Source organism: Capricornis sumatraensis, chromosome 19 (genome assembly GCF_032405125.1).
Source record: "Capricornis sumatraensis isolate serow.1 chromosome 19, serow.2, whole genome shotgun sequence".
In the NCBI taxonomy this organism is placed as follows: domain Eukaryota; kingdom Metazoa; phylum Chordata; class Mammalia; order Artiodactyla; family Bovidae; genus Capricornis; species Capricornis sumatraensis.
The window spans coordinates 76,505,170-76,641,166 of record NC_091087.1 but is presented as its reverse complement, the minus strand read 5'-3'; the positions used below and the strand labels follow the sequence as shown (position 1 = coordinate 76,641,166).

The window sequence follows — 135,997 nt, the reverse complement described above, 5'->3', positions numbered from 1 at the left end:
GGGGTGGGTCGTGGCTTGGGCGGGGGGTACGGGGGCTGGGGGCGCGTGGGCGGGGGGCGCGGGGGTGGGTCGTGGCTTGGGCGGGGGGTACGGGGGCGGGGGGTACGGGGGCTGGGGGTGCGTGGGCGGGGGGTGCGTGGGCGGGGGGCGGGGGGCGCGGGGCGGGGGGGGGTCGTGGCGTTGGGGGGGGCGCGGGGCGGGGTGGGTCGTGGCTTGGGCGGGGGGGTGCGTGGGCGGGGGGTGCGTGGGCGGGGGGCGGGGGGGTCGTGGCGTTGGGGGGGCGGGTCGTGGCGTTGGGGGGGCGTGGGGGTGGGTCGTGGCTTGGGTGGGGGGGCTGGAAGGGCGGAGGACGGGAGAGCCGAGCGCGCACGTCCGGGGCTCACCGGCGCTCTGCGCCTCCAGCTTGTTGAACAGGTCCCTCCAGGCCAGGTCCTGGAAGAAGTTGTTGTACCTGTAGTCCACGGAGCCCAGGTACCGGGCCACGGGGTGGGAGCCTGGGGGCCGAGAGCGGCATCAGGCGCGGCCCGCTTCTCCGCCCCTCACCTCGCCCCGGCGCGGGGGTCTCCCTGAGGACTCTGCCCCAGGCGAGCCAAAAAACGGGGGTTTTGGTCTTGAGAGCTTTTAAAGGTTAATGAATAAGCAGGCCTCCGCCGGGCCCTGCTGACAAGGAGGCCCCAGTTGGCCCGGCACCCCCGGGCAGCCGCGCGGCCCCGGGGCGCAGCCCCGAGGCAGGGGCGCCCCTCACCCAGCGGGATGACCAGGAAGCGCATGTAGCCCAGCCAGTCGGGGGTCTTGTGCGACAGCTGCTCCACGAAGAGCCGCAGCACGGCGCTGAGGTAGTGCTGCGCGCCCGCCACCGCGATCTTCACGGGCGTCGGCGGCTGCGGATTGCAGTTGCAGCTGTGGGCGCACGAGGGGCAGCGCTTCAGGAGGGCGGCCCGCCAGCAGCCCTCGCCCCGTCCCGAGACAGCCCCACGCCCGGACTCACTATCTCTGAATCCGAGACACGATGGTGCTGAAGGCCGCCTGGACGTCGGCCGCGGAGCAGGTGCAGACCACTGGGAGCGTGTGCCGCTGCAGCACATCCGAGAGGAACTGGGGGGGCGGGGGACCCTCAGCCGCGCCCCGCTCGCGCCCATGGCAGGAGGGCTGGCCAGGGCCCCCGAGAGGACACGCTGCCCGCTCCCCTCCCCACCCCGCCCGGGCTGCCCAGCCTCTCCCCACCTGCCCCTGCCAGTCCGAGGTGTTCACGAGAATGATGTTTTCCGGGAGCTGGTCATCGGAGATGAGGATGTGGTTTAACTGGTCGTACACGGTCTTCCTGGGGATCTGGAGAGACGGGGCTCATGTGCAGCTGCCCTGAGGGCGAGCTGTGCCCAGCCCCTCGCCTGCCCAGCGGACCCCCAGCAGCCACCTGGAAGCAGGCGGGAGAGCCCAAGCCGTGGTGCGCGTGGACACACAGCCCCCGCGTGGACAGAGGCCCCGGGGCCGGCAGCACGGCAGGGGCTCCCGCTGGGCCCCCGCCCGCAGGTACCTGCAGCTGACTCCGCGTGTCGGGGCAGCGCTCGTTGTCCAGGCTGTTGGCCCGCTCGTTTTGCGGGCGTGCCGGTTGCCGCTCCTTCAGGGATGTGCTCCGGCCCCGGCGGCCCGCCTGCTTCCCCTCGGACCTGTGGGGCAGCCGCGGGCACTCACTGCCCTGGGTGCCCGGCCGCTCTGCAGTGAGGCGGCTGCGCTGGGGGCGGTCGGGCAGCTGGGCCACAGGCCATGAGGAAGGAGACCCCAGCCCCTCCCCTGCCAGGTGTGCCTGGCACAGGCTGTGCCCGCGTCCTGGAGCTCAGGGTGCCCCTCCCAGGCCTTACACAGGGCCCTGTGCCCCCCCCAGGCAGTGCCAGCACCAGAGCCCTGCTCCTGAAAGACTCCCGTCCCAGAAACACAACGCCAAGGCCTCACGGAGGCCAGTGGCTGACACGCCTGTCTGCTGGCTCCCACCGGGCGCAGCCTGGGTCGGGAGGTTCGGTCCCAAAGGCTGTGTGCGCATCGCCTGCCTTCTCATTTCCGGGAGAAGGCAGGTACAGGGAGGCGGTGCGGGCTGACCGCAGGACGAAAATCGGGGAGCAATGCGTCGAGCGTCTGCCACACGGGACCCCGGCCAGCTGCCCCTGCCCCGCAGAGGCCCTGCGCTGGACGGTGCGCTGCGCGAGGGCTGCTCTGCTTGTCTGCATGGCCCGTGCCCAGCGGGCACACCCCGGCCACCCTGGCACCAAGCAGCATGGAATCGCGGGCACCAAGCGCAAGCCTGCCCCAGACCAGATGGCGCCACAGGGCCCAGGACAGGGGAGGCGGGGGTGGCAAGCCTTCCCTGCCCTTGGAGCAGGCAGCCAGCTGCAGATGGGGTGAGTGAGGGTCCCAGGGGAGCCCCACGAGTGATGCTCGTCCAGCCAGACGGCCCCCCCCACCGGGCGCCTACACACGCTGCACAGCGGCCCGCGGGGGCACTGCCTGGGCCACGGCCTCCCTGGGGCGGCTGGCCACCTGGTGGAGGGGATGACCAGGGATTCCGTCTTGGTGATCCGCCCGCTGGGCGGCAGCTTCTCAGTGAACAGGTCCAGGGCAGAGATCTCCACCTCGGGGCTTTCCTCGGGTGGTGCTGGCTGCTCCCCGGGGGCGGGCGTGCTCTGTGGGCAGAGGATGGAACCGTGGGGAATGCACACGCCCAGAGCCTCCTCCTGGCGCTGTGCTCCCGTGCCCAAGTGGCCTTGGTTTGGGTGAGGGCGCTCGGGCCTCTCCTGGGCTGGTGACTCCGTGCCTGTGGCCACATGCTGCCCTGCGAAGCCAGCTGACCTCCACCTCCAACCACAGGGCTCCCAGGCCCGCCTGCAGCAGGGAGGCCCCCGACCCTGCCCTCCCTTGAGAACCTGCACGAGAGCAGCAGAAAGCAGCCGTGGTGGTTTGTGCCTGAGAGCGAAGCGGGGTGGCCCTGACCATCCCCTGGGGGTGGGGAGAGTCCAGGGGCCCTGACTGGCCTCTTGGAGTTAGGGTGACTCCAGGGGCCCTGACCATCCCCTGGAGATGGGATGAGTCCTGAAGGACCCTGACTGTCCCCCGGGGGTGGGCTGAGTCCAGGGGACCCTGACTGTCCCCTGGGGGTGGGGAGAGTCCAGGGGCCCTGACTGGCCCCTGGGGGTGGAGAGAATCCAGGGGGATCCTGACCGTCCCCCAGGAGTGGGGTGAGTCCAGGGGGGGCCCTGACCCATCTACTGGGAGTGGGGTGAGTCCAGGGGGATCCTGACTGTCCCCGGGGGTGGGGTGAATCTAGGGGGGACCCTGACTGTCCCCGGGGGTGGGGTGAGTCCAGGGGGGGCCCTGACCCATCTCCCGGGAGTGGGGAGAGTCCAGGGGGATCCTGACTGTCCCCGGGGGTGGGGAGAGTCCAGGGGGATCCTGACTGTCCCCGGGGGTGGGGAGAGTCCAGGGGCCCTGACTGGCCCCTGGGGGTGGAGAGAATCCAGGGGGATCCTGACCGTCCCCCAGGAGTGGGGTGAGTCCAGGGGGGGCCCTGACCCATCTCCCGGGAGTGGGGAGAGTCCAGGGGGATCCTGACTGTCCCCGGGGGTGGGGAGAGTCCAGGGAGGTGCTCATCATATCTCTGTGTGTAGGTTCTAGATGGTGGGAGCAAGAGGACCTCCAGGTCACGGGTCAGACCCCAAAAGGCAACACGTAAGTGGGCTCTGTGAAGGTGGCCCCATGCCTGCTTACGTGGGCCACCAAATCGGACACGCTGTCACTGGGCTGCTTGCCTCCGAGGACCCGCGTCTTCTCGGGCACATCAGCCTGTGTGGATGAGACGGGAGGGAATCAGGAGGTGTCCGGCAATGGTGCCCAGGCTGGCTCACCTCTGGGCAGGGGGCTCTGGGTTTGGAGGCAGCCTGGGGAGAGTGGCCAGCGTTTCCTGGACTGTGGGCTCAGGGCCACCCCACAACAGTCACTGGGCAGGTTACTCAGGCCACATGGCAAACCAGGAGGCACTGAGCCTCAGGCTTGTCAGAGCCTCCAGGGACTCAGACGGGAGGATCAGGGTGGCCCCTGCCCGCCCGAGGACCCCAGTGGGGGCTACTCACCGGGCTGGGAGGCTCCCTCTGGCTGCGGGCGCTGTGGATGCTCCCGATCTCTGTCTGTGAGCTGGAGTGGGACAGGCCTTCGAAGTACGGCCTGGGAAGCGGGGACAGAGAGCGTGCTGTCCTCCGGCACACCCCAAACCGGGCCCAGCAGGGTCGAGCCCCACCCTCGACCACAGCACAGGCAGGACGCCGCGGGCCTGAGAGCCGCCCAGCACACCTGCGCCCCGGAGCCCCCCAACCCTGGCGGCGTCCCGGGCACCCGGGATGGCTGCACCTGACAGCTGGAGGCCTGATGGGTGGGGGCCTGGGCCCCCGGGGCAGACTGCAGGAGCCAAAGGTCAGGTTAACAAGGGGCAGGACCCCGGCAGCGTCTGCTGATGAGGCCACACGGGCGTGAAAACGTGAGGCTGAACCGCAGTGCGAGGCGGCGGGACGAGGCCCGAGAAGCCACACCTGTGTCCCGGGACTGGGACGGGGGCTGGCCCTGCGGCACAGCTTCCAGTGGGGACAGCGCAGGTCAGCTGGGCTGCGAGGTAACCTCGGCGGCTGTCAGAAGCGGAGACCTGCCCCCTGAAGGCAGAGAGGGGTCGGGGGGCCACTGTGCTGGCCTTCAAAGTGGAGGAGGCGTGGGCAGAAGGTGAGCGGGACCCCTGACCTGGGCCTGCAGCAGTTCCTCCAGGAGACTGGGCTCTGTGAGCAGCCACTCACTGGTCAGGACTGAGGCCCGCCGTGGGGGTTGTGGGGGGGGGGGGCGCGCCACGAGGTGGGGTGTGCTGTCACGGGGGGGGCACCGTGGGGGGAGTCTGGTGTAGGGGGATCCCGCCGTGGGGGGATCCCGCCGTGAGGGGAGTCTACTGTCGGGGGGGGTCCCGCCGTGGGGGGAGTCTGCTGTTGGGGGGGGTCCCGCCGTGGGGGTAGTCTGCCGTGGGGGGAGTCTGCCGTTGCGGGGGGTCCCGCCGTGGGGGGAGTCTGCCGTTGGGGGGGCCCCGCCATGGGGGGAGTCTGCCGTGGGGGGAGTGTGCCGTGGGGGGGTCCCACCGTGGGGGGAGTCTGCCGTGGGGGGTCCCGCCATGGGGGGGTCCCGCCATGGGGGGAGCCTGCCGTTGGGGGGGAACCCGCCGTCGGGGGAGTCTGCCGTTGGGGGGGAACCCGCCGTCGGGGGAGTCTGCCGTGGGGGGGTCCTGCCGTGGGGGGAGTCTGCCGTGGGGGGGGGTCCCGCCGTGGGGGGAGTCTGCCGTGGGGGTCCCGCCGTGAGAGGGCAGGGGCTGCGGGGGGGCGGGTGGCAGAATGCCCGCCCCTCCTGAGTGCTCCCGGGCCCTGGCTCGCGCTTGCTCGGCGTCGAGCCGTCGGCCGGGCCACAGGCCTTCCCACCTCTGACGGGCTCCTGGACTCAGACCTGCCTGCTCCCCCTGGCTCCAGGCCAGTCTGCAGCCCCCCACCTCCCCCCTGCCATCAGACCTGTCCGCACCCCTGCCCCTGGGGGGACCCCAGTGCCCCCCCAACTTCCCGCGGGACAGACAGCCCCGGGGCACCCACTGGTCCCTCCCGGGTCCACGTCCCACCTGCCCCTCCTTCCCGGACATGGCCTCCTGCGGGGCTGAGCCCAGCTGGCTCCACACTGGACCCTCCCTTCGCCACACCCCACCTCTGGAAGCCCTGCAGACCCAGGGCTCCCTCGGGGTCTGTGCCTCCTGTCCACCCCCTCCCCAGAGCCCACACCCCAGTGGGCCTGCTGCCCCGCACACCGCCTTCCCTTCCGGCCCTGACGACCACCCAACGGGCCGCCTCACGTCTGGCCTCTGCTGACCGCCGGCTCTGAAGGCAGATGTGGGCGAGGCCACGCGTACCTCAGCTTCGGCTTGGGGGTGCTGAGAACGCTGCCGTCGTCCTCCAAGTCGGGGCCGCTGTCGCTGGGGTCCTCCACGTCCAGCGTGTCGTACAGCAGGTCCAGGTCTTCCTCGACCTCGGGGACGTGCTCTGCGGGGTCCTGCTCCGAGTCCAGGACCTACGTGAGGCCAGAGGTGTGAGGCTGCGGGACAGACGGAAGGAGACTGCTCGGCCACCCGGCGCCCTTCCTCCAGCCAGTCCCTGCAGGCCCCAGGCATCGCGCCGAGGCCTCCAGTCACCCAGGCACTTGGCTCAGCTCTCCCCTCAGCCTGGGAAGCCTGCGCCGCCAGCACGGCCTTCAGAGCACGCAGCAGTGCTCCGACAAGAGAAGCCGTGCGGCGGCCCCAGCAGGACCCGGATGCGAGGCTGCCCTCCTGGCGCCCCTGCCCCCCGGCACCCCCCAGGCCCACGCACTGGCCCTCTCCCAGGAGGGCGCACGCGCCGGAACCCCTCGGCCTGCAGCCTCCCCTCCTTAGTGCAGCGGTGTGTGTGTCAGTGTGTGACAGTGCCTATGCGCACGCCCACAGCCAGCTCCTCACTAGTGGGTCTTCACGATGGCTCACAGCGTGTCTGCCGTTGGCCAGCAGGGACGGGGTGATGCTCCCAGGTTCTGCGGCTACAGGGAAGCTCCTGTAACACCATCGGCCTCTGTAGACGAGTCTCCTCCTCACGGGGAAACACGGGGCACTGCTGTGTGCCTAGCAAGGGTGTCTAACCCGTTCAGCCTCTTTTGCAAAGTGGCGGCGCTTCGGATGTTCCCTCCAGCACGAGTGTTCCGACGGTCACATATCCCCATCGACACGCATCTTCCGTGTCCCTGGGGACGGCCCGCCCAGTGGCAATCGAGAGGGGTCCACGGCTCTGACCTGCACTCCCCGATGACTAGCGGTGTCAAGCATCTCTTTGTGTGCTTGCGGGCTTCTTCGTGTCTCTTCTCTGGAGGAGCAGCAGCTGCTCAGATCCTTTGCCCAGCTTTAAAGCGGACGGTTTTCTCACTGTGCTGCTCTGAGTTGTAAGTGGTGTTTACACGCTCTGGGTTGCACGTCCCTCGTCAGATCTATGGTTTGCAAAGCATATCACCCCGTGAGCTGCCGCCTCATTTTCTCGATGGCGCTGTTTGGAGCACAGAACCTTAAATTCTGATGGAGTCCAACTTGCCTGTTTGTCGTCTGCTCACGCTTTTGCTGTCGTATCTGAAAAGCCACTGCCTGACCCAAGCCCACAAACACTGCTGTTCCCTTCTAAGAGGGCTACAGTTTTAGCCCATACATTTAGGCCTTTGAGTCGCCTGGAGTTGTTTTTTGTGCGCATTGTTGGGGGGGTGGTGCCCAGGCATCCCACTGCTCCGGCACTACCTGCTGAAAAGGCTATTTCTCCCCATTGAATGGTCTGCCTGGAAATCAACTGACCATTAACAGAACGACTTACCCTCACTTCACTGACCCGCTGAGGATGGCAGCTTTTGCTAAGTTCTGAGGACACAGTGTGAGCCCTTCAAGTCTGCTCTTCCTCAACAGCTGTCTTGTTGATTCTGGGCCCCCAGCATTTACAGCTAAGTTCCAGCACTAGGTGGCTGGCTTCTGCACCAGGGTAGCTGGAGGTCTGCTAGGAATCGTGTGGACCTGGAGGCCAGTGTGGGGAAGACCGCGGCTCACGTGAGGAGCCGCCGCGAGGGGATGGCGCCACCCCGCGTGTGGACACACGGCTGCTGCTTCCGGGCGTCACGCGTGCTGTCGGGAGGGCGACAGGCAGGAAGGCCAGGGGTCTCCACACGGGGGAAACAGGCTGCAAGGGTCAGACGTTTTCTCTCTCTCTTCAGCGGCAGGAGGAAGGAAACACTACAAGCCTCAGATTTTTCCTCTTCTCTGTACCGATTTAAAAGCTTCCCTTTAAATTCTGTGTCGCCATGACAACACCTGGTTCCACCTGAACTTTTCTCAAATCTTGAGCGAACTGATACATTTTTCTTATGGAAACGTTTTTCTTAAGCTGTGTTAATGAACAATGTATTTACTCTAGGTTCTGTCTTCCAGTTGGTTCCACCAAAGACTCAGAGCAGACTTGAGGAACCAGGATGTTCTACCCAGGCAGGTGCTCTCCTGAGCTGTGTCATCCAGGCCACACATGTGCTTGGAAACCTGCCTTTCTTCAAGATTCATGTCAATCATTTCATGGCCTGGGATGACTCACTTTGTGTCAACGTCATCTCAAAATGCATGCTGTGGGTGAGGGGCCTGGTGCCAGTCTCTGACTTTTGAGACATTTCCTTTCTCTAATTAACAGCCTCCTGATAGGCATGTAACTTATTCCTAAAGACTAGCGGGGGGCCCTCTTTCTGCCCCCTTCTGATGTCTATGTCAGAAGCTAACTCTCTTTTATACTTTAATAAATCTTTATCACACAAATGTGCTGAATGATCAAGCCTCGTCACTGGCCCCGCACTGAATTCCTCTACTCTGGAGGCCAAGAATCCCGGCATTGTTCACTGCTGAGCAGGGCTCAGCAGCAGCCTCTCACTGCTGGGACCCACGGGGTGACAAGGCCTTGGGGCTCACACACTTGCATGCCACACGCCCTGGGTGGGTCCAGAGCCTGGGGACGAACTGTCCTCTGATCACATTTAAAGAAAAACCAAGCATTTTCCTTCTGGTTATCAAAGTTCTACAAACTCATCATTTGGAGATTAGAAAAAAGCGAAAAGAAATGTTAAAGCACACGGTTGACAGCCAGGAAGGCCGTGTGTGGTGACAGGGTACACGGAAACTACTCAGCTTTTCTGTGAACCTAAAACTACCCTAAAAAATACAAAAGCCCATGGTCCACCCCTAAGATGATGCCCCTAAAAAATAAAGCCCGTGGCCCCCCCAAGATGACATCCCTAAAAAATAAAGCCCGTGGCGGCCCCCCAAGGCGACACCCCGCTGTCCCCCAGGTCTGCCCAGCGACCGTTCAGGAAGCACTGCCCAGGCCTCTGCCCGCGCCCACGGGGCACTGGGGGTGGCCCCACTGTCCACACTCCCGGCGCGGGCCTCCAGGCCCTCCTCCCACCAGGGCCCTGGCTGCCGGGGCCGCCCCCTCACCTCATCGGAGACTTTAAACCTCCGCAGCAGCGCCACCACTTTCTGCTTGAAGTTTTGCTGCTGCAAGACAAGCGGGCCGTGGTCAGAGCGCACGGGGCTGCTCCCCAGCGACGGCGGGCAGGGGCGGCTCAGACAGCGGAGACCCGTGACCTCCAGCCTCCCGCACTTCAGCAGCAGCAGGCGTTTTCAAAGCGTGAAACCACACTTGTGCTCAGACTTGGAAATGGGCCCACAGACGGGTTGGTGGTCTGGGCCAAACCCGGGGACGGAGGGGGATCTACGGCTTTTCCAGAAGCCCCCACGCGTGAGGCCCCGCCCCGCCTCCGTGGACCGCGTGGTGGCCAGGGTGCAGGGGCCCATCTGCCCCAGTGCAGCCGTGGGCACAGGGCTCAGCTCCAGGGGCCGGCCCTGCAGGAGGAGCCCCGGCTCCCTCCACAAAAGCCGGGCGACGGGACCCGGGCCCGAGGCTCACACGGATGCTGTCCCGGCAGTTCCGGACGCACTGTGGTCCAGAGAGCTGGCTCGCTCAGTGTTCGGGAACCAGCCCGTGGCCTCCCGGCCTGGCCAGGGGTGACAGGCTCTGGGGCAGGGGGTCAGCGCTGGGGCTCCCTGGGTCGCCCTCCACACTGGCCCAGCCTGGGGCCACAGCCCAGCACGGAGGGCAGCTCGGCACCGGGAGCTCGCCTGGGAGAGCGGGCACCGGGGCGGATGCTCCGCGACGGGCCTCTGCCCCACCGCGACCTCCCTTCTGGAGGAGGGGCCTCCAGCCCTTCCGAGCCCCGGCCCCCCTGCCTAGAGCCAAGACAGGCCGGCCTCACACTGGGTGTGTCCGGGCCAAGCAGCAGGCTTGCTCGGGGACTGGCCTCTGCTCAGGGACGGGCCTCGCCCGCTGTCCCCGGGCCTGCAGCCTGCAGCCTGAGGTTGGCACGCTGATGCCCTGGAGGCCCTCCTCCCAAGGCAAGGCCATGGCATGGGGCCGCCCACCTTCACGCTGTTTGTGGGGAAGAGGCTGGACCTCAGGAGAAGCCACAGAGCCAGGCTTCCGGGGCAGCACACGATCGGACGGGCCGCCCCACACCCTGCCCACCCCCTCGGCCCCCCGCCCCAGACCCCGCCCCCCGCTTCCCCAGGTTAGTAAAACCAGTTTCCACCGACCCTGGTCATGGACGGCGTTCTTACTATCGATCGACGCTGCTTCTTGGGCTTCCCCACATCAAAGTCATCCTCATCCAAATCCTGCAGAGACAGGCCACGCCTGAGCCGCACACGGGGCCCAGGGACCCACCCCACGCAGACTCTGGGTGTCAGAGCGCCTGCTGGCAGCGCCCAGGCCCCAGGATACCCTGTGCTGGCGGCTCTGGGGGTGCTGGTGTCGCCTCAGGGGTCCCACGTGGCTCCAGTGACCCCAGCCCCGGTTACCTACCCCCAGCCCCCTACTGCCCCCCTTTACCCCCGCGGCCCCCTACCTGCCCCCTGGGACTCCCTGGTTACGCCCGCAGCCCCCTACCTGCCCCTGGGACTCCCCCTTTACCCCCGCGGCCCCCTACCTGCCCCTGCACGGCGTCGTCACTGGCCTCCTGCTCAGAGGAAAAGCTCTCATACTCCTCCTCCGAGTAGTTCTCTGCGGAATGAGCACACAGAGGGGAGGGCACCCTGAGGTTCCGACCCCCGGTGTGCAGGGAGCCGCGAGGACACGGCCCCCACGGGCGGCACAGCAGGTGGGCGGCCCCCGCGTGGCCCCCAGTGGTCTTCCTGCCCCTCACAGGGTCCCCCCCAGGTGCCCCCCACCGCAGCCTGGCCCTTCCTGCCCATCACAGGGCCCTGGATCTTCGGCTGGACCGGTCCCTGCCTGCCCACCCCCACCTCCGGGGAGACAGTGACCCCAGCTGTGACAGAAAACGGCCCAGGATGGTGCCAGACCAGAGAAGGCACCACGGCTTCCCGCGACTCGCTCAGTGGCTGGGTCCCAGCGTGGGGGCGAGGCTCGGACGCCCACCTCCCGAGGGCCGCCTGCAGACCCTCGCATCCCCGCCCCAACTCCTCACGCCCGCAAGCTCATAGCCAGGAGTGGCGTCCGTGGCAGAGAGGCGGCGCCTACCGGTGGACTTGGCCTTGGGGCCGGCCTGCATGGCGCTGTCCTCGTGGTCGATGGGCTGGCTGGACAGCGAGAAGATCCAGATCTCGGCCACCTTGACCGCGGCCTCCTTGACGTTGCTGCAGAGGCTCAGCACCTGCCCGCCCTCCGCCGGCTGCTGCAGCACCTGCGGGGCACAGCTCTGGAGACCCTGCTGGCCCAAGCCAGGGGCACACGCGGGGGTCCTCTGGGCCTTCCTCTCGGCAGTGACTGGAGGGGCCGTGGTCAGCCAGGCAAGCATGAGGGGCAGGGGCCGCACGGGGCAGGAGGACAAGAGGACACGGGGCTAGTGGCCGGGCCGCGAGACAGCCTGCCATCACGCGGGGCGGTCAGTGCCAGGCCCAGCCCCCGAGCACCGAAGGCCGTTGAGGAGGAGCGGCGTGGCAGCGGGCAGTGTGAAGCCCCAGGGGCCAGCCCAGACAGGGCCCGAGCCTCAGGACTCAACGCCAGGGGCCAGGCCCCGGGGGGCCAGGGAGGACGAGCCCCCATGCGACCTGGAGCTCTGGTGCCACAGAGTGGACACCCCCTGGGTTTGGCCCAACAGGACGGGGAAGCCCTGGGGCCGCTCTGATCACGAGAGAATCAAGCAGACCTCTTTCTGGGCAGCAGAGCCCCCCAGCCCCCACCTGGCACCGGCCTGTGCCCCCCACTAGGATCCCAGGTGCCCAAGCAGGTCACTGGACGGGCCTCGTCATGACAAGCCACGAACAAATGCCTCCGCGTTTTAGAAGCTGTGTCTGGGGTCATTTGATCAAATCCAGCCTGATGCTGGAGTTTTAGGGACCAGGTTCTTTTTTAATTTGGGGGACTCAGCTGGGGCGGTCAGCTCTTCCGTCAAGGAAGAAAATGAGGCTTTTGAGAAGAGCGGTGCCTCCTATGACCGCCACTGAAGAAGCCACGTTAACAAAGGGGGCTGGCAGCGCCCCTGGCCCACCACACCCCGGGCAGCCTCCTTCCCGCTGGGCAGGAGGCTCAGGGGGGCAGTGCGGGCGGGCTGCCTGCAGGGACGCGCGCCCAGCCGCCCCGCCCACCAGGAGGCCCAGGAGGCTGCCTGCCGCCGCCCTCACCTCAGCCATGTTGACGGAGCCGGCCGCCAGCGTCTTGTAGCCCAGGATGGTCCGGTGCTTGTATCTTTTTCTCCGCTGCAGCATGACCTGGAGCTTGTTGCCTTCTCTCTTCAGGAAGTGGGGGTACTGCGGGGGAGGGGCCACAGTGACACAGACCCTCGCCCCTCAACACCCATGGGGCCCGCGCCTGAGCCCGGGCGCTCCCGGCCCGCTGCTCATCACAGGCCGCGGCCACAGGAACGGCCACTGGTGGCAGACGTGCGCCGCGTGCTCAGGCCCTCAGGAGGGGCCGCCCGTCTCGGGTAACTGCTCAGCGGGGCACCTGCCTGGCGGTCCAGGGCGCCGTGCCCACCCAGCACCCCGGGCCCAGGCGGCCACACCCGCTCCCGGGACCCCGGCGCTTGTGCACACTGGCGCGCTCGTGTGCACAGAGCAGCTGTGCACGTTTCCTCTAGGGTCACAACTAATAGCCTACTGTAAAAGCTGGGGGGCCACAGGCTGTGCTCTGCCGGGGCGGAGGTGGAGGTGAGACGCCTGTGTCCACGCCCAAGGAGCCACAGGCTTGAAAACAGCGAACCGCACGCTTTGGAAATTACACTCAATAGACCTGATTCCTGGGGCATTCCCCGGCGGTCGGGACTCTGGCTCTCACTGCTGAGGGCCTATGTTCAGTCCCTGGTTGGGGAGCTGAGATCCCAGAAGCCACTTGATGTGGCCAAATAAATAAATAAAATAATAATGATAGAACCTGATTTTCCTCACCACCACCACCGCAAAGAAAAGTCAACACAAAGCCCAGAAGCCGCCATGGGGCTGGGGCAGGGAGGCGGCCTGGGGGCGGAGGAGGCTGGCAGGGGTCTTGCAGACAGTCTGGGGGCAGAGGCTGGCAAGGGTCTCGCAGGCGGTCTGGGGGCGGGCGGTGGGGGGCCTGGCAGGGCTCTCGCAGGTGGTCTGGGGGCAGTCTTGAGGGGGAGGCTGGCAGGGGTCTCGCAGACGGTCTGGGGGGTGGGCGGTGGGGGGGCTGGCAGGGCTCTCGCAGACTGGCCGCAGCACAGCCCCTTCTTACTCGCTCACAGCGACAGGGGTTTCTGGGGTTTGGAGGCACTGATGCTAAAAGGCAGGTGTGCTCAGCCAGAACTGCAAGGGCTGAAGAAACAACTCGGGTCTTAATTACGCACAGAGAAGTGGGGGGAGGAGGAGCCTGGGGGATTCTGGCCTGCCCAGCACCCGCCCCCCTGGGAGACCACTGTTTCACACAGGGTCGGGGTCCCTGTCTCAAGCCCACCAGCAGCGCAGCCCGGAACACCCGAGGGCCCTGAACCTACAGCGCGGGAGGTCCGGGGCCCGGCCCCCTCTCCGGCTCCTTTTGTCTGAAACGTCGAGCTGCTTTCTGCCCCTCCCCAACCCGCATCTCTTCTAAACACGGATGAGATGACCGAACCTGAGCACCCTCTCTTCGTCGTGGGAATGCGAGGAAAGACTCGACCTAACACCCCAAGCACACTTCTAACCCTGGAGAGCCCGCCCCGAGGGAGAGGGGCCCTTGGCGCCGGCGCAGGCCGAGGGCGGGGCCCACCTGCAGAGAGAAGGTCAGCGCCAGGTCCGTCTCCACTTGTCCGCTAGGGGGCAGCACGATCTCGTGGGACCGCAGGATCCGCTTGGAGCCCTGGCAGAGAGCAAGGCAGCGGGACTCAGCAGAGGGCCCGTTGCAGCGGAAGGGCAACGGCTCATTTCAAAGTGTCAGCGGAAGAGCTGCCGCTGGGGAGGGGGCGGGAGGCCTGCGCATGTGACTCCCAAAGGCACTACCGGGGGTTCATCCGGAGCCTTAAAACAGCCCGCATCCTCTGACCTGCTGCGAACTGGGGTGCTGGAGAAGACTCCGGAGAGTCCCTTGGGCGTCAAGGAGATCAAACCAGTCAATCTTAGAGGAAATCAACCCTGAACATTCCCTGGAAGGACTGATGCTGAAGATGAAGCTCCAACACTCTGGCCACCGGATGCGAAGAACTGACTCATCAGAAAAGACCCTGATGCTGGGGAAAGACTGAAGGCGGGAGGAGAAGTGGACGTCAGAGGATGAGATGGTTGGATGGCATCACTGACTCGATGGATGTGAGTTTGAGCAAGCTCTGGGAGAGAGTGAGGGACAGGGAAGCCTGGCGTGCTGCAGTCCATCAGGTCACAAAGACTTGGACACGACTGAGCAACTGGACAGCCTCCTCTAGAGGTTTGTCCCAGCGCTTGAGGAGACGAGACTGAGATGGGTCACGGCCAAGTTCCCTGCACTCCCGGGATGAAGTGAAGGTGGGTGAGCAGATGGGCGAGAGGCCACGTGTTCCTGGGAAGGCAGGACCCTGACGGTGTCCTCCCCTCACCCCCGCAGCAGAATGGGTGAGGCGGTCAGTGACTGAGGCCCAGCAGCCTGGCCGCAAGACGGGGAGGGCAGCACCAGCCCGAACCAGACCCGGGGAACAAAGAGACGGAGATGAAGAGACCCAGGGATAGCACACTAAAGGGCCTGCGGGCCGGCAGGAAAAGTGAGTGGGAGCCGCTCAGTCGCGCCCTGCTCTGGGCGAGCCCACGGACTCCACAGTCCACGGCATTCTCCAGGCCGGAACACTGCCGTGGGTAGCCTTTCCTTTCTCCAGGGGATCTTCCCTGATGCATCAGGGTCTTTTCTGATGAGTCAGTTCTTCGCATCAGGTGGCCAGAGTGTTGGAGCTTCATCTTCAGCATCAGTCCTTCCAGTCAATGTTCAGGGTTGATTTCCTCTAAGATTGACTGGTTTGATCTCCTTGACGCCCAGGGATCGAACCCAGGTCTCCTGCATTGCAGGCGGATTTCTTTGCCGGCTGAGCCACCAGGGAGGCCCAACAGGAAAAGCTACGCACTAAATGGCCGTGATACGTGCACAGATGATCCGCAGAAAACACCCCGTCCCGACCCCTTGGCCCAGAAAAAGTTCCAAATGGATTAAAGATGTTAACCATAGCATCATCTTAAAAACAGCCGTCCCAACGCAGACAGCCTTAGGAACTTGCTTCAGAGTGCAGGAAGTGGACACGGGGGGACCAGCTCAGCGCCGCATCCGGGCAGCACCTCGAGGAGACAGGCTCACAGGGCGGGCGGGCAAGCAGAGGCCACCCCCCGGCTGACGGCAGCTCCCCAGCGTGCGACCAGGACGACGGGCCCAGAGACGGGTGAGGGTGGGAGCAGGTGCCGGCCCCAGAGAAGACGCTGACGGAGCCGCAGGGGGAGGGCACCGCGCCGGGCCCGCAGGGAGGACACCGCCCTCTGGACGCACACGGGGTCTGGAGCCCCCACACACCCAGAGGGCGGACACCCCGTGGCCTGGTGCTCTCCACCCCCGGCCTCACCCCTGTGCCCATCACAGCCATGCCCCCAAGCTCCCTGCACCCCTGAGCCCGTCTGAGCCAGGCCCTCAACTGACAGGCCTGTGCCAGGTGAAGGGGGGGTCCCAGCAAGGACGCGGGCAGGGGCAGCAGCAACCACAGCGGTCAGCCGGGGGCGGGCAGCTCGTCTGCTCTGAGGGCCTGGGGGCGGCGGAGGAGCTGGGAGCGGGCTGAAAGGCAGGCGACCCAGCGGGACGGGAGGCCCAAGGACAAGCGGCAGAGGAGGCCACGTGGGGGGCAGGCTGGCAACGTGGTGCCGGGGTGAGCGGGCAGGACGGGCAGGGAGGCTGCAAGGGGGCCTGGGCCCGTCAGGGGCCGAGTGCTCCATAGGGACGGGGTCCAGGTGGGACCACGAGGAGGGCAGCTGGGGGGACAGGGCCCCGGCAGGGGCTCGGCTGTGTCAGAGGTCAATGGTGCGGGTATCGGGGGCCAGGGAGGGTCCACCCCCTTGCTCTGACCCAGAGAGGTTCCCAGGCCAGAGGGCCCTGAGCAGAGTGGGCCACCCGCGGGCCAGCAGGGCCAGTTCCTGAGTGGGCAGCGCCCCCTGAGCTGGGAGTGCCGCCGCCCCTCGGGCCAGGAGCCTCTCCTCAGACGCCAGGCTCTCCTCCCCAAGCCCTGGACTCCACGCTGACCTCAAGTCCAGAGGGTGGCCTGGCCCTGAGCCCCCGAGGTGCTCCCAGCGGTCCTGTCGGGAGGCCCTGCGGACCCTCAGGGTCAGAGCGCTCAGGCCGGCTGCAAACGCGGGCGCCAGCAGCCCGGGGCGGGGCAGGGGGGTGAGGCCAGACTCCGCCCTGAGAGGCTGACCCTCCGGGGTCCTCAGAGGACAGGCTGCACCGGGGACGTGCCCCCTTCAAGGAGCTGCCCATGGGCACCCATGAGCCGCGCTGGGGCGGGACAGGCCGCAGTGGTGGGCCCAGCACAGCCCCCGCCGCAGGGTGTGCAAAGGGCCGAGAGCCACCCTGAGAGTGGGCGCGGGACCCAGCCCCCCCGGGGGCCAGGGGGCCCATGCAGCTAACAGGACCCCTCCTCCAGCGCGGCCGGGCGCAGGGGGCGCTGAGGACTAGGGTCTCGGGCCCTCGAGACACGACACTTGCTCAAAGGCGGAAGGGGAGCCTCTGAGGCCCGAGGAAAACAGAGAATCAGGGCCTGGGAGTGTGGTGAGGCCAGCCGTGGGGAGGGCTGGGGGGACTCAGGGGGAGGGGCTCAGGGGAGGGAGCAGGGGTCTGGCCCGGCCTCCGAAGCTTCGGTCAGTGCACGCGCTCTCCTCCCATCCTGGGACCCGTGCGGCCTGTCCTTCACCGTGCGGGGGGACGGGGGTCTGCATGGCGGGGCCCCATCTGGTCCCCGGGCAGCAAGCACATCCACAGGGCCCCGGGGCGGCGCCAGAGGGAACCCTCACCTGCATCTTGACGGCAATCACCACGGAGATGAGCTCCTTCTCCAGCTCCTTGAAGACCACCAGCTTCTTCAAGGTCAGGCTGCACAACCTGTGAGGGCACAGACAGGCTCAGCGGCGGCCGTGTGCTCGGACGCCCCCACGCCCCACCCTGCGGAGCCCAGGCCTCTGCTGGACCGAGGCTCTCTGACCCCAGCGCCCTGCTCACTCCTGGAGACGGGCCTCGCGTCGCCCAGGCCCAGCCAGGTTGCAGAAGCTGTTGGAAGCCCCCCGTGCAGAGGGTCCATGGACGGGCAGGGCAGAGAGCCGGCAAAGACGGACTGGGGAGCCCCCAGGGTCCACCTGGGCCCCACCCACTCCTCTGTAGGGTCCCATCCGCCCCATCTGTCTGCACGGAGATGCATCCACCCTCCACCCGGTCCACAGGCACCAGGAGACAGACACAAGGCCTCCCCCACGCAGCAAATGCTCCAGCTGGGGGCTCCAGCGTGGAGACACAGTGCGCCCCGACAGTCCCCGACTCTCTGCAGTGAGGCGGGGACCCCAGCAGGACCCCTCCCATGGCAGGGCCCCCTTTGCAGCCCCCAGCCCAGCCCCTCCACCCACGGGGGCTGCTCTGACTCTGCGGGGCCAGGGAAAAAGCTAGAGAAGGAGACGCACGAAAGGAGTTAGTGTTCGCCAGGACAGACCACATCCTGGGCAACGAAGCAACGCTCCACACACACGTTAAAGAACCAGGATCACACACGCTCATGTTCTCCGACAAGAACGGAGTCAGCTAGGAGTCAGCTATGGGAAGACAACTGGCAAGCGTCAGCACACTGCCGAATCACCAGCAGGACACAGAGGAGGCTGGAAGGACATCAGACGCAGTTTGTGTGGAAAGAAGGTGACAAGGCGTCAAGAACTGTGGGCTGCAGCTACAGTGGTGCTGAGGGGAGCACTCACTGCGTCAAACGCTTATTGCGGAAAAGAAAGACTCTGCAGCGCACAACCTGAGCTTTACCTGAAGACACCAGAAAAAGAGCAGATCAAGCCCAAAGTGAGAAGGCAGGAAACAAGGTCAATAAAAGCAAAACAGCGAAACTGAAAACAAAGACACAACCAGCAGCAGACTTGATTAAAAACTCTAGGAACACAGAAGAAAGTCAAAGTGAACATCGCTCACTCCTGTCCGACTCTGTGACCCCGTGGACTGTAGCCCACCAGGCTCCTCAGTCCATGGGATTCTCCAGTCAAGAGTCCTGGAGTGGGTTGCCATTTCCTTCTCCAGGGGATCTTCCGGACCCAGGGATCGAACCCAGGTCTCCCTCATTGCATACAAGGAGAGATAAGAAAGCCTTCCTCCGTGATCAGTGCAAAGAAACAGAGGAAAACAACAGAAAGGGAAAGACTAGAGATCTCGTCAAGAAACTTAGAGACACCAAGGGAACACTTCATGCGAAGATGGGCTCCATAAAGGACAGAAACGGTCTGGACCTCACCAAGCAGAAGATATCAAGAAGAGGTGGCAAGAATACACAGAAGAACTGTACAAAAAAGATCTTCACGACCCAGATAATCACGATGGTGTGATCACTCACCTAGAGCCAGACATCCTGGAATGAGAAGTCAAGTGGGCCTTAGGAAGCATCACTAGAAACAAAGCTAGTGGAGGTGATGGAATTCCAGTTGAGCTGTTTCAAACCCTAAAAGACAATGTTGTGAAAGTGCTGCACTCAATATGCCAGGAAATTTGGAAAACTCAGCAGTGGCCACAAAACTGGAAAAGGTCAGTTTTCATTTCAAACCCAAAGAAAGAAAATGCCAAAGAATGCTCAAATTACCGCACAATTGCACTCATCTCACACACTAGCAAAGTAATGCTCAAAAATCCTCCAAGCCAGGCTTCAACAGTACATGAACCGTGAACTTCCAGATGTTCAAGCTGGTTTTAGAAAAGGCAGAGGAACCAGAGATCAAATTGCTAACATCTGCTGGATCATGGAAAAAGCAAGAGAGTTCCAGAAAAACATCTATTTCTGCTTTGTTGACTATGCCAAAGCCTTTGACTGTGTGGATCACAATAAACTGTGGAACATTCTGAAAGAGATGGGAATACCAGACCACCTGACCTGCCTCCTGAGAAACCTGTATGCAGGTCAGGAAGCAACAGTTAGAACTGGACATGGAACAACAGACTGGTTCCAAATAGGAAAAGGAGTACGTCAAGGCTGTATATTGTCACCCTGCTTATTTAACTTCTATGCAGAGTACATCATGAGAAACCCTGGACTGGAAGAAACACAAGCTGGAATCAAGATTGCCAGGAGAAATATCAATCACCTCAGATACGCAGATGACACCACCCTTATGGCAGAGAATGAAGAGGAGCTAAAAAGCCTCTTGATGAAAGTGAAAGAGGAGAGTGAAAAAGTGGCTTAAAGCTCAACATTCAGAAAACGAAGATCACGGCATCCGGTCCCATCACTTCATGGGAAATAGATGGGGAAACAGTGGAAACAGTGACAGATTTTATTTTGGGGGGCTCCAAAATCACTGCAGATGGTGATTGCAGCCATCAAATTAAAAGACGCTTACTCCTTGGAAGGAAAGCTATGACAAACTAGACAGCATATTAAAAAGCAGAGACATTAGTTTGCCAACAAAGGTCCGTCTAGTCAAAGCTATGGTTTTTTCAATAGTCATTTATGGATGTGAGAGTTGGACTATAAAGAAAGCTGAGCACCAAAGAATTGATGCTTTTGAACTGTGGTGTTGGAGAAGACTCTTGAGAGTCCCTTGGACTGCAGGGAGATCCAACCAGTCCATTCTGAAGGAGATCAGTCCTGGTTGTTCATTGGAGGGACTGATGCTGAAGCTGAAACTCCAAAACTTTGACCACCTGATGTGAAGAACTAACTCATTGGAAAAAACCCTGATGCTGGCAAAGATTGAAGGCGGGAGGAGAAGGGGACAACAGAGGATGAGATGGCTGGATGGCATCACTGACTCGATGGACATGAGTTTGAGCAAGCTCCGGGAATTGGTGATGGACAGGGAGGCCTGGCGTGCTGCAGTCCATGGGGTCAAAAAGAGTTGGACATGACTGAGCTGAATCTATGAACCAGGAATAGATGAGAACCCCCTCCACCTGATAAAGAGCACGTCCAAAGGCCACCAGCAAACATCACGCTGGATGGTGAAAGATGGAGTCTTCTCCCCTAAGGTTGGGAGCGAGGCCAAGCGCATCCTCGCAGCACTGCCATTCAGCACAGCACTGAAGGCCAGCCCAGGGCAAAGGACACGAGAGGCAGAGGGGAGGACGGAGCGAAGCTGTTCTTACTGCAGACAATGGGGCCGTTATGCAGAGTGTCCCAAGGAATGTGAGAGAGTGTGGAAACCAGCTCCAAGAGCTACTGAGCTTAGCAAGACGGAAGGCAGCCGCAGTTCTATATATGAGCAACGAGCAACTAAAGTCAATGTGCAAAAAACCTTGCAATTACAAAAAAAAAGAGAAATACCTAAATCTAATAGAACAAGCGCTGGGTCTGCATGTTGGGGACTCCCGACCGCTGTCACAACCTCTGCCAGGCTTATGGACATAATTCTCCCCAAACTAGCTCTAAGATTTGCATCCAGGTGCAATTCCAATGAAATCCCAGTGAGACCGTTCTACAATCATTAGTTAAGTGACTTTTAAATGTATATAGAAAGTTGAAGAACTAAAACAATCGAAATAATTTAGAAAAAGGAAAGCAGAAACAAACAAATGGGGCCTGATCAAACTTAAAAGCTTTCGCACAGCAAAGGAAACCACTGACAAGACAAAGGACAGCCTCTGGAGTGGCAGAAAACATTTAGAAATGAAGCGACCAAGAAGGGCTTAATTTCCAAAATATATAAGCAGCTCAGACAACTCAATATTGAGAAAACAGCCAATCTGATTAAAAGATGAGCAGAAGACCTGAACAGAGATTTCTCCAAAGAAGACATCCAGATGGACGGCAGCCATGCAAGGAGACTCAGCGGCCCCAACCGTCAGCGAGGCGCGAGTCCAAACCAGGAGGAAGCACCGCCTCGCAGCCGTCAGGACGGCCACCGGCAGGACGGCCACCAGCAGGACGGCCACCGGCAGGACGTCTGCAGACCAGAAACGCTGAGGAGGGCGTGGAGAAAGGGAGCCTGCCTGCACTGGTGGTGGGAACGAAAGGTGGTGAAGTCACCAAGGAAAATGGAACAGAGGTTCCCCAAGAACCAAAAACAGAGCTGTCATGTGAGCCACGAGACCCACTCCCGGGCACGTACTGGTTAGGGACAAGGCTACTAACTTGAAATGATACATGTTTCCCGATTTTCAGCAGCATTCTTGGCAACTGCCAAGGCATGAAAGCAATGAATGGATAAAGGCGACCTGGTGGGTGGGTGTGTGTGTGGGGGGGGGGGGGTGTGTGTGTATATTTACAACATGGGGGGAAATAAGTCAGACAGAGAAAGACAAAATACTCCGTATATCACGCATGTGAAATCTAAAAAATAACACAAATGAATGCACGCAGCAGAACAGAAACAGACTCAGCTAGAACAGGCCGGTGGCTACCGGGGGGGAGGCGGCAGGGGGAGGGTGAGACCGGGGAGGGGATGGAGAGGCGCAGAGCAGGCAAGCTGCAAGGATGGCCGTACAGCGGGGAGCGGCGCCAGAGTCTCACAGCAACGTTACACGGAGTTTAATCTGTGACGCTAGCGAATCGCTATGCTAAAGCTAAGACGATAATGTAAGTCAACTGCACTTCCACAGGAAATACAGTAACTTTGAAAAAGGAAGACAGGTAGTCAGGCACGTCTCACCCCGACACGGAGACCTGCTCTAAACCGACGGCCATCAAGACAGCGTGCTGCTGGCCAAGGGCAGGTGTGTGGAGCGACAGAGAGAGTCCGGTAAACAGGACGGCGTCAGCACGCAAACCTCTGCTCTGTGAAAAAGCCTCTCACGGGGACAAGACGACAAGCTGAGTCGCAGAAGATACTTGCAAATCACATTTTCGACAAAGGGTTTTATCTGGAATATGTAAAGAATTCTCGAATCTCAATAATGCGAAAAGAGTCCAGTGAAAACGGGCAAAAGGTTTTAACAGACTCTTCACCGCAACAGACATGCGGCTGATAAACAAGCGCAGAAGAGGCTCCTGCTGATGCTCAGTCGCTGAGTGCGTCTGACTCTTCTGCAACCCCGTGGAGCACAGCCCTCCAGCCTCCTGCCTGTGGAACCCTCCAGGCAGGAGTACTTGGCTTGTGAAGAGCGGAGTGGGCTGCCCTTCCTTCTCCAGCGGACCTTCCCGACCCAGGGGCTGAACTCCCGTCTCCCGCGTGGCGAGTGGATTCTTTACCCCTGCGCCACCCGGGGAGCCCCTATTAGTTACCAGGGAAATGCAAATTAAAGCCAGAGCGAGACACCACACACCCATCACGGCAAGGAAACAAGGTCCAAAGGCCCGCTGCTGGCGAGTCGGTGGAGGGGCGGGGCCGGGACCCTGCAGGCGGAGGGCCCGGAGGCATCGACCCCCAGGACCCCCAACCCCCTGCTGGGAATCCACCCGCGGGTTCGGACATGAACATGCACACCAGCTGAGCTCACCATCACCCCGAACTGGAAACCGAGACATCCCTCAAAGCCACTGGGCCAGCCACACCGGGGAGTGCCCCCGGGGAACCGGAGACCAGGCGCCGCCAAGGGCACTCGCGTGCAGGGGAACGCACGCACATGCACGCGCACGCACGCGCGGTGCGGGAGGGAAGCCGGAGGCGCCGGAGCGCAGAAGTCCCGCCCTGCATCTGCCCACGTGCGTGCCTCCCACGGGAGGCAGGCGGAGGGTACAGGGCAAAGAGGGGAGTAGGGGCGCCCCGAGGTTCGGTTTGGTTGCTCTAAGATGCCTGAGACGGTGACAGGAGTCAGATTTAGGCAGAAGAGGCAGCGGCTGAATTATACTGCAGCTGTGCTCTTTAAAGTACGTTTTCAAGAGCTAGAAAAACCCAGAAGACCTAAAGGATATAGCGTCCAGTTGCAAACCAAGCACCTAATTCGGATCCTGCCTTCAATAAATTAATCATTAAAAAATACTTCCTAGCCCTTTTCCCATGGATGGAGGAGCCTGGTAGGCTGTAGTCCACGGGGTCGCGAAGAGTCAGGCACGACTGAGCGACTTCACTTTCTTATCACTTTCGCGCATTGGAGAAGGAAATGGCAACCCACTCCAGTGTTCTTGCCTGGAGAATCCCAGGGACTGGGGAGCCTGGTGGGCGGCTGTCTACGGGGTCACAGAGTCGGACACGACTGAAGCAACTTAGCAGCAGCAGCAGCAGCAGCCCTTATCTGGGGTGGGGGTCTCAGGGTCTCAACCTCTTCCTTTCAGGGCTTCGTAACTCCTGTTTCTAGAAGCCGGCATCCCGCATGCCGTGTGTAGCTGGGGAGGTGGTGAGTCCCGTGTTCAGAGACCGCCGACTGGAGGTGACCCTCCAGAAAGCAGAGCCGGGCGCCCACGAGGCCGTCTCCCCCTCACAGAAACGGCTCACGGGGCTCAAGCACCATGGCCTGCAGGGAGCCCCTCTCAACCCGGGACGGACTCACTTCCTGTGAGGCTCCCAGGCGCCTGTGGCACCTGCGGCCATTCGGGATTGTGTGTGTGTGCACGCGCGTTTGTGTGTACACACACGTGTGTTCCAAGGCACGTTCAAGCTGATGGGATCCGTGCAAACAACGTTAAGAGTCAAAAGGATGACCTGCACCGAGACAGAGCCAGACCAGCAGGACAAACGCCGCTTGTTCTTTATCCGAGGCTGGCTCTGAGACAGGCCTGAGGGCTGGATTACAGGCAGCCCAGGACCAGGTTTACTGCATAAGGCTCGGCCCTCAAGGAAGTCACGAACAAACACACCGAGAAATCCCCGCAAACAGTGACTCATCGCGACCCAGGGCCATCATTCCGTAAAGCACTCAGCACTGTAAACAGTATGTTCACTAAGGACCCTAAAGGGAGCCCAGCAGTCCCCAAGCTTTTTGGCACCAGGCACTGGTTTCCTGGAAGACCGTTTCTTTTTTTTTTCCACGGACTGGGGTGGGGGTGGTTTCAGGCTGATTCAAGCTCATTGTATTTATCACACACTCTATATTACATCAGCTCCGTCTCGCATCACTGGGCATGAGATCCCGGAGGTTGGGAACTCCTGCTACAAGACATGAAAACCTGGTGCTTCCACGTGCAGGGGGCCTTGCTCACAGCCAGAGCTCCCTCTGCTCTGCCAGTGTGTGCACAGCCAAGCTCCACACTTGACCCAGGGAAGCAAGGTTCTGGTCTGTCTTCTAAATCAGAGAAAAGCCACAGGGTGACACCACAAAACCCACCCCGACAAAGACGAGCCAGTGCTCTCCACGGGAGCTGCAGACCTCCTTAGAGAAGCGCTGACAAGGCGCCCATCGCGGAGCCCAGTGTGCTCTCCCCACCCACCCACCACCCGGAGGAAGGGTGTCCTTCCAGGAGGCTGCCCCCGCCTCCCGCCCCCCGTCAGCTGGGCGCGGGCCTCCTGGCCAGAGGCCTCGGTCCTGCCTCGGGCGGGTGGGCTGGGCCCCAGAGCCACAGGGCCATCTTTCCGGGTGGCAGGCCCCTTGCTGTCTCCCGCTAGGTGCAACGGCAGGACCCAGGCAACCACACGCCAAGGACGCAGAGGGGCAGCCAGCCCTGGACCAGCCGTCAGCCCGGCGCGGATGGCTCTGCCCTCCGACTCCGTCAGAGGCGTCAGCCGCGCCCTGCCCGGCAGGTCCCAGTCTCACACCATCTGCACGGACGAGGCGGCCCCGTCACGCTTCTCAAGTCCAACTGACCTCCCTCCTCAAATCTCGAGAGCCGTGCTCACATGACTCGCCTGCGCCTCCCACGCCGGTTGTGGACTTGCTCACTGTAGGGGCACACGGGGTATTGACCCCCCACGCCGGCGATGGCCGTTCAGGCTGCTGCGGTGAGCAGACACTACCCGCCCTGGCCGTGCCTTCACCTGCCACACGGCACCTTCAGCCTGCGGGGGCTGCCGGGCCCACTCTGGGCACTCGGAACCTGGGGGAGGGGCTGCGTCAAACCGGTCTCCCAAGCTGTGGGGTCAACGTGCCCTCCTGGAGGCCCGGGGTAGGGGTTGGGGGTGGCCCGTGTCCTCGGGCAGCTCAGACATGACATCTGCTCCCCACGTCCTGGAGACTGGGGGTCCGGGTGCATGCGCGGCTGCTCTCTGGTCGTAAGAGGAGGGCCGTTCAGGCTGCTCTCCCCAGCTGCCCCATCACGGCCTCGTCTTGTGGCCTCTCGCCTACACACCCCCTGTCCCGGCGTCTCTGTGCGTCCAGACCTCCTCGTGTTAACGGCACTGGCCCTTGAAGGTGGGGTGGGACTCGCCCAGGGCTTCGTCTGAACCCAAAGGTCTCCTGGAAGGACAGTCCCCAGACAGTCACCTCCTGATGTCCCGGGACAGTGAGGAATCCGACGTGTGAACCGGTGTGGGCTGGGGGACACAGCTCAGACTCGAACGCTGACCACTCCCCGAACGGACGGAACCTCCAGACCCACGGGCCCTCGTGCGGGTTCCCTTGGGTTCTGCCCCGGCTCCCAGGGAGGCGGCGCGGCTCTGCAGGCTGTTGCCGTGAGTGACTCCACCATCTTGCCCGCTTTCCTACCGCGCTGGCGTCTTCTCACTGCACCTCATTTATTCTAGGTGCGATCACGGGCTTGCGTGCATCACGCCCGTCATCTCCTAGGTAGAGGCCATCCTTCGAGAGGGTTTCTAGGAAATGTTATTCACATGTCCTATGATTTTTGGTTCTTGGACACCATATTCTTCAATTTCACACCGTTCCTCCCAAAGTTTTGTTTTTTTTTCACTCTTTTCACTGAGGTCTTTAATCTACATGGAGCTGTTCTGTGTGTGGTGTGAGGCAGGAGCCTGACTTTACTATTTTCTCTGTGGATGCTCACCTATCCCTCAACCAGTTCTGCAAGAGCAAACCCCTTCCTTACGGGTTAAAGGCCGTCTCTGAAGATGCGTGTGTTTCTTTGTCTTCCTCTGTGTCCCAGGGGTCAATCTGTCTATATTTCTGCCAAATGCATATTGTTTTAAGGAGTATAGCTTACTTAAACATGTATCTGCTAAGCAAAACACTCCCTAAACACAAACACACCTCCTTTGTCTTTAAAATTGCTTGTCTGCTTCACATAAACTTCATAACTTGCCAAGTTCAATCCCGTCATGGAATTTTATAAAACTGAATTACATTTAGGGGGAACTGGTAACTTTGGGTCATCACAGAGCCCCGGTACCTCCTTACTCGGGTGCTTTGTGTCCTTGAGTAAGTAGGCAGCCCTTTCTCTGGTGAAAGTCGTGAGTGCCCTTTGTCCAACTGATTCATGGATAAGCTACCAGCTGCTTTTATGAATCACACTGTTTTTCTTCAAGTCTGTAAATTTTACCAGGTCTTCCAAGAATTAAGTCACATCTCACATGGAGCGTTCCAGAGATTGAAAAGATGTTTTTTAGAAATGCGCCACTGCCCATTTTACGAGGGGAACAGCACCATGGAAGCCCCCAGGGGAAGCGAGACGCACACGCTTCAGCGCCGTTGGTCCTGTGTGTCGATCTATCAGCCGACCTCCAGAACTGTCACTGGTTCAAACACCTACAGCCTCTTATATTGTCCATTCGAACAACGATCCCATCACAGATGGCAATGGTTTCTTTCGACCCAATCCGATCTGCTTTCCATGTCCAGCACCTCAAGGATAACAGTCACCTTTCTTCTTGGTTTTAGAGATAATATTTCTAGTGTGTAAGGACGGGGAGTGTACAGCAGTGAAGTCCATTTATCTTTCTGCAATGATGGAAATGTTCTATAGCTGCACTGTCTGGCGTGGTGGTCAGTAGTTACCACTTGAAATACAGCCGGCGCAAGTACAGAACTGAATTACACATTTTAACGTGGGTGCATGGATTAATCAACAGCCAAATGTAAGCTGATACATTAAAACGAGTGCAGGTCTGCAGATTTCTGGCAGGTATCCTGTAACAAGTGGTAGCCACTCAGTTGTGCCTGACTCTTTGTGACCCCATGGACTGTAGCCCTCCAGGCCCTTTAGTCCATGAAATTCTCTAGGCAAGAATGCTGTGGGTTGCCATTCCCTTCTCCAGGGGATCTTCCCAACTCAGGGTTCGAACCTGGGTCTCCCACCTTGCAGGCAGATTCTTTACCATCTGAGCCACCAGGGAAGCCTGTGGGCAGGTTGAACTTCTGCTATTTCTATATTCCTAATGCGTGTGTGTGCGCGCGCTCACGCTCTTTCGTGACTGACTCTTTGCAATCCCATGGACTGTACGTGAGCCTGCCAGGCTCCTCTGTCCACGGGATTCTCCAGGCGAAAATACTGGAGTGGGTTGCTCTCTCCTCCTCCAGGAGGTCTTCGCGGTCCAGGGGTGAAGCCCGGGTCTCTCGCGTCTCCGGCACTGGCAGGTGGCTGCTTTACCACTAGGACCGCCTGGAGGCCCACATCCCCAACAATGCCTCTTAAATTCCATCAAATGCTTCTTCTGGATACAGGATATGAATTTTCTCTTTACTCTGAATGTGATAAAAATAACTGGTACTCTAAGGTTAAATAAATCATTCACACACTCCTGAGATAACTTCTGTTCCATGAGATACTTTTGCCTTTTATCTTGTAGGGATTTTTTTTTTCTGTCATTTTCTTTAGGGGTTTCACATCTATGTCCATGAGGTCCCCACTCTTGCGCTTCCCTGGGCGCTCCCATGATTCTACTGCCCTCATAAAACGGACAGCGTCACTTTTAAAAACATCTTCTCAATCTCTGGAACACTTCATATGAGACAGAACTTAACTCTTGGAAGACCTGGTAAAATTTACAAATAAAACCATCTGGTGCTCTCTGGAGAAGAAAAGGGATTTTAATATAACTGGTCTCTCCACATTTTCTCTCTTACTAAGCCAGTTACTAAGTAATTCATATCCTTTCTAGAAAAGCTTCCGACTTATTTTTCTCTTACTGACACTGCTTATGGTGCTCTTCAGCTTCATCTCCGTCAGTTCATTCCAGGGTCGTTTCCGTTGGTCTCTCCCAGCAGCCGGCTTCCAGCTTTTGTTGATATTTAATATTGGTTTTATTTCACTAAGCTTCGGTCCTTGTGGCCTCCACTCCTCTGCTCTCCTCCCGAGCTTCGCCCTGACCTCTATAGCCTGAGCTGGGCGCTCCCACGGCAGAAGGCTCAGTCTCTCACTCTCTAACACCTGCATGCATTTAAAACGGGTCGTTCTCAGTGTTCCGCGTCAAACCCACACAACACCAACTCAGGCTCCGACAGTATAGGGCCACCCGCCGTCTTCCAAACAGGGCAGCCGCACTGCTGTGCCAGGGTTCCCTAACCCCCAAGAAGGGCGGTCTCCAACACCCGCCCAGCACTCTGCTTTCACAAGCCCTCACCACAGATGTGCTCTGAGGCTACCCACCCCCAGGCCCCTCCCTGGCCCGTCTGGCCCGGGGCCCTCCTCATCCAGAGGGTCCCAAGAAGGACTGCCCCTTCTTCTGTCCCGAGTGTGGACGCACAGAAGAACTGTTTCTGCTGTCTTTCTGCGTTTGGTGGACTCACAGCTGGTTGATGGACAGCACACTCGCCCCTTCCTGCAGCATCTCATTAGGCTGTCCAGCTGACAGGCTTTGCTCGGTGTCGGGGGAGCCACTATGTCTGGGATGCTTCGTCACTCAGTTGTGTCTGACTCACTCTGACCCCATGGACTGTAGCCCGCCAAGCTCCTCTGTCCATGGGATTTTCCAGGCAAGAGTACTGGAGTGGGCTGCCAACGCCTTCTCCGCTGAGCCAGCAGGGACCACCTTAAAGACAGGTGTGGAAGACACCTCTGCCCACGAGAAGGGGATGCCCACGATGAGCATGAAAGGGCCCCCGACACACACTCCAACCCCAGGGTCTTTATTTCTGGCTGTGCAGGCAGAGCTGAGCCTACGGGACCACTGCCAGCATGGAGAGACCCGGGGACGACACACGTCTCTGGGCTCTGGCAAAGCAGGAGCCGAGGAGTGCGTGCAGGAGTCAGCTGTGCGGGTCACAGCAGGGCTGCAGCACTGCCCGCAGCCCAGGACACCTGGACGGGCTGGGCTCCAACTGGGCTGAAGGCAGCATGAGCCCCTCAGAGCACCCCCGCCAGCAGACGGGCCCCAGGCGGCAGTGCCGAGCCCCCGGCCCTGGGGGTCTCTGTCTCTCCAGGCAACGCCTGGGGCTCAGGTTTCCGTGCGCCCTCCGGTCAGCGGGGCCCGCGGAGTGCGTCCTCACACAATGGGGCTCCCGGGCCGCTGCTCGGTGCCCATCCAGCTGGAGGGCAGGCAGGCCTCCTGGGGCTGGCCCTCACGTGGCTACCTTGCCAGATGGAGCCGCCCGTGCCCAGGACAAGGGCCTGCCTGGGTGCTGGACAGAGTCTGGAGGAAGAGGGAGGTGCCAGTGGAGGGGAGCGGAGAGAGAGGAGAGAAAGGGGAGGGGGCACCCTGGAGGAGGGTCAGGGGCGTCCTCTCTGGAGCTGACTCGAGGAGGACTCACGTGGGGCCTGGCACACAGGGTGCCGGGCCTTGGCTGGGGGGCGTAACTGAGCTCGGGGTAAGGGCCAGGGTGGATGGACGCCAGCCCTGGGACGGGAGAGCAGGGCAGCAGGGGCCTCGGGTCACTCGACACGGCCCATGCAGAGCAGAGCACGGACCGCCGGGGAAGCAGGGCTCCGCCCAGGGGTTCAAGCTACGCAGGTCCCCGAGGTCAGGGAAGGCGTGTTGGGGAGGGGTGAAGAGAGGGCCCCGGGTCCGGACACCCTCGGTTTCTGTGAGCTACAAAACCAGTGATGTTTCAGAAAGTTCAGGGAAACCTGGCTTTGCAGACGTTTTTATACACAGGCCCGTGGGACGTTTCCACAGACAAGAACGGGAGTGGACAACCCCCCAGGGGCAAGGGGAGGCCAGTCTGTCCAGCCCTCCCCAAGTCACCCGCCACAGGGAGGAGGCTGAGGGTCCACCCGAGGCCCCCCAAACCTGGCCAGCACCCGCGCCCACTCCCAGCGCAGAGTCCCAGCCCACCCGCTTCGGAGCCTGGGCTCTGAGTGCCAGAGCAGTGGGCGCTGCAGAGGGCCCAAAGCCAGTTCTCCCTAGAAGACCGGCTGCCCCCCCTCCTGTGTGGGCGCCAAGCAGACACAGGAGCCCGCGGCCCAGCCACCCACGGAGGTGGGCATACCACAGGCGTGCCCACGGAGCAGGGCGGGCACCTCCTTTAGACCAAGCTCCCCGAGCCTGGCTGCGTTCGGCTGAGGGAGACAAGGTGGGGCGGGGCCTGGACGGAGCTCCGCGGGGTCTGGGCGGAGCTCCGCGGGGTCCGAGGGCCCAGGGGCGCGAGGGGTGGAACAAGGAAACCTCCAAGGCGCTCGGCAGGCCTGGCGGTCTGGAGGCTGCTTCCACCCTGAGCAGGACTCCAGGCAGACGTGCCCAAGGCCCGCCCAGGGTCCTCACTGGGAGTCCAGCCGGGCAGCGGTGAGGACCCACGCTGGTGAGCCCCCAGGCGTCTGCTTTCAACGCTTCCTCACCCTTGGAGGGTGTAACTGCTGCAGCGGTCTGCCAACGTCCACCTCTCTCTACTGCGGTAAAACATAGGTAACGTGAAATTTACCGCCTTCAAACAGCCGGGCCCGCGGCTTCATGGCACTGTGACCCCCATCACCAACCCTGTGCCTCTTTCCCTTTGTGAAACTGGAACCCCGTCCCCCAGCCCCTCGACCCCCATTCTGCTTCTGGTCTACTAATCCGACTGTGCTAAGAACCTCGAGAGAGGATCACACACAATCGGCCTCGATGACAGGCCGCGCCACTCAGCACGCCCACCCATGCTGCGGAATGTACCAGGTCTGCCTTCCTTTTCAAGGCCGGGTCACTCCCTCCGTGTGGGCTGAGCGCGTGGCCAGGTCAGCGTCCCCGTGTGGGCCGAGTGTGTGGCCGGGTCACTCTCCCCGTGTGGGCCGAGCACGAGGCCAGGTCAGTGTCCCCGTGTGGCCTGAGCACGTGGCCGGGTCAGCGTCCCCGTGTGGGCCGAGCGTGTGGCTGGGTCACTCTCCCCGTGTGGGCCGAGCGTGTGGCCTGAGCGCGTGGCCGGGTCGGCGTCCCCGTGTGCACGTGGAGTCTTTGCTCATCCCTTCACGCAGCAACACAGCCTGGGTGGCTGTCCTCTCTCAGCTCCTGTGACCTGTGCCGCGAGGAACCCAGGGAGGGAACACTCGTGAGCACGCTGCTTTCAATCCCTCAGGACCTTCACCCCAACGTGGGACAGTGGGGCTGGGGACTGTTCCGCCCACCGATTTCCACAGGAGACGCACTGGGCCTGAGCCGAGAGCGCCGGGCGCACCCTGGTCCCTGGAGGATGGGGGCCAGGCGCCCCACCCAGGGGCTGCCCTGCTCCTCGGGACTCTAACCCTTCCTGAAATTGGAAACACGGACGTTACTGTGAGCAGACAGAGACGGACACGGCCGTGAGACGCGGCGCGGTGCCGAAGGCAACAAAGGACCGATGTCCCGGCACAGAGGCGCCCACAGAGGAGCCGCCGGGAGACAATCGGCCCACAGAGGCCGGCGACAGGGCCCAGGCAGCTCCGGGGGGGCAGGGCCCCCGCCCGCGGCACCCCGCCTCCAGGGCCAGCCGGGCCTGCGCTGACCACCCTGCCCGTCGCCCCGATGTTCAGGTGGAAAAGCTGGAGCTCCACAGAAAGTGACGAGACCTCAGCAGACACCCCCCACCAGGCACCAGGGACCCCCTCCCCGTGGCATTTGGGGGCAACCTGGTGGAGAGCAAGCTGGGGAGTCAGGACACTAAGAAGGGGGAGCTGCCTGCTAGCGAGGGGCTGTCTCCCAAGGCACCCGCCCCACACCCGAGCCCAGCACCCTGCCCACCTGCCCGCATGGTCTCCTTGGGTCCAGAACCATTCCGGTACCCTCGTTATGCTCTCTGCTGCAAACACATACAACGTGCAATCAGCCAGCCTAACCACGTCCAAGGGCACAAGCCAGTGGCCCTTGGCACGCTCCTGGTGCTGAGCGACCGTCACCCCTAATTCCAGGACCGCTTCACCAGCCCAGCGTCCCTGCCCTTCCCCACCACCCCGACCGCACAGTGGCGGCAGGTCTCTCCTGGTGGCCGTGCCTGGTCTGACGATCTGTACAAGGGGTCACACCTGCGGCCTTGGGGGCCAGCTCCTCTGCTGGGCAGCACGCCCTGTGTTCACCTACCCGGCAGGCATCAGGACACACTTGGCAGTCTGGGCAGCCACCACGAGCACGTGTGCAAGCCTGGCTCCAGCCCAGCCCCTCCTCTCAGGCAGGGACCTGCTGGCCCTGTGGGGACGCTGCATCAGGCCTTGTCACTTTCCCATTTTCAGCTGAGCTGGGTGCTCACTGCAGTGTGTGGGCTCAGGAGGCGCAGAGGGCAGGCTCATTTGTCCTGTGGCATTTGGCTGTTCAGTCGCTCACTTGGGTCTAACTGCTGTGATCCCACGGACTGCAGCACACCAGGCTTCCCTGTCCATCATCTCCCAGAGTTTCCTCAAACCCATGTCCATTGAGTCAGTGATGCCGTCCAACCATCTAATGCTCTGTCGCCCCCTTCTCCTCCTGCCTTCAATCTTTCCCACCATCAGGGTTTTTTCCAATGAGTCAGCCCTTTTGCATCAGGTGGCCGAAGTATTAGAGTTTAAGCATCAGCTCCTCCAATGAATATTCAGGGTTGATTTCCTTTAGGATGGACTGGTTTGATCTTGCTATCCACGGGACTCTCAGGAGTCTTCTCATGCCCCATGGCCTGTAGGACATTAGTTCTCTGAACAGTGATCAAACCTGTGACTCGTGCCTGGGAAGGTGGATTCTTAACCACTGGACCCTATCGGGGCTCTGAAAGACTGCCCCACTGTGTCTCGCCAGCAGCGCTCAGCTTCAGTGCAGGGCGGACCATGTGGGTCCCCGAGGCTGGTGAGTCCAGCCCCCACAGCGTGCATCCCACGAAGGACAAGGACAGTGCTTCCCAGGCTTCCAAGAAACGCCGGTGCCAGGCTGGCCTCCCAGGAGGACTCAGCCTCCAGGCGCTCAGACTAGAGCAGGCAAACTGCGGGCACCTGGGGGGCTACCTCTGTGGCCCCAAAACGGATTGACTGTGTGTAGGTGGGAGGGAAAACTAGGGGGCCTTTCGTCCCCAGGGGCTGAGCCCGTCTGCACTGTCGCTGTCCGCCCCAGTGGGGGCTGGGGCCCTGCAGCAGCCGGCAACCCCAGGCCCAGCCTGAGCCCCGTGGACTGGCCAGCCCGGGGGCAGGACAGGCCCACAGGCAGCACCCTGGGGGCTCCGGCTGCAGGCGCACACAGCTCGGCCGGGGCGGCGTGGGTGCTCCCAGGCGCTTGCTTTCAGGACAGTCCGGGCCGGGGGCCGGGAGGCTCAGGCAGTGTCCAGCTCCCTCCGCACCCTGAGCGCTGGTCGCCTGTGGCTGCCAGTTCCAGCTGGCCCAGCTTGGCCATCTCCGGTGTCCGGGCCTCAGGACGTGGCTGCTTCCTGCTAATCAGGAGAGAAGGTCAGAGGTGCCTTCTCCGCTTCCCTGCCGGCTATCGTGGGGCTGGGATGGCCTCACAGGAAGCGAGGGGCAGGCAGGCGCCTCAGCACCAAGGCCAGGGCCCGGGCAGGGGCCACCATGAGCCCCACTTCCTGCCGCAGCACAGGCTGCCCCCATGGGGGCCGGGGCACCAGGCAGCGGGTGTAAAGTCAGAGGAGCCAGGCCCAGGAAGAGCTGGCTATGGCGGGATGGCCCAGACAGGCATGGGGGCTGTGCAGAAGCCGCGTGGGCCCAGCCACCCAGAGAGAGTACCCGTGTCCACAGCCAGGAGGCCCCCAAGGGGCTGGGCAGACACCGGAACGCTGTCTCAGCACAAAGCCTGCGGCCAGCGAGCAACAAGGCCATTGGGACCCCTCCACGGGCCGTGATGACCAGAGGCCCCGGGCGTGAGGGCAAAGGGGCCCTGTCAGGAAGAGCCTGCGCCCAGCACGTCCATGCAGGCAAGCAGCGTCTTGGGGGAACGGCACAGTCAGCAAGGGACGTGGGTGCAGAGGTCGGCAGGGCGCCTCAGGCACCTCAGGGCTGGATCAGCAGCGCAAGCGGCCACCTCCAGGTAGGAAGACTCAGTGGGGACCGCGGGCCCAGCAGGCCAGGAGCGCTGCCTGCACCGGCTGAAGCCAACGGCCGCCTCCAGCCGTGTGTTCAGAACCTGCCTGTACCATACCCCGGGGGGACCTCCCACGGGGGCGGTGACGGGGGCCCGCGTCCCAGCCCCTTCAGCACCCAGCTTCCCCAGGGCTCAGAGCGACGACCCTGGGCTTCCCCACCATCCAGGCACGACCCAGGCCACCCCAGCGAGGACCCACAGCCGGCTCTGGGGACCAGGCAGCACGGTCCTCGGTGACAGGCTCCCCAGAGAACGGCAGCGTGTGCAGACGAGCGGCCGCTGTGGGCCCCGCCCCCACTTCAGCCCCCGCCTCAGGCCCCGCCCCCGCCTCAGGCCCCGCCCCCGCCTCAGGCGGCTCCCAGGAGGGGCGACCCTGCCCTGCCGGCTCTGGGGCGTGGCTGTCTGGGGTGGTCAGAGGGCTCCAGGTCAGATGAGAAGGGGTCGGAGAGCCACAGGGCAGGGCAGGGGCCCAGGCCTCTCTGACGTCTCACAGCAGCTGGTCCTCACACCCGACAGGCGCGGGTCCAGGCTGGGGGCACACCCGGCCCCTCCCAGCACACACAGCTGCGGCCCCCTGCCCAGGGGCTCCAGGCGCCGCCAGAACACTGGGGCTGCAGACTCTGGTTCCCCCCAGATCCCCGTGAGGCTACATGACGCTGTCAGGAGAAAGGACTTCTGGGGATGATGAGGGCAGAGGGTGGGGCCCTGGTGAAGGGGGTCAGCGCCCTGGTAGAGGGACCGCATGGGGCTCCTTCGAGACCCCCCTATGAGGACAACAACAGAGAGACACACTGTACCAACCTGCGGGCGCCGTGGCCTTGGGCCTCCAGCCCCCAGAGCCTGAGAACTAGGGGCCTGGGGTCCAAGCCCAGTGTCCTGAGAACTAGGGGTCTGGGGTCCAAGCCCAGTGTCCTGAGAACTAGGGGCCTGGGGTCCAAGCCCCAGAGCCTGAGAACTAGGGGCCTGGGGGCCAAGCCGTATGTCGGGGTGCTTCGCTGAGCTGACGGTGGACATGGGGCGCGAGTCTCCTGGGAGGACTTTCCCTCTGCCCCAAGCAGGCAGGTGTGCCCAGGACTGAGCTCACTCAGGAGTCACGGCCCCGGCTTGGTGGGGGCGGGGGCGGGGGCAGGGGGTGTCACCAGGCTGTGGTCCAGCAGGACGCTGAGCCCGGAACCCACGCCCAGAGCTTCCCTACCCACACCTCCTCCCTCCTGTGCCCCGAGGCTCCTGCTGAGACGCCTCCCCGGGAGCCCAGTAGGCCCCCACCAAGGGCTGGGCGTGGCGTCCACTGGGCCCCCCACAGCCGCCCGGGGGCTCGGCAAAGACAGGGCTTCCGCTCAGGGGCACCCCTGGGCCCTGGGAGTCCCCGCCTGGCCCTCGCAGTCGGGGCCGGCACTGGACACCGCAGGGCTCAGCCCTGTCCAGGAAGGGGCTAGAGACGGAGGAGGACGCAGGGCGTCCCGAGTGGCAATCACACGAGAGCTCCTCCCACAGGAGCCGGGCAGACACCGGGTCCCAAGGAGGAGGAGGCGACAGGATGGCAGCAGGCCCCCCGCAGCCAGACTCCGGAAAGGGAACTCCCAGCAGCCGGAGCACACGCCGCCCGCAGGGGAGCCGCTGGTGGGCGGCCTATCACAAGCTCAGCAGAGCTGCCCCAGGGTCCCCCGTCCCAGGGTGCAGGGCCAGAGCATGTCAGCTGGAGGGGGAGGGCGTGTGGAGGCTGATCTCTTGTGAGGGGGGTCTGGGACCAGGCCAGGGGGGGCAGGGTACTTACCACACTGTAAGGTCCCCCGTGCTCGGGAGGGACCAGCAGGAGAGAAGGGCACTGCGGGCTCCCGCCCAGCGGCCAACAGGGAGTCGGAGGCAGGCAGGGGGCGGCCCGTCCCTACCGTGACCTGAGCTGAAGAGACGCCCACGCGGTGGGCCCAGGGCCCCGCAGATGCCCGCAGCACCCTGCACCGCCCGGCCCCAGGAGGCACCGTGCCTCCACCTCCGCTCAGACCCCTGCAGTGGACCCATCGTCAGCCCGCGTGCCCTCCTCAGGCCCCTCCTGGGGCTCCCACTCCCGGGCTCCACACCTGAGACACGGAGCACGGCCCCAGCTGGCCATGCAGGTCTGAGACACAGACGTCCAGCCCCCTGGCTTCCCGGGGACCCCTCCTCCCTGGACCGACAGCTCATAGCCCCAGCCTCGCTCCATCACTGCTGGGAAGCAGGGCCACCCGAAGAGAGTGGCTTTTCACAAGAGGTTCCCAGTACCCCCATCACGGCACCCCCCCACTGGCCCCCCAGGGCCCCCATCACGGCACCCCTCATTGCTCCCTCCTGGCCCCTCATCACGGCACCCTGTCCCCCCACTGCCCCACCAGGGCCCCCATCACGGCATCCCCCCATCACTCCCCCCAGGGCCCCCATCACAACACACCCCTCATTGCTCTCCCCCAGGACCCCCATCACGGCACACCTCCCCATTGCTCCCTCCTGGCCCCCCATCACAGCCCCCCAGCCCCCCACTGTGCCCCCAGGGCCCGCATCACGGCACCCCCCATTGCCCCCCAGGAACTCATCTCCCCATTGCTCCCCCCGGGCCCCCCCATCACGGCACTCCGGCCCCCACTTCCACCCCCCACGGCACTCTCCCCTGCCCCGTCCCCTCCGCGCAGTCCGCCGCACCAGCCCTCCTGGAACCATTCGGCCCCGCCGTGCGGCACAACTGCCCTCTGCCCCAACGTGTCCTGGCACCCCAGATCCCCTTTCTCAGCCACGCCTCTACCCTGCGTCTGGGAGGGGGACAGCCTGTAAGGGTTGAAGCCAGGGGAGAGCAGGGTCACTGAGCAGGGCCAGCCCCAGGCTCAGCTGCTTCTCACCATAGACCCAGGGTCAGCCCGAGGCCCCCGCGCGCCTGGCACCAAGCCACCACTGTTATCTGCTCGTGGGTCCCACCTCACGGCCCGTCCCCCACAGAGGGGCCCCGGGAGCCCGCGCGGCTTCACGACAAGCTCCCCTTTCCCACTGCAGGGGCCCTGCCCTGCTCCATGAGCCTGCGTCTCCCCGTGAGATGGGCACTGGGTGCGCCTACTCCTTGGGAACGAACCCAGAGAACGCAGCGCGGACCCGCAGGCTCGTCCTCAGCAAGGCACGCCAGGCTTTGCTGCTCACCTGGGCTGCAGCTGTAGGGAGGCGCTGCAGGGGTGTCCCCCAGCCCACCTGGACCTCACGCAGCTACGGAGAAGCCCTCAGGGCGAGCGTGGGCTCTGCCTCCACTTGTCTGCCCGCAGCGGTCCCCAGGAGGTGCCCAGGCCCCAGAGCCCCAGGGGTCTGCATCACAGAAGCCCAGCCAGGGGGTCCGCACACCCTTGACACCCCCAGACGCCCAGCGTCCCTCCTGGACCACCAGCCAACCCGGTTCCAGGACGTCCAGACACCGCAGGCAAACCTCCAACGTCGATGGAGTTGCCGCGCCAGCCACAGGGACGTGGGGGGGGGAGGGTCGCATCAGAGCCGGGGGGTGCAGCCTGTAGCCGTGCCAGGCCCCCCACAAACCACGGCACCTCCCAGAGGCCTGGCCAGCACCCCGCCACTCTGCAGCACGCACAGGCCTGGAGCCAGGCCGCCTGACGGGGGTGGGGGTGAGGTCAGCCTGCGCACCCCCGGCCGAGCCCTGGAGGAGCCTGCTGCACCGAGCCTCACTGACCCGCCAGGGCTGCGTCGCGCCCCCTGAAGAAGACTCTGTGTTCTCTCTCCTCCAAAAGGGAACTGGAAAGTGCTCTCCTCAAAAGTCTGACCGACACGTCTCCTCTTTATTCCCATCGCAAATAACCTAACAGGAAACCCCACTGGGCCCCCAAGGAGCCGTCTCCTCCACGTGAGGACGGCTGTTCTGTGCTCCCATCGGGCTGAGAGGACCCACAGGATGGGGCGCCCCAGCCCCCGGCAACCGTCCCAAGCAGCGGCTGGTGTGGCCTCTGCAGATGGAGCACTGGCCACTGGCTGAGCCAAGCCCGAGGCCCTGGGGAGGGCGGCCAGCTTTCTCTCCGGGGAGCTGGTGCCCAGGAGGAGGCTGTGAGAGGGACCGAGGTCGGGAAAGCCGGGCTCACCATGGGTTCCCTACGGACTTGCTTCTCTGCTGACAGAGGCAGGGGGGGGGGGGGGTCCTCCCTCTGTGCCAGCTTCTCCCCTGGAATGACCTACACCATCACCCCAAAGCCGGCACGGCACTGCGGCTGCAGTGACCCCAATATGGCCCCGAGGGTGCAGCAGCCCCCCCCCCAACTCAGTCACTCACTAACAGACCCCTGAAGCCTTCCATGACACCCCCACCCCGGCCAGGCCTCGGCCGGCAGTAACGGGCCCAGACGCCCTCCGCCGTCTCAGGCATCAGCGCCAGACCCTCGGCCTTTCCCGAGCCCCCAGCGCCCAGAAGCCTCCCGGGGGCTCATTCGGAGTGGAGCCCCACCACCAGCTGCCACGTGGGCCCCGCTCCACCCTCACTCCTCGGGGGGGCCGGCCGGTGCATGCCCCAGCGCCGCGTGGACAGCCATGGCATTTGTGAGCGTGCTCCACACACAGCTCGCCTCCCACCAGAGCCGGGCCGGTGGGAGGGCACACGGTTCACTGGTGACTGTGGTCCACTTACCTGCCAAAGCGTGGCAGCCCTTGGCCCACGGCGCAACCAGACGGAGCAGAACGTCTGGAGCCCAAGCTGAGGCCCCAGAATGCAAACTGGGACAGAAAAGCCCATCCTATCCCCTTGCATGCAAAGGCAGAAAGGCGCAGACTGGCCGCCGCCCAACAGAAGATACGGCACCATCGCCTCGAGGGTGGCTGCAGGGCTGGGCAGCGAGGCTCTGGGAAGGGACGGGGCCCGAGGTCCCAGCTGCTGTGGGTCCACGGCTCCTCACTAAGGGCCTCCCCGTGGGGGCGTCACCACTGTCCAGATGGGGACGCGTGCCCCACAGACAAAGCAGGCAGGGACAAAGGAGCCCAGTGCCAACAGGAGGCAGTACGCGGCCTGTTCAGGTGGCTCAGGGCAGAGGCAGCCGGAACCCAGGCCACCGAAGCTCACAGCCACGTCTGGGCAAAGGGCAGTGCCTCTGAGGGGCACCCCGCGTACAGCGCTCTGCCTTCAGGGGCAGCGACGCCCGAGCCCACACAGCTCTGCTCAGGCCTCCTGTGCACACACGACTGCCCCTGCTGGGCGGGAGTCACCCCACGGAAGCTGGAAACAGAGCCGGCATGGGAGACCGCTCGGCTGAGAGACCGGCACGTCTGCCCGAGCAGAAGAGGCCAGGCCAGGGCGCCCCACTCTGTGCCGGCCACTGGGGGCCCTCGCTGCTGGAGACCTGAGCCTCTCCTGCAGACCTCACGAGTCCCAGCCCCTCTGCTGCTTCCCCACGCCCCGCCAGTGGGACAAAGGTGCAGGCCACCAGGAGGACCCCTCCTGAGAACAGCTGGGGGCAGCCCCACAGCAAGGGAGGCACCGTGGCCTGGCTGGGGAGAGGACGGAAGGCCGGTGGGGCAGCGGGGACCGGCCAGCTGCCGCGGGCCCGACAGGAAGGAGGGCAGGCGCGCCCAGTGCACAGCGTCCCCGTCACCGTGCAGCTCCAGGCGCCGCCAGGACCCAAACTGGCCTGACCGTGCAGGAGACCCTGGACCTTGGCCTGACCTCCAAGGGGGAGAAAGACCAGCCCAGCAGAGCGGCTGCTGCGTGCCCGCCGCACTGAGGGGCTCCCGGAGGACATGCACCTCTCACCCCGGGGGCACGGCAGCGGGCAGGGGCCACATGGGGCACACAGAGCTTCACTAGAAACCCTGTTTCACAGGCATGGAGGTCCTCGCAACGCGTCCTGGGCCTCCGCAAAGGCCCCCGGCCGAGGCCGCTTCGGGGCAGAACGGGACTCAGCTTCCAGAGACACCCATGCTATTCTGGGGCCGCTCTCGGCCACTGTCGGGCACCAGGCACAGATGCTGGGAGAAGCCAGGGGCTCACGTACTCACCGCCCTCCGTATCCTGGAGCCCAAAATACCCAGGGCCGGCAGGAACAGCTGTGAGCCAATTCCCACCGAAGCCGGAAGCCCAGGGGCCGGACTGCAACGTCCAACGGGCCCAGGCTGTGCCCGCAGGGGCCACGCCGGGCCGGTGGGGTCTGGGTGGGCAGCAGTGCCAGGACACGGCCTCAGAGGGTCCCGTCCTGCCGCCCACCTGCCCGAGCACCCCTACCTCGGTGGCCACGGGTCACTCTGGCCACAGCAAGTGACGCTCAGGCTCCCAAGGGATCCCCAAGACCCGATCTAGAGCCTCCACATGCAGAGACCCCCCACTCTCCAGACTGCTCTCTGAGGCAGACCCCGGCCCCGCCCACCTGCACAAGGCCCCCCTCACCCACCGCGCTGGGGGTAGGGGAGCCAGGGTTGATGCCTGGATCCTGGGAAGACAGGAAGGGCAGTGTGCCCGTGAGCAGGGCCCAAGCAGCTGACTGCCCATCGCAAAGCGTCACGGGAGACACCACCTGCCCCAAGCAGCTGCCTCCTTCCACACTCACCCTCAAAGGCAGCACTTCTCAGCACTGAGCCCACCTTGCCACCTGCTGGGGGAGCAGCCCACCGCCCAGGTGTGCGCGGGGCCTGGCACTGCCATCGTGGGGGCAGGAAAGGCGGTGACTGTGGCAAGGGGTCGGGCCTCCCCCAAGACCCATCCGCAGGCCTAGACGGCTGAGGCCAGATGCCCCGGTCTCCCCTCAGTGCAGCTTGCACCTCTTGAGAGCCCCAAAAGCCCAGCCCACTCTCAACCCCGACCTGCCCTCCCCACCCCACCCACATCCAAACCCCCTCAGCCTCCAGCTAAATCCACCCCCACCAAACAGATCCACGGCCTCCCAGGAACTCCAAACTCGGCCTCATGCTCAGCCACAGGCACCTGCCCAGCACCGCTCCATCATGGCTCTGCCTGCAAAGGGGACAGCCCATCCCACCCGCGCGCAGGCCGTCCTGCAGGCTGGGGTGCCAAGCAGCGCGGACACGTTTCCACAGGGAGGAGGGCTGAGGACTGGCTGCTGAAACAGGGAGGCGCACAGCCTGCCTGGCGGCCCGTCTGTGATGCCAGAGGAAAGGGCAACCGCACGCCCACCGGGTCCAGAGGCAAAGCGAGAGCTGGGGAGAGGAGAGCGCCTGAGGACTTCCCGGGACTCGTGAGAACCACCCACCCAGAGCCCAGTGACCCCCAGCTCAGGAGAACCACCCGCCCCAGAGATCAGTGAGCCCAACTCAGGAGAACCACCTGCCCCAGAGCCCAGTGACCCCAACTCAAGAAAACCACCCTCCCAGAGCCCAGTGACCCCCAACTCAGGAAAACCACCACCCAGAGCCCAGAGCCCAGGGACCCCAACTCAGGAAAACCACCCACCCAGAGCCCATAGCCCAATGACCCCAACTCAGGAAAACCACCTACCCCAGAGCCCAGAGCCCAGTGACCCCAACTCAGGAGAACCACCGCCCAGAGCCCAGAGCCCAGGGACCCCAACTCAGGAGAACCACCCACCCCAGAGACCAGAGCCCAGTGACCCCAACTCAGGAGAACCACCTGCCCCAGAGCCCAGAGCCCAATGACCCCAACTCAGGAAAACCACCGCCCAGAGCCCAGGGACCCCAACTCAGGAGAACCACCTGCCTTAGAGCCCAGAGCCCAGTGACCCCAACTCAGGAGAACCACCTGCCCCAGAGCCCAATGACCCCAACTCAGGAAAACCACCACCCAGAGCCCAGAGCTCAGTGACCCCAACTCAGGAGAACCACCCACCCAGAGCCCAGAGCCCAGTGACCCCAACTCAGGAGAACCACCTGCCCCAGAGCCCAGAGCCCAGTGACCCCAACTCAGGAGAACCACCTGCCCCAGAGCCCAATGACCCCAACTCAGGAAAACCACCACCCAGAGCCCAGAGCTCAGTGACCCCAACTCAGGAGAACCACCCACCCAGAGCTCAGAGCCCAGTGACCCCAACTCAGGAGAACCACCTGCCCCAGACCCCAGAGCCCAATGACCCCAACTCAGGAAAACCACCACCCAGAGCCCAGAGCCCAGTGACCCCAACTCAGGAGAACCACCCACTCAGAGCCCAGAGCCCAGTGACCCCAACTCAGGAGAACCACCGCCCAGAGCCCAGAGCCCAGGGACCCCAACTCAGGAGAACCACCGCCCAGAGCCCAGGGACCCCAACTCAGGAAAACCACCTGCCCCAGAGCCCAGAGACCCCAACTCAGGAAAACCACCCACCCAGAGCCCAGAGACCCCAACTCAGGAAAACCACCGCCCAGAGCCCAGAGCCCAGAGCCCACTGACCCCAACTCAGGAGAACCACCGCCCAGACCCCAGAGCCCACTGACCCCAGCTCAGGCACACAAGAGAACTGCCCCCCCCCCACACCCCGGACACCAAAGAGGTGGCTGCAGAGCCACCAGGGAGGAGGACAGACCTTCGAGCCAGGCATGCGCGACTGACGCTGGCCTCACGAGAGCCCAACTGAGAGCCAACCTGGGGAGACGCCGCCAGGGACCCCGGAGCCGGCAGGACACCCCAGGACAGCGGAGAACGCCTCAGACACACTGAAAGAACAATGAGCCGTCCCCAGGCCCTCACTAAAGAGAACCCTAAAGATGCGCTTTCAGACAGAAGGAGGAGGGAGAATGGGGATTCCCTGGTAGCTCAGCTGGTAAAGAACTGGCCTGCAGTGCAGGAGACCCCGGTTCTATTCCTGGGCCGGGAAGATCCCCTGGAGAAAGGAGAGGCCGCCCACGCCAGTGTTCTGGCCTGGAGAACCCCTTGGACTGCATAGCCCATGACGCTGCACGGAGTCAGACACAACTGAGCAACTTTCACTTCACACTTCCGAGATGCAAAAGGGATTTAAAAAGCGGTGAGTTTTGAGATTAATCAAGTATTACCAACAGAAACAGAGAAGGCGATGGCACCCTACTCCAGTACTCTTGCCTGGAAAACCCCATGGACGGAAAAGCCTGGTAGGCTACAGTCCATGGGGTTGCTAAGAGTCAGACATGACTGAGCGACCGCACTTTCACTTTTCACTTTCATGAACTGGAGAAGGAAATGGCAACCCACTCCAGTGTTCTTGCCTGGAGAAGCCCAGGAACGGCGGAGCCTGGTGGGCTGTCGTCTATGGGGTCGCACAGAGTCGGACACGACTGAAGCGACCTAGCAGCAACAATAGAAAGTAATAACAATAATCTCACACGGGCTCAAAAAGATGTCAAAATGCTCTAAACAAAAGCACGCAAACGTGAACGTGACAGGTCAGAACACTGTGGTCTAAGGTCCCTCTGCTGTTCAGGAAAACAATTTACAGGCACCTCTGAAACACAACAGCAGGCATGCGATGTACACGGTAACCACGAAAGGGACAGAAACAGGGGCAAGTTTCACACTGATAAGAAACGGGAGATGCACAGTAAGCTACGACGGAAAGAGAAGCTTAGGGGAAAAAAGGGCACTACGGACAAAGACGCAGGGGTAGGCACGGGCCCAACCGCCAGCAACTTAGACAAGCAGCAACGGACTGAACGTCCTGATTAAAGGGTAAAGACTGTCAGATCGAACGAAAATGAAATCTAGATGGTGCCAAATAAAAAGCACACAGCCAGCGTGCGAGGACTCAGGAAAGCTTAAAGAGACAAGGCGGGAGAGACACACAGGCAGGCAACGTGCGAGGACACAGGAAAGCTTAGAGACACAAGGCGGGAGACACGCAGGCGGGCAACGTGCGAGGACACAGGAAAGCTTAGAGACACAAGGCAGGAGACACGCAGGCGGGCATCTCCCACGGACAGCTGAGCGCGGCGCCACCGCCGAGTCTCCCAGGAGGAGAAGCTCCGCTGGGTGCCGAGTCAGCCGTGAGCACTCGGGGCCAGTGACTCCACAGGGCTGCGATCTGAAGACAGAGCTCCAGGGGGAACGGACAGCCCCCTCCAGGCTCGGAGACCGGTCCCTGCTTCCCAAGTAGACAAGAAAGGTAACAAGCCTTGAAGACACTATAAGCCGAGCATGACCCACAGGGACAGGCATCAAACGTGGCACCACCAAGTGCCAAACACACGGCCCTCTTCAGGACAAGCAGAACACACACGAACGCTGGCTTCAAACGGAGCCCCAGAGCAAGTCCTGAAACGCCCTACGGACCTGGGGTCACCCTGACCACCCTCTGTGACCACAACACAACCAAGTCAGAAACAATCAAAAGAGAAGAAACAAATGCAGCGATGGAAAGATAAGAGAAGAAAGTCTGGATACAAAGAAACTTTGAGATATCCCACCGTGTTAAAGAAGGAAAAACAGAAAATTTTTTAAAAGATTTTAAACTCAACAACTCTACGCATAAAAGCTTGTGAAATGCAGTCAAAACATTACTTATTTTGCAGCTTTAAAATTTTACAAAAGGGACTTCCCTGGTTATCCGGTTAAGAACCCACCTACCAGTGCAGGGGACACCGGCTTGATCTCTGGTCTGGGAAGACGCCACATGCTGCGGGGCCACTAAGCCCGCACTCGGTGCCAGGAGAGACCACTGCAGGGAGGCGCCCGCCCGCCGCGGTGCAGAGGAGCCCCGCACACCCCAACCAGGGAAGCCCGCGCAGCGACCAGGGCCCAGTGCGACCACCAGGGCCCAGTGCGGCCAAAGGCAAATGAATACTCGAGTGATCAGAAACCAAGCACGGAAGGCAAGAAGGGGGAGGGGCTGGGAGTGCACCTTAAAGAGATGGGAGCACGCGCACGTGACAGAGACGAAGAGCGTGGACGGAAAGGAAGGTGTGAGTGTCCATTAAAAAACACACCTGATGGACCCCTGGTGAGATGCACCCGCGCGTGGACGCCCACCCACACGGCCAACGGAAGGGACCGGAACGGGAGAGCTCCACAGGCCCTGCAGGCATTCTTTTAGAAAAAGAACATTTGGAACAACTTTTTGCCAATCAAGTTGAAAATCGGGAAAAAATGGACAAATTCACAGAAAGATGTGTTTCTAAAGCTAACTGAAAGGCAGGGATGGGGGTTCTGCAGACATTAAAGCAGCCAAGTCAGGAGCCACCCCCGGCCCAAAGCAACCTGGAGTCAGGCCCCCTGACCGCACCCTCACCATCGCCCGGACGTTCAGAGAGCAAACAGCTCCTGCTTCACACAGACACATGGTGGGGCAGCTCACTCTGCAGGTGTCTTGGCATCAAAATCGGATAAGGGCAGCGGATGAGCAGATTACAGACCCCAGGCAGAGATGCGAGGTCCTGGGCAAAGTCTGATCCCATCTACCTGCCTGCGGGAAGGGGACCAGGGCACCACCACGCTAGCACGCTGCTATGTTTCCAAGAGGGAGAGGCAGGTTTAATGCTGGAAGACCCACATCGGCAGGGAAAGGAGCAGGACGAGGTCTGGCTCTGAGAGTTTGATCACACCCAGCGCCCGCACGCTACATGCGCCTGGCGCGCCCCCGCGGAGAAACCCCAGCACAGCCTCCAACGTGGCTGAAGGTGAAAAGGCGGGGGAACACAGGATCTGCACAGAATGCCGGGTGGGGGACGCCTGGGGCGCGGGGCCCACAGCGCAGCCACGGCCCGGGCAACCGGCACTCGCCCAGCCGCAGGCTGCAGCGGGCCCAGCACGCAGACGCCAAAGCTCGCGCTCCAGCTGCAGCCCCTTCCGGAAGGTGAGCCAGGCGAGGGCGCCGACAGGAGGGGCCACAGGAACGCGAGCGCTCAGTAAGCCTGCAGAGAGATCTGACCCTGTGAGACCTCAACAGGACAGAACATTAGGGGGCAAGTGCAAGGGTTCAAAATGCCCCAGACCGGTGGGTGGGGGTGTGGCAGGAGGCTGCTCAGAGGATCCCCGCGGAAGCAGGGGCAGTGGGACACCAAGGCTGAGGGTCACTGCAGGGGGTGCAGTCTGCGCCCCCAAGGAAATGCAGGAAACCGAGCCTGCCTCTGTCGCAGCCCCGCGGGCCTGGCAGCAGCTCCCAGGGAGAGCAGAGAGCTCTCCCAACAGCCCCGGGGAGGACAGACCACAGGACAAGACCAAGGCCAACACCAGGAGCACCTTGGGTGGCACCATGGCCTTGCAGAGAAGAGGGTGCTTCCAACACAGCGCTGAAAAGGAATTACTGGCCCTTAAAAACCCACTGAGGCTCAAGTCGGGGGATAAAGCAGGAGGAAAAAACTGGCAAGAGAGATGAACAAGAATTTCGCTGACGGAGAAGTACAAGGGGCCTACATCAGTAATCAGAGAAATTCAAATTAGAACCACAATACCATTTCACACCCACCAGATTGGCAGTGATTAAAAGTCAGGCAGTGCTGGCAAGAATGCAGAGCAATGGGGACGCCAGTGGGGGTGAGCTGGCACAGCCGCTCTGGGAAGCCTCCTGGTAGTAACACCGAGCAAACGCTCCCCCCAAACGCCACTGCCAGTGCGAGAAGGCCCAGGAGTGGGTTCATCACCAGTCCAACTGGGGGCTGGCCACAGCGCCGAGACAGAGCGGAGACGGACCGCTGCCTCATGGGGCACGGGGGGCAGGGCAGGCAGGTTGTTCTGTGGGTATGGGGCCCAGCGGCCGTAGGGTGGGTGGGCGCAGAGCACCCCTGCCCGTCCCGGCGCGGCCCTCCCCATGGGTGCTGCCAGCCCCACTGCCCCCCTGGAGCAGGCCTCCAGGCAGAGCTGTGGAACTCCAACCCCTGGCGCTGCCTAGCCCCCACCCCCTATCCCGCCCCTCCCCGCACACACACAGCAGGGTGGGCGTCCTAGACCAGCTCCATGCCCCAGACCCCCCCGCCTCCCCTTCCTCACTATGGTTAAAACCTCAGTGGTCTTCTCAGAGCCCCAGGAGGCTGCACTCCTAGTTCTGGGGGGAGGGAGGGTGTATGTACGCGCCAGGAGGGGGGCATCTGTGCCCCCAGGGAGAGCAAGAGGTCTGGCGGGGGGCGGGTGCCGACAATGACAGCAGAGAGAAGAAACACTGGAGGGGGGGTTCCAGCATGACCCAACACTGGGCCCAATGCCAAAACGGGAGAGAGGAGGGTGGAGACCAGGCCTGGGCAGGTGAGACCTCCCAAAGAGGAGGCACGCAGGCAGACGTCCTGCGAACACCCCAACCTCCCAGAGGCCCACAGAGGCTGGGAAGCACCCAGCCTTCCACTGGGCACAGCCACACCCTGAGCTGCGGCCCCGCGCTTGGGAGGGCACCCCGGCACCTCTGCGTGCCCAGCACCTGCCCTGCACACCTGTTGAAGGCGCCGCAGCAGAGCGCGCCCCCTCCACACACATGGCCACGTCCTCTGGTCCCGCCAGAGGTCTCCCCAGGGAGAGCTCTTCCTGGCTGCCTGCCCGCAGCCATCGTGGCCTGGTGTCCACTGCAGAACTAGGCCCTGGCATGACTCTTGTCTCTCTCCCCCTCAGCCTGGGAGCTTCCTCAGGAAGGACCACTGATTGGGAAAAAAACCCACAGAGCTTCCAGCTGTCAGGAGAAGCAGGGGCTGGCCACAGCGCTGCCCCATGGGTGAGCCTCCTCCAGCTATACTGCTGGGGACAGGACGCTTCCGCACCAAGTGAAGAGGGCAGCGTCTCTGGCGATGGCCTGATGCAAGGAGCAGTGTTTATGTCCAGGAAAGTCCCCAAATTACAAAGCACAGGGCAAACAGAAAGGGCGGACACTCCCGCCAGCAGGACAGAGGGGTAGCCCCAGACCCTCAGAAGGACGAAGGTCGAAGCAGTACAGCTGCGGTCCGAGATGTGCGTGTCCTCTGCACACTGCGTGCCCCCTGCACACTGCGTGCCCCGAGAGCGACTCCCAGGCCCCTCAGGCGTGACAGTGTGGCCGGACGCAAAAGGAAATGTATGGTACCCGGTGGAGAGAGGAGATGCCACACCCTAAGTCAACTCCACCGACACCGCATCGGTAGGCAGGTGCAAGGATGCCGGGCGTGCGCGAGACAGGTGAGAGCCCGCCAGAGCCCGGGGGACCACGCGGGGCCTCAGAGAGCCGGCGCCGCTTCCTCGGCTGCACTGGACCAAAACCTCAGGGACCATCCACGCGTCTGGGCTCGCGCGCAGAGAAGGCGCGCGCCCGACGTGGGGCGCCAAGGCCACGGCCCGGGGTGGGGATCCCGGAGCGGACGGCCCCCAGGGCAGGCCCCCGGTGGGGGTCCCGGGGTGGTCGGTCCCAAGCGGGGACCCCAGGGTGGACGGGCCCGGTGCACGGCCCGCGGGGCGGGCCCGGTGTGCAGGTCCCGGGAGGCCGGGCGAGGGTGCAGGCCCGGGCGGGGGCCCGGGCGCGAGGTCCCCGGGGGCCGGTCCCAGAGGCCGGCAGGTGCGCGCGGGAACAAAGCGGCGGGCGGGCGGCGTACCTGGGCACGCAGCTGGGGCTGGAGCCGTCCACCTCCCAGGTGGCGAACAGGTTCATGGGCACCGGCGTGTTGAGCGCGGCGGGCGCGCCGGCCAGGCCCAGGCGGCCCCGCTCGGCCATGGCGCCGGCCCCCGCCGCTCCCTCGGCGGCCTGGGCTGCGGCCGGGCCGCGGACGCGCGGCGGGCGGGCGGGCTGGCCAGGCGCGCGGAGGGCGGCGGCGCGGTCACATGGCTGCCGGGCGGCGGGGCCGGCCGGGCGGGCGTCGGACAGGCCCGCGGGCGGCGACCAGGCTGCGGCCGCCCCGCCCCGCCCCGCGCGCGCGCGCGCGTCCGCCGCGCGCGCCCGCCCCCGGCCGCGCCGCCGCCGCCCATTGGCTGGGCGCGCGCGCTCTCGCCGACTCGTGCCCAATCACGGCCCGCGGAGGGCTCACCGGAAGTGAGGTTCGCGCGCCCCCTCCCGCCGGCGACCCAGGAGGCGCCCCCCACCCGCCGCGGCCCGCGGGAGCGCGCCCCCGCGCCTGCGCACTGGCCCCGCCCAGAGCGCCGCGCCCCGCCCCTCGGGGGCGGCAGGGAGGGGCTGGAGGGACCCCAGGGTCTTCCCGCGACCCTGAGCCCCGCAGCCCCCGCCCCGGCCTCCGCGAGTCCCCGACCCCCAGAGCTATGCATCCCCGAGTCTGCTCGCTCCCACGCGCTCCCCGCGTCCCCTGACCCCCCCTTTCCTGGCCGTGCCCCGTGTCCTCGGCCCCGACTGCCTGGACCACCCGCCAGGCCCGCGCGGCCCTGGAGTCCTCCGGAGGCTCTCCCACCCCGCGAACCCGCCTTGTGCCGCCGGGGTCCCCTCGCGCCCTCCCCCCGTCCTGACTCCCCCGGCGGATCGCCTGGGCGGGACGCGGAGCCGGAACACCGGGGTTGCGGGGGGCCAGCCGCATCGCCCTCCCCAGCCCCGAGCTGCTGCCCGCGGGCGCACTGGGGCGCCAGGGGCTCGGTGTGCTCCTCCTCCACAAACCCCCTCTGGAGTGTCCTCTGTCTGCCTCAGCCTCCTTATTATCCAGCAGTGCCCTTTCTGCGGTTTTTACAGATGACACTGGAGAACAAATGACTGGGAGCAGAGGCGGCCCTTGGTGTGGGGCTCCCAGTGAACTCGGGGACCCAGACAAGGAGGCAGTGACCAGAGCTGCCCACTGGGCCAACGGGGTAGCGGAGGTCAGGAAAGGTCCTCGAAAAGAGCATCTCGTTTTGGGGGCCCAAGGAGGGGTCCCCTCCCCCCTCCTCTTGGCCGCGGTTCTGGTCAGTCACCAGATCCTGCTGCTGAGATTTAGGAAAAGCTGTTCTGGCATCTCTTCTGCTTCTTTGTAGCCACAGTATGCACAGCTGCTTTCCTCCCTGCTCCTGTCTGTGTCTCGTTGTCTACTGAAACAAGCCCAGCCCCAGCAAACCGACTCCCCTTGGGGTTTACCCTCCAGCGCCCCTGTCGGCTCTTTCTCCTGCAGCGGGCCCCACGCTGGCTCCCCCACTTTGTAAGAGCTCGCCTCCAGCTCTGACTCCCTCTCTGGAGCTGCAAACAGCTGTGGCTGCTTAAAGCCGGGGTGGCACTTCAGAGAGAACAAGAGAACCTGTGTTCCCCACATGTTCCTGTGCCTTTGGTGGGGTGCAGCTGAGAGCCACGCGGGGCTGGCTGTCCCTGGCCAGCTGACTGGGTGTTGCCTTACATCGCAGCTCCTGCCAGGCAGAGTGCCTGCGGGTCTCATACCTCCGAGGTGGGGGAGGGGACGTCCAGAGACCACGTAGCAGCCCCCTGTGAGGACAGGGGCCCGCTGACCTCAGTGTTCAGCCTGCGGTGGTGCCAGGCAGCGAGCGGTGCAGTGGCCCGAGATGAAGGGGCCACCTGACACTTTGTGTGCTCTGACATCTCACCCAGGAGAGGACTATACCTGGGGGTCAAGTGAGGAAATTTGGGGTGACTAAACCATAGATGAGGGGGCTCAATACCAGCTGTGCCCTGCGTCACTGTGAGCCCTTCGTGGGCCAAGCAGTTCTGTCTCGTCCCATTTTACAGATGGGGACCCTGAGGCACAGGCAGTTATGCCGCCCCTGGTGGGAGGAGCCAGGGGTGGGTTCACACAGTCTAGTCCAGAGCTGCCCTCCTGGGACCTCAGTGCTCTGGACAAGCCGGTCCTCCAGCTGGGAAGGAGGGGCAACGCTTACCTCCTGCGCGGTGGGGAGGGAGAGACTAGAGGGGCGCTGTGTGCTCTCTATCTGTGGCTCTGTTTACACTTTCAGTTTGTGAATACTGGGACCATATCGACACCAAAATGGTGGTGGTGGTGCGGAGAAGTGGACATCTCGCTTTGGGGTCAGAGCCACTTCCGCGTCAGAACCCGTCCCATGCATCGCCATTCCCTGTATCTGAAAATGACTGGACTTTGGGGTGAGTGCCCCAAAGGCTGGGAGGACGCCCCTCGGGGTGGTGCAGCCTGACACACTCCCGGCCCCTGACGCACACACTAATGTTGGGAGCACCGCTCTCCTTTTGGATGGCTGTTTCTGTAAAACAGGAACTTGGCTAAAGAGGAACCTCTCTGGACGACTGGGGTGGCATTGCTCGGGAGGCAGCTGGAGGACGGAGTGGTCCAGAGCACTGAGGTCCCAGGAGGGCACCCTGAACCCCTGTGCTGAGACCCTGACAGTGTGCCACCTGCCTGCCGAGGTTCTCAGACGCCTTAAGGCCTCGGCTTTCCAAAGGGCCGGCTAGGACGCCCGCAGGCTGGAAGCCCCGATGCGAAAAGACGGGATCACGTAGCAGCCGGCAGCCGCCTCCGTGCGATCCCACCCGCTGAGTTAAAATGAATCGCCCCAGCCGTGGGAGGCCTCGCGGCCCCTGCCGGCAAGAAGCTCCCCTCCGTGTGCGTACCCCGCGGCATTGCTCTCCCGCGGGAGCCGCGCGGCACGTCTTCTTGTGCCCAGAGCGCCGCAAACCCGGGAGCGCGGACCCGGAGGAGGCGGGCTTGCTCCTCGGCCTAGTGGTCTTTGGAGCGGCTCCAGCCGGTCAGGTGAGCAGCCAGCGCCTCCTGCAGGACTCAGGCACCTGCTCAGCTGGACGGCAGCTTGGCGGGCATCTCCTCTCCCCTGGGCGGTGCTGGGGAACAAGACCCTGGCCTGCCCAAGCTCCGGGCGGAACCCCCTTGACGTGACCTGTGTCCCATCCAGGCCTGTGGGTGGAAGTCGTGGTGGGGCAGAGGCACCATCACTGTGATCGGACGGGAACTGCACAGCGGGCTGGGCAGAGGACAGGACGGCCAAGGAGACGCGCCCTCACGCCGCAGGGCCGCGACGCTGGGGACCCTGGAGGGGAGGCCTGTCTGAGTTGCTCCAGGCAGGTGGGACGGCCCCCACCTGGCCCAAGAGCCACAGGGGCGGTGGACTCAGCTCGAGGGTAGCCCTGGCCCTCCAGCCATTGGTATTCAACATAGGGGTAGAGATTCGGACACAAGCTGTCCACCCTGGCTGAGCTTCGTGAGCCAGGGTGGCGCCCAGCATCTATCCCCTGAGTTGTTTTTCAGTCGCTCAGTCGTGTCTGACTCTTTGCCACCCCACGAACTGCAGCCTGCCAGGCTTCCCTGTCCTTCACCGTCTCCCAGAGCTTGCTCATAACTCATGTTCATTGAGTCTGTGATGCTATCTAACCGTTCAGACAGATGGCCCTAGATGCAGTGCAGGAGACCTGGGTGCGACCCCTGGGTTGGGAAGATCCCCTGGAGAAGGGAATGGCAATCCACTCCAGTATTCTGGCCTGGAAAATCCAGTGGACAAAGGGCCCTGGTGGGCTACATCCATGGGGTCACAAAGAGTTGGATACAACTGGGCAACTAAGCGGCGTAAGCACTCTGTGGCTTGGATGTAGTGCAGCCTGCGTACATAGGGATCCATTTGGGGCGGGGCTTAGGCCAACATCATGTACGTGGGAAAGCAGGTACGTGGCAACCCATTAAAGTGGTCAGATTAGCCCTTAAGACGTTCATAGGAGCTCATGTTTTAGAGGGAGGGAGGAAGAAGTTATGCCGTCATTATTAATAGAATTTGGTTATGTCCTGAGATTAGTGGTCAGATTAGCCCTTAAGACGTTCGTAAGAGCTCATGTTTTAGAGGGAGGGAGGAAGAAGTTATGCCGTCATTATTAATAGAATTTGGTTATGTCCTGAGAAAACGTGAGAGAGGAGCTGGGAAAAGCGCTATGACTCGGCAGAGCTGAGACCGTTACAGGCTGTAGGATGTGGAGGTGTTTGTTGTTCACCCCCAGAAACAGCAGACGATAAAGCCCCGTGAATCTCTCCTTTCCTCTTCCAGAGGGACAGAGCTCTCAGTCTGTGGCTGGACATGGGGCCCCCAGAGGAGAGACCCCATCTCCCTGCCTTCCAGCGGAAGCTAGGAGCCTGCAGCTTGGTTGTGGACCTCCAGGCCGTGGACTGGTACCTCCTGTTGGATCAACGGCAACATTAGATCAGAAACAAAGAGCACGGTGAGCGCACGCTGTGTCATCCTGAAACCATCCCTGCTCATCCTGGTCTATGGAAAAACTGCTTCCCGCAAATCGGTCCCTGGTGCCTGGAAGGTCGGGGCCTGCTGCTCTAAAGGCGTATCTGCGTGTGTGGGCCATGATGCCAGGGGGGAGTCTTCTTTGGGAGGGGCTCATCAAGTGCTCCCTGCAAATGGACAGGTCCCAGATGGTCACTGCAAGGACCTATGGGTAATTTTGTGTCCACCCGACTGGCCACGGGTGCCCAGGTTAAGCAGTTTCTGGGTGTATGTGAGGGGGTTTCTGGTGAGCTCCGCACTGGAACGGGTGGTCTCAATAACACAGGTGCCCCCCCAGCGCGGGTGGGCCTCCCCAGGGTTGATGGGCCTCCCCAGGGTTGATGGGGCTTCCCAGGGCAGGTGGGCTTCCCCAGGGCAGGTTCCCCCCGCCCAGGGCGGGTGGGGCTCGTCCATCCACTGAGGGTCTGGATAGAACAGAAGACGGAGGAAGGTGGGATTTGCCCTTCTGCACCTGCCTCAGCGTTAAGCTGGTGTCATCCCATCTCCTGTCCCAGGGTCCTCAGGCCTCCGAACGTGGGGTGACTCACACCACCTGCTTCCTGGGTCTCCAGCCTCCGAACAGCAGCTCATGGGACTTCTCAGCCTCCGTCATCACAGGAGCCAAGTCCTCATAATAAACCTCCCTGGGGGCGCACATGCCCCTCGTCTGTGTCTCTGGAGACCTCTGACTGCTACAGAGGTTAAAAAACTGACACGGAACTTCAGCTGGAAGAACGAGCACGAGCTTGTGCCCGAGACACGGTCCCAGGCCTCCGCACGCGGGAGTCGGGGTGACTTCGGTGGCTGCTCCGCCCTGTCGCGGGTCAGCTGCAGGGGCAGGTGCAGACTGGGGGCTGCTGCCCAGAAGGCGCAGGAGAGGCGGGCGAGGCTGCGGGCACCACGGCTGGCAGGCTTTCGGCGGGGGGTGCTCTCCTAGCCAGTATTTCGGGGTCTTGTGTGATAGCCGTGGTCAGAACCATGCCTGTCTCGGCAAGGCTCCAAGAGGCAACCGGTAGCCAGAGCAGGCGGGAGGACGGCTCTTCTCGAGGCTGCTTGCTAGACCAGCAGGTGTGCGCCTCCCCTGTGCAAAACGCCAGCGTGGGACTTCCCTGGTGGGCCACTGGCTAAGGCACCACGCTCCAATCCGGGGATTCGATCCCTGGTCAGGGAACTAGATTTCACACACGGCGACTAGGAGCTCCTGTGCCACAGTGAAGATGCAATAAGCTCTGGTGCAAATAAATAAATAAACGTGTCTGTATCCATATATATGGTGTCTCCCTGAAACCCAGGTGGACGACAAAGTAGAAAGCATCGAGTACGGCAGGGCAGCCTCTAGACTCGAGGGGACTCTGAGCAGCACAGACTCGAGGAGGAGGTCGCTTGCTGGCAGCTGGGCACTGTCTCCAAAGCCCAAATTCCGCAGTCAGCAAAGTCAAAAGGCAAACCGGAGAGGAATGTCTGTCGTGTGTAGGGTAGGCCCAGGGTGGGACCCTGGGTACATAATCGCCACCTACACCTACAGATTGCCACGCAGACAGAGAAGGTGTTCCAGAAGATTCCAGAAGATGGGGGCGGGTTGGCTGGCATCCCTGGAATCGAAGTTCCCGCACAGAGACGCCTACTCTATGCTGAGAGTTGAAGGAGCCGACCTCGGGACCCTGTATTGGTGCAGGCAGGAGGTGGGCGCCCTGCCCCAGAGGGGCTGCTCTGGAGGGACGCCAGGGGAGGGAGCAGGAGCCCAGGACATTGCAAGCGGCACTGCCCTGCGGCCACCTAGGTGAGCGGCTCCTGGGTCACCTCTCTGACCTGTGGAGTCTGAATGCTGGGCACCCGGCCAGCGGGGCTTCTGAGAGTGAAGCCTGGAGTCAAGTCCTGGGTGGCAGAGCCAGGCTAGATCAGGTCAGCCGCCACGCAGCTACCCCTTGGAACATACAGCTGTGCGAAACGGTCAGTTAAAACATGGCTTAAAAGAGACTGCATAACACAATCCTATTTGGTTAACAAATCATGTGTGTAAATGCACGTTCATGTAAAAATACATTTACATGTAAGTGATTATACATGTAAAAGACCTCTCAATGCACAAGGAAAACACGGAAGGTTAGAAGCGAACCCGAAGTGTTAAGAAATTATCTCTTTGGAGAGAATTCAGTTGATTGAGCTTTGCTTTTTTGCTTCTCTTTATCTCATATTTTCTTTACGGTGAATATGTGTTAATTGTGCAAGGAAAATAATGGCAGCGTCTGTGGTTCAAACGGAATTTGCAGCCCGTGGAACAGAAAGGCTCCGGTGAAATGGGCGGTCGTGCATCTGTGACCGCGTGGGGAAAGCTCGCACACGTGATGCTTGGAAAACCAGGTTGTGTAGCTGAATAGACAGCTCACCTGGGGTCAGGATAATGCCTAGGAGTCCTCCCTGCTTACCAGGGGTGGTTCTGGGCCCCGACAATAAGGGGCACCTCTGCAGTTGAATTTTGATACTTCCCTGTGTTCCCACGATGGAAACTGTGTCACGATAAGCCAGTACAAGACTTTCATGTTGGCGGGACTTCGCTGGGGGTCCAGCGGTTAAGAATCCGCCTGTCAGTGCAGGGGACACAGATTTGATTCCTGGTCTGGAAGACTCCACGTGCTCTGGGGCAGTTAAGTCTGTGTGCCACGACTGCTGAAGCCTGTGTGTCCCGGGCTGGCGCTCTGTAGCAAGGGCCGCCGCCCCAGTGGGAGAAGTCCCCGCTCTCTGCAAGCGGAGAAAGCCTGTGCCCAGCAGTGAAGACCAGCACAACCAAAAATTAAAAAAAAAAAAAAGAGTTAAGTGTTGGAAAAGGAAAGTAAATACCAAGGCCCTCGTACAGAAGCCAACAGTGGACGCTCCCGGATAGTTCTCGAAGCTTGGGACGCAGCAGTGGCCGTGCCCACGAGTCCGCCTCGACGTCAGTGCTGGCCGGATTCACCTGGGAGTGATTTCCGGGTTTCCTTCGCACTTTGTTTTTGTTTTTATAATGTTTCACAATTAGTAAACATAATTTTGGTGCTGAAAAGCAATATTATTTTTCAAGCAGAAGAAATAAAGTCGGGGCGGTGGAGGTAGGCCCCAAATGCCGGGCTTTGTGCAGTTTTGAGCAAGAAGACACCTGAGGGACACAGCATTTTTCTGAGATTGGTGTCAGTGGCGGAGGGACGTCTGGGGCACCAGGAGTGTGCCGCTGCTGCCCAGGGGGCGGGGGGCCGGCTGGCCGCTGAGAGCCGCAGGGGGTGCCCAGAGTGACCTGGTGACCCCTCGGGTTTAGGGTGGATGGGAAGAGCGGAGGGAACGCCAGCTCAGGCGTGGAAACCCATGGTCTCCCGGGAGAAAGGACCAAACTCCTGAGGGGGAGACGCAGGACAGAAAGCAAAACAAACACAGAGGCAAAACGGGAGATCGTCTGGACGCCCACAAAATTCCAGGCACTGCAGGCCAGTGAGAGCCCCCGACAGGCCGTGAAGGGGGTCGCTTTGTTGTTTCACTTTTTAAAATTCTATTTATTTATTTGATTTTTTGGCCATGCTGGGCTTTTCTGTAATCGTAACTAGTTGGCGTCTTCCTCTTTGGGGAAGATTATGTGTTTATACGTAATACTAAAGTTTGCCGTAGACTAGGGGTTTGGGAAAACAGGTTCATCTAAAAAAAAAAAAGGTCCAGCTATTCTAATCACATTGCATGTTGATTGCTCTTACCCAGAACGATGGTCCCCTCCCCAGGCCCTTTCCTTCTTGAGACACATATTGAGGTCATGGGGGCCAACCAAGGCTTCGAGACGTGAGGACATCCAGGGGGCCACACGGGGCAGCCCGTCCTCCTCTCTCAGACGCTCTGGACCCTGAGTGTGACACCTTCAGGGGGGTCTCGGGGTGCTCAGCGGAGGCAATGCCTTGGCCGAAGGCAGTCTCGAGGCCAAAGTGGGCAGCAGCCCCGGTGCTCTTAGGCTCTCTGTTTGTGCCGAGTCCAGCCCCTCCAGGCCAGGGCAGGAATCGTGCCATGTTGACTGCTTTCCCTGGTGAGGCCAGGTGACTCCTAGGTTGCTGAGCTGCCGGCCATTCCTCTCCCTGGCCCCTCGGCACGTCCCACGTGCAGGTCCTGCCAACAGTGGAGCAGACGGTACCTGGAAAGGCTCTGTCCCCGAAGGCAGCAGCCACAGCCTCTCTCCTGCTCCTGCTTTTGCTCACCGTATCTGAGGCCATCCCAGGTGCCTGCGGCTCAGCAGCTGACCGGCGTGCTGCAGAGCTCAGGCCTGGAAGGAGCTGTACAGAGGGGTCAGGCTGCTGTCCACTCCATCCCCGGGAAGGAGCAGAGAGATTCAGGGGAGGCAGGTGACTGCTGATCAGCTGGCCTGCCACACAAGGGATCCCCTTCTGCCCGTGGGGGTGGGTGGAACCCAGGAGGTGGGACATTCGGGTGCTGGCTCCTGGCTTCTGCAGTGGACGATGGACTGCCCCACCCCCAGTGGACCTGATGGGGGTGAGCAGGACAGGCAGCGACGGGGTTCTGCCATCGCCACTGCCTGCCTGGTGCGGTGCTGGGATGGAGGCCCCATCGCCTCTGGTATGCAGAGGACGAGACCAAAACTCAGAGACCCTGCCCACAGGCACGGGGCTGGTGATTTTCAGGTGAAGTGATGAAAGCCTGGTGCCCAGCCTGGTCCTCTCACCTGTGCTGACTGCCGCACGTGGGGAAGTGTGACATGGGTGTGACCACCTAGGCTCTTGGCCTCCTTAATCAATAGAAATGATGAGAGGCCAGACAAGAAATTCAGGCCAGAATGTGTGGACAAGCTCCATTGCAGGAGATACGGGCTACCTGGAGGGAGACTGAGGGACAGCACAGAGGCCGTGCCTGCCTCCCAGGCCTCTGGACAGGGTTACAGTCAGCCCTAATGCACGTGTTCCCTCAGAAGCTGGGGGAATTCCCTGGGCGTCCAGTGTTTAGGACTCGGCTCTTTCACTGCGGTGGGCCCGGGTTTAGATTTGATCCCTGGTCAGGGAGCTTGGGGCTTCCCCGCTGACTCAGCCATAAAGAATCTGCCTGCCACGCAGGAGCTACAGGAGACACAGGCTTGATCCCTGGGTCAGGAAGATGCCCTGGAGGAGGCGTTCTTGCCTGGAGAATCCCATGGACAGAGGAGCCTGGCGGGCTGTCGTCCTCGGGGTTGCAAGGAGTCGGACACGGCTGAGCAGCTGAGCCTGCGCACACAGGGGGTGTGTGCATTTCCCGGCCTTTGTTCCTGACACCCTGCTTTTGCTGCTGGCTCTTCGGAAGCAGCATGTGGGCTTCTGGCCTTTTTGTGTCTCGTCCCTAATTTGGCTGGACTGTGCCTGCACGCAGTTATTTCCAGTCCCTTACGGTTCCTTTGTGTTTCGTTGCTGGAGGAGATGTCTGTCCAGGTGCAAGCCTTGCAGCAAAGCATTCCCGGTCCACCTGCTGTCAAATACTCCAGAGTTGCTTCAGGGCAGTGTGGTGAGATGACAAGCTGACACAACGGCCTTTGCCAGAAGGTGCCCGAGAAGCAGAAGACAGAGAGCCCTACAAAGCCTGGAGTGAAGCCTGGGATTCTGTCAAGTACGGACCCCCACCCATGTGACTGACGTAAGGAAACTCTCTCTAAATAACAAAAGCATCTCCCAGAATCTCACGGTTTCTCTTCATAGTGGTCATCATTTATTCCAAAATTACCAGGTGCACCAGAAAAGTTTCACACAAGCCAAGAAAAATCACAGATGTAAATCCATAGGTCACCAATATTGGAATGATTAGAATGAACCTTAAAATCTGATTAATATGTTTGAGAACATCAATGGGAAAAAAATGGAGAATTTCATCAGAGAATTGAAATCTAAAGTAAAAGAATCATTTGGAAATTCTAGAACTGAAATATAAAATAGCTGAAATGAATAACAGAATAGATGGTTTTAAAAGCAGATCACACACAGCAGAAGAGAGGATTAGTGGAATGGAAATTATGTTAAGTACAAAATACTCAGTTGGAAACAGGAAGGGGGAAAAAAGAGGTAAAAATACATAGAATAAGACCTGTGAACAACTGAATAGATGGTTTTAAAAGCAGATCACACACAGCAGAAGAGAGGGTTAGTGGAATGGAAATTATGTAAGTAGAAAATACCCAGATGGGAACAAGGAGAGAAAAACAAGTATAAAGACACACAGGCATAGAGGACACAGGAAAAATCCAACATGGGTGTAACTGGAATCCTAGAAAGAGATTTAAAAATTTTTAAAGCATTTAGGAAAAGAACCGGAGAAGGCGATGGCACCCCACTCCAGTCCTCTTGCCTGGAAAATCCTATGGATGGAGGAGCCTGGCGGGCTGCAGTCCATGGGGTCGCTAAGAGTCGGATACGACTGAGCGACTTCCCTTTCACTTTTCACTTTCACGCACTGGAGAAGGAAATGGCAACCCACTCCAGTGTTCTTGCCTGGAGAATCCCAGGGACGGGGGAGCCTGGTGGGCTGTCCTCTATGGGGTCGCACAGAGTCGGACACGACTGAAGCGGCTTAGCAGCAGCAGCAGGAAAAGAACTGTACCTTGCCTTTGAAGTGCAACAAAATGCAAAAAACCCAGAATTTTTCAACAGAAATGGTGCAAGCAGAGAAGCCACGCAGGGAATGAGCCCTGAAGCTGAAGAGCAGGGACCCAGGGCTCCAGGCCACACCCTGGACGTGCGCAGCGCCCCCTACAGGCCCTGTCCCCTCTCCAGCCGCCCGGCTGCTCCCGTTTGTGTCCCTGACACAGGGCAGTGGCCAAGCCGCAGGGTCCCTCAAGCGCCCCACGCTCCCAGACACTCATCGAGCCCCGCCCAGGTCCCCAGCTCCAGAGTCCACACATGACACGTGGGGTCCTGCACCTGGGCAGGCCTCCAGCCAGGGGGAGGGGCAGGCTCCCTCCCCAGGCCCCCCATCTCGCCTCGTGAGGTCCAGGGACGACTCCTGCCCCTCTCCCCACTGGATGGGGAGGAGAGAGGCCTCCTGCCCCCCAGGACTCCCTGCAGGAAGGCAGGTGTCTCCTCAGCCCCCGTCCCCTCCACCCTAACCCCCAGAGTACATCTGCACCCATGGTCTCGGCTGGCTGCGGGAGAGAGGGGCCAGTCCAGCCTGGCTCTGGGTGGGGGCTGGGAGACCTCTGCTCTGACTCCAGGCCCAGCTGGGCAGGGGGCCCCACCCCGCGCCCGGGCGGCCTCTCCTCCTCCACTCTACCCAGTGACAGGTGCAGGAGGGAGACAGCCATCCAGCGTCCAGCGTCCAGCGTCCTGCGCAGCTGCTGCTCTGGGGCTGGCCTGGCTCTCTGTCCTGGGAACTTTTTCTCCTCTGTGTGGGACAGGAGGCGCTCTCAGCGGCCCGGACCCCAGGTCTCTCTCTCGCCGGGTCCCTTGGGGTCCCCACGCCGGCGCCCTCTCTTAGAAGCCCGCAGCCGGCTTGGAGTTCGGGGCCAGCCCGGACCTCTGGGCCCCATGTGTGTGTCAGGGAGGGGCAGGGGGCCAGCTGGGGGTGCTTTCAAATATGTGCCAAGTCCTCCCCGCTCAGGTGTGGGCTTGCCGCCCAGGTGGAGCTGGTGCAGTGATGCTGGGTCAGTCATCAAACCTTGCAGCTTCTGTCCTGCGGTTTCCGGCCCCTGGCTGTGGGGAAGCCCGCCGGCCCCTGGTGAGGACACTGCAGGGACCCCTGGGAGAGGCTCAGGCCCCACCAAGAGTCACGTGAGGGAGCTTGGAGGCAGACCCCCCTCCCCAGTCCAGCGCAGTCTTCAGAGGACAAGCCCTGGCCAAAACTGTGACCACAGTGTCTGAAGACCCCGGGTCAGAACTGTCCTGTAAAGCCCCTCCCAGACCCCAGACTCACAGAATCTGTGAGATGATAGCTTGTCATTTTAAGCGGCTAACTTTTGTGGTTATTTGTTAGGCAATAATTGATGACTAACATACTGAAATTGGACCATGAAGCAGTAATTTCCTAGGACAATTCTGGGGATCGAGGTGCCCACGTGAAGCCTGTTGAGGGTAGAAATACTCTGGGGTCCTCCCCGAGGAGCAAGTCCATCTGCACGAAGGCAAGTCTCGGCACGGCGGCAGCCTCTGCTTCCTCAGCGTGAGATGGGAGACAAAAGCTCTGCACTTCCCGACAAAAGACTAGCTGTCCCGCCTGTCATCAGCTTATCTGGCTAGGCAGCCACGCCCTGTGGTGAGGATGCCCTGGAGGGCGAGATGCTGATGCGCAGGGTGGGCTCAGACCACCCTCCCCCAAGACTGGGACCTGCTGCAGACTTGCAGTTCCCGCGGGCTCTGGACGCTGTCGCTCAGTCGCGTCCGCCTCTGGGCAAGCCCATGGACTGCTGCGTGGCTCCCCTGCCCTTCACTGTCTCCTGGAGTCTGCTCAGCCCTCCTGTACCAGACTGTGGGAGCCTGTTCTACTTTCTCCATTCAGTGGCACTTGGGATTTAGAACAGTGTGAAGCTGGGGTTCAATTCATCCTTCCCCTCCTCTCAATGGGAATTCCATCACCGTTGAACGGTCTGTCTTTCCCACAATGGTCCGAGACCCCTAAATTCCCACAGATAGTTGGGGTTGTGTCTGTACTCTGGGTTTTAGTCCATTTGTCCCTGTAAAACACCATGTGGCTTAATGGATGTAGCCAGGTATAATATTTTCATATACAGAAGGGCAGTTCCCCTCTTCTTGAGCTTTCTTTCTTTCAGGATTTTCTTCTTTTTTTAGAATTTTCTTGCCTGCTCTTGTGCAGTGTGTTATTCAGATGACTTTAGGATCAGCTTATTGAGCTATGTGAAAATCCTGTTGACATTATGGCTGGGATTAAATAGAATTTACACACTGACTCATGAAGAGTTTAAGTATTTACAACACTGCTTTCAAGTGGGAACGGGGCATTTTCGGATTTAGTTAGAGCTCCCATAGTCTTATAGTCAAGGCTTAAGTTTTTTAAGAAACGTGGTCTTGGAAGTTCCCTGCTGGCTTAGTGGTTAAGGCTCTGGACTTTCGCTGTGGCAGGCTGGGTTCGATCCCTGGTTGAGAAACAGATGAGGTCACGCGGTCTTGTGCGTTTCTTTTCAGGCCCATTTCCGGGGACCCAACAGCCTCTGGAGACGACGTAACAGCAACAGAAACGCTCCTGCCGTGGGTGAGCACGGGCGGCACGAGCGACTGTTACGAGGTGGGGCCTGCCGGCAGAGCGCGCGGGGGCACCGACAGGCGGAGGCCGGGCCTGAAGGCACTGGGGGCCCGGGGCACCCGCGGGCGGAGGCCCGGCCTGTAGGCACCGAGCCGGGCGGGCGGCCGGGCCGGGTCTCCACCCTCGGCCTGAGCCGACCAGTCCTGAGCGCTCCTTTCCAGGCCCCGCACCTCGAGCCACGCCCGCGGCCCGGGATTCGCCCGCCAGCCCATCAGGCCCCGCCCGCCGCGGCCGGCGCGGGCCCAGGCCCCGCCCACGAGTAGTGGTCCCGCCCCGCCCCGGGCCCATTCCCGCCCCGCCCCCTTCCCGCCCCCTTCCCGCCCCTTCCCGCCCCCTTCCCGCCCCCTTCCCGCCCCCTTCCCGCCCCGCCCCCCTCCAGCCCTGCGCCCGCCGTTGCGGCCTGTGGGTGCGAGTCCCGGGCCCGGCGGCTGCGTTCCCGGCGGCTGCGTTCCCGGCGCGGGGCGGCAGGTTCGAGTCCTCGGCCCAGGAGCCCGCGGCCGTCCCGCCCGGCACGGCCGCGGCGGGCGGCGCCGTTCCGGTGCGCGCGCGGCGAATCTGCCGCTACGAATCGGCGGGCGCGGCGGCGGCGGCCTCGCGAGAGTCTGAGCGGCGCGGCGGCGGCGGCGGCGGCGGCGGCGGCGGCGGGCGGCCTGGAGCGCGGGCCGGGCCCCCGGAGCCGCCGGCATGACGGGCCGCGTGTGCCGCGGGTGCGGCGGCACCGACATCGAGCTGGACGCGGCGCGCGGCGATGCCGTGTGCACCGGCTGCGGCTCGGTGCTCGAGGACAACATCATCGTGTCCGAGGTGCAGTTCGTGGAGAACAGCGGCGGCGGCTCGTCGGCCGTGGGCCAGTTCGTGTCCCTGGACGGTGCGTCCCGGTGGGGGTCCCGGGGATCCCGGGGGCCGGGGGCCCGGGGGCGGGCGGGAGCGCTCGATAACAGCACGGCCCGGGCTCCAGTCGTGGTCCGCCCGCAGTCGCCTGGCCCCTCGGGGCCGGTTGTCGGGGGTCGAGGACGTCAGCCTCCCGCAGCCCGCGGTGGTCGGCTCAGCCCCGCGGCTCCGGGGCAGGGATCTCCGCGCCTCGGGACTCAGTCGCCGCGCCCTGAGGACGGAGCTCCCCGGCGCCCGCGGCTGGTTCTCCGGGGCCCGGAGCCACCCTTGTGGACCCGCTTCCGTCCGTCAGCCCGGGACCCTGGAGACTCGCCCGGGGCGCTGCGCGCAGCGGGGCCCTTCCACGGCGAGTCCGAGGCGATCCGCAGAGAGCTGCGGGAACTTGGCGGGTGGCTCCTGCCACGGACGCCGGTCACCCAGGACCGGATGGTAGCTGTGTGTTGAACGGGGTAACAAGCCACCAAACTGACTTTCCAATGTGGCAACACCGTTTTGCATTCTCGTAAGCTTCTTAGCCGGGGCTTGGGGTTGTCTGAACCTTTATATGCATTTTCCGTGCGTCCCCAGCGTGTTTGTGGCGCCTCCTCTCCACGCTAGTGCTCTCCCCTCGGGCACAGTGCTGTGAAACAGCTGTTAACCTCCCTTGCTGAAAGGTCTGTTCCGGTAGTTTTGTGGGTAGTTTTATGCAGGTTGTTTTCTTACTGTTTTTATACAGGTTGAGTTTTGAGCACTCTTTAAATATTGTAGTTACAAGTCCTTTGCTAGACAGGTTATTTGCAGAAGTTTAAAATTTTGATTAAAAGCTTAAATTAGATGTGGTCCCCTTTTTTATTTTTTTCCTTTATTGTTGTTTAGCTGCGAAGCCGTGGTCTGCTCTTTGGGACCCCACGGACTGCAGCATTCCAGGCTTCGCTGTCCCTCACTATCTCCCGGAATTTGCTCAAACTCATGTCTATTGAGTCGGTGATGCCATCCAACCATCTCATCCTCTGTCGTCCCCTTCTCCTCCAGATTGTACCTTTTCTGTCATTCTAAGAAATTTCCTGAGCCCGAGACACACTGTTCTTCTAAGTTTCATTTTCTAATGCTTTATATTCAGCCTTATGACCATCTTGAGTTTAAGCTTCATATAAGGTGTGGGGTGTAGGCTGAAGCTTGTTTTTTGCTGTGGCTGTCTGGTTGTTTTTCTTTTTGGCCACACGCCACCTGGCCAGGCACTGGACCTGGGCCTTGGCAGTGAAAGCCCAGAATCCTAACCACTAGGCCACCAGGGAACTCCCTCAGCACCATTTGTTGAAAGACTGTCCTTTCTCGAATTGCCTTTGCTCCCTTGGAGGGCGTCACTGGGCTGTGTCTGTGTGGGTCTGTTTCTGGGCTCTCTGTCCCATTCCACTGTTGAGCTAGTCTGTCTACGCACGTTCCCTCCTGCAACGTTTATAGTAAGTCTTGCAATCAGACATGGAGATTCCTCCAGCTTTGGTTTTCCTTTTCAGAATTGCTTTACTCACAGTATGTACTTCCTTTCCCTTTTCATTCATTCGATTTTAGAATAAGTTTGTGTATATTAAAAAAAAAATCCTGCTGGGATTTCGATTGGAATTGTATTAAATCTCTGGATAAATTTGGAGAGCTTTGACATTTTGGGGCTTCCCTTGTGGCTCAGCTGGTAACGAATCTGCCTGCAATGCGGGATTCAGTCCATGGGTTGGGAAGATCCCCTGGAGAAGGGAAAGGCTACCCACTCCAGTATTCTGGCCTGGAGAACTCCGTGGACTGTACAGTCCATGGGGTCGCAGAGAGCGGGACACGACTGAGTGGCGCTCGCTCTCACGGCTTCCGACCCCTGAGCGCAGGTGGGTCTCCCCATTCACGCGGTTCTCTTTGCTCTTCCGTCGCGTGCCATAGTTTTCAGCATATAGCTCTTGCACGTTTTAGACGTTGACCTAAAATCCAAACAGAACTTTTGTAAATAGTATTTTTCAGAAACTCAGCTTTCAGCCGTTCGGTGCTAGAAGATAGAAATACGGTTGACTCTCTCATCGTCCTGCGCCCTCGCTGAACTTACTAGTTCCAGGGCTTTTTACAAAAATAGGTTCCTCGGGATTCTTGATGCAGGTAATCCTGTTGTTTGTGAACAGACATGGCTCTTCTCCTTGCTCTTGAGCAGACATGCTCGCCTCTCCCCAGTCTTGGTGGGGAGCATTGACTCTCCTCCCTCTCAGCGTGATGTTGGCTGCGGGTCTGTGACACCTGTTCTCTATCAGCAACATCGAGCACGCTCTCTTTCTGATCCTTGCTTGCTGTTAAGTTTTTATCATAGGTGGGTGGTGACGTGTTGTTTTTTTTTGATGGTTTTTTTCTTTATTCATCTGTCTGGCTGCACCAGGTCCCAGCTGTGGCGCACAGGGTCTTCAGTCTTGACTGCGGCACGCAGGGTCTTTGGTTGTAGCGAGATCTAGTTTCCTGGCCGGACGTTGAACCTGGGTCCCCTCCACTGAGAGCCTTGTCCACTGGGCCACTAGTGAGGTCCCCGGGTGGTGAGCTGAGTTCTCCTCCTCGGGTGTCCCAGGGTGGCTGGTTTTGAGCACTGAACGTGCCGTGCCTTCCTGGGTAGACCCACCTGACTGCGGGCCAGTGTGCTTTGTAGGTGTTGCTGCGTGAGACTTCGCAATATGTTGTTGGGGATGTTTGTGTTTAGGTTCATGTGAAAAGTCACTGTGCGGTTTTCTTGTAGCGTCTTTGTCTGGTGCCTCGGGGAGCGAGTTGGAAAGCGTCCCCTTCCCTTCTGTTTTCTGGAGGTGAGTGTGCAGGATCAGTCTCCCTTCTCAGCTGGCCGTTTGGTGGGTCCTCTGCGCCTGGAGGCTTCTTTGTCAGAAGTGTTTAGTTACAGGTTGAATTTCTTTGACAGCCACTGGCCTTGCTTATTTTTGGACCACCTCTTTCGTCCAGGGTGAGTGTGTGGGCCCCGGGGCCCGGTCGTCTGGCCTCAGCTGCTGCCTGTGTGCACAGTGCTGCTGGCCCTGTTCCCCTTCCCTGGGTGCCGGCGGGGTCTGTAGTGGCACCTCCTTTTCCTTTCAGAGGTTGGTGTTTTGTGTCTTCTCTCTTTTTCACTGTTTCTCTTGCTGGAAGTTTGTCAATTTTATTGATCTTTTCAAAGAAGCAGTTTTGGGTTTTGTTGCCTTTTCCTCTTGTTTTCTGCACCACACACGGGGGGAGCCATTTGAGGAGCAGTGGTGTGTGTGTGTGTGTGTCTGTGTGTGTGTGGCCTCCCCAGTGGTGGCCCCGAGGGCGCTCCTGGGGACATCGGGGCTGTCTTTCAGGTGCAGCTGGGGAGGGGTGGGCATGGCTCAGAGAGGGATGGATGTCAGGAGTGCAGGATGCCGAGGCGCTGGCTGGAGCTGGGCAGCCGGGTCTCTGAGTCCTGGGGAGGGGGCCTGTGTGCCGAGGGGCTCGGGGCAGTGGAGGGCTTCCGGCATGGGCCCGTCAGCATCCTGTGCCGCAGTCGGTGCTGAAGGTCTCAAGGACAGCAGGACTCTCCCCCGGGCTCTCTGACTGACGGTGTCCAGCGCCCCTGCGGGGCCCCTGGGAGCCGGGCTGCTGCTGCCGGAGGCCACGGCCTGGACGCAGCCGCCGGCACCTCGCAGCACGGCCTCCAGCCCCCCCCGGCCCTGCCCTCCCTCCTCTGGGGCGCGCCTCCCAGGGGCTCCATAGTCACGGCTCTCGGCTGCTGCAGGCTTGTCCCCGAGGCCGCGGCGCCTGCAGGTGCCGGCGTCCTCGCACTGGCCAGGAGTGAGGTGCTGGCCATGTGACGCCGAGAGGAGGCCCTGGCGCGCGGCCCCTGGGGTGCTCTCTCAGGCACAGCTGCCCCGTGTCCCAGTCAAGCTCTGGTCCTGGAGCTTTGAAGGTTCTGCTTCCCTGTTTCTATCCTGTGGGCCCCCTGAGGTCCGGGTGGAAGGGACCTGCTCCCAGGAAGTGGCTGAGCTCTGTCCTGGAGGCACCTGGGTGAGAGGACCTTGGTCCTGAAATGCCTCGAGCTGCCTAGGTCACCTCGCGTGCTCCGTGCTGGGTGGTTTCCACAATCAGAACTGCAGCTGCGATAAGCTCTTTGGTTGAAATTTAGGCAGCTGCCCGGGTTAGCTGTTTCTTCACCAGCATCCGAGGTCTGTGTCCATCAACAAGCCCATGTGTGGGCTCAGTGTGGACTTCCCAGGACCTTTCGGGTGCTTTAGAAGCCTCATCCCCACATCTGACCTCAGGCTGAGGGGCCACTGGACTTCCCCTCTGTCCTGGAATTGCCCACTGGACCTCGTGCGGTCGTCCCCCCTTAAAATGAGTTTCACAGAGATGACAGGGACTCCTCACTTTGAATAGTGAGTACAGGCCTAGGAGGGGCTTGGCCTATCCGTGTTGGACGGGCCTGGGAGTGAACTGCAGGACGGTGCAGTGTGCTGCTTTTCTCTGTCTGTTCTTGGGATGTTGTTGTTTCTGCTCGTCCTCCACGCTCAGACTGGCTGAGCAGGGCCCCCAGTCTCCCCTCTGCCCCTGCGGAGTCGCAAGGGTCGGTCGGGTCTTGGACCTTCTTGCCTTTGCAGACCCCAACCCCAGGGGCCGGGTGCCCTGGGTGCAGTTACTGGCCGAACGCATGCTGTCCACACGGGGGCGCTCTTGGCCCACCAGGGGTGATGGAAACTGCGCCTTCTGCTTGATAGTTTCAGCTGGTTGTATCTTGTCTGTTACGGGATCTTGTTATAGAAAATATCAGATGCTTTTAGTGGAGGGAACAGTGTGAAGGGCCTCTGAAGGGCTAGGATAGCATGCGCTGGAGGTTTTGGCCAGAGGTGGAGCTCAAACGTCCCTCCGCACTTCAGGGGAGCCCAGCCCGTGGTGTGAGTGGTCTGAGATTTGCTGAATAAGCACTTTCCATCCCTTCCACCGCTGCTCTGCATGTAACCACGTTCCCAGGGGCTGGGGTCTGTCGGATGGAAGAACCTGCATCCACTTGGCAAGCCGGTTTTGCCCCCGACTCCTCATCTCCCCTGCTGGCCGGGCCCAGGGAGGCCCCTTCCTTTCCAGATCTCAGTCCCGGTGTCTCCTCAGCACGTGGGGGACAGAGGCTATCCGCAGGCACCTTGGAGAGCACCAGTGGTGTGTGTGCAAGTGTGTGCGAGTGTGCCTGGGGAGAGCGAGTCAGGAGCCAGCTTCCGGAGCAGATGCGGCTGGGCAGCCCCAGGACGGGTGCTGGGGCATTGGAGAGACGTCGGGGCAGGGGACGACAGCCTGCTGGAGAGGGGGTCGGGGAGAGCCGGAGGTGGGGAGGGGAGGGGCGGGGTGAGTGGGGCGCGGAAGGGTGGCCGGCAGGCCCTGCCAGGCATGGAACACTCACCCAAACCACTTCCACGCCAATTTGGTGGCATCTCTGTGCGATCCGTGCTGGTCGCCGGGTCTGTCCAGACAGGCAGGCCAGGGGACGTGGCTGGGAGGGAGGCCCCCAGAGTCCGTGCTCCTGGAACCCGGGCGGGGCTTCAGTGGGTTTAGACTGCTTCCCTGTCTGTTCTCTAATGCAGACTTCTTGTAATAGTTTATTTAAGACACAGACTCATTTCAGTTAAAACAATACGGTGCTGTCGTTTCCCTTCTTCTGAAATAAAAGTTGGGTAGCACTGGGACACCGCAGGCAGGTCTCATTGTGGGTCCTGGGCAGGTGGCGTCTGCAGCGGCTCCTGTGTCTAAACGATCACACACGGAACAGTCACAGATAAGAAGGCCAGCTTGCTCTCCTGCCGTCTGTGTTTGTGGCCGCCCGTGGATGACCCAGAGGAGCCTGCCGGCCCCGGGACTTGGGCCGTGGGCTTTCCTGGGGGCCTCCTCTCACATCTGAGATCCGGCTGCTCTGCCTCCTGCCGCGTGCGCCTCCGCGTGGCCCTCCCGCAGGCCCTGTGGCTACGGTGTGCGGCCCCGCGCCCTGACTGGAGGGGCGCCTAGTGCGGCGGCTGTGCTCTCTGCCAGGCGCGCGGGCTCCGGTCGGGCGGCTCCTCCCACCCCACTGCTGTGCTCTGCCGCCCGGGGCCTCCCTTTGGCCTGGGGCTCCTTTGAGGATTGCGCTTCAGGGCTGGGGCTTGTGAAGTCTGGTGACCCATCGGCTGTCCACCTGGCTGTCTCCGGAGGAGGCTATCAGGGCAGAAGTCCAGCCCTGAAGCCCTGCAGAGCAGAGTATCTGAGACTTCCTGGGGTGGCTTGGAGTTGGCGGGAGATTCAAGGCAGAGTGCTTGTGAGTGCAGCCGCGGCCACGCTCTGGGAGCAGGGTCCTTAGATCGCTGCTGCAGGTGGGCGGGCGGGCATGCGCGGGTGCCTCCTGCAGACTGCTGGCCCCACGGACAAGGCGCCCCCTCCAGGAGCCCGCAGCCCCCTCCCCGCCAGATGGCCGTGGTAGCCATGGGAGGGGGCGGCCCCGGGCTGCGGGGCTGAGGGAGGGGCTGGGCCTGCGCTGCAGCCTGGGGAGGGCGCTGTGTGATGATCTCCTCTGGGCTCCAGGGCAGGGCAGAGGAGGTGGTGGGCTGGGGGTCACTCACTGCGGACTCCTGGTCTGCGTGCTGACCCTTCTGAGTTCTTGATCCGGAAACACCAGTGGTGACGAGAAACGCTGTTGCCGTGGACCTCTGCCGGGCTTTGGCTCACCTGTCTGAACTGTGTTTCTAGGTGCTGGCAAAGCCCCAACCCTGGGCGGCGGCTTCCACGTGAGCCTGGGAAAGGAGTCGCGAGCACAGACGCTGCAGAACGGTATTTCCCTGCGGGGGCGGCGGGGGCTGCGGGGGCTGTGGGGGTGGGCGGGCTCCCTGGCAGGACGGGCTGGGGGGACTGCGGGGGCTGCGGGGGCGGGATGGGCTCCCGGGCGGGACGGGCTGCGGGGCGAAGCCGGAGCGTGGCAGGCTGCAGCGACCAGTGCGCCTGCCGCCTGCCGGGAGGGGCTGTGGGAGCAGGCCCCACCCCAGCCGTCAGGCCCCTGCGGGGCACCCTGGGCTTGCTGCAGCCACGGTGGGGCTGCTCCGTTCGCCCTCAGCACCCAGTGGGCCCGCGCCTTCTGAAGCCGGGCAGTCTCGGTGATCACAGAAGTGACTTGGGGACAGCACTTTGACCTGCAGTGTGACCACTTTCGCGGTGTTTTGTGACAGTGCCAGCCCGCAACAGATGGGAGAAGTGTCTGTTCTGAGCTTGGCCTGTTTTTAATTGGGCCGTTCCGTCTTCTTGTTAAGTGGTAAAAGTCCTTTATGTGCTTCGCACACGAGTTTTTCATCGGCTCTATGATTTGCAACAACGTGTGCCCGTTCTGTGGGTCGACGGAGTGTGAAGCGAAGGGCCTAACCTTGAGGCTGTGCAGCCCGTTTGCTCCGTGTCGCCCACGCGTTTGTGTCAGTAACAGACATTGCCTGATTCGGTCCACACAGCAGAGGTTTATGAAGCTGGTGCTTCCGTCCAAGTTCTGCGATTTTAGTTCTAAGGCTGAGGTTTTGGTCACCTTGAGTTAGTGTTTGCGTCTGGTGTTCAGGTAAGGGCCCACCTGCACTCTTTTGCGTGTGGGCACCCATTTTCCCAGCGCCACTGCTGAGGAGGCCACTCATTCGTGGCGCCCTCTGGGCTCTCGCCTCCGCCTCCAGGCTCGCATCTGCCCTCTCGCTGGCATCACACTGGTTTGCTTGTTGCATCTTAGTAGCACGTTTTGAAATCAGGAAGTCTGACTCCTCCCGATTTGTTCTTCATTTTTAACACTGTTTTGTTGCCTGTTCTGAGTCCCTTGAATTTACAGACGAGTTTTAGGTTGAGTTTGTCAGTTTCTGCACAGAGCTCGCTGAGAACTGGACAGAGACCAGTGGCCTCTGTCGATGAGTCCGGGGACGGGGAGCAGCGGGCTCTGAGGATGAGTCCGGGGACGGGGGGCAGCGGGCTCTGAGGATGAGTCCGGGGACGGGGAGCAGTGGCCCCTGAGGATGAGTCCGGGGACGGGGAGCAGTGGCCCCTGAGGATGAGTCCGGGGACGGGGAGCAGCGGGCTCTGAGGATGAGTCCGGGGACGGGGGGCAGCGGGCTCTGAGGATGAGTCCGGGGACGGGGGGCAGCGGGCTCTGAGGATGAGTCTGGGGACGGGGAGCAGTGACCCCTGAGGATGAGTCTGGGGACGGGGGGCAGCGGGCTCTGTTGATGAGTCTGGGGACGGGGAGCAGCGGGCTCTGAGGATGAGTCTGGGGACGGGGGGCAGCGGGCTCTGAGGATGAGTCCGGGGACGGGGAGCAGCGGGCTCTGTCGATGAGTCCGGGGACGGGGGGCAGCGGGCTCTGAGGATGAGTCTGGGGACGGGGGGCAGCGGGCTCTGAGGATGAGTCTGGGGACGGGGGGCAGCGGGCTCTGAGGATGAGTCTGGGGACGGGGGGCAGCGGGCTCTGAGGATGAGTCCAGGGACGGGGGGCAGCGGGCTCTGAGGATGAGTCCGGGGACGGGGGGCAATGGCCTCTGAGGATGAGTCCGGGGACGGGGGGCAGCGGGCTCTGAGGATGAGTCCGGGGACGGGGGGCAGCGGGCTCTGAGGATGAGTCCGGGGACGGGGAGCAGCGGGCTCTGAGGATGAGTCTGGGGACGGGGAGCAGCGGGCTCTGAGGATGAGTCTGGGGACGGGGAGCAGCGGGCTCTGAGGATGAGTCCGCGGACGGGGAGCAGCGGGCTCTGAGGATGAGTCTGGGGAATGGTGCTCTGTTAACAAGGCGGAGTCTCCTCACCCCTGGTGCAGAGTGCCTTTCCATTGATTTAGGTCTTCCTTAACTTGTTCAAACAATTGTTGTGGTTTTCAAAGTATAAGTTTTTCGTCTTTGCAAATTTTTTTTAAATATTTCATCCTTTTGATGCTATTATAAATGGAATTGCTTTCTTTCTTTCATTTTCTGATTGTTTGTTGCCAGTGTATAGAAATATGATAGATATTTGTGTATTGATCTTGCAACCTGGAACCCTTGAAAATCCCACTTAACAGTTTTCAATGGATTTATGAGAATCTTCTATATATGAGATCATGACATCTGAAATAGATACAGCCTTGCTTCACTGTCTGATCTAGGCACCATTTAAATCCCTTCCCTGACAGTGCTGTCTAGACCCTCCAGCACCACACCACGTCCAGGAGTCTCGTTCCTGATTTGAGAGGACGCACCAAGCGCTCACAGCTAGGCACGACGTTGGCTGTGGTCGCTCAGGCAGGGCACCCCTGCTGGGGCGCCTCAGGCCTCTGTGAGCACCCTCTCAGGGACTTGCTGGCACCCGAGTGCCTCCCAACGGGATGTTTTGCCAGGCTGCGCAGCCCTCACCTGCACGCTGGGTGATACGGAGCACCCTTCCTTGCAGCCTGGCCTCCTTTCCATGGCTCTCGAGGACCTGCCTGGCTGCCCACTGCTGCTGCAGATGGTGCGGCCAGCACGCCCTCGGCCAGCCGCTCCCCAGTCCAGCGGGGCTTGACGGCTGTGTTGCTGATTACCGAGAGGGCGGGCAGTGGGCTTCTGATTACGACCCGTGCCAGAATGTGTTAGGGTTTCTGGTGAGCTTTTCCCAGCTTGATTCTTCTGTGTTTAGAGACAATATTCTGCAGGATTTCAGTCTTCTGAATGATTTGACTTCATGGTCCAACATTTGTCTGGTCGGTTACAATCGGTTTGGACGCGTGAAAAGAACTTGCGTCTACAGGGGGTGCGTGTGTGCACATCACTGGGGTCGTTCTTCCTGCCAGAGCCTGCTGATCCTGGCTCTGCTTGTCGCCTGTCGCTGCAGGAGCGTGTCACAGCCTCCGTGACGGCTGTGGATCTCTCCCTTTCTGCCGTAGTTTTGGTGGCCTTTGTTTTGCCTGTATAGACTGTGTGTATACAAATTTAGGGCACACAGATTTATGTATTTATTTAGGCCACATCGCGTGGCCTGAAGGGTCTTAGTCCTCTGACCAGGGATCGAACCCGGACCATGGTGTTGGAGGACTTCCCAGGTGGTGCTAGCAGTAAGGCACCCACCTGCCGATTCAGGAGACACGACACCGGGGTTCGAGCTCTGGGTTGGGAAGATCCCCTGGCGGAGGGCATGGCAACCCACTCCATGCCTGGAGGAGTGCATGGACAGAGGAGCCTGGCGGGCTACAGCCCGTGGGGCACACAGTGTTGGACTGAGTTAGCACGCACGAAGTTGGAAGCCTGCAGTCCTGTGTCTTAGGGGCTCCCTAGTGTTTCCAGAGCAGAGTTCTTCCTGCGGGTGGCCCACGCCTCCGCTGCTTGGGCAGTGCTCGGGCCTCACTCCCAGCCCCGCCGGCTGTCTTCTAGGTGGTACTGTCCTATAACCTTTCTTCCCTGCACCCACCTTTAAGACCGTCTGCATGTGAGGAACTTTATTCCCAGTGGAGAAGGGATCTATTTCCAAAAGCCCAAAGCGGGTTGTCCATCGGACCCAAATCAGTTGTAAAGAGTAGCGTTCGTGCAAACATATTCATGGAAGTAAAATGGTAAATCAGCGGTACAGAGAGAAATACCCCATCTGATTTTAAACACAGCTTCGTTTAAGAAGTCAAGCGGAGCTTGCGGGCTGCTGGGAACGGGGTCAGCGCAGTCTGAGGCTGGGCGAGCCTGCTCGGTGGTCGCCCTTGCCCCTTCCCCAGGGCTCCTGCCCAGGTCAATGCCCGGCACCCGGGGAGGGGCGGGCTCTGCCTCCGCCCGGCCGGGCAGCTGTCCCCTTCTGGCGTCAGCATCCTGTCCCTGCTGGACGGGGCTGTGGGGGCCGAGGGTGGCCGTGAGCTCCAGCCCCGACTCTGCTGCTCTTGTCCAGACCGGCTTCTTCCCGGCAGCCCCGCGCTGTCCTGCCCCTCAGCGCGCCTGCCGTGTGCCGGCCTTGCCTGTCCGTGGAGGTTTCCTGTGCTTTCCCCTCCGTCCGGGTGAGTCCCTGCTGACTGTGTGTCCTTGCTGGCATCTTCTGTCGCTTCTGCAGGAGAGGCACGGGCAGATTCTGTCTCCCGGACATTCTCTAAGAAGCATGACTGGCCTGCTTCTGGTGCGTCCGGGCCGCGCGTGACTGAAGGCCTGCGCGCCGCTCAGGGTGGAGCGCGCCGCTCGCACCGCAGGAAGCTCCTGCTCTCGGTTAGCTTTGCTCTCGTTTCGTGCCGTGAGTTCATCTTCGTAAACAGTGTTTACGGCCGTTTGCTGACTTACTCGTGCACCTCTTTCTCGGTCTGTTGGCACCTCCCCCGGGCCCAGGCTCTGGGGGTTTCCCGCACGGTCCTCATCGTGGTTGGTTGCCCCCTTCTCCGCCGCAGCTGCTCTGTCCTGCCATGGGGGTGTCCGGCACTCGCTCCCTGCCACCTGCCCCCAGCCTGTGGGTTGGGTTGGAATCTATGGATTCACCTTCCGTCGTTACTATTTATGTTCGGTTTTGGGTGCCTTTCTTAGGAAGAGAGAACTGTAGGAGAAACAGACGTCTGCGTCGTGGGCCTGCTCACTCGGGGTCCATGCTTCCTGCCCCCTCCCCGGAGGTCGGCACCCCAGGCCCCTCTCCTGGGCCCGCTCACTCGGGGTCCACGCCTCCTGCCCCCGCCCCGGAGGCCGGCACCCCAGGCCCCTCTCCTGGGCCCGCTCAATCGGGGTCCACGCCTCCTGCCCCCACCCCGGAGACCGGCGCCCCAGGCCCCTCTTGTGGGCTCGCCTCTGGTTTCGCTGGAAACGTGCTGAGCCCCGGTTGAGGTACCCCCATCTTCCCTCCAGGAGCCTGGCAGGGCTGGGGTGGGTGCCCGCGGAGGGTGGGCCAGGGTGTGCTGGGCGGCCAGTGCGGGGATGCGGTCCCGTCTGAGTCACCGTCTCACTGTTTCCTGACTTGGACCGTTGGGATTTTTCTCTCTCCTTGGAATTCTCAGATGCCTCAAGGCTGGTGCTTTTGTTACTGACCTGATGAACCCTTTCACGTGGGAGATGTTTCTCAGGGGAAGTTTTACTGTATTCTTTCTGGTTGTCTATTTTCCTTGGCATAACGTTATGTAAAGCATGTAACTGTACCACCCTTAGGTGAACTCCTGGGTTAGTGTGGGTGACTTAAGGTCTGAGCACACAGCATGGTCCAGCGTGTGTCCTGTGCCCGGAAAGCTCCCTCCTGCCGGTTAGTTTCCCGGCTTTCCTGCCGCAGAGGGCTGGAGCCCACGAGCAGCGCCCTTCGCGTGCGTGTCAGCGGTCTGTTTGCTCACAGAGCTTCATTTGTGAACGTGCCGCGTCCTCTTCCTGCCGCGGACACTTGGCAGTCCTTGTGGCTGCCGTGCATCCTCTGGCGGACTCGCCTCTCAGGACAGTGCCGCAGGTGGGGCCCTGGGGCATATGGCGTGCACGTCAGTCTGCAGTGGACGTGTCGGCCCCTGCGCTTGCTGGCCTTCCTGGGGGGCGTGCAGCGCTCAGGGGCCTTGCTCTGCTCTCCCTGGTGAGCAGTGAGATTAGCTGCTTTTGCTTGGTCCTCTCTGAGCTGCCTGTTGCGTCTTTTGTACAAGTTGGTTTTTTTTAGCCGAGTTTCCGTTTTCTTATTGATCTGTAAGCTTCCTTATAAGTTTGGGTTCAGGTCTTCTGATGCATGTCGTATTTTGAGTCTTTCCCCCAGTAGATGGCTTTTCACTTTCTTAAAGTCCTGATGAAAAGAAATTTCTTAATTTTAAGAGTCCCTATGTATCCGTTTTCATATTTAGGGGGTTTCGTGGCCTAAGATCTTAATTCTTGGGACTTCCCTCGGGACTCCCAATGCAGGGGACCTGGGTTCGATCCTTCATCACAGAACTAAGGTCCCATGTGCTGCAACTAAGATTGGATGCGGCCAGATAACAAATGATAAAGCTTAAACAGATGTTAATTCTTGTCCATCCTAAGGTCTGAAGATACCCTTCTGTGTTTCCGCTTAGGAGCTTTATTGTTGTATATTTTGCATTTAAGTTTGTGACCTGCCTCAAATCAGGTTTTTATATCTGGTATGAAGCAGAGGTTGAGGCTTGCGTTTTCCAGTTCCATTATCTCTTGGCTGAAGCGTAGCTGGCCCGCAGTGTCTCTTGGCTGAAGCGTAGCTGGCCCGCAGTGTCGCGCCGACCTCCGCTGTACAGCAGTGGGGTCAGTGTATCCTCCCATTCTGTAGGTTGCCTTTTTTTTTTTTAATGGTTTCCTTTGCTGTGCAAAAGCTTTTGAATTTGATTAGGTCCCGTTTGTGTATTTTTGTCTCTATTGCCTTGGGAGACTGACCTGAGAACATAGGTAAGGTGTTTTTTTTTGCATGATGTGAGGATGTGTGCTGAGGTCATTGACTGACATGTGACTGTCCGACTTTCCCGGCACCACTTGCAGAAGGGACTGTCTTTTTCCCATTTTGTGCTCTTGCCCCCGTAGCTGAAGAGCAATGGCCCCTGAGCGTGGGGGCCTCTTTCCGGGCCTCCGCTCTGCCCCACTGGTCTGGCGCCTGTCTCTGCAGCGGTGCCACACCGCTCTGGTCACTGCAGCTCTGTCATGCCGCCGGAAGTCTGGTGAGGGAGTTAGGCCTCCCGCACTGTCCCGCTCCACACCCCGCCTCAGGATTCGCAATTCTCGGTCTTCATGGTTCCTTGTAAGATTTCGTATTATTTGTTCTAGTTCTGTGAAAAATGTCACGGATATTTTCATAGGGATTGAACTGAGTCTGCGGATTGCTTTGGATGTTGCCATTTTAACAATATTCTTCCAATCCAGAAGCATAAGGTATCTTCCCGTTTCTTTGAATCGCCTTTAATTTACTTTATTAATGCTTTATAATTCTGAACAAATAAGTCACCTCCTTGGCCAGGTTTTTTCCTAGGTATATATATTTGGTGCTGTTTTAAAAGGTATTGGTTTTTTTTACATTCCCTTTCTGATATCTCATTGTTAGTGTAAAGAAATGCAGCTGATGTTTGAATGTTAACGTCGTATCCTGCTACTTTGCTAAATCCATTCAGATCTAGAGTCCTTAGGGCTTTTTGTTAACATGTACGGAGTCATGTCATCTGCAAATAGTGACAGTCTTACCCTTTACCTTCCGGTTTGAATGCCTTTTCCTTCTCTTTCTTGTCTGATTGCTGTGGCTAAAACTTCAATACTGTGGTGAATAGGCGTGGTGGGAGTGGGTGTCCTTGTCTTCTGCGAGAGTCTAGTAGGAAGGCTCTCAGCTTCTCACCGTTGGGTGTTATATAGGCTGTGGGTTTCCATAAATGGCCTTTACCATGTTGAGATGTGTTCCCGCCATTCCCCCTTTGGTAACAATTTTTTGTCATGAATGAATATTGAACTCTGTCAAATGCTTCTTCTGCGTCTCCTGAGATGATCATGTGGGTCTTGGCTTTTCTTGGTGTGGTTTATCACATCGATGGATTTGCAAGCATTGAGCCATCCTTGTGGAACTGGGACGAACCCTGCTTGGTTGTGCTGTGCAATCTTGCGTCTGTGTTGCTGAATTTGGTTTGCTAATATTTTGTTGAGAATTTCCGTATCTATATTCAAAGGCACCAGCCTGCGATTTCCTTTCTCGTGGTGTCTGTGCCTGATTTTGGTGTTAGGGTGATGCCGGCCTCATAGAATGTCTGTGGGAGTGTTCCCTGCTCTTCAGGCTTTCGGGTGAGATGCGACACGTCAGCGTAGTCAGTTCTTTTTTGTATGTTTGGTAGAGTTCTCACCTGTGCAGCCGTCCGGTCCTGCACTTCTGTTTGTAGGGAGGGTTGGTTGGTTTGTTTGCTTTGCAGATTCTGTTCCACTTCCCTTGATCGAGTCTGTTCGCATCACCTGTTTCTTGTTGGTTCAGCTTTGGTGGGCTGCGTGTTTCTGGCTCCCCTCTCCTCCGCAGTCGGGCCTGCTGGCATCCGCTTGGGCACGACGCCCTCCTCGGTCCTGGGCGCTCTCCTCGGTCCTGGACTTCTGTGAGAGTCCTATTTCATTTCTTATTTCATTTATTCAGCTTCTCTTTTCTTCTTGGTGAGCCTAGCTAATGGTTTGCCAATTTTGTTTACTCTTTCAAACCAAGAATCGTCTCCTGGTTTTATTGATTTTTTTTTTTCTATTTTCAAAAAACGTCTAGTTTATTTCCTTTCTGCTTCCTTCAGGTTTTACTGGTTTCTCTTCTGTCTTAGGTCGTGAGTTAGGTTGTTTACTCGGGATCTCTCTTGTTTTTGCATGGAGGCCTCTGTCCCAATTGTTTACTCGGGATCCCTCGTTTTTGCATGGAGGCCTCCGTCCTGAGGAACTTGCCTCTTAGAATTAAGTTGCTTTCGTGCTTCCCATAGACTTTGTGTCCGATCCCTGGATCAGGAAGATCCCTGGAGAACGAAATGGCGACCCACTGCAGTGTTCTCACCCAGGAAGTCCCGTGGGCAGAGGAGCTTGGCAGGCTGCTGGCCATGAAGCCACCAGGAGGCAGGCGTGGCTCGGTGGCGACGCAGCAGGCAGGCCTGCACGCTTGTGGCGCTCAGCTGCCCCTCGCCTCAAGGCGCTTGGAGCGTGCTGGCTGGTCTCCACGTGGGGGTGCTTCCTCATTGCTTTTCTCGTGGTGATTCCTGGTTTCATGCCATTGTGCTCAGAGGAGATGCTTGAGAGGACTTCTGTGTCTTACGTTTGTTGAGGTTAGTTTCGTGCCCCAGTATGTGGTTAGTCCGAGAGAATGTTCCTTGTGTGCTTGAAAAGAATGTGTATTCTGGTGTTTTTTTTGGATGAATGTTGGGACCATATCAGTTGGGTCTCACTGTCCTGCGGTATCACGCAGGCCTCTGTCGCCTCCTGGTTTTTTTGGATGAATGTCGGGAACATATCAGCTGAGCCTCACTGTTCCGGGGTGTCGCACAGGCCTCTGTTGCCTTCTGTTTTTTTTGCATGAATGTCGTGACCATCTCAGCCGAGTCTCACTGTTCCGCGGTGTCACGCAGGCCTCTGTCGCCTTCCTGACTCTCGGGGGGCCGTTTGTCGGTGTCAGTGGACTGGTAAAGTCTTCTGTTCTTGCTCCCTTACGTCTGTTCAGTTCAGTCGCTCAGCCGCGTCCGACTCTTTGCGACCCCATGGACTGCAGCACGCCAGGCCTCCCTGTCCATCACCAACTCCGGGAGTTTACTCAAACTCATGTCCATCGAGTTGGTGATTCTGTCTAACCATCCCATCTTATCCTCTGCCGCCCTCTTCTCCTGCCCTCAGCCTTTCCCAGCATCAGGGTCTTTTCCAGTGAGTCAGCTCTTTGCATCAAGTGGCCACAGTATTGGAGCTTCAGCTTCAGCCTCAGTCCTTCCAATGAGTATTCAGGACTGATTTCCTTTAGGATGGACTGGTTGGATCTCCTTGCAGTCCAAGGGACTCTCAAGGGTCTCCTCTAGAACCACAGCTTGAAAGCATCACTTCTTTGTTGCTCAGTCTTCTTTATGGTCCGACTCTTATTTCTGTGCATGGCCACTGGAAGAACCGCGACTTTGACTGTACAGACCTTTGTCAGCAAAGTGATGTGATGTCTCTGCCTTTTAATGCATTGCCCAGGTTTGCCACAGCTTCCCTTCCAAGGAGCAGGTGTTGTGCGTCCACGGGTACAGTCACCCCCGCAGTGATCTTGGAGCCCAAGAAAATAAAGCCTGTCGCTGTTGCACTTTTTCGCCTTCTCTTTGCCATGAAGTGATGGGACTGGAGGCCAGGACCTTAGTTTTTCGAATGCTGAGTTTTAAGGCAGCTTTTTCACTTCCTTCTTTCGCTGTCATGAAGAGGCTCTTTAGTTCTGCTTCACTTTTTTACACTTAGAGTGGTATCATCTGCATATCTGAGGTTGTTAATATTTCTCCTGGCAATCTTGTGAGTCAAGATTGTGAGTCAGTGACCATCTAAACAGTGAGACTCGGCTGAGATGGTCACGACATCCAGTTTGTGAGTCATCCAGCCTGGCATTTCCCATGATGTACTCTGCATCTAAGCTAAATAAGCAGGGTGACAACATACAGCCTTGTCATACTCCTTTCTCAATTTTGAACCAGCCCATTGTTGAGTGTCTGGCTCTAACTGTTCCTTCTCGACTTGCATACAGGTCAGGTGGTCTGGTATTCCCATCTCGTGAAGAATGTTCCACAGTGTGCTGCGATCCACACGAAGGCTTTAGCATAGTCAGTGAAGCAGAAGCAGATGTTTTCTGGAATTCCCTTGCTTTTCCTGTGATCTAGCAGATGCTTGCAGTTTGGTCTCTGGCTCCTCCGCCTCTTCTAAACCCAACTTGCAAGTCTGCGTGGCTCTAGTCTCTGGAATTCCACGAGGCAGTGCTGTCCCTTTCCCGGCGGTTCCGTCGAGTCTTGGGTGGTAGGATCTGGATCTGGGGTATTAGGTCCATACTGCTGTCAGTCTCCAAATAAACCAGCCAGCTCTCTCACCAGCAAAGCGAGTGTCCTCGGGAGTGGCAGAGGACACGCTGTGGCCGGCTGGCCGTGGGCGGGCCCTGCAGGCAGCAGAGGAGCCTCACCGGACGGACAGGAGGAGGAGGAGGTTGGGGTCTCTGAGGGTCCGTTGAGGACAGCGAGGGTCGTGTGGCGGCTGCTGCCCCTTGACCAGGCCCCCTTCCCCGTCGCGGGGCCAGCGGCTTCCTGCCCGGGGTGTACGGCGAGCGTGCGGGGGGCCTGTGCGGGAGAGCGCCCCTGCGGGGCTCCGCCCCGTCCCCCGCAGCTCCCCTGCTCGTTTGCACGCCTGGCGGGACTGTTAGCTCTTTCTGTGGTGTCGCCTGTCCTAATCACAGGCCCTCTTCACCTGGCTGACCCTCCGTGCCTGGAGGTCTGCCTGTCTGGCCAGCTGCGTGCCTCCCTCTGGGGCCTGCCCCCTGGAAGCCGCCCTTCTCCTCTGGGGGCGGCCCTTCCTCCTGCTCCTAGCCCTCTTTCTAAATCTTCACCTGTGCCCACTCTGTGGTTCGGTTATTTCTGAGTTTTTACAAAATGCTCAGTGATCACATTTTTAATTTTTCAAGGACTGTGTCTCTTGATTGCAGCCTATTCGTACGTCCTGTGTGTTGACACCTTTCCAGTGCTGTGAGACTGTAATGGAGCTCGGGGCGCTCGCTTCTCTTAGCAGTCTGCCAGTGGAGCCTGGCGCTTCTTCCTCTCTCTCCACAGTGGCGTTTTCTACACAGGTTGGGTGATTCTCAGTTGTCGGTCCATGTTTATACGAATGTGGGTCTTAAGCTGGCCTCTTTACACCTGTAGCCCCCCCAGGGCACCCATTGGCTTCTTGGTGCCCTTGGATCTGATCACGGGCGTGGTTTCTTGCGTGTTGCCACGTGGGACGGGTGTGACATGCTTGTTCACCCTGATTGGGTGCCGGGCGAGAGGAGGCTTCTGGGCCAAGCCCTGTAGCAATACGGCTCCGCTTCTTAAGCCGCTGGGTCAGGCCCTCCCCAGGGTGCTGGCCGGCCCTCGCGCTGTGTCCACGTTTGCGCTCTCTGCTGTCTCCATTGTTCTGGGAGGAAGCTGGTCAGGCGCCGTCTTGAAGGGAGAGGCAGGCCTTAGTTTCTCAAAGTGTCAAAAGTTTGAAGACAATCTGTGTGCTAGTGAGCTGACTTTTTGCGTTCATTCATTATCCTTAGGAGAGTAAGCTGTGGCTGGTTAATTGGGAGTCTGTTTTGCATAAGCCTGCGTTTACCGATACCTTTGTGCTGTTAGAGACTGCACACACGCCTGCGTCGTGTGCCTTGTTCAGTGCCCAACGTGCATGAGTTAAAAACTCACCTGGGGGCTGGGACTAACCTCTCATGGCTACAGGGCTTCTTTTTTGGCTGATGGAATGTACCAAAGTGGTAATGGTCGAACAACTCTTGTGACTGTACTAACCACTCCATGGGACAACTTAAGTGGGTAAACTTTACAGTGTGTGAACTATAGAGCAATGAAGATGTGCTAAGATAACTTGCCGCGATAATTTCAAGCCCCCCACCCAGCTGCTGGGGGACCCTGGCCCGTGGTGTGTGGGGCTGAGCTGGGTCCTGGGCTCTGTGAGCGCCCTCCGGAAAGGACCTTCCTCTCCCTGGGTTGGCGGAGCCCCTGGGCGCACTGGGCTGCGGGGCAGACCGTGCTTATCCACCTGACATCCTGGCCGCACGCGCTGTGATGGGGAGCAGCGACCCGCCCTCCTCTCTCTGCAGACGGTCAGGATGTTGGCTGTGCCCTGGCCTCGGCTCTGGGACCGTGACCGTGATCCTGCCTCAGTTCAGCCTGACCAGAGGCCTCCGAGCTGCGCAGCTCCAGGCAGGCTCTGTTGGAGGTCGCGGGGGTAGGGCCGCAGGGGCCAGGGCACTCACGGGACATGCCGACTGCTAGGTGCCAGCCCGCCCACCTGTTCCCCTGGCGCTGGCTCCCTGGGCACCCCCCTTTGGCCAGGGGTCGGTCTGAGCCCACAGCCCTTGGCCACAGGAGCAGCAGAATCAGCTCCTAGCTCTGTGGGGGAGGTGCAGGCCGCTGGCGCAGTGTTGAGTGGAGGAGAAGGAGTGGGCCTGGGGCCGGAGGATGCTGGGCGGGCTGCGCGCGCCCCAGCCCCTGGCTCCCGTGAGGCTTGCCGGTTGCAGGGGGCACGTCTGCCTCCCCCTCGGCGCCCCTGCAGCCTGCTCCCGTGACCCCCAGGAGGGCTGTGCTCCAGGCAGAGGCGTGCGTGCAGACTTGGTCCTGGCCGGCCTGGGCGCACCAGCCTGGGCGGAGGCTGGTGTGGGGCCCGTGGGGAAGGCTGGGTGGGCGCGGGCGGCAGGGCCTGGGCGCTCAGGCTCGGGGGGGGGGCCTTTGCGGTGGAGCGAGTGGACTCGGGGCCGTGTCAGTGTTCAGCGCCAGGCGGCCGGCTTACCCGCAGCCCTTCCCAGACTCGGTGAGCGCGGGGCCTTGGGAAGGGCTCTGCCTCCGGCTGACCTGCTCCCACTCCACCCTGGAGGGAACTCGCACCCCGTGTCCACACATATCATTTTACTGGAAGCCCTGTGAAAACGGAACGTTTTGCAGAGCGTGAAAGCAAACGGGTAACCTTGACGCTCTGCCTTAAGTCGCCGAGGCAGTCACGTGACGCCGACAGTGCTAGTGAGCGGCCGGCTCGCCTGTTAGGACCCGCGGTAACGTGTTGTGTTGTGTCCTAGGGAGGCGCCAGATCCACCACCTGGGGAACCAGCTGCAGCTGAACCAGCACTGCCTGGACACCGCGTTCAACTTCTTCAAGATGGCCGTGAGCAAGCACCTGACCCGCGGCCGGCGGACGGCGCACGTGGTGGCGGCCTGCCTCTACCTGGTGTGCCGCACGGAGGGCACCCCGCGTATCCTTCGCTGCCCGGCCTCCCGGCGCCGGCCGCGCCTGTCTCTGCTCGCGGGCCGCCCCGCTGACCTGGCTTCTTTCTGGCCTCCTCTTCCCCGTTGTCCACGTGCTTCCCTTTCGCTCTGGGAGAGCTTGTCTCGCAGCCGGGCCTCCGCCTCCGCTCTCCGGGTGGGAGCTGGGGCAGCGGTGTGTCCCCGGGCCCTTCCTGGGGCGGGGCTGCCGCATCCCGTGCAGGAGCCCCGGCCTCTCTGCCCCTCCTCGCGCGCCGTTTCCCTCCGTGTGGTCGCCGCAGCCTTCCCCGCGCGTAGGTGGCCCGGCTGCGGCCCGGCCCTGAGCCGGGAATGCGCGAGGGGCCCTGGAGGCTGCAGGGGGCCGACCCTCAGTATCGGAGCCTCGCGTTAAAGTGTCTGAATCCTGGGGCGGCATCGCTTCAGCAGGAAAGAACCCCCGTTGCTGGAAAGGATGACGCGCTGCGCCCAGAGGCCCACGAGGTGGCGCAGTGGAGCTCCGGCCGCGGCCCGCGGCGCAGCCGCCCGCCCCGCCCCCGGCGCAGCCGCCCGCCCCGCCCCGCGGCGCAGCCGCCCGCCCCGCCCGGAGCGCACCCGCCCCGCCCCCGGAGCGCACCCGCCCCGCCCCCGGCGCAGCCGCCCGCCCCGCCCCCGGCACAGCCGCCCGCCCCGCCCCCGGCGCGCACCCGCCCTCCTCCCCGGTGGGGGCGCCGCCGGCGCCGCCGCGGGAGGAGCGGCGATCCTGGTCCCCGGGGCCGTGGGGGCGGGGGAGCGCGAGCACCCCTGCCGCCCGCCCCCTGCCCACCGCTGCCCACCACCCTGGCCCAGGATTGGAGCCTGGCGGGCCCCGCAGTGGATGGACCAGAGGCCCGGGCACCTGGGAGCGCTGCCCGGCGGAGGGGCCCGCACCAGAGCCCACGCCGTGGGGGGCCCTGAACCCAAACCGTGCGGACGGGCCCCCCAGAGGCTGAGAGCTGCGCGCGGCTGCCAGGGCCGGGGGTGCTGACCGAGGCTGGGGAGGGGTGATGGTCTGCAGCTCTGTAAATGGGCTGAGAGCCTTGCGCATGTGCGTTTTTGGCCCTACCCTTGGCCTGGAAGAGCTGCTAACCTCAGCACGGTGGACTGCAGTGTGTGGGGACAGCGCTTCAGTCCGTCTGCCTGCCCTCGGTCCCCTTGGGAGGGCCGTTTTGGGGGCGGCCAGAGGGCACAGGTGTGGCCAGCTCCCTGAGCTTCCCTGGTGGCTGGCCCTCTGGGCCCTGTCCTCCAGCCGGTGTCCTGGCGACCTGGACAGGCCTCGGCTCCCTGCCCTGCAGCCCACCCGCCCTGCTGCTGGCTCGCTCTGCCCTGCCTGGCACAGCCGCCTTGTTTTCCAGATGAATTCCAAGCCCCTAGACCATATTCGAAGACTTCCCTCTCTTCTCCTCGCCCCAGACTGCCCTCCACGCTCCCCCGACTCCCTCTCTCTGACCTGCCTTTTAGACCGTCTGTCCTTGGGTGGGCGTGTTTGGCAGAAACTTCCAGGCTCTAAGGGGCTTCCCTGGTAGCTTAGCTGGTAAAGAATCCGCCTGCAATGCAGGAGACCCCAGTTCGATTCCTGGGTCAGGACGATCCCCTGGAGAAGGGACAGGCTGCCCACTCCAGTGTTCTGGCCTGGAGAATGCCATATTATGGTATTGTCCATGGGGTCGCAAAGAGTCAGACGTGCCTGGGAGGCTTCCACTCACCCTCCTGTCCAGGCTGAGGGTGGACGCCGCGCCCCCACCCAGGTGACCTGGCCACTGTCTCCCTCAGCTGTGTGTCCGACGCTCGCGCGGCTTTTGTGACACACATCCACTGGAGGTGTGTAGTCCTTGGTGTTTACTGGGCTCCAGCTGAGCGGCCAGCAGGCCTGTGTGTGAGCAGGTGAGCCCAGTGCCCTCAGTCCCAAGGCTGCTGACCCCGTCCCCCCTGCTCAGCCTTTAGACCTTCTCCCCCAGGCTTCTGACCCCAGGTCTTGCTCAAGGGGCTTCCGATCTGCAGACCTGGGGTGAGGTGCTTCCACACTGAGCCTCTGCCCCTCCCCAGGCTCCCCGCGATCCTCTGTCTCGGAGGACAGTCCCGTGAAGACCCAGTTCTCCCCAGCCCACCACTGCCTGCTTCCCTCTGCCGGCCCCCCACCCCTCAACCACTCGCCTCCCCAAGGGCAACCAAAGAATTTAAAAGATCTTAAGTAACTTGATTATTAGGGCAGCAGCAAAACCGAGAGGAGAGTGGACAGACGTGAAACCCCCGTCCACACCCGCGCGCAGCTCCCCGGCGTGGATGGCCTCCACCAAGGCAGTCGTTTGCCCCCAGTGGTGAGCCCATCGTGACACCTCACTGCCTCCCAGACCGCATGGTCTCTGCCGGGGCTCACGTCCTGTGGATTCGGCAGACGCACAGAGAGAGGGTGGTCCAGACAGGGCCGCAGTGGCTGGTGAGCGTTTGCCAGGAGGCGCTCGGCATGCGGAGTTGCAGGCTGAGCTGAGAGAAGCGCACGGCCCAGTAGGGCCGCAGTGGCTGGTGAGCGTTTGCCAGGAGGCGCTCGACATGCGGAGTTGCAGGCTGAGCTGAGAGAAGCGCACGGCCCAGTAGGGCCGCAGTGGCTGGTGAGCGTTTGCCAGGAGGCGCTCGGCATGCGGAGTTGCAGGCTGAGCTGAGAGAAGCGCACAGCCCAGTGCCCGTCGCCCGGGGCCTTGGCACTCAGACCTGCCGCTCAGCGTGTCCTGCCTGCCCACGTCTGATGATGCCAACTGGGGCCGCTCCCTGGGGTCCAGCAGGCACGCCCTGGGCTGTGTGTCGGCTGGAAAAGAGCCTCCCATCTTGCTGCTTTCTGCCCCCGGCAGCGTCGTTTTCAGTTCCCCGAGCAGGGACTGACCCTGGGCTGTGGCAGTGAGCGCGTGGAGTCCTGACCGCTGAGCTCGCAGGGAGCTCCCTGGGCTTCATCTTCTGTAAAGAGACTTCTCGATTCCCATGACGTCCCAGCTGTCCATCCTCTCCTTAACGATGAACGGTTTGTGTTCCGTTGAAGAGAGCGTAGCCTAGTCCTGGAAGTGCTCCCTGCTGGAAGCTCTTGGTTTTGTGTTTCCCGCTGGAGTTGAGGGCCTCTGGTCCCGCATCTGCTGTGAGGAGAGGGTCAGAGTTTGCTGCTTCCCCTGGGTGTCCAGTCGGAGTGCCGTCTGCCGCAGGCCGGCCCTCCCCGCACACAGTGCTGGCACCACTTCCAGCTCGTGTGGGGTCTGTTGCTGCCGTCTCGGACCCCTCGTGTGGGTCCGTTGGTGCCAAGACCAGGCGACTTTCCGTGGCTGGTTTGTGACCCGTCTCAGAGCCTGCAGCGTGAGACCCTGAAGCCCAGCGCTCTCCTGCCTTGGAGGCGTCTGGCTGTGTGCGGTGCTGTTTCTCTCGACACGTTTTCGAATCAGATCGTGCGTTTCTGTGGGGAAGAAAGAAAGAAAACAGCTTCTGGGACTCCAACTGGGGTTTGTGGATCAACTTGGGTGCAGCTGACACTCACGGACAGCAGCGACTCTTCCAGTCAGCGACTGCCCCTTATTTCCCGTGGCTGTCCGCCACCTTCTGTCATTCTTGAGGAGGAGGTCTTAACTTGCGTTTGTTGGATTTATTCCTCGGTATTTGTGTGTCGAGCTAAGGGAAACAGTATCTTTCGCTCCCAGTGCACAAAAGTAGAGTGGTGTGCGGAAAACGCGGAGTTCAGTGACGAATCTTAGGCGTTGAACTTGGGGAGCGTGCCCAGCTGTGTCTGCCGCCGCCGCCAGCCGCTCAGCCGTCTGAGGCCCGCCTCGGTGCCCCGTGGTGTAAGGCGTGAGGGGGCATCCCCGCCTCTGGAGGCGTTTGCAGCGCTTTGCCGCAGACGCCGGCCCTGGGCTCCCTGTCCAGGCCTTTATGCGCCTTTATCTGGTACCAGGTTGGGCGTCTCCTTTCTCCTGGTCACTGGGAGCTCTTACGTGAGGGGTGCTGGCTCGTCTGTGTATTCATCGGTATGCGCATCACGTGCCGTAATTTTTCCCCTTAATCTGCACTGAGGTGAAGCACACTGACTTTTTATTTTTCGGCTGTGCCTCGCGGCGTTCAGGATCTTCGCTCCCTTCCAGCTTTGCTTGGTTGTGCTTTGCGAGGCCTTTGTCCGGTTACTTCAGGAACCAGAGCACAGGAGTCGGGTCACCCTTGACACCCTGTTTCCCTCTGTCTGCGGCGCTTGTAGTGACGGCCCTCTGTCACGTCTTGCGTTTGTGATTTTGCCATTTTTCTTCTTTTGTCTGTGTTGCTAGGGGCTTGCCAGCTTTCTTAGTCTTCTTCTTGGTGACGGCTTTGTTGAGATGAAATCCACGCGGTGAGCTGTGGAAGTCAGTGGCATTCGGTCACGCTCACGCAGCGTGGGGCCGTCACCACAGTCGGTGGGAGGCCAGTGGCGCCTCAGAAGGCACTTGGGCCCCGGCAAGCGGCAGCCCGCTCCCTGTTGCTCTCCGTCTGCCCGTCGCCTTTCCCTGCACACCACCGCTGGAGCTCCGTGTTTAGCTTGAGAGGCGCTGCGGCCTGGTCTCCAGGCGCTGGACTGTGTTGCGTCCGCCCCCGCCGTGCAGGGCGGCTCCGGTTTCTCTGCCGCCTCGTGGCGCGCTCTCAGTTTTCTCAAAAGATCCGCTCTCTGGCTTTCTTCATCTGTAGTGTGCATTTATTTTTTATTTCTTTGATTTCTGCTTGTTATTTCCTTCCACTTTCTTTGGGTTTAGTTGCCGTGTTCCAGCTTCCTAGGTTCTTAATTTCCATCTCTCTGCTTCCCTGCCGCCAGCACTGGGGGCTGTGACTCTTTCCCGGCAGGTTGAGTGGCTTCACACTCTCTTGCTGCGTTCTGTGATCGGTCCAGAGCGTTTTCTGGTTCCCATTTTCGCCTCTTTGAGCCGACATCGAGCCACGTCTGCGAGTGCGCCCGCTGCTTTGGAACCCGCTGCGGGTTTCCTGGCGCACTCTGTGCCATCGCTGTCTCCTGTGGGTCCCGTGTGGCCAGGCGGCAGGCACTGACGCATCCCCTCTCCCGGGTCTGGGACCTGACTTCCAGCTCAGCGCGCCGTCTGTTCTGGTGGCCGTGCCACGGGCACTTCAAAGGAGTGGGTATCTGCAGCCGTCGGGCGGAGCGGTCTAAATGTCCGTCCGGTCAAGTCGGTTAGTCGCGTTCACATCAGCCTTGCCGGTTTTTCTGTCCCCTTGTTCTAAAGGAAGAGTGTGAAACTCCTGCCGCAGGTGAGGACTGACATACTTTTCCTTTTTATCTCGTTGGGTCCGCATTGTATTCTGATGCCGTGTTTGGAGGGTACAGATTCGGTGTCCTGTATCTTCCTGGTGGGAGTGAGGCCGGCCGTCGTGAAGCGCCCGTCTCTCAGTTCAGTTCAGTTCAGTCGTGTCCGACTCTCTGCGACCCCATGAATCGCAGCACGCCAGGCCTCCCTGTCCATCACCATCTCCCCGAGTTCACTCAGACTCACGTCCATCGAGTCCGTGATGCCATCCGGCCGTCTCACGCGCCCGTCTCTGTCGCCACGCTTCCCCTTAGGCCCTCCTGTGTCGGGCGTTGGTGCAGCGAGACCCGCTTCCCTGTGCTGAGGGTGCGCACAGTCTGTCTTTTCCCGTATCTTAACGGTCAGTCCTCGCTGCGTCTGAGGCATGTCGTTCACAAGCAGCATGTGGCTGGCTGTCTGTCCTGAGGCGGACTCAGGCCCCCTTGCCTGTGCGCAGTAAAGCCCCCCACGGCCCCTGGCTGTGGTGCAGGAAGGGCAGCGGGCGGGCTTCGCGGCCCCCTGTCGGTGGTGATGGGCATCGGCCCGCACCGTTGCCGCTTTTGCCTTTGTTCCAGAGTTTGACTCTGATGTACTTAGATGTGGTTTCTTTGGTACTTGTCTAGCTCCTGGAATCTGAGCCTTCTGTCTGTTTGGGGAGAGTCTTGGGTGGCGTCTTTCTAAGCGCAGTCTCCCCTCTTCTGGCCCCGCTCCCTTTCCGGGGCTCCGGTGGTTGCTGTTCAGCCGCTCAGTTGTGTCTGATGCTTTGTGACCCCGTGGAGTTCGGCAGGCCGGCCTCCCTGTCCTTCCCTATCTCCCAGAGTTTGCTCAAACTCACGTCCATTGAGTCAGTGATGCCATCCAGCCATCTCATCCTCTGTTGCCCCCTTCTCCTCCTGCCCTCAATCTTTCCCAGCATCAGGGGCTTTTCCAGTGAGTTGTCTCTTCACATCAGGTGGCAAACGTATTAGAGCTTCAGTATCAGTATCAGTTCTTCCAATGAATATTCAGGACTGATTTCCTCTAGGATTGACTGGTCTGATGTCTTTGCAGTCCAAGGGACTCTCAAGAGTCTTCTCCAGCTCCACAATTTGAAAGCAGCAATTCTTCGGTGCTCAGCTTTCTTTATAGTCCCAACTCTCACATCCATACGTGAGTCCTAGAAAAACTGTAGCTTTGACTGTACAGACCTTGTTGGCAAACCGATGTCTCTGCTTTTTAATATGCTGTCTAGGCTTTGTCGTAGCTTTTCTTCCAAGGAGCAAGGACCCCGGTCACATGCACGTCAGACCCTTTCCTCGCATCTCAGCTTGTGCTTTGTATTTTCCATGTTTTTCTCTTCTTCTCCCTGAACTTTGTCCCACGACGTATCCTGAGTTCCTTCATCCTCTCTCTGCTGTGTGTCACTGGATGTTAAACCAGTCTATTAACTTCCTAACTTCCGTGATGGTTTTCCATTAGATTATTTTATTAGATTCCAGTTCTTTGGTAAGATCTTCCATCTCTGGAGTTATATGAAAGTCTTTAATAGTAACTCCAACAGTGGGATCACTGAGGGATCTGCTTTTGTTGTCTGAGTTTTCTTTCGGTATTAGAGATCTGCTTCTGTCTGTTATCACACTCGTGTGTGCGTTAGTTGCTGAGCCGTGCCTGCCTCTTTGTGACCCCGTGGACTGTAGCCCACCAGGCTCCTCTGTCCATGGAATCCTCCAGGCAAGAACACTGGAGAGGGTAGCCATTCCTTCTCCTGAGGATGTTCCCGACCCAGGGGTCAAACGCAGGCCTCCTGCACTGCAGGTGGAATCTGCACCGCCTGAGTCACCAGGGAAAGTTCACAGAGTTGCTGGATATAGTGTTTGGAAGCTGGTGGCAGCTGTGGGTGTTTCTCGCCCGGAAGGGCTGCCGTTCGCTCTGGCAGGCAGGGAGCCAGGACCGCCCGTTGGGGCCTCACTGTGCAGGACCCCGGCGGGGCCCGCTGGGGCCATCACGGGGGTCTCTGCCTGCTCTCGCCCCGGGAGCTGACTGCTGCTGGCCATGGATGGAGCCTGTGCGCCCTCGTGCCCATGCGGAGCAGGAGCTGGCAAGGCTGGAGGAGCTGTGTGCATGGCGTTGGGCCCACTTCTTGAACAGTGGGGCCCCTCAAGGCTGGCTGCCTTGGCAGTCCAGGTGAGACTGTGTGAGCTCCGGGATGCGGCCTGGGCCTTGGCCTCCTGCCCTACGGGCGGCCGGAGCTGGAGCCAGAGCCGCCAGCAGGCCCCGGCCTCTCCAGATCCCTAGGCTCCTGCCCTTGGGTGCCCTTGCGTGCGGCTCCGGGCTGCTTCCCTGTGCTTTCCGAGAGCGGCGTGCGCTGCCTCTGGCTTCTAGGCCTGCTCCCCACAGCACGGTCGCGCCCCGTCTCATCGTGGCTGAGGAGAAGTTCCCAAAGCAGACTGCTGCTGCCCGCTCCCCCCCCCCCGCCCCCCCCCACCGCCAGCGGGTGTCTGCACGCCTCTGGCCCTTGCTGCACTCCCCCGAACGACTTCTGGACTTCCCGCAGGGTCGGGCGTCACCGCCAGGTAGAACTGATGGGACAGGACGCCAGGGTGTGGTGTCCGGTGGCCTCTGTCCTTGGCAGGGCATGGCTGTGAGCTGGTGTGCTCAACAGAGCTGAGCACCGGCTCGTGGGGAACTGCCCGCTGGTGCCAGCTGCCTGGGTCGGGCTCACTGAGCAGGGGCCCCCGGGGGGGGGCAGGGGCAGGGCCCTGGGGGCTGGGTGGGTGCTGGGCAGTCATCCTTTGATGGCGCTGCTGCTCAAGGACCACAAATGCCGTTTCATTTTAACTTGGTTAAAAGTTGAATCCCAATTTCCTTTTTAAAATACACATATCCCCCCCGCCCATCATTTTATTATGAAAACTCTCAAATACATGGGAAAATTTGAGAGGGTTGATGATACAGTGGGAAGCCCCACCACACCCCGCACACGCGCCCCGCACACGTGCCCCGCCTGCGCTCCCCTGCTCCCTGCCTGCTGGTCCCTCAGCCTGTCCTCTTGGCATTTTTCAAAGTGAGGTGCAGTCATCTGTCTGCTGTCCCCAAGCCCTTCAGCATTCGAGTTACTAACTGACTAGATCCCAGTATTTGTTTATGGTTTTTCTTTCCTTTTAAGGCAAAATTGGCATGAAATGAAATGCACAACCCTTAATTGTGCCCTCAGATGACTTCTGATGAGCACACAGGGTCTGTGTGACCAGCTCTTCCTCCAGGGAGCAGGGCAGTGCCAGCAGCCCACCCCGAGGCACCCACGCTCCGGGACCCCCACGGGTTCGTTTTGCGTGTTCTGGAGTGCCGTGCCCAGGAAGCGCGTGTGTGCCCATCTCTGGACTGTGTGACAGGTGGTCCCTGCTGTTCCCCGTCTTTGCTCTTGTGCTTGAAGTTCTGTGACTTCACCTTCCTTGGGGGATGGGCGTGGCCAGGCGTGGGCTCCACCGCTCCTTGTCCTGAGAGCCGGAAGGCCCTCCTGTGGAGCCGCTGTCCCCGAGGTTGGTGTGGGGGCCACTTGGAGCTCCTATGGGGGCTCTTTGCTTCTCTTCGTGACGCACCTATTCAAACCTTTTTTTGCCCATTTTTGGGGCATTCACTTTATCTGTATCATTTCAAAAACAGACTTCATTTTAAGAATAACGTCAGGTCTATGAAGTTGTGCTGAGTGCCACATTCTCCACCCCACGCAGAGCTTCACAGGTTGGTCGTTTCTGTTAGCCGATGTCCACAGCCGCCCTGAGGGCTCACTCTTGGTGGCCACACTCCTGGGCGTGACCAGTGAGGGTGGCCGTGTGTCCCCCATGGTGGAGGCACGTGGCCGCTCCCCTCCCCTGCGGCCCCGGCCCCGGGCCTCTGCTGGCCTCCCCTCGCTGTGACATTGCTGGGCCCCGGCAGCGCCTGGCCTCTTGGCCGTGTCCGCTGCCTCTGCGGCCCCTGGCCCCTGCCCATGTGCTCACTGCGGCCTCTTCCTTTCCTTTCTTGCGGTTTCACTTGTTTCGTTTTCCGAGTTCTCACTGGTGTCGGTCTGCACCGCAGTCTGATCTGTCTCGCTCACTCCCTGATGAGGGGCCTGTCTTCAGAGACGGAGAAACAAGGCGCCTTTTATTCAGGGACCTTGATGGTCACGCTCAGAGCTGGCTGCCTGCTGGAATGAGGCTCTGGCCTCGGGGCTTCCTTCCCTCTTTCCCTCTGGACACCCGCTCCAGGCTCGGGTTCAGCGTCACCAGATCCTTTCTCAGTTACTTCTCAAAGCCTCAGCATGAATGACACTAAGTTCCCGTCATTCGACAAGCTGCTCTTCTCAGGGGCTCATGCCTTGTTTGTATAGCTCTGTGTGTGTGGCTGGCTAGGTTTTGGCTCGCTTCGGGCGTGTTCTGATCACTCCTTACTCAGGTACTGAGAGTGAGGACAGGGCCTGTGCCAGTGTCCCCACAGCCATCCCCTGGGGACCAGGACTGGGCAGTGCCTGCCAGCCACCCGGGGGTCCCGTGTGTGTGTGTCTGCCCCCCTGCCTGGTGCCCAGCGGGCGCTCCGTGGTGCTTGCGGGGCACAGTCACGAGTGTGGCCATGCTCGTGGGGCAGGCTGGGCACGGCCCATGCAGATGGGGAGGCTGGCCCACACGTGCGGCTGTGCTCCGGGGGCCTGCCCTCCCCCCTCCCCCCTCCCCCCTCCCTCACCCTGCCTGCCCCCAGCCCCGCCCCCGTCTTGGTGGAGACCCACTGCCCGTCCCAACGTGGCCACCTCACTCTGGATTGCGATCGCGTGCAGAGCTTAGCTCTACAGCCAGGGTCTGCCTCCCAGAGACCGTCCGGTGGCCGGCGCCTGTGGGCCTGGTGGTTGCTCCTTGACTCTCACGCAGACATGCTCCTCGACCTCAGCGACCTGCTCCAGGTAGATGCAGCCCCCTCCCCCCAAGCCCTGCTCAGGCCCCGCCCGCCCCGGCTGGGAGGGTCCACAGGCGAAGGACGCGGAGGGCCTGGGTCTTGGTTTGGAAACTGGCAAACGGGATGGGTAGGGATAGTGGACACGGGGGTGGTGGTGTCCCAGGGGCTTGTTGTAGAAGCACAGGAGAGGCCCAGGTGACCTTTGTCCAAGGCGAGGGACGTTCTTCAAAGAACAAAATGGACTCATACCGGTACATTTAAACAGTGTAACAGCTTATATTAATACTTGCAGTCTGGAGAAACTTGCTTTCTAGTTTCCTCATTTCCAAATGACTGATGGTAATGGCAAGACCACCAACAGGGATGCCGGTGTGGATGGGACGCTCATGGGGAGGGGCCGCCTCCAGGCGGGGCCACTGCGGTCTGCGTGTGTCCTGGTTATGGCGCTGGGTGAGCGTGCGCTCAGTGGTGGGTCTCGCCACTGAGGACTTGGACAGAAACTGACTTTCCCTAACTATGTCAGGGAAAGCAGATAGGACCGGTGTGACGATGCACGCAAAGTACCCAGGGGTCCCCCCTCCCAAAGGAAGCTGGCCCGGGGGTGGGCCTCCAGCAGTCCCAGGGCGGGCAGGCAGAGCTGCACTGACCTCAGAGACTGCCTGCACAGACGCCATTTCTCAGCAGCCCTGCTGAAACCTTCTTGGGTCACCCTGGAAAGAATCCTGGGGACCTGGAAGATCCAGTTCTCCACGTACTGTGTTTGGTCAGGGCAAGTCCACGTGGCCAGGCTTCCTTCCGGGCGGTGCCTCAGGACAGCACTCCGGAAGTGCTTGGGCGCCGCCTGGAAGGTAGAGGGAGGCGTTCCGGTGCTTCCTGCTTCACACCTCAGGGAGCTGGGCAGTCAGGGCTGGGGTGGGAGGTGACGGAGCAGAGCTCCCCTCCCCGGGGCTGGGTCAGGGCCAGCGGGACCGTGTGTGTGCAGGCTGCACCCACACAGACAGTTCGCACACCTCAGGGGGAGGGCGGGCCTTGGGCCTTTCGTCCTGGGCAGAACCCAGCCTGAGCACCAGAAGGGTGGGAGGTGACCTGGCAGTCACGAGCCCGGCCCTTCCAGAGTGTGAGGCCGGGACAGGCTCAGCGTACTCGGGACATGTGTCTGCGCTTAACTGTGGGTGTTGTGCACACACATTGAGGGAGGTCCTGCCCAGAGGGCTCCCACTGCCCGGAGCTGACCGCTTTAGTGGATGTGCAGGAAGGCTCAGGACTCAGTCCATCCTCACTCTCACACGTGCCCAGGTGAGCACCTCCCGGGCTGAGCTCAGCTGACGGCCGCTGGCAGGAGCCGGGGGCAGCTGCTGTGCCCTGAGGATCCTGGGAGGAGGTCTCTTTGTCCCTCCCCCCCTCCCATAGTGAGACGGACCTGGAGCCACCCACAGCCAGCTGCAGACTCGTGAGTGGCCCTCAGACAAAGCGTCAGTGTCATGATTTGTAGAGTGTTAATGGCAGTGAGCATCCCTGCTGAGGACTGCACGTTGTACAGGCGCGCCCTTTCACACCCGCGGTCTCCCACACTCTGCTCAGGGCACCCTTCCTGCGGCACTCAGGCTGCCTCTGCCTGGGTCGTGGGGCCAGGTTGCCGGGCTGTGACGGGCGGGCAGCGTCAGGGACGTGCTGCGGGGAGCGTGGAGACGGACGCTGGCTGGTCAGCCCCGTCCCAGCCCAAGGGGAGGCGGTGGTCAGCAGGGCAGGGACCTGGCAGAAGGACGCACCAATATGCTGGAGGCCGGCCTGGGCAGGGTGCCCTCAGGAGGCCCCTCTGGGAGCCACAGCCCTTTGGGTGGGGTCAGACGAGGGCAGAGAGTAGCTGCCAGTGGGGTGAGCAGGGGGGGTCTGGCCCCGACTGGTGCCCACAGGGACCCCCATCGCCTGTCCTAAGGGGGCTCATTGCCCCATCCCAGGAGCCCGTGTGTGCCATTTGCGGGCCCTGTGACGGGAGGCCCGCTGGGCCCTTGGCCACCTCACCACCATGCCTGGCGTCCTCCTGGGGGCTGGCCAAGGGGCCCACAGGCCAGGCTTGATCGGGGCAGGGGGTCCCTCTAGGGAGTCAGAGCAGAGGGTCAGAGCCAGCGCTCCGCAAGGCCTGGGTCCTGTAGGGGGCTGGAGTGGACAGGTGGAGACGGGGGCCTCTGTCCCCTCAAGCTGGTGAGATGCCCAGCATGGGCCTCGGCAGGGCTTGGCCCTTGAGGGGTGAGCAGGCAGGGCACTCAGGTCTGCAGACCCACCGCCGTGCCTGCACTGGCCCACGGGGACGCAACAAGGACGCCCCGCGAGTGGGTGGAGGGGCGACCTGGGCCCCACTGTCCCGGCGCCTTGGGCTCTGGAGACTCTGCTGAGTCAGCTGTCCTGCCGACAGCTTTCCTTCTCAGCAGTGTCAGCCGCCACTGAGGCCGTGAGCCCCTAAAGAACCACCTGGACGAGGGGTGGGGGCGCCCCAGCTGCCGTGGGGGCCGGCAGGGCCGCTCTCTGCTGATCGAGGAGCACGCTCCTGCTGCCGAGGGCTGTCCTGAGTCATGTTTCTTCACGGCAGGTGAACGTTTACGTGCTGGGCAAGACGTTCCTCCTCCTGGCAAGAGAGCTCTGCATCAACGCGCCGGCCATAGGTACCGTGGGGCCCGTGGGGCGGGAGGGCAGCACGCGGGACGAGGACCTGCAGGGGGGCCACTGGCGCCTGGAAGCCGCCTCCCGGGAAAGCAGAATGCCACAGTCAGTCCCCAGCAGGTGCTAGCGGGACCCCAGTAACAAGGGTCTCGTGGACAGCAAGGCCCCTGCAGACGGAGCCAGCCTTTCTGTCAGGGTGGGCCTCTACGGGAGCTTCACCACGGGGATCGCTTTTACCGTCGGCTGGAGGGACTGCTCCGCTGCCCACGGGCATCTGGAAGCACATTTTTTTGTACTAAGGAGGCGGCACGTGGAGCCGGGGGTGGACAGGGGCTGTAGTCCTGCCCCCGCCCACAACAGGATGATCCCCGGGGCCGGGGGGCGAGGGCAGTGGGGGCAGAGGTGCGCTGGGTCGGGGTGTCCTCTGACGGGGCTGTGTCCTTGTGGTGAGGGACACGCGCATCCCTCTGGGGTCAAGCTGAGGTTTTCCAAGGACAAAGCAACCGGCCTGGAGTTTATGGCACGGGAGCACAGAGGCAAGAGGCCCGAGGGGCCTGCCTGAGCCCACAGGGTGCCTGAGAGCCTGAGGTGGCAGGTCTGCTCTTGGGGGCTGGAGCCCTGCAGAGAACCACCCCCTCGCCCGCCCACCCCACCTCGGAGCCAGACAGGACTTTGAACGGCGAGTGACAGTTTGGAAGGTAGCACGACCTGATGCCTTTCTCCAGGGCAGTCTGGCTGCAGCCCAGAAAGCAAACCCTCCTGGGTGGAGGCCCGGCTGCCAGTGGAGGGCACCCCCTGGGCAGGTGGGTCCATGGGACTGCCTGCTGACCTGTTCGTGCCGTTAGGCCCATGAGATTCGCAGTCATTCACGTGTGTGTGGCGCTCGTTTTGTTAAAACTTTATTACGAAAATTCACTTAAATAGGTAAACTACTTGAAGTGACTTTTCCCATTTTGGATCTGAAGGTAAGGTCTTAAGCTTAGAACCACTTAGAATAGAACCCAACGGGACAGGAGAGAGGGCAGAGCCCTGAAAGCAGGTGGGAGGCGACTCGGGGGGAACCTGGGGCCTGCCTTGCACCCCCAAACCTGCCCTCCCCCTGAGATGCACACCCCACTGTACGGGAGGTGCCCGTGAGGCCGGCCCTGCAGCTGTGGCTCAGGGAGCAAGGCTCTGGTTGGGGAGGGGAGCATCCCCATCACACCCCAGGCCCTGGTGGACCGCACACAGGAGACAGGCCGGCCGCAAGGGCGGCCCAGCCAGAGCAGAGCGCCCCCTGCCTCCCTGCACTCCTGGCCCTGGGCTGGCTGCAGAGACAGGGCTCACCCCTCACAGCGCGGCTGGCCCCTGCGCCTCAGGCGTAGAAGATGAGCTCGGGGATCTGCCCGCCCTGGACGCCGGTCCCGTTGGTGCTGTCGGAGGAGCACTGGAACTGGAAGGTCACCTTCCCGCACTGCACCTCCGTCATGCCCTCCTGCCCAAAGTAGCTGAGCTCGCTGCCGTCCAGGACGGCGCTGGCCGTGTAGAAGGCGTCCTGCTCCACCTGCACGGGGTGCTCAAACCAGACTGAGAAGGTGTTGCTGGAGCCGTCAGAGACAAACTTGGTCAAGCTCTGCGCCAGGACCACCCCCAGCCGCTTGAGTTCGATCTTCACGCTATACTCAGCTTTCCCAGAGCTAGAGCCGTACAAGCCCAGCCCGGCGACAAAGACTCTCCTGTCCACAGCGAACTGGATGCTGTCGCAGCGCCCGCGATAGCGCCACTGGTTGCTGCGGTAGGCAGCGGACTGGAAGCGGTGGCACCTCTGGGGCGCGAGGCCCTTCCTCTTGGTCAGGGGGAACTCGAGGAGGGGCTTGTTGGCCGCTGTGTACCACAGGAAGATGTTGTGGGTCTCCTCCAGCGTCAGGATGTCTGACTGGGCGGCGCCGTTGGCAAACTCCTCCAGGGTCATGGTCGGAATCCGGACCAGGTAGAGGGCTGGCCCCAGCACGTGCCTCTTGTTGCGAGGGGTGACAGGCAGGCCCTGCCTCTTGCACTCGGCCTCCGCCCAGCTCAGGACGGCCTCGAAAACCACAGCCTCCTTGGTGTTGAGGGCCTCGCGCGTGACGATGATCTCCAGCGTCTGCCAGTCAATCTCACAGAAGCCTTCAGACCTCAGGGCCATCTCAGCCTGCGCGTCGATGACCTCCCAGCAGCGCTGGGTCAGCTCGGGCTCCTCAAACAGTCGGCTCTGCGACAGCAGGACACAGGCGTTTTTGGCTTCCAGACTCGTCTCCAGAAAGTTGACACAGGCTTTTGCTAAGGCGGGGACGATGTACTTCTTGGCGGCGTAGAGGGTAGCCAGCACCGTGTCAGCTTCCAGGTCAATCTCGTCACTGTACATGTACCTAGGCAGGACGAGGGCCGAGTCATGGGCAGCACGGGGCACTCCAGGCACCGAGGGCCCGGCAGAGGGGCCCGTCCATCCTCGGGGACTTTCACGAAGCTCCAGGCAGCCGGCTGGAAGAACCAGCCAGCAAGGAGCTGCCCCATGCTCCCACCCTCAGGACGTAGACTTACTTCAGCAAGATCAGAAAAGCTGCAGGTTCCACGTCGGGAATGTGGATTTCTGACTTGACTTCTGCCAGGTCCCCGTAAAACATGGCATAGAAGACAGAGCTACCCACGGCCAAGACATACTGTGGACGAGAGAGGCGGAGCGCGGCCCTGAGCCCTGGGCCCTCCCTGCCCCCAGCGGCTGCCACACCCAGAAGAAGCCCGTCCATCCTCGGGAGCCGGCCCGTCGCCTTTGGGAGCGCACAGGGCCGAACCTCTACCGACCTTGTGGGCAGGCACCCTCCGGGCCGCGCCCGGGGGCCCCACGACGAAGTGCACGTCGGCCATGAGCTCGTTGTTGAACATCAGCGCGTTCCTGCAAAGGGCAGAGGCACAGGACACTCGGGCTCGGGCCGCGCGGGCGGGGCGGGGCGGGTGCGCCCGGGCTCACCTCTCGCGCAGGGTCGGGTGGAAGGACTGCCAGTTGGGGCTCTCCGGGTTGTTGTTGTCGGGCGGCGGCGGCGCGGGCACGGGCGGCGGCGGCGCGGGCAGCGGGGCGCTGGGCCGGCCCTTCCTGCCCGCGGCGGCGGCGGCGGCATTGCTGTTGGCGATGTCCGTGGCGGTGGCGGCGGCCGCGGCCGCGGCGCTGGCGGGCGCGTAGAGCTCCGCGGCCATCTTCGCGGGCAGGGCGGCCTCCGCGCGCGGGGGCGGCGCGCCGTGCGCCCTCGCGCCGCGCCGGGGCCTCGGGGGCGGCTCTGCGAGCACCAGGAGCGCGGTGAGGCACTGCGCCACTCGGCCGTGTAGGCAGGCCAGGGGCAGCAGCATGGGGCCGCGGCGGCCGCGCGCGCGGGGTGCCGGCCTGCGCGGGGCGGCGGGCCCTGCTTCCTCGGGCCGCCCCGCCCGCCGGCCGGAGTCTGGAGCCCGCACCGCCGCGGCCACCGCGCGTCACGTCGCGCCACGGCCCCGCCCCGCGCGGCCGACGTGCCCCGGACCCCGCCCCTCCGCGGCCCCGCCCCGCCCCGCGCGGCCGACGTGCCCGGGGCCCCGCCCCGCCCCTCTCCCGCCCCGCCCCGCCCCTCTCCCGCCCCGCCCCGCGCGGCCGACGTGCCTGCGCAAGACCCAGGCGTGGGGGCCGTGCCCTTACCAGGCCCGTGCGCACAGCCTCGGCGCCTGTGCCGTCCGCTGTCCGCTGGGCGGTCCCGGGCGGGGGCAGGGGCGGGGAGGGTCGCGAAGGGCCCCGCGACGACCCCACGGGCCGCCGTCCTGACCGTGCTGTGAGGCGCTGCCTCCCGGGGGCCTCCAGCCTCTGGTGGTCGGTGATGCGGCGCAGCCCGTCAGCTGCGATGGGTCCTCTGTGGGCCTCCGCAGAAAAGTCTCTCCGGCTGCTCTGTCCGTTTCTGAATCGGCTGGTTTTGTCATTGCTGAGACTTGCCCGTTCTCTGCCTGTTCTGGAGATATGCGGGCTTCTTGTTGCTCTTTACTCGCTCAGTCGTGTCCGACTCGTGGCGACCCCACGGACTGCAGCGCCCCAGGCTCCTCTGCCGTGGGATTCTCCAGGAAAGATACCCTCCTCAAGGGGATCTTCCCGACCCAAGGATCGAGCCCGCGTCTCCCGCATTGCAGGCGGACTCTCACCTCTGAGCCACCAGAGAAGCCCGTGAATTGCAGATACTTTCTCTCGTTCTGCACGTTGCATTTTCACTCTCTTAACGGTCTCCGTTGCTTCACGGAGGGTCTTAGGTTTGTCCCAGTCCTGTTATTGTCTGTTTTCTCTTTTACTGCCATAGTCGAGAAGTCACTGCATTCCACCGTCATGCTCGTCTTCTGTTTCTTCCAGGAGATGGACGGTTTCATGTCCTACGGTTAGGTCTTTAGTCCACTTGGAGCTGATATTTGTATGTGATGTGTGAGGTGGAGGTCCACCTTTTTTGTTGTCTATGGGTATCCGATTTTCCCAGCACCGTTTGTTGATGACATGGCCCTGCCTCCATTGTGCAGTCTCGGCGTCCTTACCAGAGGCTGTGTGGCCCTGCACGCGTGTTCCTGGCTTTGTACCAGCACCATACTGTTTTCTGTTTTATCTTCTGAAATTCTTTCCTGGTGAAGGCAACATTTACTGTTTCGTTGCCTTATTACTGCTTTTCACCCATATCTTTAATTTGGAAGAACTGTTTCCATTTCCCCTTTCTAGCCCTCCCTGTAGCACTCACATAGACTCCTGCTGCTGCTGTTTCTCCACACCGGTTGGCAGAAGGGAGCTTAGCTTCCCAAGCAGGGATTGACCCCTGCATCCCCCTGCATTGGAAGTATGTGGTCTTAACAACTGGATGGTCTTAACAACTGGACCGCCAAGGAAGTCTCTGGGGGGTTTTAAATTAACTTTCTTTTAAATTGAATACTGTTAATGAACAAAGTATCATTAATTTGCAGTATTGTGTGACTCCGGTATACAGCTCCATGAGTCAGTTTTATGTATGTGTATACATCTGTATACTTTTTCAGGTTCTTTCCCTTATAGGTACAAATCCCGTGGGGTAGGAAGTGTCACCCCATTCCAGTACTATTGCCTGGGAAATCCCTCTGTCAGAGGAGCCGATTTTACGACCCATGGGGTTGCAGAGTCAGAGGCGACTGAGCGTGCACAAGCACACAGACATGCACACACACACACACAAGTACGAATGCTGAGTGTGGGTCCCTGCGCTTTGTACAGCAGGCTCCCACTGGCTTTCGTGTCATATATATGCTAGTACGTATGTGTTCGTTTCGATTTTCTGATTTATCCCTTCCCTGCCACCCCTTCTCCTTTGGTAACCTTAAGTTTTCTACCTCTGTGAGTCTCCTTCTCTTTTGTAAATAAGTTCATTTGTATGTTTTTTTAAGACAAATATTCCACATATAAGCAAGGCCGTTACCTCACTTGGTATGACCATCTCCAGATCCGTCCATGTTGCGGCAAATGTCTTAGCTCATTCTTTCTTATGGAGGAGGAGGATCCCGTGGTACATAGGTGCCACATCTTCATCTCTCCATCTGTCGGTGGACATCTAGGCTGCTTCCGTGTCTTGGCTGTTGTGGGTAGTCCTGCTGTGAACGTTGAGGTGCACGTATCTTTTCTGGAATATGCCCAGAAGTGGGATTGTAGGATCACATGGGTCAAATTCTCTTCTTAGTTTTCCAGGGGGCCTCCCTACAGTCCTCCATAGTGGCTGTACCCGTTCACATTTCCAGCAGCCATGCATTAGGGTTCCCTTTTCTCCACATCTTCTCCAGAGCCTATTTGTCAACCTGTTGACAGGGGCTCTTCTGACTGGTGTGCGGTGTCCTCTCCCTGCAGTTCTGACCTGCGTCTCTCTAATGATTAACGATGTCGAGTGTTTTCACATGTGCCCATCGGCTGTCTTCACGCTCTCTTCGGAGGGGCGTCTGCTTAGCGCTTCTTCGCCTGTTTTGGATATGGCCGTCTTCACGCTCTCTTTGGAGGGGCGTCTGCTTAGCGCTTTTTCTTCGCCTGTTTTGGATATGGCAGGCACTTTGCTAACTGCATGGAGCTCAGTACTGTGTCTTTCCGATCTCTTCTTTACTGGGACGTGATTGGCACATGACTGTGAATTTAAGGTGTGCGGTGTAATGATTAGATGTATATGTATGTTTATCGTTTAAGTTGTGAGCCAGCTTTTCCACTCTCCTCTTTCACCTTCATCAAGAGGCTCTTTAGTTCCTCTTCACTTTCTGCCGTAAGGGTGGTGTCATCTGCATATCTGCTGCTGCTGCTGCTGCTGCTGCTGAGTCGCTTCAGTTGTGTCCGACTCTGTGCGACCCCAGAGATGGCAGCCCACCAGGCTCTTCAGTCCCTGGGATTCTCCAGGCAAGAACACCGGAGTGGGTTGCCATTTCCTTCTCCAATGCATGAGAGTGAAAAGTGAAAGTGAAGTTGAGGTTATTGTAATTTCTCCCTGCAATCTTGATTCCAGCTTGTGCTTCATCCAGCCTGGCATTTCTCATGATGTACTCTGCATGTAAGTTAAATAAGCAGGGTGCCAATATACAGCCTTGCCATACTCCTTTCCCAGTTTTGAACTGGCCCGTTGTTCCATGTCCTGTTCTAACCATTGCATCTTGGCCTGCATACAGGTTTTGCAGGAGGTAGGTCAGGTGGTCTGGAATGACCATCTCTTTTAAGAATTTTCCAGTTTTTTGTGATTCGCATGAAGACTTTAGTGTAGTTAGTGAAGTGGAAGTAGATGTTTTTCTAGAATTCTCTTGCTTTTTCTATGGTCCAGCAAATGTTGGAAATTCGGTCTCTGGTTCCTGTGCCTTTTCTGCGTCCAGCTTGAATCTGAGGGCTCTCTGCTTGCGTGCTGCTGGAGCCCGGCTTGGAGAGTCCTGAGCGTGGCTTTGCTACCGTGTGTGGCAGTCTGAGTTTGCCCTGGCACTGCCTGTCTTTGGGAGTGGGGTGAAAACTGACCTTTCCAGTCCTGCGGCCAGCGCTCAGTTTTCCAAACTCGATGGCATGTTGAGGGCAGCACGTTGACAGCACCATCTTTCAGGATCTGAAATAGCTCAGCTGGAATTCCATCACCTCCGCTAGCTTTGTTCGTAGTGATGCTTCCTAAGGCCCACTTGACTTCACCTTCCAGGATGTCTGGCTCTAGGTGAGTGAGCGCACCATCGTGATTATCTTGGTCATGAAGATCTTTTATGTGCAGTTCTTCTGTGTATTCTTGGCACCTCTTCTTACTATCTTCTGCTTCTCTTAGGTCCATAACGTTTCTGTCCTTTATTGTTCCCACCTTTGCATGAAATGTTCCCTTGGTGTCTCTGATTTTCTTGAGAAGATCTCTAGTCTTTCCCATTCCCTAGTCTGCCCCGTTCTAAGAACAGTTAGTAAGTTGTTCTTTAGTTTGCTGATAATTTGTGTAGAGGTGAGGGAGCTGTGTCTTTTTCTTGCTAATGTTTAGTTTTCTTGCACTTCAGATCAAAGGGCATGTCCTGTGACATTTCCGTTCTCTCTGGGGGCCTTCTTTAATTCACGGTCAGTTTCTGTGACTGTTCTGCAGACTCTGGAAGAGGGTGGTCACCCTTCAGGGCTTTGGCTGTAAAAGTCGGCCGTTGAGCTGAACCTGTGGCGGCATCCAGTTTCCCGTTTGGTATCTCCCCCGCTAGCCAGGCTGTCGAATTTGAGAGAGTTGTGTTAAAAATCCCACATCATTGTGGTTATGTTAAAATCTTACATCAAGTGTGGAAATGTCTGTTTCTAGCGGCTTTTGCTTTATTTAGTACTTTCTGAGTCCGTGTATGTTACAGGTGTGTGCCTGTCCTGTGTCCTTTAAGATATCGGGTCCTCTCCATCCGCCCTGGCCCCCGCACCTCCCTTGCCTTTGAGATGTTGGGTCCTTCCCATCATAACACGTTCGCCCTGGCCCCCGCACCTCCCTTGCCTTTGAGATGCTGGGTCCTCTCCATCATAACACGTTCGTCCTGGCCCCCGCACCTCCCTTGCCTTTGAGATGCTGGGTCCTCTCCATCATAACACGTTCGCCCTGGCCCCCGCACCTCCCTTGCCTTGCGTCCTGTGTTGCTGTGCCCTTTTCCTCCTGGTGACCTTCTTCAGGGGCCCAGAACGGCCTTTTGATCTTGACCTTTGCATTACTTGTAACTGCCTCTTATGAACACTGCATCCTGGATGCAGTGTTTTTGTCCAAGCCCACTAGGGAATTTCTGGAGGAGGAAATGGCAACCCACTCCAGTATTAGTGCTTGGAAAATCCCACGGACAGAGGAGCCAGGTGGGGCACAGTCCATGGGGCCACAGAGAGCCGGACGCGACCGAGCGTCTGAGCACTAGGGAATCTAACTCCCGTCATGGGGTCTGTACTAGAGGTTTCTCATTTCCTCCTAGTTTTTCTTCTTTTCCCTACATTAAATGCCCGAGTCCACTTCACACTTACCCTAGACTGCTGGCATATTTGTCTTGAAATTTTTCCCAGTACTTTTAGGCTTACAGTTTTCTATTTTAGAAACTAATCCGTGTCAAAGTCACACTCAAATCAAGATAAGATCTTTTAATGTGCATGTGATTTAACCCTCAGTTCTGATATGTTTTGTTTTATTGGAAAACATTTACAAATGTTAGTAGTCATGCTTTTAAGATCTATGTTTTTTCCCCATAATCAAATCACCCCCAAACTCCAAACCAGCAAACCCACAGTGGAAGGGGGTGAAGCTCCAGACCGCCTAGACCCCGTGACTGCCGTGCTGGTCCCACAGTGTCTTTGGAAGGGGTTACGTGGTCGTAGCTGCCTGCTATCAGCCTAAACCAGCCAGCTCTCCCATCAGCAAAGCAAGTGTCCTCGGGAGTGGCAGAGGACAGGCATGCTGTGGCGGCCGGCCGTGGGCGGGTTCTGCAGGCAGTGGAGAGGAGCCTCACCGGGCAGACAGGAGGAGGAGATGGGGCGCTGCGAGGGTCCGTTGAGGACAGTGAGGGTCGTGTGGCGGCTGCTGGCCCTTGGCCGGGCTCCCTTCCTCGTCTTGTGGCCAGCACCTCCCGGCCCCGGGGTGTCCAGGGAGCGTGCGGGCGGCGTGTGTGCGGGAGAGCGCCCCTGAGGGGCTCCGCCTCGCCCCCCGCGGCTCCCCCGCTTGTTTGCACACTCAGCTTCGCCCTTGGCTGTTGGGATCAGCTGGAGGCGCCGCTCCCGCCAGTCTTGGCCAACCGAGCAGAGCGGGCCTGTCTGGTTCCCATAGGCCTTGGGGGACCCGGGCTGCTTCCTCAGTCTGTGGCCAGTCTGTGGCCTCAGAAACCTTCCCTGGTCCTTTCTGCGAGCTGAGGCTGACAGGATGGAAGAGCTGCCTGTAGGATCTCGGGGCTGCCAGGGGCCAGAGCCGCCCCCAAGGCCTCACAGGCGCAGCCGAGCCCAGGAGGACAGTGCTGGGTGCTGGCCAGGGCCGGGATCTCGCTGCTGCTGCTGGCGCTGCTGTCGGACGCATGAGGGGGGCCGACCAGCCCCTTCTCTGCTGGGCCTCCCTCCCGGAGCCTGCTCCTCAGGCCTCCACCATGCCCCCGAGGGGCACAGCCTTGCTTGATGGCTGTGTCCAAAGGAGGTCTCGGCCCAGGACTCCGTCACAGAACCCCGGATGGTTTCCGCATTCTCTGTGGCAGGCCTGACAGCTAGCCGGGTTGATTGCTCAGCTGCTTCTGTCCGCTCTATGACCCTTGGAGCCCAGAGCAGTGGCGGGCAGGTGCTGGTAAACACAGAGAGGGTGTGCGTGCAGGTGGCTGCCATCCCGCCCAGCCAGGCTGGCCTCCCTTAGCAAGGGGGAGACGTTCTTCTCACGTGAGGTGGGGCCAGGCCTGTGTGTGCCCTGCTCAGGCCCCAGCAGAAGCACACACACCCGTGGGCTGCTTTGTGGGCATTTCATGGGTTTCCAGGGAGGCTGAGCAGATTCTTGCACATCTGTTTTCTGCATTTGCTCTCGTGGAACAGCAGCTTAGACTTCGTGCCTTCTTGTCTGCAAGCGTGTGTGTGCACCTCTTAAAAGAACGTCTCCCGCCTTTGGACACAACCATCAAGCAAAGCTGTGCTCCTCGGGGCCTGGTGGAGGCCTGAGGAGCAGGCTCCGGGAGGCCCCAGCTGGGGGGCAGAGGTGTGGATCTCCCCAGGGCCGCGCTGAGGTGCGTGTCTTCCGCAGACCCCTGCCTGTACATCCCACGCTTTGCCCACCTGCTGGAGTTCGGCGAGAAGAACCACGAGGTGTCCATGACGGCCCTGAGGCTGCTGCAGAGGATGAAGAGAGACTGGATGCACACGGGCCGCCGGCCCTCGGGGCTCTGCGGGGCAGGTGCGGGGCGGGTGCGGGGCGGGTGCGGGCGTGTGGGGCGGGTGCGGGGCGGGGATGGGCGCACCGGCCCTCGGGGCTCTGCGGGGCAGGTGCGGGGCGGGTGCGGGCAGGTGCTGGGCAGGTGCGGGCGTGCGGGGCGGGTGCGGGGCGGGGATGGGCGCGCCGGCCCTCGGGGCTCTGCGGGGCAGGTGCGGGGCGGGTGTGGGCGTGCGGGGCGGGGGTGGGCGTGCCAGCCCTCGGGGCTCTGCGGGGCAGGTGCGGGGCGGGTGCGGGCAGGTGCTGGGCAGGTGCGGGCGTGTGGGGCGGGTGCGGGGCGGGGATGGGCGCGCCGGCCCTCGGGGCTCTGCGGGGCAGGTGCGGGGCAGGTGCGGGGCGGGTGCGGGCAGGTGCTGGGCAGGTGCAGGCGTGTGGGGCGGGTGCGGGGCGGGGATGGGCGCGCCGGCCCTCGGGGCTCTGCGGGGCAGGTGCGGGGCAGGTGCGGGGCGGGTGCGGGCAGGTGCTGGGCAGGTGCAGGCGTGTGGGGCGGGTGCGGGGCGGGGATGGGCGCGCGGGGTTGGGCTGGCTGGGCCCCACGGCCCTGTGTGAGCACGGCTTGTGCTCACCCTTCAGCGGGCCGGGCTGCTGCGGGTGGGTTCACCCTAGAGCTGCCTCCCAGCTACCCCTGCCTGGTCCTGACCCAGCCCTCAAGGACTCTGCCTGCTCCCCGTCGGCCGAGGAGGCAGGACCATCAAGCCAAGGGGACTCCAGGCTTCCCAGCCTTGACCCGAGGCCCGACTGGAGGTGCAGCTGTGCTGAGTCATTGCTGTAGCGCCTGCCCCCTTCCGGGCCGCTCCCTGTTCCCCTCAGGACTGTGGTCTGGGCTCCCCTCCGGCTGGCAGGTGCCCACAGACGACCCTCCTGCTGTTCCCGACACGCCGGGACCTGGAGCCCCTGCTGGCCCTCACTTTCCCTCCCAGCCCCACAGGATCAGTGTTGCTCAGGGGCACGTCCAGCTCCAAGCCTGAAGCCCAGATCCGGGCCTTTGCTCAGGGCAGCCGGTTGTGGGCACCGTGTGCAGCTCACCGGGGCCGCCTCTGTCTCTCGATGTTCCCATGCGAGTCAGTTCAGAGCACACACGTTTGCTTTGAGAGGTTACACAAAGTTCTCAAAAAGTGCATTTTAATTCTTACGTTTAAGAAAAGAGACTCTGATGCAGCACCTCCTCTGGTTTGAAACTGTTGTGTAATCGCCTGCAGCGCAGCAAGCCTCCTCGGGGTCCTCACGGTCGCGGGCCTGCGGCGCAGCGAGCCCCTTCAGGGTCCTCACGGTCGCGGGCCTGCAGCGCAGCGAGCCTCCTAGGTGTCCTCACAATCACGGGCCTGCGGCGCAGCGAGCCTCCTAGGTGTCCTCACAATCGCGGGCCTGCGGTGCAGCAAGCCACCTCGGAGTCCTCACAGTCGCGGGCCTGTGGCGCAGCGAGCCGCCTCGGGGTCCTCACAGTCACGGGCCTGTGGCGCAGCGAGCCGCCTCGGGGTCCTCACAGTCGCCGGCCTGCAGCGCCTCCCTCAGGAGGAGAGCGCGTGGCGTCGCCCTGGCTCCCAGAGCCCCTGCGGCGGGTCACGAGCGTCTGCCCAGGGGTGCTCCTGGTGTTGCTGGGTTGTCCCCGTTCTGAATTCCCTGTTTCTTCCCAGCACTTCTGGTCGCAGCCAGGATGCACGATTTCCGGAGAACCGTCAAGGAGGTCATCAGCGTGGTTAAGGTGTGCGAGTCCACTCTGCGCAAGAGGTGGGTGGCTCTGATCCCGTCTGGGGTCCCGGCAGCCCCCCTCTGCAGCGTCTCTGTCCGTGTGGCGGCCTCTTTCTTCCACCTGGGGTTGAGGGGGCCAGTGGCTTGTGAGGTCGCCCTGACTCACAGGTCAGGAATCGGTGCTGAGAGCAGCCATGCCCGTCCCCTGGCCGGCGCAGCCAGCGTGACCCACGGAGGCGGCCGCTGTCCCTCCTGCAGCGGCCAGGGAGCTGCTTCTTGGGCAGCGAGTTCCCAGGGTCATCGCGGCAGCCCTGGCCGGAGCGCCACTCAGCCTGGGGTGAGCGAGTCACTGGGCCTCCCCTCACTGCAGCCCACTTACCCCGAGTTGGGAGCCCCTGATGGCTGTGCTTCAGCTGAGATCATGTTCTGCAGCAGCTTTCAAAGCAGAGGGAGTTTGGTTTGCTTATTTGATCTCTAGTTCTCTTTATAGATTTTCCTATTAAACACTTGGAAGATCGTGCGGGACATGGGAAATAGGCAAGAATTGACCCTGGTTGGGCTCACTGCCACGCAGGAGCCCTGTTGCGGTGACGGCCTGGGACTGGGGGCCTCCTTCCCGGGGTCTCCCTGGGGGCCCTGCCCTTGGCTCCCAGGGAAGCCAGCCTTCGCAGTCCAGCAGGACCGAGAGGCTGCTGGGCAGGCCTGGGCCCCGTCTGCACAGCTGCGTGTGTGCGGACGCTGGGCTGGGGCCCCACGACTCCCAAGGGATGTTTCACTAACTGGGTGCTGGTTAATACGCTGCTCAGGGGTGCCAGATTCCCTTTCTTCCGTGTGCTTCAGGCTCACGGAGTTTGAAGACACGCCCACCAGTCAGCTGACCGTGGACGAGTTTATGAAGATTGACTTGGAGGAGGAGTGCGACCCCCCGTCCTACACGGCTGGGCAGAGGAAGCTGCGGCTGAAGCAGGTGGGCCCTGCATGTGGCCTCTGCCCTCACCGTCCCCCGTTCCCTTTAAGACAGCGGCTTCCTTACGAAGACTGACGAGGGTGTGCGTCCGTGCACAGCCCCGGGAGAGGCAGATGGGGCGCTGAACCCAGTGCGGGGTGGTGGCGGGATGGGCTGCACCGGGCGCAGTCCCTCCTGGGCCCCAGGTCCGCTCGTCTGTCCGTGGGGTCTCCCCAGGCCACCCAGGTGGTCCAGCACTGTTTCTCAGGGAAGCCTCCTTCCTGCAGGGCCCAGCGTCTGTCTGGCCTGAAGCTGCGTCCCTCCTGTTGGGGTGGGGCCCTGCCCGGGGACGAGAGGCCTGCGGTGCCCGCGGCCTGGTCTCGCCCGTCACTAAACGCTCATGCCCTTCCTTTCCAGCTTGAACAAGTCCTGTCCAAGCAGCTGGAGGACGTGGAAGGTAACCGCCCGTTCCCTGGACAGAGGCTGCAGGGCCTCACAGGATGGAGCTCACGGTCGCTTTTTGCTTTTAACTTACTGCTTCAGGTGAAATAACCACCTACCAGGATGCCATTGAGATCGAGCTAGAAAGCAGTCGGCCCAAGGCCAAGGGGGCGCTCGCCAGCCTGACGAAGGACGGTGAGTCCAGCCATGTCTGCAGCTGCCCCTCAGCCCGCCTGTGCCCGCTCCTCCTGCTGCCGGCCTCCCCGCGCCTGGGGCCACCCTGCAGCCAGCCTCCGTGCCCCGAGCCGCCCTGTCCCGGCGTGCACGCCACGCCTCGGGGTGCCTCCGACGGTGCTGTCTCCCCGGCAGTTTTCTGTGCTGTCCGTCCATGTCTGGAGTGTTTTGTTCTCATTTTCTGGCCGCGCTATCGATTTCCCACTGAAGCAGCTCTTGCGCTGATTCGTGCACCCTGCGACCTCCGCGCTCTGCCGGCAACGTTCGCCCTCGGTTCTGGACTCCGCCGCGTCTCCCCGTGTCCTGACCTGCGGCTGCTGCCCTGCCGCTTTCCTCCCGCGGTTGGGGGTGGGGGGCCTACATCGTGCCGCCTGGTGACTGGCGCTTTGCTGGCGCTGTCCCTCCTTGGCGCCACCGTGCTGTGGCCACAGGTCTATTGGTTGGAGATGCCTGCGGTGTTTGGGGAACAGGCCCCCAGGGCTCCATCTACCCAGGGCTGGGCTCCGTGTCCGCCGGGCTCTCCCCCCATCCACACTGTCAGCTGTGTGACCCTCCCACAGGCAGAAGTGGTCTCGGCTGAGGCTGGCTGGTTTTTGGTGCCGGGCGCCCCCCGTGGGCCTAAGTGCATGCCTGGTGGTCTCTGCCCTGGCAGCCTGCCTCACCGCCCACCCTGCCCATGTCCCCCTCTGGACACAGCGGGGCTCTGCTCTCCGGCCCAGCCTGGACCTCTCTCCCCACAAGGACCCGGCTTCCCCGTGTCTGCTCACCCGCCTCTTGCAAGGTGCTCCCTGGGCCTCGGGGAGCGTGTCTTCTGTCCCCGGGGTTCTTCACGTGGTCTCTTGAGGTCTCTGATTCTGGGCCAGCACCTGTTGCAGCTGCCCAGCCACAGGGCTAGGCTCGCTCTCCCTGCCCGCGCCTACCGGGTGCTGTTGAGGGACCGCCGGTGTGCCCCAGGTCCAGCTTCTCGCGGCTGCTCCTGACCAGAGTGTCGGGGACAAGTCCTCCTCCGCGCCCACCGCTGGTACCAGGATTGTCTCCACGTCCCACCCCACCCTCGCTCCTGGCCCGCCTTCCTTGGTGTGGGCTCGTTCCTCTGACCCCTGGTCTCCAAGCGGCCCTGCCCTGTCGCAGGCCAGCCGGCCTGTGGGGGCTGCTGGTCCACAGCAAGGAGGAGGAGGCCGGGTGCTGGGGGCGCAGGGGAGGAAGGGCCGCACACACGGTCAAGTCCGTCCCTCCGGAGGCTGCGCTGCGCGTGTGCGGGCCCTGAGCTCTGGGGGCCCACAGCGGGCCGCGCGGGCGGCCAGTGTCCTAGTTCTGCCGGCCCCCGGGGGCTGCTGACGAAACCGGCGGTGACAGCGCGGGCTTCCAGGCGAGGGGCCGTGAGGGCGCCCCGGCCAGCAGGCAGCTGCCTCCTGCGGCTGGAAGTCAGCTGTGTCTAGAATTTTCTGTGAGAGGGATCGTTTCTCCTCTGGCTTTTTCACTCAGTGTTGTTACTCTGAGCGGTGCGTCACCTGTCAGTCCTCTCTGGAGCAGGGATCCCGAGTGTCCAGTCCTGAGTGGAAGTCAGTCAGTCAGTTCAGGTGCTCAGTCCTGTCCGACTCTTTACAACCCAATGGATTACAGCACACCAGGCCTCCCTGTCCATCACCAACCACTCCCGAGCCTACCCAAACCCATGTCCACTGAGTCGGTGGTGCCATCCAACCACCTCATCCTCTGTCGTCCCCTTCTCCTCCTGCCCTCAATCTTTCCCACCATCAGGGTCTTTTCAAATGAGTTGGTTCTTTGCAACAAGGGGCCAAAGTATTGGAGTTTCGGCTTCAGCATCAGTCCTTCCAATGAACATTCAGGACTGATTTCCTTTAGGATGGACTGGTTGGATCTCCTTCAAGTCCAAAGGACTCTCAAGCTTCTCCAACGCCACAGTTCAAAAGCATCAATTCTTCAGCTCTTAGCTTTCTTTATGATCCAACTCTCACATCCATACATGACTCCTGGAAAAACCATAGCCTTGACTAGGCAGACCTCTGTTGGCAAACTAATGTTTCTGCTTTTTAATATGTTGTCTAGGTTGATCATAACTTTCCTTCCAAGAAGCAAATGTCTTTTAATTTCATGGCTGCAGTCATCACCTGCAGTGATTTTGGAGCCCCAAAAATAAAGTCTGACACTGTTTCCCCATCTGTTTCCCATGAAGTGATGGGACCAGATGCCATGATCTTAAGTTTTCTGCATGTTGAGCTTTAAACCAACTTTTTCACTCTCCTCTTTCACTTTCATCAAGAGGCTTTTTAGCTCCTCTTCACTTTCTGCCATAAGGGTGGTGTCGTCTGCATATCTGAGGTTACTGATATTTCTCCAGGCAATCTTGATTCCAGCTTGTGCTTCTGCCAGCCCAGCGTTTCTCATGATGTCCTCTGCATATAAGTTAAATAAGCAGGGTGACAATATACAGCCTTGACATACTCCTCTTCCTATTTGGAACCAGTCTGTTGTTCCATGTCCAGTTCTAGCTGTTGCTTCCTGACCTGCATAGAGATTTCTCAGGAAGCAGGTCAGGTGGTCTGGTATTCCCATCTCTTTAAGAGTTTTCCACAGTTTGTTGTGATCCACACAGTCAGAGGACCTGGGTTATTTGCAGTCTTGGACTGTTGCGTGTAAACCACTGTGAACATTCGTGCCAGTCTTTGCTTCCTTTTCTTGAGGTTGAGTGTGGGGGAGCAGCGTTGCTGGGTCGGGGAGACCTGGTCGGGTGGTTCAGAAGCTGCTTCCCGACGCAGCAGCCTCAGGCGTGTGGTGCCGCCCTGGCGCTCTGGCCGTGGCTGCGGGCGCCTGTCGTGGTGGGCGGCGTGCCCGTGCCCGCCCGCGACGCCTCTGCTGGGCTCTGTTCACATGGTTCGCCCGGCTGTGACGGGGCTGTTTTCAGAGTTGTTTACACATTCCAGAGGCAAGTCCTTGCCAAACATGTGATTTGCGATGAGTCTGAAGCTTGTCTTTTTGCCTTCCTAAACAGTGTCTTTCAAAGTAGAGCTCTCATCTTTGATGGAATCGGATTCATCGATGCTGGGGTCAGCATCTCCTCCCGTCTCCCGTCTTTTCTCGGGAGCGTTTGCACTCGCAGCTTTTAGGCTCGCGTCTGGCCTGTTCTGAGTTGGCTCTCACGTCGCGGCTCTCACGTCGCGTGCATGGTGTGGGTGCCCTGGGGCCAGGCCCGCCGCTGGGAATGTGTGCAGCTGCGTGGAAACGCTTTTCCCCGGGGGGACGCTCCGGCCTCCTGCCGGCCTGATGGGGCGTGTGCACTTGTGCCCTAGGTTCCGTCGAGGACTCCACGTCCAGCGTGTTTGGGGAAGAGGACACCGAGGATGAGGAGCTGGAGGCTGCGGCCAGCCACCTGAACAAGGACTTCTACCGGGAGCTGCTCGCAGGCGGCGTCCCTGGCGGCTCGGAGGCGGCGGGGGGCCCCGAGGAGGGCAGGAGGCCCCCGGCGCTGGAGTCCCTGCTCGGGCCCCTGCCCACGGCGGCCAGCCTGGGCATCTCGGACTCCATCCGAGAGTGCATCGCCTCCCCAAGCCACGAGCCCAGTGAGTGCCGGGGGTTGGGGGGCGGGCAGGGGCATTCCCATCTGGGTCGTCGTGCCCCTCACCCCCCGCCGTGGGAGCTGCTGAGGGGCAGCCTTGTGTGAGGGCGGGTTCGGGAGGGGCTGTGCTGACAGCTGGGTGCCTGGAGCACTTGCTGTGTCTCCGCGGCCCTCCTGCACCGGCCCAAGCCCTCGGTGTGGTTGGCTGTGGCCAGTCTCCTTCCTGCCCCTCAGCGCAGAAAGCCAAAGCCACGTGTCACGGGGGCCACAGGGGCAGACTGGCACCCTGGCCTGTCCCCTGCGTCGGCCTGGTGGGGAGGTGTTGGCCGAAGGCAGCCTCTCCGCTGGACAGATGGGCACTGCTTGCTGGGCTCCGGTGCACGCAGGGCCCTCCCCACGAGGAAGGCAGATCCGGTTCCCTCGCGTCTCATGCGAGCGTGGCCTCATCTCCTCCCTGGGCACCGAGGGCTCGGCCTCTGTGTGAGGAGACTTTGTGAACAGGACGCTGCTCGATGCCCCCGCTGTGCCCTGTGGGTGCCCCTGCCCTGGGAGTGGACGGGGGCCTGACACAGACCTGGCCCACCTGCTGGGCACGAGCAGGCCACACCCGCCCCGGGGCTGCTGTGCGAGGGCACTGGGCAGAGGGCTCACACGGGGGCCCAGGGGCAGAACGAGGCCGTCCTGGCTGGAGCTGAGAGCAGGGCCCCTGCTGCAGGCGGTGATGGGGCAGGCAGCCAGCAGGAGGTGCTCCCGTTTCTGGGCCACGAGGGCACCGTTGGCCCAGCCGGGGCAGGAGGGCGCCGGCCCACAGGTCTGGGGGGTCCTCAGCATGGTCATGGAGGCTGCCTGGGGCCCCCTCCCAGGAACACTGTTGAGAAGCTCCTCCGTAAGGAGTGTGAGGACAGGGTCTCCTCCAGGTCAGAGCTGCTTCCTCCACGAGCCCCTGGGAGCAGTGCGGGGGGCGTGGCTTGGAGCCACCCTGGCCCTGCCCCAGGCCCCGAGCCGGCCCCGGTGAGCTGTGCGCCTTTTCACGGGAGGCTGAGCCTGACTCCAGCCTGTGCTTCCCTCCAGAGGACGCCTGCGGGGACGGGGAGCTGGACCTGAGCGGCATCGACGACCTCGAGATCGACCGGGTAGGTGCTGCCTGCTCGTGGGGCCTCTGGGGCGGGGCCAGACCCCTGCGGGGGGCCGTGGGCTGGGGCTGCACCGCCACACCCCGGGCCCCGGGCCTGCTGTGCCGTGGATCTGAGTCCGCTGCCCAGCAGCGCCTGCCCGCAGGCTGCCCAGCAGCGCCCGCCCGCGGCAGCGGGGAGCCTTTCCCTGATCTGTCGCCGCGGGCCTGCGGCCACCGCCGGTTCCTCAGCTGGCGCCGCAGCCGTCAGCGCAGCTCCTTCTCTGGGACCACCGAGCCTGCGGTCTGGCTGGCCTGGCTTCTGTGCCTGGGGGCTGCGAGCTGCTGGGGAGGGTGCAGCCCCCAGGCTGGCCTGGGGAGGGCGGGGTGTGGCGAGCCTTCAGCCCGGACTCCACACACCTTCCTTCTCGGGTTGGAGGCCTGCTTCCTGACTGGCGTGCAAGGAGCAGGCACGCCTGTGGCTGAGCTCGGGGCGTGCCCTCTGAGTGACCTTGTGCTCTTCCGCAGTACATCCTGAATGAGGCGGAAGCCCGCGTGAAGGCTGAGCTGTGGATGCGGGAGAATGCTGAGTACCTGCGGGAGCAGAAGGGTGAGTGGCCGCCTGTGCCCGCCCAGGCTCCCCGGGACGCGGGCCTCGCTGACCCCGCTTCTTGGTCTTTCAGAGAAAGAAGCAAGAATCGCGAAGGAGAGGGAGCTGGGCGTCTACAAGGAGCACAAGGTGACCGACGCCCCCTCCCCCCGCCCCCCTCCCCCTGCCCCCCCAGGGGCCAGCCCCTCGCCCCCCTCCCCCTGCCCCCACCCCCTCCCCCCGCCCCTCCCCCTCTCCCCTCCCCCCTCTCCCTCTCCCCTCCCCCCTCTCCCCTCCCCCCACCCCCCCAGGGGCTGGCCCCTCGCCCCCTCCCCCCGCCCCTCCCCCTCTCCCCTCCCCCCTCTCCCCTCCCCCGCTCCCCCCAGGGGCTGGCCCCTCGCCCCCTCCCCCTGCCCCCCTTCCCCCCTCCCCTCCCCCCTCTCCCCTCCCCCCTCTCCCCTCCCCCCTCTCCCCTCCCCCCTCTCCCCTCCCCCTGCCCCCCCCAGGGGCTGGCCCCTCGCCCCCTCCCCCTGCCCCCCTCCCCCCATCCCCCTCCCCCTGCCGCCCCCAGGGGCCGGCCCCTCGCCCCCTGCAGACAGCTGCCCCTTGCTGGGCAGTCCTGCTTGAGGCGCAGGACGGACGGCTGGGGGCTGCTCGGTGGGCCTTTGGCAGAGGGCACCGCCGGCCGCCCAGGGGCCCATCTCTCCGGGGAGGATGAGAGGCCCCAGCCAGCCCTGACGGCGTGAGCCTCCTTCCCAGGAGTCCGGCTGGTGCCCCCTACGTCCTGACGAGCACCTGGCCGGTTCATAGAACCAGGGCCCGCAGGAAGCGTAACTTCTGTGTTTCCCTCAAGCCCAAGAAGTCCTGCAAGCGCCGGGAGCCGATCCAGGCCAGCACGGCCGGGGAGGCCATCGAGAAGATGCTGGAGCAGAAGAAAATCTCCAGCAAGATCAACTACAGTGTGCTGCGGGGCCTGGACGCGGGGGGCGGCCCGCCCGGGGAGCACGGCCCCCTGCCCGGGGAGCACGGCCCCCCGCCCGGGGAGGACACGGACCCCCAGGGGGAGGCCACCCGGCCCCCGGAGCGGACCAGTGCCCGGAGGCTGTCCCGACGGAAGACGCCCTCCAGGAGAAGCCGGCCTGACCCCTCGACTAGCGTGGGCAAGAGGTACCATGCCAGACGGGCCTGGGGGGCAGGCTGGGGTCACTCACCACCCGCGTGCCAGAAGCCAGCGTCCGTGTCCGGAGCTCCTGCCGCCCTGGTGGGGAGCTGAGTGGGGCTCCAGCCTCGGACAGGGCCCGCGGCATCAGAGACGATCCTGCCTGAAGAAACGGGGAGGGGGCCAGGCCTGTTCCCCACCCAAGGGCTCCTGGAAGCCCCCGCACCGCCCCAGCCTCGGAGAGGAGACTGATGGGGCCAGTGGGGCTGTGGGGCCCTCCTCGTTGGGGTCAGTGGGCCGCCCTGCGTGGACAGGTCCGGGCAGCTCTGTGTGCCCGCCCCCTGGGCTCCTGTTAGGCCCCTGACAGGTCGGCGTGCCCCCGCCTGGCCGCTCCTGGGAGGCGCGCAGTGCTGGGCTCTGTGGGGCGGACCCCACCCCCGCTCTGTGTCCTCAGAAGCCTGGCCGCCCGGGGGCAGCGTGGGAATGGCTGTGGGGCGCGTCGAGAGGGCGCCCGAGACACAGACCTGCCCCTTTGGCCTTCCTCCCACTCCGCTGGCGTGCCCTGATGTGGGGCGGCCCTTGCCAAGCAGTATGCCCCTGGCCCCCGCCTCTTGGCTCCGGGACTCCGGGCTGCTCTGCCTGTCCTGGGGTCGCTGCTGCCCCAGCCCCGCACACCGTTTCCTCGGAGAGCTGTCCTGCGGGAGGGACTGACTCAGCCTGGGCAGAGCCGTACCTTCGCCTGCCGCCGATCCCTCCAGGCTGCTGGCCAGGACCACGGGGAGCCAGGGCCCCCCGTGAGAGCCCTGAGCCCCTGCTGCTGATAGGGCAGGCTGCCCGCGGCCTGGCCGGAGACCCCCACTGTCGGGTGTCCACCGCTGGAGGCTCTTTCGGGGTCCATTGTGGGTGTGTCCGGCACAGTGCAGGCAGGACGGCAGTGGCTGCGGCCTGAGGGTCTCAGCTGCTCCCCGCTGTGCCCTGCGTGGACGTGAGCAGACCGAGAGGGCAGCCCACCTGTCCAGCGACCTGCCCAGCCCGCGGGCTCAGGGTGGGTGGAGGGCAGCCAGGCCTGGGTGCAGGAGGCGGCTGTGGGATGCTCCAGGGGTGAGGGGCCAGCACTTGGGCCCCTGGGGACAGGACCAGTGTCCCTGGCCTCCACACGCCGCCAGGTGTGGTCAGAGGCAGGCCTCTCCAGGCCAAGTCCTCCTGGGCGGAGGCGTGGCCTGCGCTGAGGTGGCCTCGCTGTGCGCTGTTCCAGGTTGAGGCCGTTGGCATCGACGCAGCCGGCGAAGAAGGTGGCTCTGGGAGAGGTGCGTCGGCAGGGGCGGGGCTGGGACTGGGGTCCTCGGGGAAGAGGGTGCCCACAAGGTGTCCAGAGGGCGCGCCCACCCAGGCAGAGGGGCCGGGCCCTGGGAGCCGAGGCCCAGCAGCGGGGCGGCCCTCCCGCGGCGGCCCGGAGCCTGCCCGCGCCTGCCCAGCCCCTCGCCTCGCCTGCAGGCCTCACTCCCGAGCGCCTGCTCCCTGGAGGCCGAGCGTGTCAGGCCCGCAGCAGTCGTGGTGGAGAGCGGGCCTGTGTCTTACCACGCGGACGAGGACCCGGAGGACGAGGACCCGGAGGAGGAGGACGGGGAGCCCTGCGTCAGCGCCCTGCGGATGATGGGCGCCGACGGTGTGTGTGGGGGGGCGCGGGCTCTCGCCAGCGTTGTTGGTCAGCCGTGTGGGTTTTGTGGAAGGAGCTGACTGGGCCCTGCTTGCTGTGCACGGGGGTTGGGGGTGGGCCTCCGGGCCACCTGGCCAGCTGAGAAAGGTCCGATCCTGCCCCGCTCCTGAGGGCCGTCAGTGGGGGCAGGGCCCGTGGGGCTGGTGGTGGGGCCGTGGGGGGCACTTTGGGGGCACCGCTTCTGGGGCGGCAGGGAGCAGCGGGCCTCACCCCCCATGGTTACTGCCTTGGGCTCTGCAGATTACGGCTGTGACGGGGATGACGACGATGGTTACTGAGGTGATCTCACATCTGGCGCGTCCGCCGGTGGCCCTGCCGCTGGCTCCCAAGGGTCTGACGGCCTTGGGTGAGCCCCCGGGGAGCAGCAAGCCTCGGTGAGGCGACGGGTGCCCCCCGCTGCCCGGCGGCCCTCGTGCACAGCCGCCCGTGACCTCGTGGCCCTCGCTGTCGGGATCCTGATCTGAGCAGCGTGAGGAGTGTGTCTGTTTCTCGGCAGAGCTGGGTCTCGTGGCCCAGGAACCCTTGCTCGTGGCTCTGCCGCGTCCTGTGGAGAGAAACTGCGGCTCGGGGAGGCCCAGCCACGTGTCCAGGCTCGCGGAGGCCCAGCGGGGTCCGGACGCTGCTCTGCCCCGGGGCCAGGAGCCTGCGCCCCTCACCGCTTTGCCATGTCTGGGAGAAGCACTTGGCGTCCAGCTGACGCTCAGCCAGGCCCTCCCCGCTTGCCTGGGCCCGGGGACCCCACAGACGTGCACCGAGGAGCCCACAGTCTGCCTGGCCCCGCAGGGCGGCGGCACCTCTCGCCAGGCGCACGCGCAGCTGTCTGGCCGCTTCCCTCCCAAGCTGCACCTGGGTCCCTGTCCTTGGCAGTGTGGCCGGCAGAGGCCCTCTGTTGGCAACACTCGGAACTCCTGGGGCAGCCTTGCTGCTGGAAGGCCCAGAGCCCTTGCCCTGGCCTTGGGCGTGGCTGCGCGGGGGCCCTCCAGAAGGGGCCCACAGAGGCTTCCGCTCCTCCAGGCCAGCCCCGGCTGCCCACCCCTCACAGTGGCAGGGCCATAGCACCCTGCCCCCGGGGGCTCAGCCCCCACCCCAGTGGGCAGGCCTCATGGCATTCAGCCCAGAGGGCATCGCGGCTCACCGGGGAATGTCGAGGCCCTCGCTGTGCCCCTCGGCCGGGACCCCAGGGCGCCTGGCGGGCTGGAGTGGAAGGCTGGCTGGTGAAACACAGAGACGGCTGCTGGAGCTGAAGCTCACTGAGCGTGTGGTGTGCGGCTCTGTCTGGCCCTGGCGGAGCAAGCTTAGGTGGGGGTGCTGGGCCTCCAGGCTCCACAGGCACCCAGTTGTCAGCTGGGGAACCGGTGACAGGCCCACTGTCACAGGAAGCCCCTGGGCTCCCGCAGAGGCTCTCAGAGGGGCCTCGTGGTCGGGGGGCCCCGCCCCTCACGGGCAGCAGGTGCTTTGCTGGGCTGGAGCCTGGGAGCCTCCGGGTGAGGGAGGCGCTGGCGGCTGTGGGGAGCGCCCGGGCCGCGTGTGCTGTGCTCTAGACACAGAGGTCTGGCTGGACGCTTCCCCAGGAGGTGGCCGGGAGGCCAGCCTGCAGGCCCCCGCCCCGGAGCTCCCTTCACAGAGGAGAGGCTGATGGCCCTGCGGGGCACGAGGTGGATGGTCAGGCCTGCCTGAAGAGGAGAGGCTGCTGAGCCGGGGGCGGGGGAGCGGCCGAGCACGTCTGGGGAGGAGAACACGGGGGGCAGCCGCGGAGGCTGGGCCCTCAGCTGCACCCACTCAGGTTGACATCAGCAGGGTCTTCTGTGGGCGCTTGCCCGAGCAGGGCACACAGCTGGCCACCAGGCTCCACGTGGCGCCGGAGCGGCTAGGGGAGGTGGCCTGCCTCCACCGGGGCCCAGGGCGGCGCGTCCCCACCGCGTGCCCTGCCCCTCCCCCGGGGTGTCCTGCTCTCCCCATCAGTCTCGCTTTCCCAGCTTGTCCCCCGGCAGCCTGGTTGGGGAGGAGGCCCGGCCGGGAGAGGCCTGCAGGGCCTGCAACCCGCGTTGCACACCTGTGCACAGACACGCTGGTGCTGCTCTTCCCCGGGGCCACCATCAGGGCGCCGGGTCCCGGGCTCTGACGAGACCCAGGTCCACCCCCAGTGGGGCTGAGCTCTGGGGCCTGAGGCCTGACGGTGCCTTGGGCACCCTCACGGTGTGTCTGCAGAGGACGTGGCACCTGCTGGCACCCGGCCCACGCCACGCTCCGTGACTGCGTGCCCTTCCCGCCCCTCTGGGCCACGGAGCCGGGACCATGGGCGCCCTTCCTGGCAGGACTGGATGGGCCACGGCATGCCACTCGCTGCCTCGGGCCCCCCAAGAAGGGGGAGCAGGCCCGAGACGCCCCCAGTGCCCACAGGTGGCAGGGAGCCCCATCCCGAGCCAGCTTGCCCGGGGCCCGGCCTGCACACCTGCCCCCTTCCAGCGGCTCCCCACGCTCTCCTGGCTTCCGCCATCGTGCCTCCAGACAGGCAGTAGGGCTGGTGGCGGCCTTCTGTCACCACGGCCCCTGCGGGCACTGGGGGGAGTCTCTCTGAGGGAGGGGCAGCTTCTGGGGGGCCCCTGAGAACCAGGGTCAGCCCAGCCTGAGCGCCCACTGTGCCCTGCCCGCTGGTAGCCCCACAAACGCTGCTCTCACAGCTCAGCGCTGGGCGAGGTGCAGACCAGCCCTCCCCGTCGTGCCACCCCAGGCCGATGCCCTCCTTCCATCCGGCGCTTGCCCTACCCGAACCCCTCTGCTGTCTCCACTCCCTGGCCCTCCATCTGTTCCTCGGCGGGCTGGGGCGCTGGCCGAGTGAGGGCTGCGAGTCCGGGACCGGGAGAGGGGCCCCTGTCCCTCCTGGGCTGAGGGGGGCCCCAGGAGGGCGAGGGTGTTCCCGGTCCCCAGGTTGGGGCTGCCCTGGGGTCCCCTGAAGGCCCCAGCTCACCGGGGGCTGGACTTGCCCAGCCTGCCTCGAGGGGCCCAGCCCCACGGCCACCTCCCCCCGGCTGCCCTTAGGCTGCCAGGCCAGTGTCCTGCTTCTGCCTCCCAGGCCCCAGGTGGGGTCCAGCACAGACCCTGGGGACACTGCTCCCTGCACAATAAAGGCTGCCTTTGAAGCCGCGAGTCCTGTTCAGGGTCTTTGTTCTCTGACACCGTCCAGTGGCTGGTGGGCCAGGACGGCTCTGCCCCCGGGAACCCCCGCTCAGTGCCACCCCCACCAGCGTGGGTACCCCAGGCTCACCGTCCTCCACACGCCCACCCTGTTCTGAGCTGAGGACCCCCTTGCCCAGCAAGACCGTGGGGATCAGTGTGGACAGAAAGTGGCCCGTGCCCGGCCGTGGGCCCGAATGTCACCCTAGGCCCCGCTGCCGGGGCCCCAGCCACCCCTCGTCTCAGCCTCAGGGCCCAGTGAAGCCGCTGAGTCCGGACCCTCAGTCCAGACACCTGTGCCTCCGGGGAGCCCCCGCCACTGCCGCGCTGCAGGGCTAGCCCCGGGCAGCAGGGGGCGCTCCAGGACCAGCAGGGCCGGCGGGGCTCTGGGCGGCTCCTGCCTGTCCGACTCGCAGTGGGGGTTGGCTGTCTGCCTCAGGGCCTTGGGTTCTGGGCCACCTCCCCCGCCCAGGGGTCCAGACACTCTCTCGGTCCCCTGTGGCCACATCGGCAGGACAGCTGGCTCCCTGCACGTGCACACTGGCCAGCTGGGGGCACCGACGGGGCATTACCTCCTAGGAGCGGGGGCTCCCGAGTCAGGGTCGCTCGCAGGCAGGCGGCAGCTTCCCCGGCTGGTTGGCGTCTACCCGCGTTGTCCTGGCCTACGTGCCTGGAGGGCTGGCTGGTCCCTGGGGAGGCCTGGACCCCAGCCAGGCTGGCAAGGGGTGGGGTCTGAGGGTCGGGCTCCAAGGCTGCGGGCCTCAGGCCCAGACTGCCCGGGCCCTTCCCAGGGCCTGTGGGCGGCAGCAGAGGCGAGGCGGTCTGGCCTTCCTGCCACGAGAGGAGCCTAGTTCAGGAAGCCATCACACAATGGTCCACCTGGGTCCCAGGAGGGCAGGGGGCCAGAATGGTGGGACCCCGGCGTCACCGCCGCCTCGGCCCCGGCGAGGCCAGTGAAAGGCCGCGGTGGGGCAGGTGGGCTGCCACGTGTCGCAGGGGCAACTGCAGAGGCCACGCACTCAGCTGAGCCCCGGAAGCCTGGATGGCTGGAGGCAGCGCCGCCCTGCTAGATAGCGTGGGGACTGTCCTTTCCTTGGCTATGAGGTCCCTTCACCCCGGGCAGGCTGAGTAGTTGCTTCCCCCACCCAGAGGCCACAGTGAATAAAGACGTCGTCTGCCGGGTGCCCGCCTCAGTGGGGCCTGGGAAAATGCCTGTGCAGGGCTCAGCAGGGGCCTGGCTGCTGTGGGCCCTGCTGCCAGCCTCAGCCGCGGTGGAGCTGAACCAGTGGCTGAGGGGGTGCCCTGGGGCGGGAGGGCTTGGGTCACTGGGGGCCGCACCTGCAGGACCTGGAAGCAGGTGGCTGGGATCCTGGACAGACCTCCTGGGGGGCTTGCACCTCTGGCTTTCCCTCCCCACAAGCCCCTACTGGGTGTCCCTTCCAGCCACACGCAGGGCTCTGGAGAACATGGGCCCCGTTCATCGGTTCATGGGTTTACTTACTCAGCAGACCTCACCGAAGCTCTGAGGGTTTGCCGTCGGCCGTGGGGATGGGGACAATCCCTGGGGGCAACAGCCCCCATGCTGAGGGCAAATGCAGCAGCAGGGGTGGGCTGGGCGTGAGCACAGCTGCTGTACAGGGCAGAGGCGAGGGAACCACGGGGGGACGGGGCGCCAGGCAGGGCCGAGTGGGAGGGCCTGCAGTGACGGAGAGGCGGCTTGAGGGCTGGGCGCCGAGCTCACCAGTCTGTGGATGGCACTCAACCCCTCCCCCCGGTTGGTGGACCCCAGCCTGGCCCTGGGCAGAGAAAGACTTTCCCATCGACGGTCACTGACCCAGCTGGGGAATGTGAATCTTGGGGAGGTGACGTGGTGGTCACGGGCCAGGCCACAGCATGCAAAGGAGCGCCACGCACACGTGGGCACACCCTGAGCAGAGCTCCCACTTCTAGACCCACAAGGCGTGGCGCGTGGCGGGCATTTCTGCTTGGCCAGACTGCAGACGGCCCTACAGGGTGGGCCTGAGTGGGACGGCTGGTGTGTGCCATGAGGACCCTCCTGCAGGGTGTTGCCTGTGTGTGCACACTTGTGCGTGTGTAAGGGTCAGTGCCACAAGGACCTGGCTCCAGGGAGGGATCCGCATTTGTTTGGGAAGGGCCCACCCCAACAGCTGGTGGTTCCTTTAGCATTTACATCGGGCCCAGCGGGTGCCCTGCACGTGCAGACCAAGATGAGCCTCCCGGTGCCCTATCTGCTCCATCCACTCCCATTTCAGTTCCTGTCCTGACCCGCACGGTGTCCTCAGGCACACTGGGCAAGGGGTGCGCTGGGGTGAGGGAGGAGGGGTCTGCCCGCAAGCAGCAGAGTCTGGGTTCCTGTGGCGGGGGGGTCTGGGGGCCCAGTAAAGGTCCGAGACAAGTTCTGTGGAGTGGAGGCATCCCCTGGGAGGCCCCAGGATGGGAGAGGTGTAGGGGTTCAGAAGACTTCCTGGAGGGAGAGGGGTCCACACTGAGACCAGAGGAGGAAGGTGGGCTGCCAACCTGGGGTTGGGCGACGGCACCAGGAGAGCTGGTGGTGGTGGTGCTCCTTGGGGCTGGGGGACAGCAGGGCCTGCAGGAGGGAGCAAGCTTGTGGCCAGAGCTCGTGGTCAGCCCCGTGGGCCCTGCAGCCCTGGCTGCCCACCTTACTGGCTATAGGCACTGGGAACGGGGGGGCACAAAGAGGTGGGGGCACCTCAGCCCTTCTGGTTGTGGATGGGGGAGGGAGGGACAGACTAAAAGATGGGGAGATGCCGGTGGGTGGCCCGGGGACGGGGGCTCAGAGTGGCCCTGCCAGCCAAGTGTGGGCTGGGCTGAGGGCAGGAGTTCACGTTTGCAGGAGTCGGGGGGCATGGGCCTGGGTGTCCCCAGGGCAGGCTCTCGATGAGTCACTGATGACCTGGTGTCCTGGCGCCGCGGGTCCAGGCTGCGTGGGCCGCAGGAAGCGTCGTGGGCTGATAAAGGGCGGGAGTCAGAAGCCACTGGGCCTCCCACTTCCTGCATTAGGAGCAGCGGGCTTGCTGCTGGGCAGAGGCTGGGCGGGCGGCTGCTCACGCAGGCTCTGGGTCTGTGGCCCAGCCTGGACGGCTCCCGGAACACCATGTGACCCGTGAGAACCTGGCCATGCTTGCAGAGACCGCAGTGGGGCATCGAGGTCTCCACGGGGTCCCATGTGGCCTCTGGCTGGAGGGTGGCCACAGTTCAGAGGCTTTGGATCAAAGGGTGGAGTGGAGGAGGTGGTCAGGTCAGGACACAGCCAGGGCCAGCACGGGGTGGAGGAAAACACGGCAGGTAGGCCAGGGTGGGCATGAGTCCCCGAGAGGGTCCGGCTGTGTCCACCTGAAGGTCAGGTGTGTCTACCCGCCCAGTGACCACGGTCACCTCAGTTACTCAGGAGATGAGGTGCTCACAGCACGCGAGCAAGAGGGGCTAGAGGAGTTGGCAGAGATCGTCTGGCTCCTTGGAGGGCATGACCCCAGGCCACTGAGTGGCAGTCTGGGCAGCCTCACTGAGCACCTGGAGCTATGCGGGCTGCCTTATAGCACCACCCCCAGTGATCGCAGCCCCAGCACTCCACCATGCGGCTCTGCCCATGGCCACAAGCTGCTGGCCCACCACCACGCTGATCACCATCTCTCCCCACCCAACCGCACCCCTGGGACCTTGGCAGAGTCAACACGCAAACACTCCAACGGTCACCTTATCCACAGCCACTGCCACCAACATGGCTGGATGACAGAACGGGGCTGCTGTAGGCCTGAGCTCCCCAGACCCCTGCCCTGCCTGGCACATGCCAGGCCCGGAAGTGGGCTATGTCATCCCACCAGGAAGAAGGAGCCTGTCTGTTCTCCCAGACCTGTAGGTCTTGCCCCTCTCAGTCCCATCCTCCCCGCAGGTTCCAGGCGATGCCTTCCCGGACACGGACACCCCCTGCCACATTCAGAGCCTCCCAGACCAGGGGTGATGACCTGGGTCACCTGGGCCCTGCAGAACCAGCTCAGGGATGACTGCTGACCTCAGCCCCACTGCTCTCTCTTGGAGCTGGCTCTCGGCGCTGAGCCTCTGTATACAGAGCTGACCGTGTTCACCACGTGTCCAGGCGCCTCGGGAGGACTGCCCCAGGCAGGCGTGAGGACCGGGCTGCCAGCTCCACCCTTGGAGCACAGCGAGCCGCGCGTGACCCTCGCAGAGAGCCAGGGCCGCCCTCCCCGACTTTTCCAGTAGGCGCAGGAAACGCACGAGGCGCCAACTTCCTCCGCTGTCTGAGGGGACACCTGCCCAAGCGCGGCTTCCGCGGACCTCGGCAGGTCCAGCGGGCGCGCCCGCGGGGCAGGGCCAGGTGGGGGAGGAGCCCGGGCTGGCTCCTCATTGGCCGCCCGCCCGCGGGGCGGGGCCAGATGGGGAGGAGCCTATGGGGGCGGGGCCGCCTCGGGGAGATTCCCCTTTGGCCGCTGGGCCGCTGGGCCGCTGGCCGCGCCGGCCGCGAGCTCGCGCTTGGGGTCCAGGGGCCCGCGGAGTCCGCGGAGCGGTCTTATCAGTGCGGGCAGCTGGTGGCCTGTCCGTGCGCGAGCGCCCCGGCCCAATTCAATGGCCATTGTCCGCCGGCCCCTTTGTTCAGGAGGCGGCAACTTCCTGCGGGGCTGGGCTGGGGCGGGCAGGCAGGAAACGCTCTGAGCTGAGGCCCAGACGCCGAGGCCACCCTGGCCCGGGGTCAGAGGTGACGGCCACCTGCCCGGGGGCACCCTAGGTCCTGGGCCGGGGGCTCCAAGCCAGACCAGGGGCGGGGCTGGTCTCAGCTCAGCCGTTTCCTCTGGGTCTCCATGTGCCTGTCTGCAGGAAGGACGGACGAGTCAGAATAGCCGCTCCCGCTCCGGGGAGGCCGATGGGGTCTGTGCTCATGAGATCAGATCCCATAGCGCTGCGGGAGGGGCGGGGGCGGAGGAGGACGACCCTTGGGCAGAGGGGTGCCCCTCGCAGGCCTGTGCTTCTCCTCTGGTCCTTTCAGGGGAGACAGGCTTGACAAGGTTAAGAACAGCAGGAGGCAGAACTCAAGTCCCAGAGGGTGGAACCCAGCTCCCACTGCCTCAGCAAAAGGAGGAGCCCACTGGGGCTCCAGGCCGGGCAGGACTGTGGCCTGCCGGAGGAAGAGGGAGACGGGGTTCCCAGTGCTTCCCCAGGTGAGCCAGACCTCCTGTTGCTCCTTCACTGGGTTCCACTAAGCAGTCCTGCCCATCCTGGACAGGTGGTCCACTTGGGACCACGGCAGACCTCCTCATCAGTCCCTGCTCCAAGGCTGCCCACTCACCAGGCCCCGGCCTCAGTCACGTGATCACCCACAGCTGAGAGAAGGGTCTGCAGAAGGGGAGACACAGCTCCCCTGTCCTTACCCAACCTCTGCCCCCTTCCCACCACACCAGACGGACCTCTCAGGGCCGGCCCTGGCCTGCCTCCCTAGAGCCCTGCAATTGCAACGCCTTTCTCTGAGTATGCCCCTTACCCCACACACACCGTGTTCCACCCTGCAGAGCCCTCCCTGACTCAGTCCAGCTCAACCAGAAAAAATCATCCTGGCTATCACTGTGGTTATTTCCAATGGCAGGATTTAATATGAGGAGTTGGTCCCAGAGGTCTTAGGAGTGCTGGATGCCACTGCCTGAGGCCAGAGGAGCCCAGGGCAGAGTTGTCACCCAGACCCCGCCATGGGTGCGTCCCCGCAGGGCTGGGCCTCTGCAGCCTCGACCTGCTCTGAGCTCAGCTGTAATGCCAGGACTTGTGCAGAGACACGAGGTGTCAGGCGGAGAAGACTGCAGCACCAGGACGGCGCCAGTGCTTCCCAAAGGGCAGTGAGCTCGCGCGAGCGGCCAGGGCGCCCGTCAGAGCACGAGGGGTACCATGCCACCCTACAGGTCACAAGGGCCAGGAGAGGGGGTGACAGCTTGAACTTGATCCCATCCGAAAGACCAAGTGGGGCGCTGATGTGGATGAGATTTGGGGGGAACGCCTGTGAAGAATCGGGGCGGGGGGGGGAGGAGTGGGGGCCAGACCCCTTGCAGGGTGCCTGCCCCAGGGAAGGCAGGGGTGGCAGGACAGTGGGCACAGGAGCCTCCCCACCTCTGCAGTGCTCCACCGTGCCCTTGGAGGCCGGCAGCAGCCGTGGGCAGGGCAGCCCAGTGCATCAGGGCTAGGGTGGGGGGAGCAGTGGGGCCACTGTCCACCAGCCTTGAAGCTGGATGTCCTGTTGCCTAGTCACTCCGTCGTGTCCGACTCTTTGTGGCCCCTGGACTGCAGCATGCTGGGCTTCCCTGTCCTTCACTGTCTCCCAGAGTTTGCTCAAACTCATGTCCGTTGAGTCAGTGATGCCATCCAACCATCTCATCCTCTGTCGTCCCCTTTACCTCCTGCCTTCAATCTTTCCCAGCATCAGGGTCTTTTCCAATGAGTCACTTCTTCATATCAGGTGGAAAAGTGTTGAAGCCTCACCATCAGTCCTTCCAATGAACATTCAGGGTTGATTTCCTTTAGGATGGACTGGTTTGATCTCCTTGCAAGTCCAAGGGTCTTCTCCAACAGCACAGCTCAAAAGCATCAATTCCTCAGCACTTCGTTATGGTCCAACTCTCGCACCCACACATGACTACTGGAAGAACCATAGCTTTGACTATATGGACTTTTGTCGGCAAAGTGTCTCTGCCTTTTAATACACTGTCTAGGTTTGTCATAGCCTTTCTTCCTAGGAGCAAGCATCCTTTAATTTCACCGCTGCAGTCACCATCTGCAGTGATTTTGGAGCCCAAGAAAATCAAGTCTGTCACTGTTTCCACTGTTTCCCCATCAATTTGCCATGAAGTGATGGGACTGGATGCCATGGTCTTAGTTTTCTGAAACTTAAGTATTCTCTCCCTGAGAACACTGTGAGCAGTAGGAAAAGGCAGGGTCCGAGGGAAGCCTCAGCTCAGCGCTGCAGAGAAGGGCCCTGTGTCCCAAGCTCAAGGTGGTGGGTCCCACCACCTCTGTGCTCTGGGCCCTGAATGGGGGGTGAGGTGTGAGCGGGTGAGGCCTGAGCTCCAAGGAGAGGTGTGGCCGTGGTGGGCTTTGGGTGTGGGAGCTGCCAAAGCCTTAGGAGAAGGCAGGAGGGTCAGCCAGGGCTTCCCCCAGGAGAGACCAAGAGGCCAGTGGCCACAGTGTGGCCCCCAGGGCTGGGGTGTGGTGGGCAGCTCGTAGCTCACTTGAGTCCCTGTGCCCAGGGACAGAGAAAGGTTGAAACACAGAGGTCGGGACAGCCTACCAGGCTCTGTGCCCTGGAGAGTGCATCAGCGCTGGAATTACTGGGCAGGAGGGCCAGCCGGCGGCCCGTCCTCAGGGAAGAGGTGGGTGGAGACGGCATCCTCAGCACGTAGCCCAAGAATCCCGCGATGTGAGCCTGGGCCCGGCACTCCGTCTCTGCCACAGGTGCCCTGCTCCTCCTCAAACGGCCTCTTTCCAGGCCCTGTCCACAAACCTCTTCTGGGAAGGGAAAGCCCCCAGGGGTGCCCTCAGGATCCTGCCCCCGCCTCAGCAGATCAGCGGTCCCCTGGGTTCTGGGTCTGACCACCTGGGCCAGCTGGGCCCTGCGGGCAGAGGTGGTGGGACCTTCAGCCCGTGGCGGCCCTCGTGGGCCACAAGCACTCAGCATCGCCCTATTTAGGGGCACCTCCAGGCCACCCCCCCACCCCCCAGACCGTGGAAGGAGGCCCAGGCTCTGCTGCTGCTATGCCTCCCTGGAACCTCTGCCCTCCGCCCACAGCAGTGCCCCCAGCCTGCCCTCACCGTGGCACCCCATCTGCTCTGCCCTGGACCCTCTGTCCCCTGAGAAGCTGTCTTCATGGCCCACTCTGTCCAAGGCCCCCTCCTCCAGGAAGCCCCCCTGCCCCCTCCCAGCCCCTCTGCATGTCGACAAGCAGCTAGGGTTGGAGCTGAGGCTTGGGGGGTGGGCAGGGGCCTGGAGGACGGGGCAGACCCTTGCCCGGCCCTGGGGCCCCGGCCGACTTGGCGAGGAGCTCCCCTTTGTGGGAGGCCCCTGTGTGAGCCACTCTCTGCCACAGCACAAATGCAGGAAACCGCCATTCTATCAAGCTCTGTTTTCTCCCACGGAGGGAAAGCCTGTCACACGAAGGGCATTGTTCCCGGGCTCGTGCCTTCCGGGCGGCCCGGCTGCAGTGGGGCGCGCGCGTTCCTGGGGCTCCTGGCTGCGCGGTTTCCCTTCGAGACCCCGGGGCGCCTGGGGGTTGGGAACGCAGGACCTTGTCCCGCCCCGGCCTAGGGCGACTCCCGCGCGTCCAAGCCTGTGCACGCCCAGGAGCCCACGCCGAGGCGGGTGAGAGCGAGCTCAGAGCCGGGGGCCCGCACACACGCCCCCACCCCCCACGAGGCCCCAGCCCCTTCTCGCGCCCCTGCGGCCCTCCAGACCCGCCCGGGGACTCTGGCCTGTGGGCCAGGCGCTGTCCCACTGCCCCCGCTCCGTCCGACTTGACCCTCACAGGCCGCTCTGTCCTGGGAGATCCCGCAGGGCTGGGGGCCTGGAAGCCAGCTAGGCCGTGCCGGGGGGAGGGGGCAGGCTGCCCTCAGGGACCCCCGCCCCGCCAGGCAGTCCACCCCCACCCCAGGCCCGTGGTGTCCCCCTGTGAGCCAGGAGCCCGAATGGTCAAGGGCGCTGCGTCACCTGCCCCCAGCTCAGCTGTCCTCAAGAATGAGAGCTGCCCGTCGGCTGCCACCGGTGCTCTGAGAGACCCCGGAAAGGGCGGGGGACAGCAGGCACCCCTCCTCACTTCCTGGGAGGCTCCAGGGGAGGCTGGGCACCTGGAGGTGCAGGTGGGGGGCTGCTCCAGCAGGAGACACAGGCCCCAGATTCTACCTGGACTGGTGGGGGGCAGGCAGGGCCGAGGCTGGACAGGGTGGAGAGGGGACTGGGGGCTCAGGGCGGGTGGGGGCCAGCAGGAGGGCTGGGCTGCAGGCCGAGGCCCTGCCGGGGCCTGAGCACATCTCCCCCAGCTCCACGAGCCCACGGTGGAGCCTGGGCACCCAGGCCAGGCAGGGCAGGAGGGACGAGACCAGAGGGAGGGAAGGGGCTCCGAGCCGAGCGGGGTCAGGGTGGGAGTCCAGAGGTCCCGGGGAGGCCGCCGGTCCTCGGGTGGGGAGATAGTGGCGAGTGGGGTGCGCTGCCTAGGGGGAGACCAAGACGGAGGCGGGCATCCCTGGAGCCCCACGCCCCCAAACTTGGCCCTCCGTGACCCGTCTGGCTCCACCAGTGTCCAGGCCTGAGCTCCGCACCTGCTTTGAAACCACACCCCGACTCCTGGGCTTCCCGCAGCCCGCCAGCCCCCACTGCCCCACCCCGGGGAGAACCCCCCTCATCAGGAACCCCCCGACCAGCAGCCTGACCTCTGGACCCCTGGGCTGCCCGTCACCCGCTCTGGGGAAAGGCTGAGCCTTGGAGGAAGCCGATGTCCACCCGTCCACCTGCCCAGACTGCTGGGCACCGGCCGGGGCAGCCCCCAGGCTGGAGCCACCAGGAAGCCCCTCACCAGGCCACGGGGACTCCGGGCCCCCAGTCCCGTGGGACCACGTGCAGCCACCCTCTCTTCCTGCCCCAGTCGTGGCAGACGACCCTGCCCCTACCTCTTAGAGAGAAAGACGAGGCAGCAGCCAGCAGGAGCCCCCGAGTCCTGCCAGGGGCCCAGCGGGCTGAGTCTCACCTGGGACCCTGCCCCGACTCCCAAGTCCACATGGTATTCCCAGGACCTGCCAGCGTGGAGCTTCACAGGCCAAAGACACAGTCAGGTGGGGGACCCTGGGGGTGTCCTGGGCTACAGTGGCAGCCGGGGTCATCACGAGGGGGCTGGGGTTGTCACGTGGGGGACATGGTCATATGAGGGGGCTGGGGTCTTCACGAGGGGTCTGGGGTCGTCACGTGGGGGATGGGGTCATATGAGGGGGCTGGGGTCGTCACGTGGGGGCCGGGGTCATCACGAGGGGCCCGGGGTCGTCACATGGGGGGCAGGGTCATATGAGGGGGCTGGGGTCGTCACATGGGGGATGGGGTCATATGAGGGGGCCGGGGTCATCACGAGGGGGCCGGGGTCTTCACGAGGGGTCTGGGGTCGTTACGTGGGGGACGGGGTCATATGAGGGGGCCGGGGTCATCACGTGGGGGACGGGGTCATATGAAGGGGTCAGGGTCATCACGAGGGGCCTGGGGTCGTCACGTGGGGGACGGGGTCATTGAGGGGGCCGGGGTTGTCACAAGGGGCTGGGGTCGTCACGTAGGGGCTGGAGTCGTCTCGAGGGGAAGCCGGCGGGTCGTAGTCCAGATGGGAACAGGGCTGCTGCGCTGCTGGCTGTGAAGAGGGAGGAGGTGCCGGCCAGGAGCCAGGAGTGCAGCGGCCTCTAGAAGCTGGGAGAGGCCAGTGTCCGTTCTCCTTTGGAGCCCAGGAGGCAGCCTGCCCTCCCCTCGCCTCAGTGCTCGGAGGCCTGCCTGCGCGGCTCGGCATAGCCAGTCCCTGCCGTCGGAGGCCGCCAAGGCTCATGCTCACCACCGTGTGTGTGTGTCTCTATGTCCACTCAGCCCATGCTCACCCCAGTGTGTGTGTGTGTGTGCGCGTGTCTCCACATCCACTCTGAGCACGGCTCGGCCGGGTCTCTGAGGCCCCCAGACCCCCAGGGGGCTTTCCAGCGGGCTCCCCGGGGCGTGGCCCGTGTCCCCTGGCCTTCACCCCATCCTCCACTCCCTCCTCCCCCCGCACCTGCCCCCATGGGGCCCAAGGCCACTCGCCTGCACGGCCTCCGCTCTGGACAGTGGTCAAGGCCTCTCGCACTGGTCTCCTGCCCTCCCCAGCAGGCGGCTACGGCAACCCCTCGACACCCCTGCCTGGACCCCTCCCAGGCTCCTGGTGCCGCTGAGGGGCCCAGCCCGGCCCAGCGGGCTCCCCTGGGATCCACGGCACGCCCCTCCTCCTGCTCCTCCAGGTCCCTGAAGACAGCGCCTCGTCACCAGGGGCCCCTAGTCCAGCCCCCTGCTGCCCTCAGTGCTCGCACCCCAGTGCACCCTGAGCGCCAGTTCCCAGCTGCCTGCGCACAGCAGGCCCCCAGAAGCACGTCTCTAGTCTCGCTGAAGACCCCTCCTGCCCCCAGGGCCACAGTAGCCTGCGGGGACCTGATCCTGACTCACCATCATGGGCCCCAGGGTGCTCCAGCCCGCGTGGAATGCTCCTGACCAGTCTCACTGCTGTGTTTTTTTTTTTTTAATTATTTAGCTGTGCGGGCTCTCCAGCGTGGCGTGCGGGCTCTAGTTGTGCACGTGGGGTCTTAGCTCCCTGACCAGGGATCCAACCCGCATCTGCTGAACTGGAAGGTGGATTCTTAACCACTAGACCACCAGGAAAGTCCCTGATGTATTTTTCCTCCAAGAAAATGGAGCTAAAATCACATCACGTTAACCGTCTCGCTTCTGCACTTCACCGGCGTTCAGCACGTTCTCAGTGTTGTCTCCCAAGTTCCAGAACATTCTGTCCCCCAGAAAGGACACTGTCCCTGTCCTCCCCTTCTCCAGCCCCGCAACCCCGATCTGTGTTCCGTTCCTGTGCGTTTCTTTCATATCACACGGGACCTTCTGTCCGCCTTTTCACTCAGCAGAACGTCTTCAAGGCTGTTCCGTGTGATAGCACATGTCAGAATTTCATTCCTTTTTTTTTTTAATTGGCGTATAGCCGATTTACAATTTTGTGTTAACTTCAGGTGTACAGAGAAGTGACTCAGTTCTATGTATACATATATGCACTCTGTTTTAGATTATTTTCCCGAATAGGCCATGGTAGAGTACTGAGTTCTCTGTACTACATATTAGGTTCTTACCAGCCGCCTATTTCATATACAGCAGTGTGTATATGTCAGCCCCAGCCTCCCCGTTCGTCCCGCCCCGCTTCCTCTCCTGCTAACTGTAAGTCTGTTTCCTACATCTGTAGATAAGTGTATTTGTACAGTATTTCAGAGCCCACTTATAAGTGATATCATATGTTATTTGTCTTTCTCTGTCTGGCTTACTTCACTTAGTATGGTGATCGCTAGGTCCACATTGCTGCAATTGACAATATTTTGTTCTTTTTTATGGCTGAGTAATAGTCCATCAAGAAACACTTGGAGTAACAGGCAAATTTGGCCTTGGAGTACAGAATGAGGCAGGGAAAAGGCTAATAGAGTTTTGCCAAGAGAACACACTGCTCATAGCAAACACCCTCTTCCAACAACACAAGAAAAGACTCTACACATGGACATCGCCAGATGATCAATACCAAAATCAGATTGATTATATTCTTTGCAGCCAAAGATAGAGAAGCTCTACACAGTCACCAAAAACAAGACCAGGAGCTGACTGTGGCTCACATCATGAACCCCTTATTGCCAAATTCAGAAAATTGAAGAAAGTAGGGAAAACCAATAGACCATTCAGGTATGACCTAAATCAAATCCCTTACAATTATACAGTAGAAATGACAAATAGATTCAACGGATTAGATCTGATATACAGAATGCCTGAAGAACTATGGATGGAGGTTCGTGATATTGTACAGGAGGCAGGGATCAAGACCATGCAAAGGAAAAGAAATGCAAAAAACAAGAAAATGGCTGTCTGAGGAGGCCTTACAAATAGCTGTGAATAGAAGAGAAGCAAAAGGCAAAGGAGAAAAGGAAAGATATACCCATTTGAATGCAGAGTTCCAAAGAGCAAGGAGAGATAAGAAAGGCTTCTTCAGCGATCAATGCAAAGAAATAGAGGAAAAGAACAGAATGGGAAAGACTAGAGATCTCTTCAAGAAAATTAGAGATACCAAGGGAACGTTTCATGACAAGATGGGCTCAATAAAGGACAGAAATGGTATGGACCCAACAGAAGCAGAAGATATTAAGAAGAGGTGGCAAGAATACACAGAACTATACAAAAAAGATCTTCACGACCAAGATAATCACGATGGTATGATCACCAACCTAGAGCCAGACATCCTGGAATGTGAAGTCAAGCGGGCCTTAGGAAGATTCACTACAAACAAAACTAGTGAAGGTGATGGAATTCCAACTGAGCTATTTCAAATCCTGAAAGATGATGCTGTGAAAATGCTGCGCTCAGTACTCCAGCAAACTTGGAAAACTCAGCAATGGACAGAGGAGTGGTAAAGGTCAGTTTCCATTCCAATCCAAAAGAAAGGCAACGCCAGAGAACGCTCAAACTACCTCACAACTGCACTCATCTCACACACTAGCAAAGTAATGCTCAAAATCCTCCAAGCCAGGCTTCAATAGTATGTGAACTGTGAAGTTCCAGATGTTCAAGCTGGATTTAGAAAAGGCAGAGGAACCAGAGATCAAATTGCCAACATCCGTTGGATCATCGAAAAAGCAAGAGAGTTCCAGAAAAATATCTACTTCTGCTTTATTGACTATGTAAAGCCTTTGACTGTGTGGACCACAACAAACTGTGGAAAATTCTTCAAGAGATGGGAATACCAGACCACCTGACCTGCCTCTTGAGAAACCTATATCCAAGTCAGGAAGCAATAGTTACAACTGGACATGGAATAACAGACTGGTTCCAAATTGGGAAAGGAGTATGTCAAGGCTGTATATTGTCACCCTGCTTATTTAACTTATATGCAGCGTACATCATGAGAAACGCTGAACTGGAAGAAACACAAGCTGGAATCAAGATTGCTGGGAGAAATATCAATAACCTCAGATATGCAGATGACACCATCCTTATGGCAGAAAGTGAAGAACTAAAGAGCCTCTTGATTAAAGTGAAAGAGGAGAGTGAAAAAGTTGGTTTGAAGCTCAACATTCAGAAAACTAAGATCATGGCATCTGGTCCTATCACTTTATGGCAAACAGATGGGGAAACAGTGGAAACAGTGAGACTTTATTTTTTTGGGGGGGGTCTCCAAAATCACTGCAGATGGTGACTGCAGCCATGAAATAAAAAGATACTTGCTTTTTGGGAAAAAAAGTTATGACCAATCTAGACAGTATATTAAAAAGTAGAGACATTACTTTGCTAACAAACGTCTGTCTAGTCAAAGCTATGGGTTTTCCAGTAGTCAGGTATGGGTGTAAGAGCTGCACTATAAAGTAAGCTGAGCGCCAAAGAATCGATGCTTTTGAACCGTGCTGTTGGAGAAGACTCTTGAGAGTCCCTTAGGCTGCAAGG

The 135,997-nt window shown here is 61.7% G+C and overlaps 3 protein-coding genes across 9 annotated transcripts in view; 1 reads left to right on the top strand and 2 right to left on the bottom strand.

Moving 5' to 3' along the window:
* The window catches only part of PACS2 (phosphofurin acidic cluster sorting protein 2), a 60,880-nt gene extending 11,959 nt beyond the window's left edge, over positions 1–48,921 (bottom strand). For 2 of the 5 annotated variants that reach the window (XR_011146316.1, XM_068991581.1), the window contains exons 1-17: positions 48,803–48,921; positions 17,099–17,186; positions 13,863–13,952; positions 12,287–12,412; positions 11,184–11,346; positions 10,633–10,706; positions 10,241–10,321; positions 9,086–9,145; positions 5,966–6,123; positions 4,119–4,209; positions 3,757–3,831; positions 2,533–2,675; positions 1,535–1,667; positions 1,225–1,329; positions 989–1,095; positions 746–900; positions 384–494 (exon numbers count right to left, since the gene is read on the bottom strand). Coding sequence is in view for 4 of the 5 variants with exons in the window: in XM_068991581.1 (XP_068847682.1) it covers positions 384–494; positions 746–900; positions 989–1,095; positions 1,225–1,329; positions 1,535–1,667; positions 2,533–2,675; positions 3,757–3,831; positions 4,119–4,209; positions 5,966–6,123; positions 9,086–9,145; positions 10,241–10,321; positions 10,633–10,706; positions 11,184–11,346; positions 12,287–12,412; positions 13,863–13,952; positions 17,099–17,186; positions 48,803–48,921 (1,879 nt within the window). In the remaining variant the exon portion in view is untranslated. Of the gene's footprint in view, positions 1–383; positions 495–745; positions 901–988; positions 1,096–1,224; positions 1,344–1,524; positions 1,668–2,532; positions 2,676–3,756; positions 3,832–4,118; positions 4,210–5,965; positions 6,124–9,085; positions 9,146–10,240; positions 10,322–10,632; positions 10,707–11,183; positions 11,347–12,286; positions 12,413–13,862; positions 13,953–17,098; positions 17,187–48,802 lie in introns of all 5 variants that reach the window. The other 3 variants (XM_068991583.1, XM_068991584.1, XM_068991585.1) reach the window with 3 other exon arrangements.
* Positions 48,922–63,287: 14,366 nt separating this feature from the next.
* BRF1 (BRF1 general transcription factor IIIB subunit) lies at positions 63,288–121,658 on the top strand. 3 transcript variants are annotated; one of them, XM_068991524.1, is made up of 18 exons: positions 63,288–63,471; positions 70,191–70,271; positions 83,633–83,806; positions 94,003–94,034; positions 96,615–96,687; positions 106,909–107,058; positions 108,729–108,822; positions 109,624–109,750; positions 110,147–110,186; positions 110,273–110,365; positions 113,716–113,985; positions 115,053–115,114; positions 115,621–115,702; positions 115,776–115,831; positions 116,535–116,848; positions 118,096–118,147; positions 118,335–118,506; positions 118,798–121,658. In XM_068991524.1, exons 1-18 carry the CDS (start codon positions 63,288–63,290, stop codon positions 118,833–118,835), a joined length of 2,094 nt encoding a protein of 697 aa, XP_068847625.1. In that variant the 3' UTR covers positions 118,836–121,658. The 3 variants fall into 3 exon arrangements, with proteins under 3 accessions (XP_068847625.1, XP_068847626.1, XP_068847628.1); XM_068991525.1 differs by lacking the exon at positions 70,191–70,271; XM_068991527.1 differs by lacking the exons at positions 63,288–63,471; positions 70,191–70,271; positions 83,633–83,806; ... (1 more) ...; positions 96,615–96,687; positions 106,909–107,058 and adding an exon at positions 107,516–107,522.
* On the bottom strand, positions 97,639–100,045 carry BTBD6 (BTB domain containing 6). Its single transcript, XM_068991268.1, has 4 exons — positions 99,672–100,045; positions 99,506–99,596; positions 99,245–99,363; positions 97,639–99,072 (listed from the first exon to the last, which is right to left on the bottom strand). Exons 1-4 carry the CDS (start codon positions 100,043–100,045, stop codon positions 98,040–98,042), a joined length of 1,617 nt encoding a protein of 538 aa, XP_068847369.1. The 3' UTR covers positions 97,639–98,039.
* Positions 121,659–135,997: the final 14,339 nt, after the last annotated feature.

Excerpts from the sequence above, each read along its gene's own strand:
- BRF1 (XM_068991524.1), top strand. The coding sequence starts at position 63,288 with ATGACGGGCCGCGTGTGCCGCGGGTGCGGCGGCACCGACATCGAGCTG. Across the intron at positions 107,059-108,728 it reads CTCGGGGCTCTGCGGGGCAG|CACTTCTGGTCGCAGCCAGG; the intron begins GTGCGGGGCGGG and ends GTTTCTTCCCAG. Across the intron at positions 110,187-110,272 it reads GCAGCTGGAGGACGTGGAAG|GTGAAATAACCACCTACCAG; the intron begins GTAACCGCCCGT and ends TTACTGCTTCAG.
- BTBD6 (XM_068991268.1), bottom strand. The coding sequence starts at position 100,045 with ATGCTGCTGCCCCTGGCCTGCCTACACGGCCGAGTGGCGCAGTGCCTC. Across the intron at positions 99,597-99,671 it reads CACCCGACCCTGCGCGAGAG|GAACGCGCTGATGTTCAACA; the intron begins GTGAGCCCGGGC and ends TGCCCTTTGCAG. Across the intron at positions 99,364-99,505 it reads GGAGGGTGCCTGCCCACAAG|TATGTCTTGGCCGTGGGTAG; the intron begins GTCGGTAGAGGT and ends TCTCGTCCACAG.